Source organism: Pyrgilauda ruficollis, unplaced genomic scaffold (genome assembly GCF_017590135.1).
Source record: "Pyrgilauda ruficollis isolate IOZ18807 unplaced genomic scaffold, ASM1759013v1 scaffold31, whole genome shotgun sequence".
In the NCBI taxonomy this organism is placed as follows: Eukaryota; Metazoa; Chordata; class Aves; order Passeriformes; family Passeridae; genus Pyrgilauda; species Pyrgilauda ruficollis.
In genome coordinates this window covers 7402888-7545447 of record NW_024524489.1, presented here as the reverse complement: position 1 = coordinate 7545447, position 142560 = coordinate 7402888, and the positions used below count along the sequence as shown (strand labels likewise).

Here is a 142560-nt window from a genome sequence, read left to right as displayed (position 1 = left end):
ATCCAGAGACTGCACCGGGGACTGTCTATGCCTTTGCCCATTCCAGAATTATCCTACATGGATTATTTCATCCTGCAGGGTTGCCAGGCCTGAATTGAACCCAAACACATTAGACTGTTTGCAGTTCTTTGATTGTATTTATCAGTATTCTTTGTTACTTTAAATCAATAAGAATATTCTCTTAACTACAAAAGCACATGGAAACTGCATGAAATCTTCCACTGTTCCCCGCTGCACAGCCAGGGTCTTCTTTAAAAAGATAACTTTGAGTTTAGAAATCCCAGTTGTAGGAACACTAATTTAACAGTGCTGCAAGTCAAAGATGCATTCAGCTGGTTTGAGCGTCCCAAGGTAGAAAGGCAGAATTACTGCAAATGACCTTAAGTAGGTGAGCAAAGAGTTTGATGTGCCTGCTAAGTAACTGCTCACCTGAGGAGCCAAGAGAGCTGAGCACTGCACGGTGTGCCCCACACAGCGCTGGGAGGAGCTGGCCTCTGATGGTTGTTTATCAGACTGACTGAAATGAGCAAATTCAATTCTTATCAGAAAAGTGTCTGCCTTGCAAAATTCAGAAGCATGAGATTCCCCTGCTAATCATCTTGGTGCAAGCGAAGAGGAACAAAAAACTTAATTATCCTTCTGCTCCAACAAATGGTACCTCCACACTAAAATCCAGAGACTGCACCGGGGACTGTCTATGCCTTTGCCCATTCCAGAATTATCCTACATGGATTATTTCATCCTGCAGGGTTGCCAGGCCTGAATTGAACCCAAACACATTAGACTGTTTGCAGTTCTTTGATTGTATTTATCAGTATTCTTTGTTGTCAGGTATAGGACTTTATTTTAAATCAATAAGAATATGCTCTTAACTACAAAAGCACATGGAAACTGCATGAAATCTTCCACTGTTCCCCGCTGCACAGCCAGGGTCTTCTTTAAAAAGATAACTTTGAGTTTAGAAATCCCAGTTGTAGGAACACTAATTTAACAGTGCTGCAAGTCAAAGATACATTCAGCTGGTTTGAATTCCTAGGCAAGGTGTGAAACCAAACTGGGGGGGAGTCTCCAGATAAACCAAGAGCAATTTCCTGACTGTATTTCAGTCCAAAGCTGCACAGATCACAGTTGTATAAACTCATTTTATGCATTTTATGTCTCTTTTGTTAACTTTAATATCTTCTGTCTCTGAACATCATATGTGCCTTTCAAACCCTGCAAATCTGAGGTATCTGAATTAAGGTCATATTATGTTGTGAAAGTGGATTGCCACACAACTTTATATCTGAATATTTCTCAAATTCACAAGAGCAGCAGATATTCTCCCTTCTGTCAATACAACTTCTTCAATGAGATTCTGCTTCAATATGCAAGTTTTATTGCATCTCTATATACTGTGAAAATGTGCTTCTCCACAGAAAGTAGTATTTTACTATCTTTGACAGCAATAAAAATGTTTCTTACATACTATGGAACATAGTGAGGCAGTCTGAGATACACATGAAATGTCCCCCAGAAAAGTGAGTTTATTTAAGGAGACTGGCACATATTTCCAGTCTGGTTTATATTTCAGAAGTTGCTGTAATCTCAGACTACATATTTGAGAAATCCTGAAAGACAGATGAGGTTCCAGAAGACTGGTAAAGATAAAAACTATCTTAAGAAAAAGGAATAGCTGCAGAACAGTCAACACTTTGGCATGTTTAATTGTTTATTTCATTAATTTTCCTCTTGATTTAAATTAAGCAAGTATCCAGAAGAGAGCAATAAAAAAATAGCAAAGACCAGTGATTAATCAAAGAAAAATTGTATGAAACTGAACAAACTTCTTTCTATAACAAAGTACTAGGTCTTGGGAAAAAGAATGAGCAATTAAAGCCATATATGCTAGCTCTGAAATGTTTCACAGTCCTGATTGTTCCCACTCTTACTATTGTGTATTTAATTATTCCTACCTAAATTAAGTAGCTCTCATTTTAATTTGTTGAGATGTGTAAACTTTTCACACTGATTTCTTGAACTCTCATGATAATTCTCAATTTACATCTTACCCTTTCACAGGCAGTAAAGGGATCCTCTGCAGCTGATGGTTGGATGCTATTTAATAATCATCTCTACCATGTTATCCAAAATATTAATGGAAGTCTTGACTAGTGCTAGACCTGAGGTAGGATCCTGCAAATCCCATGTGCAGAATCCTTTCATTTTGATGATGAATCATGGTTATAAAACCAGCTGCATTTTCCCAACACTGTGCAGCAGTACTCAGAAAAATAACTGCAAGTTTTTTCACAAATGGAACAAACAGAATATCAATCCAGAATGAAAACAGAAAACATTGTACTGGGATGCATAAGCCAAAAAGTAGCACTGAAGTTGTGAAGAAGTGACATTTCAGGACATTACACTTTTGAAGTCTGCATGCACATATTTGAGATAAATCAGGAGATATTAGAGCTATTGGCCTTGTAGATAAGCCAGAAAGAACTGAACTCATTCCACCAAAAGAAAACTCTGCAGACACACAAGAAAACGTAAATGTAAAGTGGTAGTAATTGTGGAAATACAATATTCTCTATCCACCACAGACAGGGTAAAATGTAATGGTCTGAAACTACAAAAAGTTATTTAAATTGGGAGCTAAGAAAACTACAAAGAAATGAAAGTGAGAATACATCATTAAACTTGCATGTTCCCTACATGACATTAATGGTAATGTAAAAATGCCAACCAAACCATCTTCCATAACCCCCTGTCATGCACACAGATCCAGGAATTGGGAGCTAAGAAAACTACAAAGAAATGAAAGTGAGAATACATCACTAAACTTGCATGTTCCCTACATGACATTAATGGTAATGTAAAAATGCCAACCAAACCATGCTTCCATAACCCAGCTTCAGATCTGTCACGCACACAGATCCAGCGATATCTTCTGCTTCATCCAGTTGTTCAAAGGCCCATCCAGCCTGACCTTGGATGCTTCCAGAGATGTTCCAGCTGACAAGATTTAACAACTATGGAGACACAAAAAACACAGCAATCCAACAGATGATTAAGGAACCATCGAAATCTATTATTTATAGTCTCACATAGTTTTTGACAGATGACTGTAAAACATGGGTTTGAAATCATTATTTTAACTTGCTACTGTGAGAAGCCAAAAGTTCAGGGGTGTAAATTTTCTCCAAAGAAATCAATGGCAATGTGGAGTCTACCTACACAAGATATTTATGCAATCCCCATTATGGCAGTATTAGTACTCTCCCCAATATTTAATGTACTTCTCTTCACAATAATGTTGTAAGGTCAGCGAATCTGTGAAACCACAAAATCAAAAATACAAGATTTGTGAACCCAAAGAGAAAATGCTCAGTAAACCAATCATGAAGAGTAATTCAGTTGTATCTCCTTGGAGGAAATCACACTTCTAGCTCCCACTTTTAACATTTCAGATCTGCCCAAGTCACTGAATTCCAAAAACCTGGGCAGACTGTGCATGCACAGCTCAGTGGAGCATGTGCCATCAGTCCAGCACAGAGCAGGACAGGTGCTGTTAGACACTTACCAAGCTGTTAATATGCACATTATTTGCTCTCACCTGAGTCTTGGTCATCTGACAAGATGTTCTTTTTCTGCTGACCAAAACAATAGCAACTGCCTGTAAGAACATGCTGTTCTGGAAAGCTTAGCTGGTCTGTTTGCCTGTTTTATCCAATGAGTGATTACATTTAAAGTAGATTTAAAAAGACTGGAAATGTTACTTATTTAGGCATGCAGCTACCCAGCTGAACTTACAATTCAAATAACCAAATTATTTTATAAATCTGACACTAAAATGACTTACCAGAAGCTACAGAATGAGCAGTCAAATCTCAGACCTAGGTTCTCTTCTTAGTTGCATGACTCTTTCTCTCTCTTAATGGTCTGATTTTTCAAAGCAGGATTTTAAATTTAGGAGAATAGAAATCCAAGACTGGGCATGCAGGCAGAAAAAAAAAATCATGTGATGACCATCTCAGCAAGGCTTGAGTGCATTACATTGAGTACACTACCAGTAGCTCACAATTAATAGATTTCTAAAAGTGTCTGTCAAACTGCAATATTACTTTTTTTTGTATGTTATCAAATGAGGATCCAACCCTGAAGCACTTCCAAAGTACAAATAATACTTGTGTGTTATATACATAAATAATAGGGTTTGCTTCTTTGAGGGTACCCATAGCTGTCTCATGAGTGTGAACCAATCAATTTAGGAAGGCTTTTGAATCAGATCCATGCTCACAGATTACTTTTAAATCAATTCTCAAATAACCATTAGAGAATATATTTTGCATTTCATTTTTATTTTGCAAAGGATTTTTTCTTAAAAAAACCTGTAAGACAGTCAAGTTCCAGCTTCTCCAAAAGAACAGAGGCAGCTACATAGGTTATTCTAGGCTTGAAAACATTTTGCATTGAGAAGTCCTTTAGATAGTCCAACACTGATTTCAGCACAAGATCTTTTCACAATGCAAATATCAGATACTTTGGAGCTGAAAAGCAAAGCCTTCAGTTAATCCAATTCAGCAAATACAAACAGCTTCCTGAATTAAGTATTAGAGAGAGTATCTTCCTGGGCATGAATTCTGGAGCCTACAGCACTAAGTAGGGAAGGAAATGGGATGACAACAGGCAGGAGAAAATCTGCTGCTGGCCCAAATGTATACTTTTGTGGAAATTCAGCCCCAACTTCCAGCACTGCAACTCTTGAGAAGCAAGGAGGTATCTTAGAAACTATTGGTGCTAGAATGAAATTACAGATGTTAAATTGAAGGTATGCATAATAACTGTTAAACTGAAAGTATGCCTAATAACTTAAATTTTATCAGCACGGACCTAAATGTTGCAATTTTAACAGAATTATGCAGATTTGGTGCCCCCTGCTGTCTTTTACTACCAGAGTGACCCATGAAAAATATGAGTAAGTGATTAAACACACTGAACTGCACAAAGCACCCCCAAAGGGCAAATTAAGGATGCTATTCAAAAAGGCACATTTAAACTAGAGTGTGAGTTCACAGACTGCTTTGGTGAAGCACCCAGGAGCTGAGAAGAGCAGAGCTCTATGTTGGGAAGGACCACAAAGAGGAAAAACATTGAGTGCACCATGGCCAACAGGAGCCACACAGAGAGCTGAGCTTCAGCCTTGGCACACCTCCTTTGCTTCAAAGCAGAACCACAGAGAAGACTCAGTTTCTTGTGGGGATAAAACCAGACTAAATCCCTGTGGTCTATCTTTTCTTGCTCAACACCAGCTCTGCTATATTCCTGCCTCTCACACCCAAACAGGAGAGTTTAAACAGACTAAATACTTCCATATGATGGGAGCATCTCAACATCTCAAAAAACATGAGTACCAGTGGTGTCCCCAGATACACACTGGGTGCATCTACACAAGTTTGTGTTATCAACTAAAGTGGAAGGGACACACTCCAGGAGCACACCCAGTACAGCAGGCTCCTACAGGGACAAGCCCAGAGCTAACCTGAAGTACAGCCTCTCCAACACACTCAGCTGAATGCTGAGGCAGCACAACCTGCTTCTCTCTCCAGAGCAAACCTTCTTGGGCCACACTGCATGCTAAAGGGACTTCAGATGAGACTCACCTGCTGAATCCCACTGCCTCAGAGGTGGTGGTCTCACCTCTCCATCCCCCTAGATCCGTGTTGCCACCCCACCCATTTCATAAGCCCCAGCAACCTTCTGCCTTCTTGCTTAACTTTCTGACTTAAAAAAGTAATGTCTCCCTCTTTCCCCCCACCCCAGGCTGGGTTTCAGATGGATCAGTTTATTGTATGGTCATGTGGGTGCCTGGTCTGATGTAAGAGGGGGAGGAAGGTCCCTTTGGCAGCAGTACAGTCTCAGATTGTCTTAAACTAATAGTCAACCTTCTGTCCTAAATCAAATAAGGCCATGAGGTGCCAATGGGTGCAATTGCTTGTCCAAACTAACAGAGCACATTTCCAGCACAGCTGGGTTGAATCCTGCTATAATCAATGGCCAAGATATTATATCACTAACTTTTGAAAATTTCTCTGTTGGTCTCTTGCCCGTTCTTTGCACTCTTACAGGAATACTACACAATGTAAGTGATGATGAAGCAAAGCACAGCGCTCCATCTGAACTTCTGCAAAGCAGCAGACAGGACTTTTCCAGGAAGAATATCTATTTAAGTGATTTCCTTCTGCAAATCAACAGGCTATCAAGTGATGACTTTGTCTGCCTTAGCTCAAAGACATTTCTTTAAAGGTGTCTTCATTCAGTAGTCACAAGTAATCAATCAGTCAGTTACTTCCTCCCCTGGCTATCTGTGCTAGAAGATGAAAAAAAAAACAAACAAAAAAAAACCAACCCAAAAAAAACCCCAAAAAAGCAAACCTAAGCAAAAAACTCCACAGAAAAGGGACAGTCCTGTCTTGCCACAACAGAGGTGTTCAGTGACTTGAGACTGGTGCCTGTGTTGCTGAAATCACAGGTGCTAAAACAGCATTATGCTGTACTTCAAGCAGATGTGCAGCAGAGGATGCTTCATCATTTCATATTCTCCTCAGGTTGGAAGGCTTTTAGGACTGACATTGAATCTGTGAGTCACTGACTGCTCTGGAAAGGCTTACTGGTGAATAAGATGAAATTTCTGTCATTTATAGTGTCTGAGAAGGTTTTTCAACTTCAAGAGAAAAGAATTTATTCAGTTTCCCTGACACTTATTTATACACACAAGTTTTAAATGGCCATTTTCAACTCTTGAACTCCTGTGACTTAGTGAGATGTTATGATCTGTATTACATCTGCTGTAGCAGTATTTAAACAAACATCCTGAATAAAATCTTGCTCACTCCCACCATCTAGAAATCCTATTTTGTACTTCACACATTTTATTTTCATACCTCAGAATTCAAAACACCAGAAGGCAGGAATTTGGTCTGGTAACTATTAAATTAGTTGCACCCTGATACAAAACCAACTTGCTTACTACATCCTTTATACTTGTCAGTTTATTCAGTAAACTGGCTGCAGGGACTGTCTAAAAATTCACTTCTATCTCCTCTAAATGTTGTTTAAGTCAGAGGTCTGTCCTCTATTCACCTCTTTTCAGTGTGAAACACAGCCACACACAGCCATGCCAGGGGTTGTGCAAGAAGAAGATTATGAGGGTGGATCCACTTGTTTTGATCTCCCGACAGAGCACTGTGGTTCACCCTGCTACCACCAGGCTGTGGGGCTGCTCCTGCAGCCACTTCTTGCTCCTTTTCCACTCCTAAGCTCTCTTCTTTCTCCCCTTGTCTTGTTTTCTCCCTGAAATTAATAAATTAACATGCATGTCTAGCAGCCACCACTTGGAAAGAGCCAGACCTCGATGCTCTTGAGAGTGAGGAGACAAATTTTAACAGTTGAAATGAACTTGAGTGCAGGAAGAGCTGCGTTGACATAGAAGAGAGGTGTTCAGAGGGATGAGTGTGGAGGTTTAAGTCAGATCTTATTATCACAAGACCTCAGGGCACTGCCTAATCAGCAGGGGTGCAGCTTTATTGGGAAAAGTGTCTTTTATGATATTCATGTCTGTATCTGAAACATTCCATTTCAGTGAGACACCAGAGACACTTCATGAGCCACTGGAGTGCTGCACCACAGCCATAAATAACAATTACTGCGAGACTCTCTTCCAGGGCATGCCAAGCCCAGTGTGTGGGAAGGGATAAAGCACATCACTCCTCATGTCTTTCAAGTATGCTCTTCCCAACACAGAAACTAAGGTGAACACCAACATACATGGCAGAATTCTTTCTTCTCTCAGCATACTCTTTTTCCGGTAATCCAAGTACTGGGACACATTTCTTCTACCTACTACATATCTTTTACCTAAAAATGCAGATTTGTGCACTGTGAGTTGTAGTTTTCTCCTCACAGGATAAGAAATCACTTTTGGGATAAAGAATCCAGAACTGGGAAGCAAAAACCTCCAAACTCCATTCACAGTGTAAACAGAAGACTTTGCACTTACTCCATTTGTTGGACATCCTGTCTAGAATAGGACGGCAAATTGCCCCAGGCTTTGTTTATGCTGGCTAGCAAAACATGCCATAAACAAAGCAGAAGACAAACTGGTTTCTAACATGATTTGTCCAGTCTTTGAGGAATAAAACCAAACTTTTTAACACTAAAACCCAACACAACCAATTAGCCAAATCCTTCCTTAGTGGAAGGATTGAAATGAGCTATGTAGAGTTCAAAAAACCAAACCAAGAGTAGGCATCAATGACCAGAGCCAGAATTCACGAATTCAAGTCATTTGAGTACAGAATACACAGTGGAGGGACACCACATTTCTGCATATTTGTATTTCAGGATTAGGTTAAAGAGCAAAAGGTCTGTTCACCATCTCCTGGAGACTAAACCAGGATTGAGGGTATATATATGCTCATATATGCTCATATATCAGTAAGCACCAGGATATATTCCTCTGTTAGAACAACATTTTATCACATACATTTGTTCTTATCAGAAGCTGGAAGATAAAAGCACTCTTCATCCTGCACTTAACATCAACGGGTGACAATCTGTTAGCAACAGAATAAACACTGCACTTTATCAAGCATTACTTCATTTTCACTCTTCTGTTTCCATCTTTTTGTGTCCTTGTAAAGACTGGGCAGCAGGTGTGAAACAAGGACTACTAAATGTTACAGAATTCCAAGTAATAACATCCAAACCCTGCTTTTTTTCATGATAAACAAGTTAAGCTCCAAGATGTGCAGCTGTTTTAAGGTATTTTTATCCTGAATTCAGCATTTAAGGATCTTATGACAATTCGATATTTCATGTGATCCTATTAAATATGAAACACTAATGATCATAAAAATAAAAAAAATAGTGTGAAATAGATAATATTGATGTTCTTGCAAAGTGATGCTGCAGCACAGCCATTCAGCTTGTGTTTCTGTGTGTGTGTGTCTTGGTTCTCTCCTCACCCTGATATGGCTGGACTTGCCAGAATGTCTATTTTCTCCCCTTCTGGCTGCAGTTTCCCTGCAAGAAAACTGGGTAGGGTAGAGATGAATAAAGGGTGGGAATACGGATGACACCCCAGTTCTGGATGAAGACAAAGGCACACACTTGGGGAGCTGAAGAGCACTGCTGAGGCACGCAGTATAACCACAGCTGATGCAGCCAAAACAGGGCCTTAGGCAGCAAGTGACTTTGCAGCTCTGTCTAATCTCCTGGCTTATAAGGGGATGCCTTCTGACATTGCCCTTTTTGCTGTGTAACTCTTCCTACCTGTAAGAAAAAGCTTCAGCAGTTCCCTGAGACATTCCCAAACAATAGATATAGCAATCTGTTTATAATGGGCACCTGCTGCTTGGTCCACTGCACTGATATTCTGAATTTTAATGGCATTCCTTTATTTTAAACATGCCAGCAAGAGTAAATATGTAATGGTCAGTGATCCCTAAACAATGGGGTTTAATTTCTCATTTACCAGGTATATGGGAGTAAATCTGTATTCAGTGCCCTGTAATAAAACACAGCTCATAAAGTAATATTATGCTTTGGAATATAAATATGAGACATTATACACAGCATGTAACTTAATCATTCTTGACTCTGGCATGAACGGTTGGAGGTGAATGCCACCTAGATTAGTACTAATTACACCTTGCACCTTTATGAACAGACTGAAGCACTTATCAGCCATGCACACAAGCAATTTGTTCTAAGCCACACAATGAGTCAGTGGCAAACAAAGGAGAGGAAACAAGGTTCCTTTATCTGCCAGACTTCTTCTGAGCCAGCTTCTCGCCAACAAGAATTAAAAGCCATTTTATACTTCATAGCTACTTTTTGTTAGTGTTTCACCAGAGTTATAAACTCAGCCTCACAATTAAAAAGCTTTGAACAAGTAAATACATAAATATATTTATATGTGTGTGTATGTGTGTTTTAAATATGACAAAACAAAAACCTAATGGATTAAAGCCTCACAGCTCCTAAAGCAGCTTAAATTTAGTATCTGAACACATTACCAAAGAGTACTACTCTAAAAGCACACATTTATTACATAAACCTCAGTATTTTGTGCAGCCTTTAGGTTTACTGCAATCCTACTGTACGACATTTTTATACTTCTTTAAATAACCACTGGGTGTCACAGTTATCAACAGAAAATGCTTGGGGGACTTTTCCAGGTTCATTTCAATTGGGATTCATATCATCAGAAATAATACCAACTCCTATACCTGTAATGTCAATACCCACACCCATTCCAAGATGAGAAAATGGCTTCCTCAATTAAAAAAAAAAAATCAGAGTTAATACAAACTATGTTCGTTTAGAAAATGCAGCAAAATGGAGATTTCTCTCTCAAATTTAGCCTACAAGTAAGATTTTGCCATACTGCACATTTCTGAAGTTCACTACTGGAGTGGAATTCTAGACTTCGTGGACTTGAGGAAAAATTTCCATAGGCTTTCCCTTTCAAAAATTAAGTGACATGAGAAACAATTATTTCCTCTCCACTTCATAAGAATCCCATTCACTGTAAATATTTTGGAATTATAAATAGCATTATAAAAAGGCACATGCAGGAGAATGCAAGCATTATCTAATACATAAAAGATAGATGCAGAGAGGAAGAGAATTAAGCTGTTCTTCATGCCCAGCATGGCACGATAAGAAGTAATGGGTGTGAACTGCAGGTGGGAGTTTTAGACTAGACATTAGAAATGGCTTCTTTTACCAGTAGGCATAATAAGGACTTGAATAGATTGCTTGAGGAGGCTGCAAAAGACTTCAAAAACAGGTTAGACAAACATTTATCAGGAATCATATTGGTATGATTCATGTTTGCAGACTGGAGCAAGGAATGGATTGTTTAAAGTTCTGTTATCCTGTGATTTTTTTGATCCAAAGATGCCTAATGACTTTTTTTTTTTTTTGCTAGGGATTGGTCTTAAACAAATCTCACAATCTTAAAAACCTGCCAGCAAAATAATAAGAAGGATTTCTTTAAAATAAACATTATTCCAATGCCTCTTAGTCAAAAAGCCCTCCCACTCTGCAACACATTCAACTACAAAGCTGAATACAGTCAGTAAAATACCGAAAGCATTAGCAGCACTGCTAACACTGTGGCAATAATACAGCAAGTGATCTGAAATCCCCATTTCTTTTGACCAACTTCTTGCCACTTGTACCTTTCTGTCCTTCTTGGCACCCCAACACAATACATAATTTTCTAAATTACTTGAGCTTTTCTGCACACTTTCATTAACATAGCAGGTGCAGTTATTTAGACCATTAATGTCCTAGCAGTAGTGGAAGCTGGGAGTGACCCCACTGCAAATTAACAGTTCAGACACAAGAGGTGAATGGTGCTTTAAAATACAGCTGGAAATCTTCCACTGTACCCAAACAGGACTCGGTCCAAGGTCCTTGTCCCAAAGCTGCCCTCTTAACACAAGTCACTTGAGTTGGAGGAGAAAAGCATTACAGATTAATTCTGGTTTGTGGAGAAAAGAGGCTCTTTTCTTCCAGCTGAAGTTAAGAGCTGCCAGCAAACATCAGCGACCTATTTGGAAATTTTGGACTGACTCCTCATGTGATTTGACCATGGACTTTTTCTCCACTTTCTATTGTATTATTTCTATGAAGTCAGTCACCAAAAGCTTCTCTGAGTCAAATGCATTCTTTCTGCTCTTTCTCTTTACACTGCTGTGCCACTATTTGTCTTTCCTGTCCCATTCCCATCACTTCTCAGCAATAATTTCCCTTCCAATAGTTTGAAAGACTGATGCCAACATTAAGAATAAACCTACTGAGGGAGGGAAATCCCCCCTATTCAACCTGTTCTGTCCATGTTACCTTTCCATTTTGTCTCCTCTTTCTAAACTGTACGCTTGCAGGGGCATGGACAGACTTAAATTCAAACTAAATATCTACAAAAGTAGGGTTCACTTTGCCTGGGCCTGCTGGGATTACTGGTACATGGACATTAAAGACATTGCATTTATGTACTGTAAATAATGCAGTGTAATGTAATGTCAGACTGTGGCTACTACTGCATACCTCAGGAAACAGAGGGAATAATCGAGGCATTCTTCTTGAAATATTACAAAAATTCATGAAAAAAAGGAGATGCCAAAAAAGGACAGTGTGACAAAACATATTGAGAATGTGCTGATCACATGTTAAACCACACTGACAATTACTGAATGCAGAACTGGCCACAGAGTGGGGTCCCACAGCGTGTGTTCGGTAATTGCATCACCTGTGCTACATATTCTGAATAACTTTGGTTGAACTGCCTGAATTATTACTCATGGAACCCTATAGTTAAATGCAGGATATGGCTGCACAGCTCAGCACAGCACTCCTACCAAGGAACTCCAAAACAAGATGCTGCAGAGGTGTGTCACCGGGCCGCTCCACCCCGGATAATGAGCACAGGGAAGGAGGGCTGAGGGGGGACACCTGCATCTTCCACAGCCCCAGCCCACAGCCCAGGGTCCCTCTGGGAATGGGAATGAGGAACAGCACAATTGTTAGAGCCATCTCGCTTCAAAGACTCTAAGAAACAGCCTTCTGATGTCTATGTAGCATAAATGGATATAAAGATAAGATCTTCTTCTCTTTTAACCCAGAGACCTCGCTAAGATTCCAGTCCTTCTTGTTCACAACCACCCAGATTGCTCTTCTTCTGCAGAGCTAAAATGATGGCAATGTGATCAGAAGTCACAGCAAATTGAGTGTTACATTATTATTGATTAATTACATCTTTAAACACATTCTAATTTGTTTCAGTGGACTCTATGTGGCCCCACACAGGTAAGAATCACAAAAAATGTGCACTGAAGCCAATAGAGCTTACACACAGGTGTAAGCCAGTCTTGAAACAATGTAAATCTCATGCAGGCAAACAAACAATAGCCCAAATTTTTCATCTACCTGAATTCACTAAAATAGCAGTCTATACCAAATACTACTTGGACTAATCACCATGAGTCATACCCAGTGAACCTCATTTTGATATTCCTTGTTCTTCCTCACAGAAAACTTCTGCAGTGTAAAGAGAGCAGGATTAGGCCAAACAATTCCATGAGCTCATTAGCTTGACACCACAAACACAAATCAGACACGCGTAAGAATAAAGAGCCAGTTTGGCAAGATACCATGATGCCAAGTCAGGTCAGTCAGGTTATAATAATTCTTAATTAACACTCTTCCAAGTTTCAGTGTTATTTATTTGCGTGCCAGTGTCACTCAGAACAATCCTCCTTCCTCCCTATGAAAACCTTGGAGAAAACTGAAAGAAAAAATTTCAGCCTGATCTGGACAAAGAGAAATCCAATGTAATGATAAATGAAAATGATAGGTGAACTCGAAAACCCTTAACAAAAACATCTTTAGAAATGAGAAGACTGGTATCAGTCTGATATAGAAACTGTGATAAAGAAACAAAAAGCATAAGTCAGCACAGGTTGAACACCACAGAAGACATGATTTCTACTATTCTATTTTTGATTATGTTTATCCAAGCAGCAAAATTTCCCTATCTCAGAGATTTTATATTGACTTGCCCCTGAAAATGCTCCCTTTTGAAAGATTGCTAGTGTTACTCCCTAAGGAATACAAAGGTCCAATGTAAAATTCAGCAGGTTGAGCATTCTAGACGGTTTAATTAAAAAAAATTACTACTTTAATTATTTTTTGAAAATGTTTGATAGTGCAATAACTATGCAATATTATTCATCAAGACTTGTTTCAAAAGCCAAGTCGTGGAAGCAGTTGTTGACAATCTGAATCTGCCTCAATTTACTGTCTTCTAGTCAAAAAACTCAAAACTGAATATCCATAGGGTTTATATATATTTTTATATATTAAATTATTTACAATTCAAATTAATGTTTATAGGTATTTGTGTTATATAGGTAAAATGATAAAGACCATTAAAGCTGTTGAAAGACATAGCTAAAATTGCTATTCCTATGACAAACTTTCAAACATATGTGAAGTAGCATAAGTAGCTTATTATTCACATAATATTTGCAATGTATTTAATTATCAATATTTTGTTAACAATATTGATAAATCACAAATATTTAATACATTATAAAAGTAAGATGTAGAATAATATATTAGTCCTGTGTAGAAGACAGATTAAGGGTGTTTTAGCATCAAATAACTCACAAGATTTCAGGGAAGTCATAATGTGTTTATACAAGATATTTTAGGATAACTGCATGTTAAAACCTTTTTAACAATGAAGTAGATGATGCTAAGTCTCTTCTCAGTGTTGAATAATGCTATCAAAATACTGTTGAGGCGGCATGCAAGTATGTGTTATAGGGTAACTGACCTTATAAAATATAAAAATTAATAGGAAAAATGAATGGGCTTAGTGAACAAAAGTGCCTATTTTAGAGTTTTGTTGAAAAGGCTTTATTTTCAAGATGGATTACTTGTATTTCTTCCTTATTTTTACAAAGGATGAGAGATGGTGGGGAGGCTGGCAGTTCTGTATACACAGAATGCTTACTGCACTTAATCAGGAAAATGTTTTTAAGCTTTCACCTTGCTTTTTGTCCATCTGATTAATATTTCCATAATAATTTTAACAGTGTGCATATTTTTAAAGTAACAAAACTAATTAAGCATCAGTGACCACCCTTTACCATCCAAGGAACTGCACACAGGCTCTAGTTAGGCCCAAGGGTCACAAGACATGTACCCTGAAGAATCAAGAGGATGGAGAGCCCTGGGAGCAGCTTCAAGATAAGATGTGGTAGGTCTAGACCCTCAGAGATCCCCAAAGGTCATCCTGGATCCTTCCTGCTAACATCCCTGGAGACCTGCTTCTTCAGGTGACCTGTCAGCACTGGCCTGAACATGCCTGGCTGGCTGGTTTCCTCCCACAGCTGGGTTTAGGAGCCATTATGACCTTGAGGACAGATGATGACAGATCACCAAGAAGGGATGTGATGGCACAGCTCCACAATCCACGAGCCACAGGCTGGCCTCCAGTAACACGGGAGTGAGTGCTCCGCTGCCACAGCTCACTGCAGCTGTCAGTGGCACACTGACATCTCTCAGCCAATGTGACACTTTGAATTTCCAAATTTACAATCACAGTGGTAGAATGTAGGCCAGAATTCAGCTCTTTTAACTCTACTCACCTACAAGTTAGTGATGTGCTCTAACGTGGCTGGGCTAGGCTCCCACAGTGTCACTGCAAGACACCAAAAGCGACACATCCCATCCTATGATAAGGATCTGGGATGAATCACCTTTGTGGCTGCCTCCACCTCTCCAGAGGAAGCCCAGCAAAATAGCTAGGCCAACTGCTTAACTTAGAGACGTACAAAGTCAGGCTACATTAATGCCATGAACTATGTTTTTCAAAAAGAAAGTTCTATCAAGGTTTTCCTGCTAACACTGTTGTTACAATAACAGCAAAGCAGATTTATCAAGCTACCTACTTTGCATTTGTGTCAATGCTCCTGGCAAAATGAAATTAGTTCTGTTCAGCTGTGTCTTTGGCACTGCACATCCTTGGCAGGGGACTCCTAACAACACATGGGTATTCTTTTAGCTTCAGGGAGAGGAGTCTTTGTCTTTCAGGACAGAAAGCTTGAGCTCATTTCAGGATGCATTTGTGAGGTTTTGAAAGGCCGTAGCGTGCAATATAATTAGTTACTCCGAGGTGACAGATTTGTTATAATCTATCAAACCAGGTTCCAACTGTGAAAACACAGTAAACAGTGCTGCCCACAGAAGTATGTCTATGCATGCACTGAAATATTTAAAAGACCCAGCCTTTGATGCTAATTTTACAAAACTCCCCTTTCCTCCTTCCAGCTGGAACTACTTCCCTACTAATGCCAGTATCCAGCAGGACACACTCCTCTCTCAGACGTGGCGCTCCGAAGAAGCGCGATTAAATCGGAGTTACTGACAAAGAAGGCGTTGGTATTTATAGAAAATGAGGAACTACCTTGGAAATTCTACAGATGTAGTTGTGTCTATTGTATCAACGTGTCCTGCTGGATAAAAATAGGAATGACAATATCTAGGGTGTCGTGCCCATTAGTCCAACTGGTGATGAGTAATGCAGCCAAATGAGCATCAGTAAATCCTACCTACCACACCATGCTTCAGAAACCATCTTGGCACTCTTCTTTAAGAGAGAAGCCACAAAAGCATAAAGGTTTAATCTGCATGTATTTGAAATTATTATACCATTTATGAGGCAACAACTCAGGTATATTAGTTGCTCCAAATAAGTCTCAGTAAAAAATTATCTCTGCCTACATTCCACAGATTGTACCCTCTTCAAATAACCCCAAATGTTATAGAAAATTTGGTGAATGTTACACTTTCAATTGGAGAAATCAGGTTGGTTTAGTACAAAAGACCCAAATATACTAGTCAAAGACAAAAAAACTGAACTCTCTGATACTAAGAGCCTTTGGAAAAGGATCTGAAGAAACTCTTCTGGAAATCAAAATGTGATGCTTAAAAGTTATTGGATCACACGGATTTAACACCTCACTGCCTGGTGTTAGCCTCAGACAGAACTTGTGCCTTGCATGAGCATCCTCCTGAAAGCCTGAGTGATCAGTCTTCAGTACCATGCAATGCTCTTGCCCACTCCTGCATCTCAGGCCAGTCTAGTCCTGGAACAACACCCTCTTCCAAGCATGCAGAAAAAGTATTTTTGTGCTGGACTAGTGCTGATGCCTTGAGTTCTTTATCAGAGTAGGTATTTGAAACTTCCTGAGGTCTTAAGTCTGAGACTAAGAGCCAGAGCTGATGTACCAGAAAACATTAGATGAAGTAGTGAAGACTTTTTACTACATAAATCTATGGAGCCACAAAAAGGAATATTTTCTCTAATTTTGTGGCTCTTTATTTGTCATGTAAATGCTACTCACCAACAACGGAGGAGGAGCTTGCACAGGAAGTTGTATTTTAAGTAAAGGTACAGTTACAAGAAAAACTAATGATTTCCCTTAAAATAAGGGGCACTTAAATAGTGCAATGACATTCTTGTGACACTAGCCTTTAATCTCTTGCCCAGAGTAAGGAGGGTCTGGTTCACTTGCTTTTTTAAACATGGGATTGGAACACCATATATTTCTGATTAAGAAGGGGAAAAAATTAGTAAGTAATCCCAGGGCTCCAAGGAGCTATTCACAAGCCTAATGTTAAGATGTAATCTTCTGGTGATTACGTAATAGTTTCCCCTCTGCCCATTCCAGAGTGGATATGAGATACTGCAGTCTGCATGCCTGGTCTTGACTGTTTAGTTCCAGGTGTGAGAGCTCATTGCAGTTGCCTAGAGAAAGGCCAAGTGTACATGTCATTCTGGGAGAGACAGGTCCTAATTCCAAGGATAGGCAATAGAAGGTGGTGTGCCATCCCACTCAGGGTTAGGCTCTAGGAGCTATGTGGGAGTTGGCAGACACAATTAACAAGCCTGAAATAACAATTACCTTGAGAGCCCAGCACAAAATAAAAGGCAGGGGAGCAGTCCTCAAGTAGGAAAAGTAAAATAACTGCAACAACAGCAGGACAAATCTAATCTCACATAAAAACACTGAAAACCCATCTGAGACCTGGACATGAAATCAACACGCCGATATTAAAGAACACAGACCACAAGAAACAAGAAGCTTGGAATCCTCCATGGAATAAAATCAGTGATTGGCTTTTCTGTGGAATATCTGCCAGCTCCTGCTGCACACAGTGGTCAGAAGGGGATTTCATAAGTGTTAGAGTAGCATTTACACCTATCAAGATGAAGAGGAAAAAAAAGAGAAAAATCCAAGCACGCTGTTATTCTGTCCAGTGCAATCCATTGCAGCACTGACATGGTGGCCTACTGCCTTTTCAAATCCTGGCCACACCTGACTTCTAAATATATCTGAAAAAGCCTGATCCATCAGAGGATACATAGACAGATTCTGCAAGGTGATATCTAGAATAGTCCCAGACAGACAGATCCTGCATGCATAGCAAGTCTGACATGTCAGGTTCACAGCATATGCAATATTGTCTTGCTCAGAGAACTTCCACAGTAAGTACCGATCTGGCAGCACACCCCTTGAACATGCACATTTTATCTGTCCTTACAGAAAAGTCTGAGCTCTCCCAATACATTCTGCACATCCAGAAAGACACCTATGGCAACGGAAATACAGGGAAATCCATGCCATGTATGCACTTCCTATGAGAAACTGCACTGACCATGTAATGATACAACACACCCTGTATTAAACAGGACATTCTGTACCACATGGGATCCCTGGCACTTTGTGACATTTATTTTTGTGACCACAGCACGCTGTGCTTACCCAGGAGAGTGCAGAGGTCAACATCAGTGTATGCACATGAATTTGGTGGACAGGAGACACTGTGTGATTACCTAATATTTAATTAGGTTGCAACAATAGCACTACTGCCCTTATCCTCACTATGCAAGCTCAGCTACAAAGCAACATGATGGCTGTACTGAAGCTTTGGGATGTAATATCAGTAACCCCTGAGACATGACAATTATCCAGTCACCAATACTGTTCCCCACCAACACAAGGATAGTCTTGTAGAAAGTATATTTATAATCACAGCAAAATTAAAGTTGGGCAAGATATTTTGAAGGTCACTGTTTCAACCTCCTGCTCTCTCCACAGCTATCTTCAATGATTGATAAACTAAGTTGCTCAAAGTCTTGTCCTCTCTAGTTTTGTTTCTAAGGATGGAAAAATCCACAGCCACTCAGGGAAAATGTTCTGCTACTTGACCACTCTCACTTTGAACTTTTGTTTTCTTACACACAATTGGTGTATCTCTGGCTGCAGCTTCTCACTTTTATCTCTCATCCTGTTGGTGACTATCTCAGAGAGAAGCCTTGTGCCATCTTCCCTATAATTCTCTTTGGGAAGGTGCACATTGTAATTAGATCCTACTGTGGCCAAACCCACTTCCTCACACAGCATGTGCTTCAGCCCCTTACAGCCTCAGCAGCCTCTGCTGAACTGGCTGTTCCCAAACTAGACAGTGTGTATGCAGTGTGGCCTCACCAGTGCTGCACACAGAGCTCCTGTCTGCTGGCTATATGGAGAATGCAGCCCTGCAGGTGCTGAAATCCCATGAGGAATTTCTTTTGTCCACCAGGATGGCCAGGCCCTTTTCCGCTGGGCTACTTCCAAGCCAGCTGGTTCTCAGCCTGTAGCATCCTGCAGCCTGTCCCACATTCAGGACTTTGCCCTTGTCTCTGCTGACCAACTCGAGGTTCTCACTGGCCCACTCCTGCAGCTTGGCAAGCCTGCTCTGACTGGTGGCCTCCTGTGCATCCCCAGCTTGGCAAGGGGAGCAGCTGAAAACTTGCTGAGGGTGCACTTTGTACCACCCCCTGCACGGTGACCTTGCCAAACAAGACTCGCTCCAGTATTGATCCCTGACCCCTCCTAACGGGGCATCAGACAAGACTTCAAACCAATGACACACAAGCCTGGGGGTACAGCCAGTTTTCCACACCCAGGGTCTGCCCACCTCACCCACATCTCCCCAGTTATAAGAGTATTGAGAAGTCCAGCAAAAGCCCTCACAAAGACAAGCTTGAACGACATCCTCTGCTTTCCCTGTGCTCACTAAGTCCAAAGTCAGTGACACTGGGTCAGACACAACTGAACTAAAACATGTAACATTAGCCTTTGTTCAGTCACCTGCAGTCTTTAAATGCCATGGACTTTCCAATGTCACAGGGTGTGAGCACAAAAATTAACTGGCCAGCTCTCAACACTCAAATGAGTGTTGATCATGTGGTCCAGTGGACTTGTATATGCCCACTGTGACAGAGTGGATGTTCTGTGGGGAATTTCCCTCCTCTGCCCAACCCCTGCTACCAGCCACAGGAGCTTGGGAGATGGGAAAGGGTTTTTTCCCAGCAAAGCCCAAGATGAAAGAGGTCTCTTCTTTTTCCTTGACCTTTATGGCCAGTTTAATCACCCAGTCCTGCAGCAGGCCCACATATTCACTTGTCTTCCTTTTGCTGCCAAATCACCTGTAGAAGCTCTTTATGTTGCCCTTCACGTCCTTCATTTGCAACTCCAGCCAGGTTTTGGCTTTCCATATTCCACTCCTCCACTAAAATACTGACCATCCTCCTCTGCATGAAGTGATGAAGAATCTCACACCAGTGTAATATGCTTACTATCTGGTGAATGATTTCTAAAAATGCTGTTTAAGGAAGGTGCTTATCTTTCATCCTTATCTCATTTTTTGGAAGTGGCAAGCATATCCAGGTGCCTGTTCAAGCACTTATTTAGCTGGTACTGTGGAAAATGTGATTGTTCTAAATTATTCTTTCTTCCTTTGTTCTTTGTTGTTAGTTGGTTTGTTTCCAGTAACCTCAAATTTGATGCAGAAGAAAAGGGAAAGTATACACACCTGATAGGGAATCAAACAATTAACTACCTTCAGCATTCAGCTTTGACTGCTAATCCATCTCTCGAGGATTTTCTCCAATATTTTGTAGTATTACAGCTCTGCTGAAGCAGCCTCACATGGTTATTATCAAATAACCCAGGCCCTTAATGAGAGTTCCTTCCTATTATTCAGATCTGGACTATGTGCTCCATCCTCCTCTAAAACAAAATGGTGGGGAAAAAAAGTTAAAAAAAAAAAGACCTAAATTAGCCAAAGTTTATTAGTTCTAGCCAGCTCATAAACAAGAAATTTAATGGTTGTTTTTTCTGACTTTCCAGACCAAGAAAATGGAAGTGTTTCTTGCTTCTCAAGCATCCTCTGTATTTAGTCTGGAATGTCCCAAGTCAGATTTCTTACACTTAAGAGTAACACTAGTTAAAAATATTCTACATCAGTAATTTCATTTATTGTTTTTGACAGAGAGTGATTGGTCTCTTTGGTTTTCTAAACTATCACAATAAATAAGAAGTATTTCTGCAACATTTTTTCTATTAGAGATGTGGAACTATACAATAGGTAGTTGTCTGAAATACAATATAGTCAGAATTGTACATATTCTGCACACTTATGTATTGAAACTCTGCTTCAGTAACATGGCTGGTACTACAACTGTATTTAAGGTTGCCAAAATTTCTCTTCAAAATTCATCTTCTGGGTGTTTATAAGATTGTCATTTTTTATAGCTGAATTGGAGAATTAATTCCCTACTTTTGGGAAACTTTAAAGATGCCTGAATAGGATGAACTCATACTTCTGTTATTGTAATAGAGTCATCTGTCACAAGTGAGACATGTTTTGTATTTACCAGTTGATTCTCTAATTGCTCAAAAAGCTGCACACTTATTTGGTTTATTAAATTTGCCCTCTCTCATCTGGCTGCAGAATAGAATCAGATCCAAATCAGGGCTTAGCTGATGAAAAACTGACAAAGCATGGTGCCATTACCCCTTTCACAATTCTCTTTTTCCTATGACTGTGCCAGACCCAGACCTGTCTTCCAAGATCCCCTCCTGGTAACTAGAGCAAGTCTAGGAGAAGTAAAAACCACCTCTGCAACCAGGAAAGGCATAGGTGACAAGGGACAACAGGAGCAGATGGTGGGAAGGGGTTTTTACCATCTCCTTCCCCTGGACACTGAGGCACAGGGCAGGAAAGAATGATGAGCAACTTTACCTTCGTGAAAACCTAGTCTTGATCTTTAAAGTTCACTTTTAGGTGCCTTCAAAGGGTCTGTGCTGCTCTCTGTAACTGTTCCTGTCATCTTTACCCAAGTCTTTGAATTATGGATGCAGTGATGGCATCTGGGGAAGACCAAGAAAGAAGTCAAGAATGCTGAAAACACAGAACAATGGAAATGAGAGTATATTTAGCAGTGAAGTGACTAAAACACAAGCCTTCTGTTCTCCAGCAATGGTTGGCGAGCTAAAAACACAAAATCAACATTCCCCTCTCTGCAAGACTGATGTTGAATTTAACCCTACAGCCACACCTGGGCAAAGGTCAGGGACGAAGCCCTTTCCAACCTCTCCCTCTGATGTAAGAGTGCTTTAGCTGTTATCAGCCAAATATCTTCTGCAGCCTCTAAACAGGGCCAAGGTATCTACTTCAGCTGGCCAGGCCTCCATGAGGTCTCATCTCCTTCTCTGGTTTCACTCCTTTCATGCATTTTGTCCCTCCATGGAGTTCTCCACTGGTCTTGGGCCTGTGGCTTCCCTCAGTTGGACTTTTTCAAAGTTCCGCTCAAAACAAAGCACTGTTGTTCAAACTTACTAGTTTAACCTAAGCCAGTACTCCTAAAACCTCAGCTTCTGAAGGGGAAGATGTTTAGATATTAACCTCAGCTTTCAATGAGGAAAAAAGAGTTTTGTTATTTCCCTTTGGGTTTTGGAGAAAAGTTTGAGCATACCAAAGATAAAAATTCTAGGCTCTAAATCAAATAACATAAAACATATTATTTCAAGATGCTATTTTTAAAGACCAAGATTTCACTCATCTCATGACTTTTGACCAGAGGCTTGGCTCAGGATTTGAGTTTGCCTTCCACCACACAGGAGGGTTAGCAGAGAGAGACCACAGGGCAGAGACGGGGACCCTTAAAATTCCCACAGTCTTCTGACAGCCTGTCCTGACAAATGTGCCCCAACTCTCAACATTCCTGTGAGATCTACAGCAAAACTGCTGTAGATTTCCCCCCTTTTTCCATGCCCATGCATGCAGCGACTACAAGAGACAAGACCGTCAGCAGGTCTGAAACCTTGCAGTGACCAACCTGTGCAACACCAGGATGCGACTTCACTTTCCTTTTTTACAAACTCCCAAATGCAGAATTGTAGGATCATGGTTAGAAGGGACCTTAAAGACCATCCCATTCCAAACACCCCTGCCATGGGATGGGACACCTTCCACTAGACCAGCTCGCTCAAAGCCCATCCAGGGCCGGGGCATCCAAGCCTCCCTGTGCAACCTGCTCCAGTGTCTCATCACTCTCACATAAAAGCATTTCTTCCACACACCCAACCTAATTTCCTCCTCTTTCATTTTGCACCCATTTCTCCCCGTCCAAACTGCATCAGGAAACCACCTGAGGCCGGAAATTACCCGGTCACCTGCACGGTGTCCCAGGGACGGCCGGTCCCACCGGGACACGTCGTGGCAGCGGGCACCCACCGCACCTCCTGCGGGACCACCCTCGCCCCTCTCGCAGCCCGGCGCGGGCACACACCGGGCACATGCCCGAGACCCCCGGGGGCCCCTCGGGCACGACGCCCAGGGCCCCCTCAGGCGCCGCGGGACCCCGCGCGGGCGGGCGGCGAGCCGGGCGGTGCCGTTGGGGCGTCCCCGTCCCCGCCGGGGGCCGCCCCGCCGCCGCCCCCCGGCAGCCGTGGGGCCGTGCCCACCGCAGCCCCGGGCGGCGGAAGTGTGTGTAGGGGGCAGTGCAGGAATTTCCTGTGACGTCCCGGCCCGGACTCCATTAGGTGCAGCTGGGCTGAGAGGAGACAAACCCGGCGGGCAGCGAGCGGAGCGGGCCGGGCGCCTGGGGCTGCCGGGCGGGGGCTCAGGGCAGCGGCGGCCGCCATCGCCAGAGGGAGCCCCGAGCGGGCGGCGGCGCTGCCTCCGGGACCCCCGGCGGGCGCAGGGCCCCGCTCCGCGGGCTGCTGCCCTCGGCCAACAGCGGCGGCCCCGGCGGCGGCAGCCCCGGCGGGCTCGGCGTCAACAACGGGGTGCCCGCCGCCGGGGGGCCCGGCCCGGCCGCCGCCGAACTGGGGGGCGGCGGCGGCAGCGGCAGCGCCCTGAAGAAGAAGAAGCGGCTCTCGCAGTCTGACGAGGACGTGATCCGGCTGATCGGGCAGCACCTCCACGGGCTGGGGCTCAAGTAAGTGGCCGCGGTGGGCGAGGGGCAGCGCGGCCGGGGCGGGGGACAGGCTCCTTCCTTCCTTCGTTTCCTCCGGCACCCTGACCGGAGGGTCCCCCCGGGGCCGGGGCAGCCCCGCACATACGCCCCGCCGCCCTCCGCTCCGTCCGCGGGGAGGGTCCGGCGCGGGGTCCCGGTGGAGGATGGGCAGCCCGGAGCGGGGAGGAGGAGGGGAGAGGAAGGGACCCCCGGCGGGGAGCGGGGGTTGGTGGCCAGAACTGCCCCGGTGTCGCAGCCCGGTGGTCTCCGGCGAGGGGAGAGCAGTGCCCGGCTGCGAGGCAGAGCGGTGGGGCAGGCCCGCTGCCGGAAAAATGGAGCCGGAGCTGTGTTTTCCAAGCCCGTGCCGGTGTCTAGCGAAGGGACAGGACAGGAGGTTCCCTTGCCAGGGATGGCAATATGGAAGTCGAGTTGCACACCGATAAGGGTAGATCAATACAAATGTGTTAGTGGGGGAGAAGTTATCTGGTAAACATAATGGAGCCCGCAGCTGGGCGTGGGGGGGCGGCTTTTCGCAGATGAGCTCCAAGATTTGGCTTGTCAGCTCGGAGGAAGCGACACAAAGTAAACTGCCACTTAAAGCAGGCCGATTGGTTTCGCTCTGGAAACCTTTGGCCCTCTAAATTGTGAAGGCCTCTCAAGATTTGTGCTGGGTGCGTGTTTTTGCTAATAATCTTACTTGTAAACAAGAAATGAGAATGTTGGCCCTTCCTTAAAATCAGAATGGAGAAAATAATTTCCCCGTGGAATAGGGGAAGTCTTAAGTGTTTAATCATAGTGCTTTGTGAGTAAAGCTAAAGCTAGCCAGTATGTCATCATTTTGGAAGGAGGGTAGAGAAGTCCTGCGAAGTGCTTATGTAGCCACAAAAGAAGTCTTCAAAACACTGCAGAATGGGTCAGCTATAAAGAACATATTCCATAAAATAAATTGCCTCTGACACAAGAGGCAAGTTTACAGCAGCAGACAACTCGTGACTATTCATAGATGACACCACAGTAAATAAGCTATTTTTAGTATAAAAGGGGGAGGGCTACAGGTTCCTGAGTTTGTTTATTTTTTTTTAAGGAGGCAGTCTTTTAAGAAGTGATGAAGAAGAAAAAATTAGGCCTGTGCCAGATGTTGTAGCTCTCCTTGTTCTTTTAGGGGGGAGGTAGGGAGGGGGCAGGGGATGGCAGCCAGTAGCTGACAGCTTTCTAGACTGTATCTCCCTTCATGAAGTTTATCTTCTGTGCAGGGCTGGCTGTTTGTGGTGGCTGGTAAGTCACATACTTTATGGTACTTCAGCAAAGCTTTCAAGCTCCTTGACAACTTGCTTTAGGTAGAGGTAGCTTTTTACATGTCTCAGGCAACTGAGATCACCTTCTTGAACAAGCATCTGAATCTGGTCATCGTATTCTTGTTTTATTAAAGTTACTTTAAAGTGTGGTAAACTGTTGTCATAGCAGGCGGTGTATTTGTGAGGGTGAAACTGGTCGGGTTTTTTTACACTGTATCTCTCCTGCAGCCAGACTGTTGATCTCCTCATGCAAGAGTCAGGATGTCGTTTAGAACATCCTTCAGCTACCAAATTCCGCAATCATGTCATGGAAGGAGAATGGGATAAGGTAACGTAGGGCTTATAGGACTGTATTAACCACTGTTGAAATTATAGTATCTGTGAGAGAATTCAAAATTCACCCTCCTTATATACTTTTTTTTCTCTTATGCCGATTTCTGCAGGCTGAGAACGACCTGAATGAACTTAAGGCCTTAGTGCATTCTCCGCATGCAATTGTGGTAAGAGGCACACTTGAACTCTTTCAGAGCTGTGTAGTTGGACTAATTGTAGTGGTGTAATCTTTCACTATGGAGTTGGTTGTCCATAGTTCTTGTTTTCTCTTTTTTGTTTACTTTTAAGCTGCTTGCATGCTATCTCAAACGTCATACTAATCGGAACTTTTTTTTATTCTGTTGTAGAATGTGAGATAGGCAGCCCAAAAGTATTGAGGCTAAGATTTGGTGTACTGAATTTTAAAACTCTATTAAACGTACCTAACTGATAAAATATAAACCCTGTCACAGTCCTAAAATAGGTCAGTTTCTGTAGAAACTGCCTATGTTGAATACTAATTTCAACCTTGAAATACTTCTCACAGTCTCTGTGTTTATAGGAGTTAGGTGTTCTTGAGGGAAGAGAAGTTTAGAAATAAAATGCACTAATAATAATGTGGAGTTGGCATTGTAATAGTACATTACAAGAATATAGAGGCTGCTATAGACCATGAACAATACTGTTGCTTTTCCAGATGGCTTTTAAAGAGCAAATGCATTTGTATTGCTGTTTGGGATTTTATTTAGAGCTTTTTCTCTTTGGGTGGCTTTTTTTTTTTTAAAAAGATAAACCTAGAAATAGAAGGTTGGTGGATCCTGTGACTTGACACCACAATACATGTTGTTATGATTTCAGTTGCTTTGAGTAAAGTGTTTCTTGTTTTGATTTTTCTATCTCAAGATATAAATCATCACTTGGCTCTTCAAAGAGCTTGTTCTCTTGTGTTTGAACGTTTATTTTAATGAGATGAAGTTACAACAGCTATGGTCACTTAGGAAGCAAACAGTATCAAGGCTTTTTGAAGTGTCTGTGACTGTAAACAATGAGGAATCAGCTGATGGCTGCTTAGTTCCACTTCTAGCTGATTCATTTGTTGTCAAGACAATTTCCTGTCCGGTGGGGGAGGGAGAGAAAGAGAGAACAGGAAATGAAGTAGGAAAAACAGATGTTTAACAAAACATCAGAGGGTACTTGACAGACGTTTACATTTGGTTCTATTACTTTGGTCAAAGCTTAGCACCTCTTAATTAGACCGGCCAGTAGCTCACTTTCTCTTTTGTCAAAGACCTGAAGGAGTTGAGAATATTGCATGCACTTTTCAACAGTTTGTGCAGCCTGAAAGTATGGAACTGCTATATTGGAATATGAATGGTCATTTGAAACAAATTCTCATGGGTTCTGAAGTTATAATGTTTGTCTGTAGTATTCAAATGTTTTGCATGTTAGTGAGTCAAGAGATTTAATTGAGTTATCAACATTGTACTCTTTGGAGATGTCAAGTTGAGAAAAAATAATGTTCTTCTGTTGTTCTGAAGGGCTCCAAGAGCATTCTCTAATATTGCTATCTTAAGTGATTCCGTAAAGCTTGGTGCAGTAAACACATTGGTTTAGACTGAACTTTACCTGAACCAATATTAACTGTTCTCTTTTTAAAGTTGGTCTTCTTTATAGTAACTTGATATAATTTAAAACAGATAACAGTTTTGAATATCTTACATGTGCAAGACAGCATTATTTGCAAGGATAAGTTGAGCTTGTGTGCGTGGAGTCTCCTCCTCCCTCCTTGTCCAGCTTTTGTGCACATGGTTGAGGTTCTGGGTGGGTATTAGTGCTGGGAAGTTAGAGAGAGATCATTACAGGTAAGGAGGGATGCTTTATGCTCTGTCGGTATTCCCCACTGCAGTAAAGTCAGAGCTAATGATGGTGATAAATGTCTTGATCAGGAAAAGTCCAAACAACGTGCTGCTGCAGGTAGCTCTTTAAAAATAGAAAATTGGATTTTGAGTTTCCTGACTTGTGACTCACACTTTGTGACTAGATGTTTTAAAAATGTGTGCATACAAGAAGAATGGGTACCTAAAAATTTAGATGACACAGGGAGTATTTAACTAAGTAGGGTGTGTGTTTTGTGGTTTGTTTTTGGTTTGTGGTTTGGGTGGGTTTGTGTTTTTTTTTTTTCTTACAGTTAATATGACCTGGACAAAATAACCAGGATACACAGTTGCTTTTGAAATGTCTGGTCAGTGAAGGGAGATGCATATGTATTAAAAAAATCCTACTTATGTTTAATTTCCTGATTTCTGCAAAGTACTTTAAGTTCTACAGGTGAAAACACTAAATATGAAGTGGCTGCTGTCAATTTTTAAGGCTTTGATGCAGTGTGTTGTTATGGGGGGAAGGAGGGTGTGGCAGCACACAGGACAGTTTGCTATTTCTATTTCTGTTAACACAACTGAGTGCTGTACAGTATGTGATTAGTCATGTTTACTTGTCCAGCATATAAGATACAGCTGTCTTAGAAAATCTGTAGGAAAACTTTATAATTGAATCAAGCATGATGTTTTTACTTCAGTAACAGTTAGAAAACACCAACTTCAAGCCAGCCTGAGGTTTTGCTTACTTTGGGGCTACTCAGGCATGTGATGGCATCTGTCTGTCTTGGGTACTTAATTGCACCTAGGAAGGAACTTTGGGATTATTCCTCTACAGTCATCCAGAAAATACCTTCAGATTGTTCTCTTTACTTATTCCAGAGGTATACAGCCTGCAGCAGGCAATACAATCTAAAAAGTGAGTTAAATATTATCATTTGAGTAAAGTGCTCCACCTGCCTGCATGGTGTCCCTCTTGCTACCAGCATTAAGGGCAGTTCCCTACTGGAGTTAATTACTCCCTGTGTAGTAGGACTTGGTATGGTTGAAGCCTCATTAAATTCCTTGTGGAATTCTGTAGAGCACAATGTTTTCTGCCCTTTACATATCAGGGCATTTAAGTTTTGTATTTTTTAAACTGCTTTCCATCAGTGTTTTACAAAACTGTCATGGTAAAAGACTACAGGATAGAGAAAACTGAGGTCTTACTTCTGCAGGCTGTAAGTAGATAGCTGCTGTCTTGAGTTTGTTTTGAAAATCTGCTGATAATTTCACCATGTATTTTAGTCACCTGTTTCATTTCAAAGAGCAGTTGTTTCAGCAATGTTTACTTATTTTGGACTCCTAGTACATTAATAAAACTGTTGTGGAGCTTGTTAAGATACATAGGTTGAAAATAACTCCAAAATCTAGACATAAACTTAGTTTATTTTGCATTTTGTTCATTAAACTTCTGAAGATTCACTGCTGGTTACAGTTACTGATCAGAATGGCCCAATTTCTTGCCTGTGGCAGTATGTTTGTCCTGTTCCTTTCACAGCTTTGTTTGCTGAGTTTTTCACCTTTGGGTAGGTAGTGATGCTGAGTTATGGTACATGCCAGACTTCCTTGAATTTAGGATTCTGGAAGGGGCTTTCCTGCTAACAGTTAGGACAAGGGAGGAGTACAGTACTAAGCATTTGTGTTAGTAATCCAAGGCTGTAGTTTGAAGGAAGAAAGATGCTAATAGTGCATACATTGAAACAAACAAAACCTTGTAAATCTGTTAACTCTGAGTTTTGCCCCAGGGTAACCAGAGTTCAATTTACACTTAAATAATAGTTTGTAGAAACAACAAAGTAATGCACTTTACCCTCATCCTTTCTGTAGAGGTGAAAGACAGGATGAGATAGTAATAAATGAACAAGCCAGAAGAGCCAGACTGCAGTGCTGACACTTGGATTGGACTTTTCCAGGGGTCCATCAGGGTGAGGAATCTTGGCTATAAGCTAAGCAATGGTGGTGTCTGAATTTTGAGTTGTTCAGCAGTCATGGGTGTAATGATGTTGAATTTCCTTTGCAAACACTGAGATGATAACAAATCCCAGGCACTTGTGTTACTTTGGTATGTTTTTCGTTATGATCATTTTGATTTCCCTTCTTTGTAAGGCAGCTAAAAAACATGGAGAAAGAATAAGCTACTTAATCAGTGGAGTTTGTGCTTTGGCTTTACAGTTGTCAGTATTTTAAACAGTTCTCATTCCTTCTAGAAGAGCTTGTTTGGGCTCTAAAAGAGATGATGTACCCAAAATGGTCTTGGATTTTGTAGAAGGTGGTGTTGGAAGAAGTTAGAAGTACTATTAGGAGGGTGTAAAGGAGTTGAGAGAAATTTAATTGCCAGCAAAGTCACTAATTGTACAAAAATAAGAAGTAGGAGACAGTGAGTGTCCCAATGTTAAAAAATGACCTGCAGTGTAATATTACTGGAGTGTGACTCTTGCCTTAAGGAAATTCATGCCATTGTTTGAGTATGCTGTAGGGCAAGTTTTGGAGCAGTTATCAAAATAGCTTAGCAATTCATTTAATTTCCTCATCAAGACTTTAGTCCCTGCCCTCTGCTGTCGATAAGTTACTATTTCAAGTTGCTTATCTCTTATTCTAATTCTCCATTACGGGAACACTTGATTGCTGCATGAAATGTATAATACTTTGTTTTTCTGGGGGCCTTTGTGTTCCTAATATGCCTAAGTCACACATGGCATTGATGGCCTCTTTTTTTTTTTTTTTAAGCCATACTTTCTAGCCTAGAACTGAAATTACACCTCTTTGGCAACAGCATTCTGAGTGGTAATATTCCTGTAATGCTTTCATGGAATTGCTGGGACTGATGTTATAAAACCCATATTATAGGGTTTTTCTGCTCTTTTTACTTTTTCCTCTAACAAAATGAAATTCATGTTCCAAGTCCTGAAAGTAAGGAGGGTGAAAAGGTAGGTTATCACATTTAATGGAAATATGATATAAATTAAGTATTCTACACAATGGATGGAGAAGGAAGGTGGGGAGGGATTACAGTTTTTATTACAGATAAATATCAGTCTATTTTTGATCTGGTGGCAGTCATCAGTGTGAGGTGACCAAAAGCAGTGAAATATAGTATGTGTCTGCTACCTGGGCATTTCCATGTATTCTGGAGAGCATGTGCACAGCTGGTGGAGGAAGTTCTTATCCCTCCTGCTGCTGGTATATAAGCAAACAGCGTGGGGTCTGCTGGCCTGCTGCATGGAGCCAACCACTGGGCTTGTAAATAATTGGGATATCTTTCATTTGGTTTTTCGCATGTCAGAACATCGAAAAAAGTTGTCTCACCTGGAAGAACTGTACAGTAATGGTCTAATAATTCCAAATTCAAATAAACTAAAGAGCTGGATTGGGAGTGCAATACAGGTTTGCCTGTCAGATACAGGACAGCAGAGCACTACAGACAAGTTTGAACATAAATCATCTTTAGTGTGTCATGTTTTATGCTTCGCAGAGCTGTGTGGTAAGTTAATAGCACTGTATGTGGAAGCTTTATTCTTTTGAAGAACTGAGTGTCTCTGGAAATGAAAATGCTTTATGTTTTAACTTTGAATTTAACATCTAGTGAGCCTTAAACTTTTATGTGAGCTTTAATAGGACAGGAACATCTTAAACTTCCCAATTATCCCTCTACTTAAGGAGGCTGGCAGTGTGTTTGAAACTAAGTAAACATTGACCAAATATGAGCATGAAAATAGTGAGGTGCCTGAGGTCTGATGAAAGCAAAGGAAACTGGTAATTGAACTGGTGGTGTATTCACTGGGAAAGCAAATGTAGTTTGCTACACTTTATCTCCAGTCTGTGTCTTCCCAGTTTGTCTAAGCATCAACATTTTCCTCATTTTTCTCTTCGAATTGAACTGGTGGTGTATTCACTGGGAAAGCAAATGTAGTTTGCTACACTTTATATCCAGTCTGTGTCTTCCCAGTTTGTCTAAGCATTTTCCTCATTTTTCTTCAACCTGGTGAGTTTTGTGGACTAAACCTGTCATTTCTGGTAGCAGTAAAGAATGTGTACAAACACAAGATACTTGATTTCATCCAGAAACAACCAAACTGTGTTTGTGCTAAATTACTATTAAAAATTTTAGTATAGTAACTTAATGCCTAATTTTAAATTTTTTTTTACCCACAGATATTTGTTAGAATAGCAGGCTTGATTGTTTTCTTTAAAAAAAAATAATCAAAAACTGTAAAAATGAAAGGAACACTATGAAATAACAGCACTTAATTCAGAGTGTTGAAGTGACTTCTAAATATAGGAAACTGGTTTTTTTTCTGTAATCCTGGAAACAACACCCAAGGAAAACAAGTGAACATGGCACTACAAAAAAACCCCAAAACCTCAGGCAGTGTCAGTTTGTTGCTGTTATATGTTATGCAGCTATGCAAACAATCCATGTCAACACCTATGTAAGCAGTGTGAGAACTTGATGAGTTTTCCTGTTGTGTTCTGTGCTGTCACGCAGTCTTAAATATGTGAATAGCTGATTTGGGGCCCTTTTCTTGATAGAACGTTTCACTGGAAAACCTGAGTAATGCAGGGTTTGAAGGGTGATGACTAAAGAGAGAGCAGGTGAAAGTGGGAACAATTGCAGGGGAGATCTGAGGAATGAGATAGCAACTACTTGGAGCCCCATCAGGCAGGGAAGAAATTCATGGGTAGCTTAATTGCTGCAATGTTGTTGAAAAGCCAACAAAAGAAATTGAGTAATGAAACATTACTTAGAGCTGTCTTTCTGAAGGGCATAGTAGAATGGTTTCTACTGTTCTGTTTAGGCTCAAACGTTTTCTGAAACTTCAGTCAACCTTTTTCCCCTGACTGCTGCTTTCTGTCATGTCAGAGGATGAAGTTTTTGCTGCTGCAGCAGAAGTACCTGGAATACCTGGAGGATGGCAAGGTCCTGGAGGCACTTCAGGTTCTACGCTGTGAACTGACGCCTCTGAAATACAATACAGAACGCATTCATGTCCTCAGTGGGTAAGTGTTTGGACTTTGAGAGCTCTTGCAGAGAAGTTTTTTAAGGAATTCTGTAGCTTTTGATAGCTGATGTTGTGAAGACTCAAGCTGTATTAAAGCTACTGTCCTGGTGGATAATAAGCTGTACTGAGATGTGATAAAATGCTGAGTAAAGAATGCTGTTCAGTAGACAGTATTTTGTTTCAGATGCTTGAAAACAACCTGATGATGGATTTACTTTAATACTACGAGAACCCAAATTAATATTTATGTACATATGTATGGTTATCTGACCTTGAGAATTATTAGCCAGTTACCCTACAATTTAGTTGAGTGTAATCTGATTTGTTCTTAGATGAAAATAAGACATTTCTACCATCCTAAAATTGCTTGTGTTTTGTTTTCTTTTTGTATGGCCAGTTTGCAGACATTTGTTCAGAAGATGTTTGTTTGTGTGAAATAGTTCCCTGCCTTTTTCACTGTTGGTCTCAAGCTTAACTTACCTGTTCCCAGTTCATTAAAAATGTTATGATCTGTATCATATCATGCTTAGAAGTGAAAAGAATGATTCCAAAAAGACTTGGTCTGTTGGTGTATGTGCCCTTTTGAAACAGGTACCTGATGTGTAGCCATGCAGAAGACTTGCGTGCAAAAGCAGAGTGGGAAGGGAAAGGAACAGCTTCCAGATCTAAACTTTTGGACAAACTCCAGAGTAAGATTTTTAGATGTTTAGAATTGCTTCTCATCTCTGTTAAATCCAGTATAACTTCACATCCCGAGGAACTGACTGTGTTTGCTGGTTGGTTGGTTTTTTGTATTTCTTGGTTCATGGGGATACCTTTAGGTGCCTTTACCCTTTGGTCTTCTGTACTTAACCTTTTGCTGTCTCTGATAAACTGTTGGTAATAAATACTGTTACTTCTTAGCTCTGCTGCATGCAGTAGTGATATAACTTGGTGATTAAATGTGTGGTTTAGGGAGGTGTGTGTGTTATAAATTCCAGCCACAGAGACTGGTGGAAGCCACATGTGGCCTATAACCAGTAGAGATACTGGTGCTGGTTGATAGTGGTTTCATACTTTGCTCTGAATTATGGTTTCTCCTCTTTCTTATGGCTGTTGTAATACTCTGGACCAAAGTTATGAAATCCATCGTATTCTTTATTTTCATAGTGCTGATAGAGAATTCCTTAAAGGAACCCAGCTGATGGTGTTGTTATGCAGCATTATAGATTTTGTAAAATACTGAGTTTTGAGTTAGCTTGTTAAAATGGTGCTTGTTGGCCAGGACAATGCACTCTACAACAACAAATATCTTACATACAGCTCTGCTTCCCAGAAGTTCATGCTTTAATTCCAGCTGTATAGCTGTACATTCAAATTCAACAAGCTGTGTGCTATTATTTACTGAGCTCTCTTCCAAAACCATTCAAATCAAAGTATGCTCTTACTTGTGACTTGCTTTTGATAAGCCTTTTTTCCTTCATTTATTTTTCTCTTCCTAACTCCTCTGAAGCCTACCTGCCCCCATCAGTGATGCTTCCTCCAAGGCGTTTACAGAACCTGCTGCGCCAGGCTGTGGAACTCCAACGGGACCGGTGCCTATATCACAACACCAAACTAGACAGCAACCTAGATTCTGTCTCGCTGCTAATAGATCACGTTTGTAGTAGGTAAGAAACATTCCTGACTTCTGAAATGGGCAATCTTTTCTTGGTCTTTTAAAATAACCTGCTTGTCAGAAACGTGAAGACTGTTCTGAGCTGGTTTAACAGGATTTTACTGGGAAAAAGCAGTTCTCGCTAAACGAGCAGTGGGAAGTAAAGAAGGTGTGTACATGAGATTTTGGTAGCTGGATGTGGGGTAATGGGATCAGACTGAAGCTTAAAAATTTTAATCAGATTGGTGTAAAAAGAAGATACTGCTATGCCAATCCATAGCCACTTGTTTCTAGTAATTTTGGGCAGCCAGTCTGTCTGTTCATCAACACAGGATTCCTGTGTTTTTTCACTGGAGATTGAGTGGTGTGTTGCTTACCCAGACTGTCTTTAAGGGTACTGGAATGTAGAAAGCCTGCTGAAGCATGCTCCTATGAACTCAACTTCCAGCTGTAACTTTAAGAGTGGACACAGGTGCTTTTAGACACAAAGGTTAAGACAGAGGAGAAATGTACAGTAGATTTTTCTGAGTTACATAGTATATAACATGAGCAATAAAAGGGACTATTTTCTCAGATTTGTAGTAAGAATTGTCTCTTATACCTTTGTATTGGCTCTTTAGACTGTCTGGATAACTTTTTTTTTTTTGGTGACAAAATGGAGGCTGCTTCTGAACCTTCAAAATGCAATACTCTTAATAGACATGAAACAGGAAGATGTTTGTTTTTAACAAATGGCTGACTTGAGCAGTTTTTCCTCATCCAGCAAAACTTGGCTAAGGACCTAAAACTCAGTGTAGCTTTTATGGAAAACTGCTGTGCTGTGCATGGTGGATTAAGGGAATAAGGGCTGTATGGGATATCCTTATATATTTGTCCCTGTAACAGGCTAACACTTGGGCTTTCAGGGGAATTATTTTCAGTTAAGGTTGGCTCATCTGAGGAAGTTAATTAAGAACTGATAGACTTGCTTATAGAAATTTTCTGAACTCAGCTGCTTTGACTTGCATTCTTGGGTTACTTGGAATCAGTTTTTAAAGATGCAGACTTCCATAGTACTTCACTGTAGCCATCCTAAGGTTTGAAAATTGCTGTCTTTGGCACTTTATATATTTGAGTAGTCTTCTAGCTTACAATTTTGCTGCATTGCATTGTTACAGCAGTTGTATATGTGTGTGCAGACATTTGAATGCTGCCCATTTTAAGAGCTATTGGAAGTGGTCTGGTACTGGTATTGTGGCTTCCCTCCTTCAGAAGTGAGTCTTAAAATCAGACTGCCTAGAAGAGATTTAACCTTTAAGCAAGGCCGTGAGTAATATTGGCCGTTGTGCAACAGGTTTGATATTACTAATCAAATCCCAAGGAGCATTCCAGATCACTGTGAAGAGCTTGATTTACTCAAGCCAGGCTACAGAGAGCCAGACTGAATTTCCCCCACCTGAATCTAACTCAGGTTTATTGCATATAGTATCTTTTCTATTTGCTGACATAAAAGTGTGGCCATAGTTTGGGTTTTTGTTTTGTTGGTTCCTTTTTTTTTTTGGCTAAAGTGGTACTTCCTAAACTTGCATATTTGCTGTGTATATACATGCCTAGATACTCATGGCTACTGTAGTTAAAAAAACCCCAACCAAACAAGGACCCAAAAATCCACTTGGAAAGAGAGGCTTCCATTCTGTCCTCATCCTATTGTAGCTGCCTCTTGCAGGGATCTGGCTCCAGTTTGTGGTGTGCTGTGCATGCTGCCATGCTTGGGCACAGTGAGGTGAGTTGGACAGTGGAAGTCAAATTTTGATGAAGGTGACAGAAGTAACAGTAGTCTAAAAGCTTGGACAGTTGAAGTCCTATGCTACTTAACTGATGGAACACGGATAAGTTTCCCCTTTTTAGTTGGAGCTAATCCCTTTTGGACTTCCGGTGATATTTCAGTTAAGCATGCTTGAATTGCACTAACAGGCAAAATGATTTTTAACTACAAAACTTTTTTTGTAAGAGTAGGAGATATGAATGAGGCACCACTGGGAGTGCAAGTGAAGAATTTCATGTTGTTGTGCCAGAGGTTTTGATAGTAGGCAATTGATGCTCTTGTGGATGATGATTTTTGATTTTGAGAACCTTCAGCCTAGTTGGGTGTGTTGGGATTTTTGTTTATTTGCTTTTTTTTTTGTGTTCTTTGTTGAGGAATAAATCTTTCATTGTATGTACAGGGAATAAAAAGGTAGCTATTTAATGTTTTATTCTATAATTTTGAACTTGTGAAAATGCAACAACAGTAAACTTTATTAGATCCTTTATTTCAGTAAGTGAATGACATAATTCAGGTGTTTTGTGCTGAACAGAACAATTTGTAATGAAATGCTTCAAAAAAGATGAAGGAAAACCTTTGAGCTTCAGTAATATCTAATTACCAAAACCAGAAGCTGTTAAGACAACTGGTTCTGGTTTCTTGTTTCAAGACTGCAGCTATTTCCTTCCGCAGCCAGGTTATTGAATGTGCCTTTGCTGTCTGTGAAATCAAACTTGCTGAGTTCTGTTTCACTAGTTAAGTGGACTTTTTGTGGGAGCACTTAGATCCAGCTGGGTTGTGAGCAGCATAATGTACTTCAGTACTGGGATGTGTCTGCAGCAGCCCTAATAACTGTGTGTTGCCCCTTTTAGGAACTGAAGGTATCTTACTATGAAAACAGTGGGCTCCAGCATTATCCTGCTTGCTTTTCATGTCTGCAAAACCTTGGCTGCTTTTCTTAAGCTTTAAGATGGAAGAGCTGTTGTTCCATAGAGTATTATTTTGAAATGAAATGTGCTGAAAAGACTTTCCTGGGACGCAGTGTGCCCCTTGTACTTAGTGTGAATTCTGGATGCAGCCTCACCTCCTAGGGCAAGTTGCTGCTCAGAGCAAAAAACATTAATTTATGTTAGTATGGCTAAATAATAATGGAACACTGCTCCTGTAGGTGCACATCTCTGTCTAAGGGCTTGGCTGCTTCCCTCTAGACTTCAAGGGAAACAAAGTCTTTTTTCATGGGTGGGGCTTTTTTTACCTTGGGGTTCAGTGTCCTTCCAGGGGCAGCCAGGCAGTTCTTGGTCAGCTGAGAGCAGGGGCAGAACACACTTGTGTTTCTCTATAAACAAGTATAGACATCCAAGGAAGCCACATATATATATGTACATTTTATCCTTCTCTACCATAAGACTGGAAATGAGACTGTATAGTTGTTCAGTGCTGCTTGATAGTCTTGAAGCACAGACTAGGAAACCTCTTCTAATAAAAGAAAATGCACTGAGAGGGTACAGGCACTGTGTGAAGCAGAACTTTTTCTAGCTTCAGGGAAAAAGTAGTTTTTGAGGTGTCTGTCAGCCTGGCTGCTACCAAACTGTATTTGTAAACATTAATGTGAAAGAAGTAAGTTTTCTGCTTAAATTAATTGGGGGGGGGTGGTGGGTTGGTGGGTGGATTGTGATGTGTTTTTGTTGTTTTTTGACTGGGTTTTTTTGGGCCAGTTTATCTGCCTTGATGAATACAATTGTACATTCAAGGGCACCATCATTCCCTTAGCATCACTGTGTCCCATCAGTTGTGTTGCACTGGGTGCAGTAAAAACTCAGCCTGAGACTAAACCACTTCAGCATCTCTGCAGTTGAAGAAAATGTGTCTGTGGTTATAGATTATCTTTTAGTGCATCTGAACAATGAACTTGTACCTCTTGCAGTATTATTTCAAAATAAAGACATCTGCTGTAAAAGCCTACATTTATTTTATCTTAGCTCTGAAATTCTTGTTTGAGAGCTTGTAGGCAAGATTTAAATCAAATGAAACTTGTCTCGGGTTCTCACCTAATTTAATAATTTGACTTAGCTTTTTTTGGTGTGTAACTAGAATATTAAGTATTGGCTCTAGAGGAATGTTTGGGTCTTCTGTAGTAGTTTATAATATATTATTTTGTTTGATAAACTCAGCATTTTATGAAATATTTTAGATTTTGTGAGAGAGAACTGTTCAAGCTGAAAGCTCAATGGTGTCTTGCTAGTTATGCTTAGATATTGTATGTGGTATCTACAAAGGTGAAAAATGACAAAGGCAAAGAAAATTTAGTTTATTGCAAGGTCACATTGAGGAAAAGGAAGTTCTGTGTAGGAATAATTTCTTAGCAAGATACAGCTAAGTGAGTTAGATACCTACAAAAACCTCATGAGTAGAAACATTGCACCTATGGTTCAAAGAGACCTATACTGAAGGATTTTCTATACAGTAGAAAATTATACTGTGATAAACTGTTACACTCCTGATGAGGTCAGTTTAATTCCAACTTACATGAAAGAACAACAAATTATGTAGGTGAAATAAGAACAGTTCTATGTTCTTATGGTTAATTACGATGCCTTAATGGTGTGAGTTTGTTGCCAGATAAGACACTTCATTCTGTACTTACTTGAAACAGCTCTTAATAGAGGGGTTTTCTAAGTTGTCTGGCCTTGCACTTCAATAAGGTTTTTGTTTGACTGTTTTGTTTTTTTTTTAATAGCTTGACTTAAAACATCTTACTGCTTTCTTATTAATCTGTGACTGCATCCCTTTGTTTTCCCAGGAAACAGTTCCCATGCTATACCCAGCAGATCCTAACGGAGCACTGTAATGAAGTGTGGTTCTGTAAATTCTCCAACGACGGCACTAAATTAGCAACAGGATCTAAGGACACAACTGTTATTATATGGCAGGTTGATCCAGTAAGTGTAAAAATGTGAATGAACTTGTCTTGCCCTTTCCTTTCAGCTTTCTCCTGCTAGGATGGTGTGATTTTTGTAGGACAGGCTGACATGTACTGTAGCCCTGTTACATCCTGTTCCCTGGGATGTAAGTCTGGTAAATCTTGTAGCAGTAGTATATTTCTTACATATTCCCTACACATATCTATTGGTACATAAATAAAGAGGTTGATTGATGAGTCTAAGCCTGTTTTGACTTGTAGAAGTGATTATGAAAGTATGTCCGTATATTTCATAATAATTGAAGACTGGGAATAAACTTGAACATACACACACAGCATTTGAAGTTGCTAATGCTTGTGAAACTCTATCAGAAATAAGATCCTTATGGTTTTTTAACCACAATGCTGCAGGCTGGTATGTGAGGTGGAAAATGAAAAGTTTCTGCAGTTCCATACTGGTATTTGGTGGAGTTTGAATCTGAGTTTCTTTTCTTTCACTTCAGGTTAGGAAGCCATATAATCTGAGTCCTTTTTTCTGTTAAAATGATGGGAGGACCTTAAACCCCTGTTCCATGTGAATAAATGTTATGTAGCCCCAGAACTAACAGCAGGCACCATGGCTTTTTCAGGCATAAGAATACCGTGGTTTGTGTCTTACTGGGGCCAGTGTGCTCTGGGCCAAGAGCTGCATAGCAGCAAAGCTGACTCCTGTTATTTAGTTTGGAAATTATCTGTGTTTTGGTTGTTGGTTTTGTTTTTGGTTTGTAACTTTTTTAATAGAGTAATTTAGGTGAATTAAGGATCAAACATTTTTTGCTGTTAACTTGTCAGTTGACTGTAGGTGCACACCTTCCTTTTATATTGATGGGTTTTAATACCAAACATCTTGATTAGTACATCTTAAAGTGAATTGTTAGCTAATAGCTGCTTACTAAAACCACATTAATGTTTTTGGAGTGTTTAGACTAAGCCTTTTGACCAAGGGTTGCTAAAGAATAAAAATATCTAAAAAACAGTTTGTGGGAAAGTGGTTTTGTAGAGTTTTATTGGTTTGTCTCCTTTTTTGAGTGCTTTAAGAAAAATTGCAATGCTTTCAAGCAGGTGGATACTTAAATAGCATTAGGCCACATCAAGTGATTCACTTTCATATTTGCCAGAACATGCTTCTCACATTTCCTGTAGCAGTTGACAAGGTCTTTTGACCCATAAATTTAACCTGATTTTCAAGGCTTTCGGTATACAAAATTATTCTAATTTGTTTGCATAAACTACATGGAAACAAACATCCAGCAATGTCTGGGCAAGTGGTGGGAGAGCCGTGTTTTAAATGAACAGTGTTTGATTTTCCCACACACACTTCCCATGTGTGAGAGTCCTTCATTTCTCCCTTTCTTTCTTCATTGCCCCCCTTTGAAGTGTAAGGACACTGCTCCAATGTGTTTTCTTACTTTCATACCTTGAATTTCTTACTCTTTTCTAAGACCCAGCCACTTCTAGCCTGTCTTATCCTATGTGTCTGTTGTCATTTCCGTGTGCTAATTTCCAAGTTCTAAGGAAGGCTCAGCAGCATTAAATGGTGTCTGAGTTGACTAGGTTTGTGTGGGATGCATTATTTGACTGTCAGGAAGTGTGGCAAAATCTCTGTGGAGCACAAAGGATGAGCACACCGTGCATCACCTTGTCTAACATGCATCTTCTTTGTTAAGAGTTCTCCTTTAACAGGCTCCTTAAAAAAATCCCTTCTGCATTTTCTGAAAACTGTTGACAGGTTTTTGGTGTTTCAGCCAAGGAGCTCAGCTACTGCAGACTTGAGTTGATGCCTGAATAGTTGCTTGTCATACACAACAAAAATTTGGGAAGCTGTATGTAAGGGATAGAAGTGCTGAGATTTCTTTTGGTGGTGGGTGGGAGGCAGGTTGACTACATTTGGGGATGTTTGCCTGAAATACCACTGACTGCTGTTTTAGAGCATGGTATAGCAGCTTTATGGTATTTGAAGGGAAGTATGAGAGCAGTATGGAAGATAGTAACAGCCACAGAGTGCTATCATTAGAAGAGGAATATCTTATATATCTTGTTCCTCATGAGTTTCAAATATGCTGAAGTGACAGGCTTCTTTAATCCTACTGTAAAAAAAAAAAGTATCTGTTCCAGACAAGCTCCAGGATGTGAGATGATGTCAGACATGACTCAGTTTCCTTGAAAATCACTTTAGCTATAGACACAGCAGTGTCTAATGCAGTCTGGGAATAATGATTAAAATGGAAAAGGGATCTTGAGGAGGTCCATTCATTTGTCCATCTTTCTCTGCACTCTGAAGATTATTCTTAGCTCACTTTGTTTTGAGGAATTTACTTTTTCTAGCTAGCCAGTGCTGCAGGCTGGCTGAGAGTCGCCAAATCCCTCTCACTGCTGATCCCAGGAAACAATCCTGTGTGTCACTCTTCCTCTGGTCTTTCTCTTCAGAATCAAGTGCTCTGTTGATTAATACTGAAAAAAAGAGAGAAGGGACAATTAGAGAAATCAAGCTAGATTTTCAAATTAGTCACGCTTTTTGAAAAAAAGGTGGAGATATAAGCATCTGCCATGCATGGAAAAAAACGGGGGAGGGTGGGTAGAGGAAGGACAATTTGATTGCCCTTTCCAAGAGGCTTCAAAATAATTATTGTCAGTGTTTTAACAAGCTCTGTTCTACTTGTGTATATGCTGTTACCAAGAATCAGTGCTAATATTGTACTGAAGCATGTTTCTGTATTTAGGAAGCCAGTGTGTGGTTGTTTCACAGTATCTAGCTGTACTATTTATTTTTACAAGTTTCTTGAAAAGTCAAGTTCCTCTGATGAGGCAGCAGTAAAACAGTTGTAATATAGAGATGATACAAGATGCTGCATGTGCCAAGTATGCTTCATTCACTAAATCTGGCAGCATGCTGTAGGCAGTGCTTCTGAAATAAGAACACCTCTCAAGGAAGATTTTAAAAATATCTTTCTGTATATCTCCTTCTTTGAGCAGCACACACAAGATACGTGCAAGTTTATAAAAATATTGGCACTTTAAGGTTTTCCCTTGTCAGCAGCTGTGAAGGTTTTGGTTCTCTGTTTAACTAGAATAGGTTTCCAACATGTCTTTACTTTTAAGAAAGTAACTTAATTCTATAAATACAGATGATAGTACTTTCATAGTCCAGTAGATGTAGAAAAACTTGATGCTACAGAAATCTTCTGTACTAAGGAAAATCTACAGAAATCTTCAGTACTTTCTGTACTAAGTACAGAAATCTTCTGTTCTTCTGTACTGTAATATGAAACTTTGTACACAGTGGTATTTCTTGAGTTTTATGTTCAGAATCACAGAACACTGGAACAAAAGTACCTATGAGTGTTCTTGTTTTGAAGTTTGAAGTTAGGAGCTTTCGTTTTCTGGCCCTGTAAACCGTGTATCTGGAGGTTTGAAATGCTGTGGAAGTGTGAAATGTGGTGGGAGTTGATTTGCACTGTCTCAAGAACTCCTCTCTTGTTCCAGGACACTCACCAGCTAAAACTACTTAAGACGTTAGAAGGTCACGCGTACGGGGTCTCCTACATTGCCTGGAGTCCAGATGACAACTACCTTGTTGCCTGTGGCCCAGATGATTGTTCTGAGCTTTGGCTCTGGAATGTACAAGTAAGTGGTGGCTAAGAGTGAAAAACAAAACTTTGTGGTCAGCCTGATGCTTTTGTTTCAATATCTGAATACTGCAGGTGTGAAAGAAGGAATTGCCGCAGACTTGTGCCAGGGTGGGAATGTAAAGAAGAGATGCTGATCTCACTGTCCTCCTCTCAATTTGAAAAAATAATTATGGCAGCCTGCTAATGCTCTTTGCACTTTGGACAGAACTGAAATTGGAGTTTAAGTCTAAGTGTCTGGGATTGTGCAGCAATTCTTGTGTGTGTGGTTACCATCATTTCTGAGAAAGGATGGCATAAATGCATAGGATGTCAGAGAGCTCCTGAAGAGAAGGACAGCAAACTAATCAAGAGAAGCAGAAGTATCATTGAAGGGAAGCAGTTGCTCATTGATGATTTTAGCAAGTAGGAAAAGTAAAAGATGCAAACTGTTCTGCTTCAAGTCACCCTCCCAGTGATGTCAGTGAAAGAGGCTTCAATTTATGATTTCAGAGCTTCATTTTTCCATCAGGCACATGGGCATTTTGCCATTCCCTCCATGGATTTGAAAATCACTTTCTGCTGTTGAATTTTATGGGCACTTGAGTTGATATAAAAGCTTCCCTTGCCTCGGTTGAGAGCTGTGTAGACTTCCTTGTGCTGTCTTGGGCTCTGAACTAGTGTAGTTTCTTAAAACAAAAACGTTCCCTTTCTTCACCCTTGGAACACTTTTCTTCTGTTTAATTGACTAAATTGGCTCAGTGAGGAGCACTGCTGACAATGCCACTCATTGGTGTTTTGTCTTGTGAAATGGTGGCTTTATACGCTGGGCATGAAAGCTAAATCTTGGCATGGAGAGCTTCAGCTCAAGGAGGAAAACATTCTAACTGCTGTGATATTCCTAACTTGTTACTGAAATACATTTTGTTACCTCTTTTCTTCTAGTCTGTCTCTGCCTCCTTCCTTTCAGAGTTGTGGGTTTTTTTCGTTTGATAGTGCGTGTCACTGTCTTGGCTTGTTCATGTGATTTCTTTTTATTCCACTCAAAATCTTTTAGTTGTCTGACACACCAGCTATTCCATCTCTCTTGATTTGAGAGACAAAAGAAATTGTCCCAAATCAAGTCCAGATTCACTGGATATGCTAAATTAGTTCTGCCTTTTCATTGCATTATTCATAAGTGTGTTCCTTTTTAACAAACCTGTTGAAATATGTGCACCTCCAAACTATTCAAGTCAGATAAAATTACCAGTGTCTTTTTGGGAAAGGATTCTGGTATAAGGCCCTGCTGCCTTTGCTTATTTTCCAGACAGGGGAGCTGAGGACAAAGATGAGCCAGTCTCATGAAGACAGTTTAACAAGTGTGGCCTGGAATCCTGATGGGAAGCGTTTTGTAACGGGAGGGCAGCGTGGACAGTTCTATCAGTGTGTAAGTTCTCTGCATCTGTCCCTTTGAAAACAAAGCAAGAAATTAAAAGCTTGGTCCCTGCTTTTTTGGGTTTTGTATATGTGTACACTAAAGCTTCTGATCCTTTGCAATTCAAAGAAGCAGTACATTAATGCAAGTATTTAAGCAGCACTTCTGTATGGAGCAGTTTGAAGGGTTTGAGTGTCTTTGACCTTCCTCAAGGAGGATTTGTGGTCTGGATTTTTTTTCTTAGCTGCTTCAGAAAAAAACACTAATAAAAAGCAGTACCTTTGTCCACAAGTGTTTTATTCCACAGAATTTTGACTACGTCTTTCTTAGTTTTTGCATACTGTCTTTGCTTAGTGAAAACAGATGTGAAACCCTCATTACTTGACTAATGCTGGTTTGGGGTGGTGGTCCACAGTTTGACCATATTCTTGATTATTTTCTCAACTGGTTCCCAGAATAATAATGTAGTATGACTGTGAAGGTCAGCTCAGTGGTGGGGTACAGGTGGCATGAGAAAGTGACAGAAGGGATTCTCTGCTCTCCAGGGTGGATTCCTACAAAAGCCCTTGGTTAAGACTACCAACTCCTAATTCATTTGGTCCTGCCTTGTAAAGGGTAAAATTGCTTTCTGTAGCAATTGTCTGAATAGAAAGGGAAAAACTTTTTTGTGTCACAGCTCCTCAAAAACCTGAGACTAATGGTTGAATGTTTGTTGTTTTTTTCCTTCTGCTCAGGATTTAGATGGTAACCTCCTTGACTCCTGGGAAGGGGTGAGAGTACAATGCCTTTGGTGCTTGAGTGATGGGAAAACTGTTCTAGCGTCGGACACACACCAGCGAATTCGGGGTTATAACTTCGAGGATCTCACAGACAGGAACATGTAACTGCCTCTTTGTTGGGTTCTGAATTCCTGCTTCTTAGTGGCAGAGGAAAATTGAGGAAGGGTGTGGGGCTCAGGATGGGAAACCAGTTGTTAAATGGTCTCAATATTAAAAGATGGGACAAGAATTAGTGAGCAAGTTTCAGCAAGCAGCATTAGATCAAGTATTAGAAATAACTTCCTAAGCATTGGAGTAGGTTTCTGGTGGATGTTTTGGCATTTCTGTCATCATGAGTACTTGTAGTCCTCTCAATTCCTGACATAATTTAGTAGATTCTGCCTTGAATTTAGGAGTTGAGATCTGAAGTCCCTTTTGGTCTTGGTGTTTGGCCTAACTATAAACAAGTATTGCAAACCTGGCTTATACTGGTTTATAGTCATACCTTATTTCAGAGTTGGAACTGTTTTTCCCTGATCATACTGCAGAGACAGGACATGCCTGTTGTCTTGGTGTTGTATCATTATGTGCTTATCTTGACTCTCGTGTGTTACCATTTCAGAGTACAAGAGGATCACCCTATTATGTCGTTTACTATTTCAAAAAATGGCCGTTTAGCTTTGTTAAATGTAGCAACTCAGGTGAGTTGGGAATGTTGAAAGGAAATGGAAATAAATCTGCAACTGTTACCTGTTTTTAAGTATTTAGATGTGAGTTAGAATGTTTGATATTAACTAATTGTATATTGTGTAGTATGAAGGTCTTAATATTCATAAATACAGCATGGAATTAATTCTCTGACAAAAAGGCAATCCTATTCTTGAGACCTGATTTATTTTTTTTTTGACTGATTTATAGTCAAGAGTTTCATATTGGGAAATATGTACTATTAAATGCTATTATCTGCCTGTTGCATTGAGAAGCCAGGTACAGCAAGAACTGTGGCACTTTACATGTCTGGGGGCAGAGATTATATTTATCTATTTCTGCTTTTGAAACCTTGGGTAAAAATGAAGCTTTCAGAGTGGAAGTGACCTACAGTGAAAGTTTAGTTTAGTAATTTGATACATCTTTGCTCTTTTCACCCACTAACAGTACCAAAGTTGGCTCTAAAATAGTGCACTTCCATGTCTAATTTTTTTTCATTGTTCAGAAGAATGCTATTAATAATACTTAATGATAAAATAACATTCTTTAAATTTCTTATTTCCAGGGAGTTCACTTATGGGACTTACAAGACAGAGTTTTAGTGAGAAAGTATCAAGGTGTTACACAAGGATTTTACACAATTCACTCGTGTTTTGGAGGTCATAATGAAGATTTCATTGCGAGTGGCAGTGAAGGTAACACCATTCACCTTTGTGCAGAAAACTGGAACACTGTATCCTTCCTATACCTTCATCTTATAGATGACAGTTGCTAACAACATTATAAAAGCAAACCAACTGGCTTGTGAAATAAATTTGAGGTGTGCTGAGATTGTGGCATACTTCAAGAAGTAATTGTGGGCTGGCAGACAGAATCTTCTGAGAGGATGGCAGAGGTAGAACACATTAATGACTCTTTTGTGTTCCTCCTCCAAAGAAAAGCATCTGCACAGTTTTAATTAGAAGTGGGTGGGGTGTTCTTGAGGATTTTTGTTTTGTGGTGTGATATTTAGACTTCTGGTTTGAATAAAATGTACTTCTGGGGAGTAACAGCTTCATTTGCCTGTTGAAGATATAGGTGTGGTGAGGTTATTTCAATTTCCATAGAATCATTTAATTACAGACAGAGTAGCCTCAAATTAGGCAGTTGTTGACGTAGTCTGGTAGAGTTTCTTGGTGATTAAAGGCTTTGAAGTATGTTTTTATTCAGCTGTCTGTGGCAAGAGTAGAAATTTGTTAAAAGCTTATGTGTTGAATTGGTTTGGTTTTGTCACTGGTGTAGTGCCATCATCTGCCATGGAGGTCACGTAAAATTCAAGCTTATGCAGGGCTAAGAATTATACGTGTAATAGGTAAACAAATTACTGTGAGTACTGTGTAACTCACAGTTCTTGGGAAACAAGATTGGCCAAGGCATTTCCTACTCTGTTTTTGGAAAATATGAAATATATCTAAAATAAAATGAAGTTTCACTCTCTGACTGTATCCAGTGGAATATGACTGACTGAAGGACAGCACCTCCAGTCCTCCAATCCAGTGTGAACCTTTTTCTGTGGCTGGACAAGATTCTTTGTTTCCTGACAGTTCAGGATTTAGCCAGAACTGTGTGCAGGTGTAGATACTGTAGTGTACCAGTCATTTTTGTCCCCCAGTTTATTGACTTTCATTGTTTAAAAACCACTGTAGTTGAAACCAGCGGTAAGGAACTGATGGTTTCTTAGATTTGAACTGTCTGAAGCTGTTGCCTTTGTTTTTTAAAAAACAAGCAAACAATAATAACAGGTTACATCCTCACAGCTGGCTTTAAAAAGTAGTTGATCACGTTGTCATAACCTCTTAAAACATCATGTCGGGTTAGGTAGGGGTTTTCCTGGCAATTGCATCCATAGGAAGAAGGTAGAGGTCTCTGTCTCAGAGGGGAATTGACAGCTGCCCTAAAGTAGTTATCTTGTTTTTTCCAGACCAAAGTTCTGATTTGTCTTTAGGCTTTGGTTACCTGACAGAGCAGAGGCTTGTGTGTCTAGTGTGTGAATTGTGTTGTTGGTGAATGGCATGGATGCACAGGTCCCCTTGAGATCCTAAGTGGAATGGGAGCCCAGCCAGAACATGTGCATCAGCACAAGCACATGTGAAGGTGGTACCTCAAATGAGCTGGTTCAGCACAGGACAAGGGAGTTACCATGTAGGAAAAAGCCATGAGGCTTTTCTGGCAGGAAGGTCAGAGAGCAAGTTTGTTTCATAAAGGGCAGGGAGGAGGAATAGAGGAAGATTGGTTTGTTTGCTGAGCCTTCAGTGGCATCTATGTGAAAGCCTTTAAAATAGATCAAAATACTTTCATTTGGTTGCTAGACCCCAACACTAGGCTTTTGTGTAATACTAGCAATGCATACTTGTCCAGTTTACGTAACTCTGTTTGGAATGTTCCACAGACAATCCTAGACAGGTAAACCCACAGACTTGTTACAGGCTGCTGGCCTACAGCTGGGAAAAACCCCCTTCCTTCTCCCCACTCCTCAATTATTCTTAAATATGGTTGGCTCTAAAGAATGACTCTTCTCTAAACAGTGCAGTAGAATGTCTAACCAGTTCCCTATTCTATTTCTAGCATGTTGCTAGAATTAATTAAAAGGTTCCCATCACAAAATAGGATGTGCAGGGTTTATTTGCATCTACTTCAATATGTACAAATTGATATCTTTAAATACCACACAGTAATTGGTTGTCAAAGATAGTAATAGCTCACAGTTTGAGCCATTAAGCTTTAGCCCTCCCTCATTTGCTCTGTTTGCACTTTCTCTGGAATGTCACAGGTTTTTAGTATTAAGATGTTTTTCATAAACTACAGAGCTGTGATCTTATCTGGTACTCACGAACAGGAGGTGGTTATAATTATTCTTAGTACTCATGACTTTATAATGCATTTACTAATTTGCAAATACAATTATTTGAGAGGGAGAAAAAAAAATCTGCAGGTCTTCCTTTTGAATAAGATTACAACTCCATACCTGTAATTAAAGAGCAGTTTAGTTTCTCTTTTTACCCTTGTATTGACTTATTTGCATTACAGTCAAACGTTTTTCTTCAAACACCAAGTGTAGTAGACTGGCAGGTGTTAATGGAAGAGCTTTGCCTGCCTTCTTTTGATCGCTTTTAAAACAAAAATTTTGTTAGTGCTGTTCCACACTGGAGACTCGAGTTTTAATGAGAGCAGGTGTGCAAGTGCCGGTCCCACAGCTGTGCGTGCGCAGAGCAGCGCTGCTCAGGCCGCTCTCCCTGTGTTTGGTTCAGATCACAAAGTGTACATCTGGCACAAGCGCAGCGAGCTGCCCATCGCGGAGCTGACGGGGCACACGCGCACGGTGAACTGCGTGAGCTGGAACCCGCAGGTCCCGGCCATGATGGCCAGCGCCTCCGACGACGGCACCGTTAGGATATGGGGACCAGCGCCTTTCGTAGACAACCAGGATATTGAAGGTAAAAAAAAGGGCCTTACTCAAAATTTAGTCACTGCTTTGTTTTGGTTTTTTTCTAGTGTGTGACTGGTGGTTTTTATCTGAGGTACTCATTTTGTGGAATAAAAAAGACACAATCGGTATTTTCAATATTATTCTGACGTGGCCCTATAGAAAACTGTGGTGTCACTAAGAGCCTAGGAGTATATTAATTTATTTATGCAGACTCCATAAAAACCTGGCTTTCAGTGCTTAGGTTTAGTAATGTACAATGTTATTAAAATTTAAACAGTGCATTCTAACCACACTTCAAATTGAATTATGTTATTGGTTACAAAAGAAATTTCCAATGTCTAGAGAGAGTGTAAAGTTTTACCCTAGAGAACCTGTACAAAATTGTATATTTACTAACCATCAGTAACCACATGTGTCTAGGGGAGAGGGAGAAAATGCTCATTTTTTTGCTGCCAAAATGCACCCAGGTGTTCCCAGCCCTTCTTGCCTCCCCCAGATTGCTAAGGAGATGACTGGTGGGGAGTTGTTGTGCACTTTATGTGGTTCTGTCATTATGTATTCAACCTTGCAGTAAGAATTTACAGGAGACATTAAAATGATATATAGTATATCCTGTTGCCACAGAACCTCATGGATGTGACACCAAGGGGAACCTGGGCAAAGTAATCAAAGAGAAATCCATTAAGGGCTGGTAGATAAGTAAACACCTCTAGTTCAGAATGTCCCTTAGGTAAAAATGGCTGAAAGTTGGAAGGATGTTAGGAGGAAGCATTACCTCTTCTCCCTGCTCCAGTGCTTTGATACATGTGTTCTAGTCTTGGACTAGGTGGACCAGCCTGGCTAATCTGTAAGACCTGGAATGCCCCTGTAAGGAGTCAGAGCCTGTCCTCCAGCTGGTTTTACTCATGGCTTTGTTGTTTGGTTTTCTGCAGTGAGCTGCTTGCTCACTCTTTCTTAGTTCCTCCAGAAAATGAACCAGTAAGTGCCATCAAAACCAAACCAACCACAAATGGATTTCTCACAGCAGTGCTTTCACAAGAGGTGTAGGTGCACACAATAATACCTAACCACTTAGGAATCCTAAATGGGTGACAAGACAGCTCTGTCATTAGCACACTCCCCATGAACTTGTATGGCAATGTGTGTTACGTCTTCTTGGACCAGATGCTTTTTGAGTACCCGCACCTAACATGCTAAAATAATTTCTAGATTGTTACGAATAATTTTATCTAAAATAAGTAATTTTAAGCATGGAATTTAGCTACATTGTAAGATCAATTAACTAGTGCATGTTCAGTTAAAATTTATGTAAATACACTGTATTAATTACCTTATGATAGAAATATGAACTGTTGCTAAGATCTTCAAGCTGTGATTTCTTTCTCTCTCTCTATGTTTTTGTTTTTGCTCAGAGGAATGCAGTAGCATGGATAGTTGATGGCGAATTTGGAGCAGACGACTTCAGTTTAACTTAATTAGTCGTATTTTAAATGGCTTGGGATTTGGTGCAAACAAACATGATTGATAGCTGGACAGACATGCTCGTCATGAAAAAGAACCATTTCTGAAGCCCGGTTGGGGCCAAACATTTACCACCTTTGCTTCATAGTAACCAGTCGAGATGAAGCACGTCTTTAGAACTTTGTTGGACACCGTGTTGAAATTACCCCCCCATCGGTTGTGAAGAACTGTGCTACATTCAGGCTAACCATTGAACTCAGTATATATATTTTTCCCTCCTGCCTTTTTGTCTGGCAGGCTACTGTTCTTGTTGCTCTTCTGTGTAATGAAGTTTAAATGCTTGTTTGGAACACTTTATTTAACAGTTTAGAAGGCTTGATAGAAAGAGTGCTTTAGTCTGAAGAGTATACATTGGATAGGAAAGTATTTCCTTCTCTTGTTTCTCAAGTCTCTCTCCGCCTTACTTAGCTTGAGATCTTTGCAGCTTGGTTCATGGATTCTAGCCTTGCCCGTTGCGCAGTATATCTATCAATTGAGAGGATAAACCAATGAACTATGTCAAAAGCACTCTCAGTATCACATTTGACAAAAAGTTTTGTACTTTTCACATAGCTCGTTGCCCTGCAAAGGGGTTAACAGCACAATTTTTTAAAAATAAATTATTTATAGGATTAAAATGACTTCATTTGTATACATTTGGAATTAAAACAATGCAAGAAGTGTCGTGAAACACGGTATCACTGATGCTTTTCTGGAGTGTCCTGAGACCCAATCAGAAGCAGTGGCTGGAAGGAGATTTATGTAGGCAGTAAAGCTTGTTTCAGATGGAGGAATTCACTGTCCATCTTAACAGTTAGACTGTATTAGCTAGGAAGAAAAGCATTCAGACTGCACCACCAGTCTAAGAGCTGAAACAAGAAGAGGTCTTTTGGTTTTTTTAATTACATAAATATATGCAACAATGCTGGTGTAAAAGGTAGACTACACTTTGAGGGAAGAATGTGTTGAAAGAGTCCTTTCTTCACAAAGTCAACACTTTGTATAAGTAATTTACGTACAAATCATAATTAAACACTTGTATTATGATGGAAATTTTTTCTTTATTTGATAAACAGGGGTGGACAGATTTTGTTGTTGAGAATATACTTTTAAGTTTGCAGATTTAAATGCCTCTCCCAGACCTTGTCGCAAGCTGGTGCTGTGAACATCTTGACACATCTAGGAGTAGTTCCACCTAATGTCCCATATTAAGAAAAAGCAAACATTTATAGTTGAAATATTTATTCTTTTTGACATAAACAGATGGCCTGGCATCTCTGTGCTTCTGCACTACACACAGATCCATTATGGGATGGCACTGGATTCCCTTTTGCCACCTTGGGTGCAAAGGTAGTGTTGGTACTGCTGTGAAGTAAAGAAGGAGCAGGGAAGGGCATGCCACCAGAGTCATGTGAGCAGGAGTGAGGACTTCATCCTTTCATGAGATAATGATTCAGTGTCCTTATTAGTCACGTGTGGAAGAAGGGTGGGGGAAGGTTTGCTGGAATTCCTGGGAAGAGAGGTGTAGCCACTTTGAATGGGAGTGTGGTGTTTCCCAGAAAAACAAAGGTTAGCAGGTTAGACTTTTTTTTTTTCTTTTAGATTCCAGCCATCCGATGTGTGTTTGTCTTGCCTTGTGTGCAGACTTAAGCATGAGTTAAGATTCTGATACTGTGGTTGAGACCAGCCCCAAATCTGACATACAAGTCTTGTAATACCTCCAAAACCAGGTAGGAACTTAATGTTCAGCCTTAAAACTAAGGTGAATGCTTTGATAGCAATTACTGTTTCACAGCACTGAAAATACATGTGTAAACTTAAGATTATATAGCAGTTCCTTCTTCCTTTAATCAGTTCTGGAGGAAGCTCTTTATTTCCCTTCCTAGTTCAGAAAGTGCTAAATGAGTCAGGCCTGTGGCCTTAATGTTGCAGCAAAACAGACAAGTTCCCATGGTCAAATTTGAGTAAGCTAAACCGAAATTGTAAAATGTTTTACATGTTCAAAACATGGTACAATTCATAAGCACTGCCAGCATGTGAATCTTTGGAAGTTATTCTAGTATTGTCTTACTCTGGAACTTAGGTTTTCAAACCAAACATTGTTTAGGGAGAGCAAGAATAATGGTTTTGATGTCTCTTAATGTCTCATGCAGTGGTCTTGTCATTACATACTCATGGAAATAAAGTGGGAACTTCAGGCAGGTGGTGAAGGCTGGATCAAATCTCAAGTGTAGATTTAAAGTTTTATATGCACTTCAGGCATTTCCAGTGTGTGGCCATAACGAACCAGAGTGAGACTCCTTCCCTGGTGCAGCTGGGGGAAGGTGTGGGCTGATGCCTGCTTTCCACAGCGGTGCAGTTAGGGATTTAAATTTAGGACCTCTGCAAAAACACTGCCCCTCTCTTCTGGACTTGGTTTGTCCCTCTGGGATACTTTAGAAACTGAGTTAGGGAGAAGCACGTGTGGGACCTCTCTCCCTCAGTGTCCTGGTGCAGCCATGCCACGTAAAGGCACGCTCCAAGCAGGTGGCACTGCTTCCAGAGTGTCTCAGTGCCAGCCTGTTGGCACCTCGGGGCCATGAGCAGGCAGGACAGAAAGGTGAGATTCATCTTCATTTTGCCACACCACTCAGTCCCACAGCAGCTGCCATTAGAGATGTAGCAATGAGTACCATCCCAACCTGGAGGTGAAAGACCAACCTAAATTATTTCCAACACTATGTGGATTGAAAAGTACCAATACTTTTTGTGCACAGACGATAAAATGAGACTGGGGTGGGGGTAAAGGGGGGAAACCCAAATTAGTTTGCTCATTTGCAACACACTGATTTCCATGTGCTTAAAAATGTTCATAGGCTGGAGTGTAAGGCTGGAACAAGTACACACCCACAATAAATTACTGTATTTCCAGTCAGCAGGCCCGTGGTTTTAGAGAAGAAAATACTGTAAGTGTGTACTCATTTTGTAACTTTCTCTGGTCACCTGTTGGCTTCAAATATTCACAGCAGCCCCAGGTTATTATCAAGGCAGATCTCAAAAAAAATGCTGAAGCATTTTATTATCTGAATGTTCTTTAGCTGTTCAGGTAAGTAATTTTCAAGGCACAATGGAACACAAAAGGGAAAATGGTAGCTCTGTTCATGTTTTGGAGGGGAGGGAAGTGGGGGAGATGACACCTTTGTTTTTAAATTCCCTCTGTCTTTTCTGAAGTTCTCCAACTTTAAAGTTAACTTCTCTTTATGATTGGAGCAAAGATGCAAGCTAGAAATCTGCCCAGATCTTGCCAGTTACTTCTCAACTTGGCTTCAACCAGGTAATGTTTAATAAAACTGTCTGCTGTGGGGAGTTGGTGTCTAGTTGTGTATTTTTACACTGCTAAGTGATGCTCCCACCCAACATCAGTTGCGGAGGTTTCCTTAGCAGGAAGCCAGGGCTCGTACAATTAGCTGTAGCTCGAGGGGATACGTTGTAGATCCAAATGGGGAGGGAGGTAGAGAAAAAATAATGGACATAAAAAGCAGGATTTACTGACCAACAAACAAACTACTGTAACTCAAGGGGGAGGAGTTAAAATGCACTTTCAATAGTTTGTCCATATTTTTAGCTACAAAATACACTTGTATCTAATTTCTTTTTGAGACGACTATTAAGAGGAACACCCATCCCATAAATGGCTAATCCTCCTTTTGCCCTCCTCCTGTCTTTTCCACATTGGCTTGAGTCCATTTTCAGCTGCCATACCTGATTTTTGAAAACTGCTACTTTTAACAATGTCTAGAAAGCAAAATCATTAACTATGACACTTTTTTTAAACAGGGTGGACTTAATTGAAGTGTGCAGTGTTGAACTACTGCTGCAGTAGCTGCCTCTAGTTGAAATAAACTGTAGCCAAGTTTTCTGTCTATTCATCCAGATAATCTGGATTCAGTCAAACATCTGTGAGAGTGTTCCTCCCATCTGGTGTGAGTGTGTGTGTGCATGTGTTCCACAAACAGAGAACCAAATGTTCTAGGTACTCGTCATGTTTTATTGCATACTTCAAGTCGTGTGTATGTGAAGTGTCCTTTGACCAGAAGGTTTTGGTTAATATCAGTATATTTTTATAAATTTGAAATTCATTGTGCCCCATCTTTTTTCATAAACATTTTTCATTCTTAGGGTATATGTGCTAGATTTGAAACTTAACATTTTTAGGCACAGATGGAAAAAGTTATTGGCTCCTTGAAAACATATGGGACAAAATGGATCCTCAAAGCATGTATGTACTTACAAACCAAGCTGTAGAGATCAAGAAAAGAACTTTATTGTTGATCTCAAGATTTCTAAATTGTCAAGATTTATATGGAGTTGTGGTGGAACTAGTTAACACTTAGAGCTTTTGGTATGTAATGACTATTTGCTATGGACTGATATTAAATGTTTCAAAGGATTGCGTTCTTAAAACTTTCTGGATTTTTGTTACTCTCAGATATTATTAAGTAGTTAAAAATTTCTTTGCTATATTACATTAAAAACATAAGAACTTTGGGTCTCGTATTTATTTTCACTTGTTTTACTAATTATTTACAGAACACCGTTTTAACTTTTTTATTTTATAAATGTGTAGTATTTTAAACATATCTTTAAAAATTGTTCAATTGGAACTACATTAACTTCTGATTTGTTTTTATTAGGATTTTTAAAAAAAAATACACTTTTTCCATGTCGGTGCACAGCACTTAACAGAAATGTTTGTATTCCCTTTCTTTCAATTCAATAAACAATAAATAACTGGAATGAATAGTTCTTAGTTTCCCTAACTTCACTTATATGACTGACTTGGATGTTAATTTCTGGATCGTTAATTGTAGATTTCTTCCATAGTATTCACTTCCTGGCTAGGACAATTAATTGGTGGCAGTGTAGCTGCAGCTGAGTCACTCGGTGCTGTGTTCAGGCTCTCCAGGCTCTGCTGCCTGCCTCTAATCCACCTCACCCCTGTTTGTGCTGTACTTTAGCACCCGACCTGCCCATGTCCAGGCTGTGCTTATCTCACTTGCTCAACATCTGCTCCCTTGAGGCTCCCTGAACTCCGTCATTCCTTAATGCTGCAGCTTGCTTCAATACCACACTCTGCTTGCTGTAGGTGATCTCTGAGTTTTATGGGGTTTTTTGATACTTGATAGTAAGAAGGTGCTCATGAAGTACTTGGGTCTCCTGCCTTTGTGTTCCCTCTAACTTGTCCCTCCTCCCTGTGCCACAACATCATCTTTGTCCCGCTTTTTTATTCAGCTCTAGCTTACGTTGTGTTAAAAAGTTGTGCCTGAATTTCCACTCCCTGTAGCTTTTCCAAACCTTTTGCTGATGTGCATGCAATTTTTGAATTTTTTACTTATTGATTAGAAGTTTTCACTCCTTCTAGTAGCACCTTTGTATTAACTTTGTTCTCTCCCTTACAGTTTAGGCAGCATACAGATAATTAGGGCTTAAATGCAGCTGCCAAGAGAAGGGATGTGCCTTATTCCTCTGCGTGTCCCCCTTTGTGCCACTTCCCTTGGCTGCTGGTATTTGCAGGAGGGTTCTTGAGTTGCAGACCCACTTCAGCCATGAATTATTCACATAGCAGATGAAGGAAGTTACTGACAAACCCAGCAAAAAAAAGCTGTGCTTCATCTGCCGTCCTGTCTGCCTTTAACAGGTCAGAAGTGTGCAAGAGAAACAGGGATATGAATTCTTTGGGCCTGTGACTTTTCAGCTTTTGTTACACTTAAGTCCTTTGGGTTTGGGTTTTGATATTTTTGGGTTTTTTTTTTTAATTTTGTTTTGGTTTTTTAATGTGGTTTTTTTTTTGGTTTTTTGTTTGCTTTGAAATAATCTGAATTATTTTAAAAAGAAATTCCACAGTGAACCTGAGAGCAGATGTGCATTTCTTAATCAGCTTAAACCTAAACTCTGCCTGAGAAGAGCCCTTCCTTACACCTGTCCCCGCTCTCTGTGCTGCCTGGTCACCTCCCTGTGTGCCTCACATGTGCCAGGGCTGTCACCTCATCCCAGAAGGATGGCAATGCCCGTTGTCTCCTCACTTTTAAAGAACTATAATGCTCTGAAGGGTTGGTATGCCTCTGTTTCTGCCAGAGCTAAGGTGGTGAATGTACTGATAACTGGTTCATGATACGTAGCCCAGATTTTCCTACTGCTACCTCCAATGTCCATCATATCCTATACTTAAAGGCATAAATGGTCTTTTGGCACTTGTACAACAAAATCCTAGAGAGCTTCCTGTAAGAAGAATTAGAATCAAGCTGACATTCCTGAACAGATGAAGATTTGCCCTTTTGGGCTTATCAGAATTTCTGGTTGATTGTTAACCTGCGTGTAGAATTGTTCTTAGGACTACTGGTCAGACCACTGATTAAGCATGTTCCATAACACAGAACCATTTCAGAAAACCAAACCAGTCATTTACTAGATTGAAAAGGGAAGTATATTCTTTAAAAAAGGTTCAATAAACAACAGTGTAACTAATGATTAATTAAGGGGAAACATGCAATTCTACACACTTTAACTAACCCCCCAAATGCACAATTCTTAACTGTGTTATGTAATCTCTGAACACTGAAGCAAGATGGTCATCTTTGTAAGCTGCAGATTGTGGGTGAGGAAAAGGGCTCAGTAGCATCAGTTAAAAGTTGGAATCCCTGCAGGACTGATTTCTTTTCACTGATTAGGAGTTTTCTATCAACCATGGCTCATGGTGCCTCACAAAGTTTTACCTGAATACCTCGAGTCCAAAGGGAAATAGTCTGAGTGAACAGGAAGGAATCTGTATTTGACCTCACACCGATTTATAGTGATAGTCAGATGAATCTTTTTTAAAAATCCATCTCAAGTTTCTTATTGTCTTGAATTCTGTATGATGAGCTTGGATTTAAATTACCTTGTTCTCATGCTGAAAAATAGGGAGTTTTGGGGTTTTTTTCTTACCACCATAAAAATTTCCGTGCTCTGTGGGTCTCCTAGGAGTCACATAATTGCAGTATTCCTCTTTCTTACTAATTAATCATGTTTTTAGCTATTACAAATACATTTTTTCTGAAGATCTCTTGAAGCAGGCACTGACCCTGTACAGTAAGAAGGCTTCAACATTACCAGTGTAATTATTCAGCAGAATTGTAGTCTCTGAAACCTGCTGCTGAGGTTTTTACAAGTCTTATAATCAGTTTTTGGATATAAGTGAACAGAACTTATTCATCACGTTTTCAGAATACAAGCTGCTAGTTTGAGTAATGGACTTAAAATTAAATGAGGTTAATGCTCATGTTTCTCAGCGTGAAACAAGTTTAGTGAACTGTATCTATTGTCAGCAGTACAGCAAGGACCTGACTTAGTCCCTTTCTTCCAACACCCAAAATACGTGCAGTAGGTTTTTTTCACACACAAATAAAGTCATTTAATTGTATACCACTATCTGCTAAAACAGTTACTGACTTTCTACTCTTTAGAAGTTTTTTTTGCTCTCCTTTCTCCAGACCTACCTCCTCTCAGAGTTTTGTCTTTACAGGGCAGTACTTTGTGTAGTTTGATGTTGTGCTGTCAGGTAGTCAGTGTCATCCAGCTGCGGTAGCTGTTTCTTTCGTTACTTTTTTAATGAGCAATTTTCAACATTCATCTTTAACACAGCTTAACTTGGACTCCATCCATCAAAAATTTAAAGCCAAACTTCTCCTAGAACACTGAACACAAGGTTACCTACAGCAATAAAGCATCAGTATTGCCTTTTTATGGCTAGCCCTGAAAACAATTGTCGACTTCAGCTGTACACTGAAACCCCAAGTACTTAAAAAAGCTCATAAATTTTCGGATGTAATTACAGAAGTATATTTTGTAAGTGTTTTAATTGATGTGTTTGTTTCAAGAGACCTATTCCCAAGCACATATAAAAACTTAGACAGTTATTGGACAGTGAGGGTACAAACTCAGGTTTATACGCTTATCGCTGATGCAAGAGCTGCACAAAGAGAACTTGCTGGTATCACTGAAGCAGAGTCACATCAGAACTGGAGTGAGTGGGGTTATGGGTAACCAGACCATTTCCCTGAGCTAGACAGACTCTTGTTTCAGCCCACTGGCTATGCAAGCAGCAGGTTCAGGGAGTAGCAACTGCAGATAGTCTTTTGCTCTGTAACCAACTCCACCCCAGTGCAATATGATCTTTACTTTATCTGGATGTCCATGATGCACTTCAATGACAAAATAGGAGTTGAAAGGAAAAAGCAAGTATTAATCATGTTTATCTGCACTCTTACACACAAGTGTCATATCCACCAAAGGGATCTTAATCCATCCAAATGCAAGACTTCATGCAGATTGTTGCAGCAGGGTGGGGAAAGGGAGGAAAATGTAATTTTTATTCCATTGATTTTTGTCTGGAAGGAATACCAACACAAAGATGCAAGCTGTGCTCCTGTTCCACTCTGAAATCTGTTCCAAGTGCTCCTTCAAATTAGGCTCTGATAGGACAGCTTGGCAGCCAAAGTCTCATCCTGACACCCCTCAGCAAGAATCAGGTATCACTGCTGCACTTGGACGTGTTCTGGAACAACCATCATTAGCTAATGCTGCTGAAACAAGTTTCCCTTATCACCATTTAATTCCTGTGAGGTCACTTCTGTAAGCAAGGATTTCCATCTTACAGAAGCAGCAGCTCCAGAAGTTTGGCTTGTAAAGGAACAAAAACAACTGCTACACAGATCCAATGCCTTTTGAAAATATTTTATGTTAAAAATACAGAAAAATATTTCTTGTTCAAAGAGGAAAAATATACTGCATGACGACACTGATCTAGGTGTGTTCGGGAGGTGTCTGTGGCTCCACAACCAGTCACTGGAGTGATGACCCAATTTGGCAGCTAATGGTTCTCTTTCAACTTCTCAATCATTTATCAAAGCCAGAATCATACTGTGACAAAACAGAAAACATGATACCAGTGGATTACTGAAGCTTGTGCAAGCAGGAGCAGCTCTCACTGTCATGGGAGAGCTGCACGGAGAGAGCCTGAAATAGAAAATCAAGGCACCCCTGCTGTGTGCTTTGCTTATGAAGACAAGGCTGCAGAAGCGACACTGCAGCACAGGAACAGCAGCTCTGCAGCCTTATCACAGAACACATCTATTTGTAACTCAGCCAGACCAACTTCATTTTTAAAAACAGAACTTGTAAAATAAACTTGGTGCTCAGGAGTATTTCCTTTCTAAACGGGTCACTTACTACTGTAGGTGCTGAAAGCATGCAACTCTTTAGGTTGTACTTGTGGTTTTGAGATTAAGGAATAGCCTGAGTATCCAAACAGTGTTTGATCAGAATGAATAAAGGCATATAATGAGCCCAGACATAGCTGTCAAAATATATTACCAAGGCTTAGCAGGATGCAAAAAGCTAAGACATGAATACCAACAATTACACCAGTGGAATAGAGGAGATACAAATAGCTGGCAGGCAATCCCTTTGTTGCTTGGGGGCAATTTTTGAAACTAACCTGTAAAGGTACATGAAGAAACAGAGCAGATGAAAGCCCAGCTTAATCATGGCTTCTTTCATGTGTGATTTCAGTTGTCCTCGGTTATGGATCTCTGTAGGATCAAATACTCCCATGTTTCCACTTGGCACCATAATGTACCTGAAAGTTAAAGAATAAAAAAAAAAAAACAAAAAAAACCCAACCAAACAAAAACAAACGTTAGGGAGTGTCAGGGCAAGAGGCAGGGAAAAGCTTGCCAAGAAAGGACTTTCATCTGAAGAGCTGTTTCACAATTCAAGGTAAGGGAGTTCTGGATATTGCAGCTATCTCTGCCAGTACAACCCACAAATCAGAAGAGAACAAGAAGTACTAAAAACATCAGCCCATCTCCCCACATATAAATGAGAGAGATTCCAGGTAATAGCCAATTCCAGCTTGTTTTAATTGCTGTTCACAGTTAGTTGCTGTCATGGGGAAAATGCCCACCCACACTGGAAAGATGCATTAGATGAAAGGGACTGGAAAATAATCTAATTTAACCAAGAATTAGTAATTTATTTAGCAAAAAACGTCTCAGAGAAAATCACAAACTCCAGTGGTCACACTGAGATGGCATAAGCCGAGGCCAAGGACCTGTGCTGTTAGTCCTGCCTCTGTCACAGCCATCCTGGGACACCTCAGCACAGACACCGAGGCCGACAGGGTGAGTTGGGCAGAACTGAAGATGTCAAGTTCCGCTGTCTGAACCCACATGAGAACAAAAGTTGAGTGAAGCCAAGTGGAATGTAAGCCAAGGAAGCATGGAACCAGCAAACCACATGTTTATGTCCTGTGACAATTGAGCCAGCAGCATGTTCTCTTGTCAGCAGAATTTCTCGAGGGAGCACATGGGAGAACATGAAGTTCTCACTCCAGCTGAGCTCAGGCCAGAACTACACTCAGATGTTGTACAGGCTCTACCTTCCTGGAACCAGACTCCTTCCATGCAGGAATTTAAATCTTTGTCTTAAAGCTGGAGCAGAAACATGGTCTCAGAACAGAACACTTGTTCAACTTTCTTCATATACTCCGATGGCACCACTTGTAGACCAAAAGACACCTCCCCACCTCTTACAACGTTCATTTCCATAAAGGAGGGGAAGGAAAGGGAACAAACCTCAGGGAGGTTTTCTAGCTGCAGTAGGACATTGGGAAAGAAAAGGTTCAGCTCACAGTAGTCATCTCTCACAGAGGCACTGAAAACACTGCAGCATATTTGACCAATACCAAAGACAGTTGTGTCCCATTACAAATAGTTCATGTTAAATAACTTCAGTTTGAAATTCCCTTCTAAATTTGAAGTTTTGAATGGTTGTTCTGTGTTTAGTGTTCGAGCACAAATTACTGTCCATTTCCTGGTAATGTAACACATTTTATTGGAGTAGAAGGAGAAACATGTTTCCTGTACCAATTTATCCTAGAAACAGAATGAGGAATTTTCTTACACGTCTGGGATATGAGTGTGATAAAGACAGCATGCATTAATTTTGCTTTTTTAAAAAATGGTGACACTTAAATAATGCAGCTTAATTGCATAAGCTGTGAGGCATTTCTTCCAACAGGCTCACAAGGCAGGACAGCCCATATTGTATATCTAAGGAGCAGAGCCATGGATACAGTGCTGCTGGATGCTGACAAACCCAGCTCAAGCCAGCTGTCATCCTCTACACAGCAAAAAAACTTCTGCAGCAAACAAGTAAACTGTCAGCTTTAATAAATATACACAGTAGTGCCTCCAGGATTTCCATTCAGTGGAAGCTGCTACCACAGCAACAGGACACTTCCCTCTAGATTTCCCTATTTTTAAAGGGATGTAGAAGCTCTGACCAGAATTTTCAGTGAATTGCAAAGATTTTTTTATTTTCTTTTCATTCTTTCAGTTTTATCTTCTTAAAGGCATGGCAAGAATCTCATTATTTTGACCTATTCTTTCAAGGAGATCTCCATAACAAAGAAGGGGAAAAAAAAGCTGAATGCTTCCCTTTGAGTTTTAAAACATGGAGAATGCAAGACAAAACTGTCTAACTGGAGACACTACAAAATTCATCAAAAAAAGGTTAAATATCATGTGAGTGTGCTGAACAAGTAGGATGTTACAAGAAACATGTTGCAACTTTGGAAGTCTCTCTGGATGCTGTTTTTGACTAATTTATCCTTTCCAGGATTGTTTCTGATACCCTTCCTGCACAAAACCTCTCTCCTCTCACTGAAATCCTTGAGAGAATCACTAAATTAAGCCAGGGCTGCCTGGGATTAAGGAGGTTTTAAAGAAAAGTGAACAAGGGGAAGAGATTATCCTACCTTTCCCTCTATCACTTACACTGCAAAGCAGGGGCTTCTTCAATCTCAACAGGATTATTTTTCTTGTGTATTTCTAACCTAAATTTCCCCTCTTTTACTTTGAACCCATTACTCCTGGTGCTATCCCTGCACTTCCTAATGAGCTGAAAATGCTAAACCCCACACTTGCTTTCGCAGGCCTCCCAACTCCTTCACTAGAGATGGGATAGTCCATGCTATTAATGTGGGAGAAACTCCTTGATCCACAGAAAGAAGGGAGGATTAGTGATCCAGGCCTAATATTTTGACTTCTTATTGCCTACACTGCACATCTAAAATTAAGGAAACAATCCTGGATTTCAGGATATTCAGAATATTTACGTGGTGTAGGACGTATATAAAATGAGAGCTGTCAATACAAAACAGCAATCAAAGCTTACTGCCTGATGTGTACAAATAGAAATAATTTCTCTTTTAAAACTCTTTCTAACCAGTTTTAGAAGGGAAAGCAAGTGCCTACTTTAAAAATTAATAGAAGTACAAAATATGAAGCAGCCAGGTGGTAACCAGCACAAGAAATTTTGACAGCTTCAAAGAAAATGCATTCTATCTGTGGTGTCTAAGCCTTGCCTAAGTGAAACATCAAACCCTAAACTTGCCAGCAGATCCCAAAGCAAATATTGGTCACTACAGGTCACAGCTGTACATAGAGAGGGGCAAACAAAACCAGGCAGAACCATGCCCTGTGTGTGTCTATTTAGGCAACATTTATTTATTAAGCATAAAGTTACACTGTCTCATATTTCTCCAGCTTATAAACATTTGAAGGCTTTGCTAGTAGTTCTCTAGGAAACAAGGGTGATGTTTATCAAAATTTAAACAGCACAGCTATTTTGCCCTATCAGGTTATCAGTACAGAGATCCTCAACTCTGTTTTAATAAGAGCTGTGAAACTTCTTTAATTCCACCAGCAACTCAACCCATCCCTGCAAACAGTGAGCCCTGGCAGGTTCAGGCAAACAAGAATTACAGCCAGCTTTCCAAACCTGTGCATTTAACATTTGGACTCTTGGGTTCCCTCAGTATAGTGACTGGAGATCATTTGTGACAAATCCACATCCAGTCTCCATCAGCTAAACACCTGTGAAGGGTCAGTTCTCCACACACCAAATGATATCAGAGAGAAAGAACATGGATTGAACTGACAGTCCCAGTGTTGCCACAAGGAATCTCCCACTGGTAACTAAGCCTTTCCAAGGGTGGCAGCCCAGTGCACAAAGAGCAGTGACACTGACAGCTGTGCTAGGGTGAAAAGGCTGCAAACCTTCCCAAATGGGAGGCCAAAACCAGTGCAGATGAGGGGAAGGCACAAGTCAGTACATGAAGGAGGGTGCAGGGTACAACACAGCCCCATGGCTTTACAACCATCAGCCATGCCAACCTAAACACTTTTATGCTGACAGCACTATCAGGAATGGCATGAAAACATTATTAACTCTGTTTTCAGTACTATTTCATAATCCCAATTAATCTGCTATCATTTCCTGTGAATTTGGGAATGACCCACAGATGGAGACTTCTGGGCACTAAAGAGAATGCAAGCAAAAGCCAAAAGTTTCATGTTCTTTACACTGTTGGCTTTCTTGTCACAAGAAATTATGCCAGTTTGATCAGTGAAGACTGTTAGCAGCTCAAGAAGGCAATTGAAACACCTCACCACAACATCTCATTCATCTTTGTACTACACTTGAAGCTAAACTAGTAAAAGTGCTACAAAGAAACCCCACAAACCCTCGAGCACTTACCTATAAATATTCCACGTGGCCACTGGCAGGTTAAGGAGAAAGATGAACCAGTGCAATGAAATAAGCATTAATACCGTGACAACAGCATGGCCAATCACCTCAGGCACCACCCACTGCAAAAAGGGGAAAGAGGAAAGAGTTACAGGCACAAATGTAGATTCCTTTATGAAAAATACATCTATTTGGGATTGCAGTCTGATTATAACCATGCAAAATCTGAAAAACTGACAGCAGGGGCATGTGGTTCCATCACAGTGTGGACAAATGGACCTTCAGGAAGATTCCACACAAGTAAGAAATCAAGCCCTGAGATATTGTAACAGAGATGCTTTTTCCAAGCATCACAAACATTTCTGGGGAGCAGCACAGTCTGAACACAACTACACTACACAAGCGTTCAAGAAAGAGAACTGAGAAAGCAGAAAGAGCTCATTTGAAATCACTGCAGAGAGGAGTGGGCTTAGGGATTCAGATAATTAAAACCTGCACAAACAGCCCCAGGCTTGGAACAGATAAGAAAGGTGATCAATATAAAAACTGGCATCATTAAACTGGGTCAGCCCCTGGCAATTACACGTTCTTGGACTGACAGGATCCTGTGCCATTCTCTCTCACATTAAGGGAAAAAAATACCTTTAAATCAAAGTGAACACACACATGGGTAGGCCACACTGATTTAATGCTAAGAGTTTTAAGCAGATTCATTTAAAATGGTACTTTGGTAATGGAATTTGCTGAAAGATGGACATCCAAAAAAAAAATAAAAAAAGACAAGCAGGCTGAAATGAGAGACACATGCAAAATACTGCCAACCAAGGCTCCTCAGATACCCATCACACCCCAGTTATGTGCAATGCTCAGGTGAAGGATGTGGTTTTCTCAAACCACAGCAAATGTAAAGAAGAACAATTTACTTTATTGAGCTTGGAGCAGCACGATCTAGCATTGATGTAGTCACATTCCAGATCTGAAAGCGTGATTATCTGAAGTTTAGGATAAGGAAACACATTATGCTAATTCAGAATACACAAAGCTTTACTTTTAGCCAATAAACCGGGGACAACCCTCTGCTCTCAGCATTCATTGCCCTGCTCTGTCAAAGGCACATTTCAATTAGTCACAACTCACTCCTATTTTAGATAGAAGTGTTGGCTATATTTTATCATCAGGCCAAGTGATTTTATTATATATTCCCAAGGGCAACTGTTGCACAAGTGCTAAAGTTCATTTCGGGGCTTAAAACAGACCAGGGAGGCAAACTCAGTAATTTTAGTATCAAAATTGTTACTACAACCCTTGAAACCAAAACTTACTGGGCAGGAAAAGCTAATGCACTTTTAAACTCTCCTCACCTGTGAAACCAAAACTTACTGGGCAGGAAAAGCTAATGCACTTTTAAACTCTCCTCACAAAATTGTGCAGTTTTAAGCAGTGAATCTACTTCCCCCCCCAACATTTACAACAACATTGAATTAATTAATTCTTTGCTAGGAAATAACAGAGTAACATTCATTATTGAATGAACTTGCAGACTGAAAAAAATATGAATATTTCAGACAGAAAAGTCCTCTCAAAAAAGGCTTAGGATGCATGTGTGCACCTCTCCGAGGAAATGAACACTAAAAGATCTTTTTCCTAATCCTAAAAAAATGGGTAAAGTCTGTTCATTTTTCAACAAACAACTCATCCTTCAAGGATTAATTTTTTTTAAATTGGTTTTGCTAGAAGAACTGGGAAATTCCTAAAAAATCCCATCAGGACTGAAAGAACGTGAAAAGAAAAAAAAAAGGGATAAGAAAGCCACTTCTCCTTTATTGAGAAAAGTAAGGAAAAGAAGGCAAATCTGTGCAACACTGCGGGCCAGCCCCTAACAAAAGAACATGGAAACGCCGCTTGCCGAGCCCCTCGGAGCCCCGAGCACACACGGCCAGCACGGCGTCCTCGCACTGCAAACCCCGCCGGCCGCGCTCTCCAGGCCCGCGGAGCCCCCGAGCCTCCTTCAGCCGCGCCCGAGCACCCTCAGCCCGCGTCCCCTCAGCCCGTGTCCCCTCAGCCGAGCACCCTCAGCCCGCGTCCCCTCAGCCCGTGCCCCTCAGCCCGAGCACCCTCAGCCGAGCACCCCCAGCCCGCGTCCCCTCAGCCCCTGCCCTCCCAGCCCGCGTCCCCTCAGCCGAGCCCCCACCAGCCCCGTGTCCTCTCAGTCCGGATCCCCTCAGCCCCTATCTCCTCAGCCCCTGTCCCCTCAGCCCCTGTCCCCTCAGCCCAGCCCGCGCCAGCCCCGCCCCGCAGCTCCGGGCCCCGCGGCCGCGGCCATCGCCCAGCGCAGCCCCCCCGCCCCGCCGCCCTCAGCCCACCGGCGCCTCAGCGGGCCCGGCGCGGTGTCCCTCCCTGCCCACGCCGCGCTCCCCGCGCCGCAGGAGCAGGATACGAAGTAGACGGAGAGGAAGATGAGGGCGCAGCAGTCGATCAGCGAGAAGATGAAGACCACCGACTCCATCCCGCCGCCGCCGCGCCCGCCGCGCTCCGGCCCTCCCGGCCGCCGTAGGCTCCGCCCCGCCCCGGCGGGCCCGCGCAGCGAGGCACGCTGGGAAATGGAGTCCCCTCTCGGGCGGAGCGGCGACCATGCGGTGCCGGCCGGGCCGCGTCTCCGATCCCCGGCTGAAGCAGCGCATCAAGCAGGTACCGCCCGCCCGCCGGGGCACCCCGGGCACCGGCAGCCGCCGGGGGACTCGTGTATCCGCCTTGGGCTGAGCGGCCTTGAGCATCCGGCCCGCTCAGTGGCACAACACCCAACCCCGGGCCTGCCTCTGAGGGCTTTAGAAAGGCCTTAAAAGGGCTTTGGAAAGGTCCATTGGTTTATCTTTTTTATTTTAATTTTCTGTAAAGTCTTTTTTTTTGTGTTATTTTTCTGCCCTCTTTAGTAGTTCTGGTCTTGAGGCTGGCTGCAGCTCCTTCACGTGTGAAATGAATAGGGCAAAGGAAATATACTCAAAGTATTCGTATGAATACTCAAAGTATTCATATATATATGAAAAATTCATATATATATATTTATATGTGTGTATATGTACAGACACGGTGTGTATCTGTTTGTATATATGCCTGTGGATATATAGGTGTATATGTATATACACGTGGTACATAGGTATGTGTATGTAAATATATGTGTGTGTATATTTGTATATATTTGGACCTTAGGAATATATTGCATGTATTTGGACCTTAGGAAGAACTCCTTCGCAGAAGGGGTGGTTAAACATTGGAATGGGCTGCCCAGGAGGTGTGGAGTCACCGTCCCTGGAGGTGTTTAAGGAAGGACTGGATGTGGCACTCGGTGCCGTGGTCGTGGGTTGGACTCGATGGTCTCGGAGGTCTTCTCCAACCTAAATGATCCTGCAGTTCTGTGACACTGGCAAATGCTGTTTGTATTTGGAAACTTAGAGTGATTTTAGTGAACAGCTGAGAAAAGGGCAGAATGGGATTACTTCCCAAATACGTGTGGGAACAACGGGAAAACTGTGATTCCTTCAAGTGGCACAGTGCTGTGTCACATCCTGTGGTAGTTCATAGTGACTTTGCACCTTGAACACCAGGTTTCTGAGCCTCTGTAAAAATGTACTCCACTTCTAATTCCTTAAAATGGGACAGTGACTGCTTGGTTTAATTCACAAGATCACACTGAGTGTCTTGACTATTCCAAGGTGGAAAACCCAGCTGGGTTTATGGTAGCCTTGATGTTTCCTGCAGGGCAGGAGCTGCCCATGGGTGATCTGAAGTGCAGCATAATTTTAAAAGCTAAATGTGTATTCAATTTGATTGTTTTGTATAGAGTATATATTAATTTAAATGAGGGTTTGAAATCCTCCTTGCTGTGACATTTGTGATACCAGATTCTGTATTTTCTTCCTCTTTTTCAAGAAGGAATCCATCTTTATGGTATCAAAAGTTCTCGCTGCTGATTTGGAGAGCAGGGGAAGAAAGCAAGTGGAGTACAGTTGTACATGAAATTTAGTACATTTTCTCACACTTTCATAATTGGGGTTTGAAAATGGGTTGGATTAGGTGCTGTCAGAGCAATAAAAAGGCTTGAAAGAGAGAATTCACTTTTTTAACATAGTTCTCTGTAGTATTCTCTGAAATGTCTTGTAAAGATTAAAGTTGTTCTAATGAGAGTATTCCTGCTGATTCATGTAGATGGTTTCACTTTTAGGGCAGGAGATCTAAACCAAAAGGAGGATAACTGAGGGGAACCAAGACAATAAGATGGTGTGTGGGCTACAAAGTCAGCTTTTTAGCTTTCTTTCTAAATAAAAGCAACAGAATTGACCCAGCAGAAGCCCCCAAATGTAGGCTGCTGCCTTTCCCCTGGAAGTAGAGCTACCCGGTAGTCTGTGCTTTAAAAAGCATTTCCCACTTCATTGGGAAATACTGCCTCGGGTGTTGCAAGGCAGTGAAAGCTGATTCTGATTCTCATTTCAACTTTTAAGGAGGGCAGAATTTAAAATAGGCATATTTGGTCAAGCTGTTCTGGTGAAGTGATTGACAGAGATTTTATTCCCTGCTTAAAATTCTTCATTTCAGTACCTTGCAAGTAGTAAATGTGGGCAGTATGTTGACATTGGAATTCTAGCATCTGATTTGCAGAAAACCTACAGGTGAGCCAATATTTGTCTTCTTGTATCCTGTGTTCAAAATGTAGAATATATTAGTTTGTTCTATTGCATTCATTATGAAAGTTATAATTTTCTTTGTGTTACTTCATTACCAGTTGTTGAGGTTGATTGGAGCAGTAAGATTGTTTGCTGATATATTTAATGACTTATATTTTATTAATGCATTGGCATTATAAGATCTAGCTGTGGTTTGGGTTTTTTATGGGTTGATATTTTTTGTTTTTCTTGTTTTAAATAAAAAGCTGCAGATTCATTGCAGCATGTTGGGGTTTACCCCAGTGAGTTTAAAATGTGAGGGAAAGTAACACCTCAGTGCAGACATGGGGGAGGGACAGAGGATGCAGTAAGACACTAATTAATACCTTGCTCAGTTGCTCAGCAGGACAATCACCTTTTTGCCCAGGTAGTTTTTAATAAGAACCTGTGTGGAAGCTTGGGAATCTACTTTCTGTGTACTTTTTCCACTGGGAATGTCACTATGTTGAAAGAAAAAACAGTTGGTGTAACCTGTTTATTTTGGTTTTTTTCAGTGTAGATTATGGACGAAGAAAAAGAAATGCCTTTAGAATACAAGTTGCAAAAGGTAGATCTGTTAATACAGTGTCCAAGATGCCCAGTTCTTTGATTATGCTTTGGCTGTTAATTCTTAACATGGTTGAACTTTTTCTTGCAGTGTTTGAAATAATCAGTAATGAAAAAGACCGCGAAGATTTGGCTGTTTTAGAATCTGAACATGTGGCAAAAAGAGCAAGACAGCAAGAGAAAAATGAGTAAGAAGAGTTTTTACTACTAAATTAATAATGCCATTGCTGTTACCAGTTCTTTAAAGCTTTCTGGGTTTGGTTTATTACATTTTGGTTGCTTCAAGGGTGCAGGTGGATCCCATAGGCTTGTGTTCTTCAGAAGTTACCTGTAGTTATTGGAAACTTTTTTTTTAGTGTTGAAGACAAGCAGATATTAGAGCCAGTCATCAATCATGATTTCTCTGTTGTGGGGAACATACAGCCCTGAATTAGTGGACAACCTTATGGCTTCCTTGATAGTTTTCCACATAATGCCCTGTTCCTCATGTGTGTCAGTTCCTTGGTTTTGTTCTTAATCGTTTTTGGGTGTGAGAGATACTGGCCACATCTGAGAGGTGAGACTACCAGGCAGGCTGTTCATAGTAAATCACCAGTGGGTGTGAGACTGGGATGAAGATTTCCTGACTCCTAACCCTGTCCGTAATCTCATGGAGTGTTGTGTTTTCTCTAACCTGGGATGGATATTAAGGATCTCATGGGAAAATAGGACACTCTTGTCAGAAGGATTGGTCTGGTTCAGCAGTGATTTGCTCCTATTTCCCTTGGTGAACTGAATCGTAGTGAACTGCATCACTTTTATATAGGTCTGTCTTTAAGACAGGTTGGCAAGTTGATCCAACTCATCACACTTGGAAAAGATGCATTTTTCCACTTCCCATACTATAAGATTGAGAGCATGGGAGTCAGGAATTTCTCTCCAGCATTAGGCTATACATACCATGATTATGGGGAACCACATTGTAGAAATCACTTCTGTTTTATTTTACAGATGTCTCATTGGCAGTTCTGCTCTGATAAATTAATCATTTTTGTCTTCCTTCCCTGTTAAGCACTACTGGAAGTGGCACAGATGACTCTGACTATGATGATTATCCAGAAGATCTAGTAAGTTGTATTTTATTATGATTGTTTGTATTTGTAAAATATATGATTCTATGTTGTGAAATTGCCCTTGAAGAGTTTGAAAGGGGAGATAGAGATAAGGTCTAGTCAGAGTTAGCAGTTCCAACTGAGAATCTGTGGAGCTGGAAGGAGGTTGTTTCCTGAGGGGAAAAAGAGGAACTTGTGGTGTGGAATCACTTTTGGGAAGGCACACTGAGAGCCTGAAGGACTCGGCTATCAAATGGGTGAAGTGATTGAAGGAGCTGACATCTCCAACTACTGCCAAAGGAGGTGCCTGCCCATTAACAGGAGTCATTCCAGGGTAAATTGCAAAGGCTGCTGCCCCTTCAGCCAGCACATGCAGGTTTATATGCAGTCATTTGGTTTGCAGAGGAGTGAGTTGGAAGATGCATTGCCTATTTTCTCCAGGAGCAATAATGCTGAGTTATGTTTAAGAAATAGTTTTCATTGACCTCTAAATATAAATAATCCAAGTTAAAACATGTGCCGTGTATTTTCTTTACAAATGTGTAAATTTGCAGTCTACAAATCACATGAACAGCTCCCTGCTGAGCTTGTACAAGAAAGGAAATCCTGATTCTGTTCCATCCACTCCAAAAAATGACCCAGTGGAGACCTCTCCTCGTGTGAGAGCAGCACCTCAAACAAGCACCCTCGCTCCAGAATCCAGAGGTGAAGGACGAATCTCTGATGGTGGCTGGTTCATTGATAAAACTCCTGATGGGAAAGACTTCTTCATTGACCTTTCTGAGGATGGAGAAGGGGAGGAAAAGAAACTGATTTCTGAGGTACTTTGTGTTTCACAAACCCAGGGTGTTCTAAGTAGATGCATGAATGGAATTGGCACGTTTCAAGCGTGTTTGTACGGAAGGTGGAAAGTCACCAAATAATGAGCTTCTTCCAGAGTTTTTTTGAGGAAAATGTAGTTCTCAGTGTCAAGGAGGCCCAGATTAGTGCCCATACTGAGAAAAGTTATTTAGCCCATACTGACCTGTTATTTATTGCATTTGCCAGTGACCAGCCTGCCTGGCCTGTGGCTTGCTGCAGCCACAGCAGGCGGTTTTCCTTAGCCAGTGGTAAAGTCTTAGTGACCCTGGGGAAAAGAGGAAACTTCCTTTTATTTTTTTTATCCTGTAATAGTCCTTCTCTCACATGCACTTAACTTGTGTTACCACTGAATAACGTTTTCTTACACCCCCTTGTGACTTACTAGAAATAAAAATTGTTTCCAGTGGAGTAAATACATTTTTATAGTTGTATTCATGCCCAAATTGGATTCCTCCATGTGTACCAAATAACTGGTGTCTGATTTTCTGATTTTGGTAAGTAGTTTTTGAGGGGGTTTGTTTGGTTTGGGTTTGGTTTTTTTGCTCATTACTATGTTCTCTTAACAAAAAAAAAAAAGTGACTATTGTAATCAACCCATTTAAAAATAAGGCAAATCCTAAATACGAAAAAGAGTTTCTGCAAAAAGGTGTAAGTTCCTGTCTTGCTTGTCTTTATTTATATAATTTGTGTAAGTTAAGCATCAGAGACACCCATTTTGTCCTTTTAAGTTTTTGCAGAAGTTCACTGACTTGGGAGGTTTTGTCTATAATTCTGGTTTTATGTCTTAGAAATCAACAGAATTTTCTGTCTTGGAGAGTGAAAGAAAGAAGACAAAGGGCAGGAGAGCAAAAAGAAAAAAAGGAGATTTTCCAGATGTAGATGGAGAAATTGAATCCATGTTACTTAAGAAAGGTGAGAAGTTATTTTTGGTGTGTTACTCCAAAGAAAGAGAGTATTAAACCATGGAATCTGTTACCAGAGAAGTGTTTTCTGATGTGCAGTGAAGCGACCCCAGGCAGCTTTTAAAAGAAATTTAGCCTTAATGTTGTACTAAAATAATATTGCAGTCCTGTGTCTACTGCTAAAAAATAATATTACTCTGTGTACTCAGCTTTTTGTTTATTCTGAGTACATTTTGTTCAGTATTAGCAAATACAATTTATACCATGGCTAATTTTGTGTCTTCTCCTCCTTAACAGTGAGAAATAAGGGGTCAGAGCTTTACCACCCTTCAGTGAAGTTTGAGGATGTAGGAGGCAATGATGAAACATTAAAGGTTAGTTAAAATTTTATTGGTGGGCTACAGGATGCAATGAATAAAATGTGTCGTGAAAAATGACAGAGAAGAAATATTGCAGAGTTCATGTGCATGGCACTGAGTAAAGCTGCTTATACCAACAGCAACAGCAAGGTTGCTAATCTAATTAATCTAATTAATCTTTCTTTAAGCAGTCATTCAATTCAGATTGTTAAACAGCACTTGTTTTATTTTCCCCTGTCTTATAAGAATAGCAAATACTAATTTCGACAATTTAAATGGAGATTTCTCTTGTTCTTAACAGGAAATATGCAAGATGCTCCTTCACATCCGTCACCCTGAGGTCTACACCCACTTAGGGGTGGTTCCACCTCGGGGCTTTCTTTTGCATGGGCCCCCTGGGTGTGGGAAGACACTGCTGGCACAGGCAATTGCTGGGGTGAGATGGCTTCACATTTACTGCTTCTTCCTTTTCTGAGTTACTTTTAGAGGGAAAGAGATTAATGTTCTTTCAGAAGAGACTAGAGCTTTTCATTTTAGCCATCCTGTGATAGTCTGAAATATGTTCATCTTTACTTTCTTTGTTTGAATTCTACCTGAATCTGTACTTGATAGAGCCTCATACATAAAGAGTCGTGGTGACAAGGTTTTATCTGTGATTTAACTGTTTTGAGGCATTCCCAGAACAGAAAGAACATAAATGAAAGATAAATTTGGTTAAATTCACCAAAATTTACCATACTGTTTCAAATCTAGACTCTACCTTACTACCTTACATTGTTCACATTGATTCTGTTGGTTGTTAAACAGCTGATTTCTGAATTCCAAAACTGGATCTTGCCTTGCTTGTGTCATAGTGATGTTTTCAGAGCACATGACACTAGTGGTGTTGATAGTTTGGGGTGATGGTGAAGCTGCTGTGGTACTATTCCTGTTTTTGGATATAAATCTAAGGACTTCTAAGGCTCTCAGTGATAACCATGGACATTTCCTTTTCTTTAATACAGTTGCTCCTTAAATGTTACTGATTATAACCTTAAACTTAGATGCATGTAAATTACTGACTTTTCTAGTGCAGATAAAGAAATTTATTCCTGAAATGTTGGTTACACCCTTCTGACATTGTTTCAAACGCTTTAATTAATAATATTTAGATGTTTTCTTTCTAATGCCTTATTGTAAAATGGAACCCTTTGAATAATTTGATGATATTTAATTCTTCAGTAAGTATTTGTATGCTGGAAGGGTACTACATTTGAGGAAAGAAGCATGTCTCAAGTGAAAAACTTCAGAGATTGAATAAATTTAATGCCTGCTTCTTAAATATTTTTTTTCTTAGATAAGAGATTTCCAGTAGTGCTCTTTTAGTCAAATTATCTTCTTTGAGCACCACAGAGTCTCTGGTAGCCCTGAGTTGCATAAATTAGGGTTCATTTTCTTTTATATATTAAATTAGGGATAGTTTTGTTTTATATGTAATTCCAAGAGCTTGAAATAGGCTGGAACAACTTGTGGCACAACTGTGCTACCGTCCATTAAAACTGCAGTTGTATTTATTTATTTTTAATAGCAGAAAGCTTTGAGTGTGAGCTTTACGAGTGTCTTACTGTACAATCCTGCACAGATATTTCTGGAACAGGACTCTGGGAACCAAACCTGCTGGGGAATATCTTCCACACTGCTAAGAAATGCTTTGTTACCCATTTTAAGTTGGAGAATGTTCCTTATATTTTTTAAAAATTCCTAAAGCTTAGGTCTTGAGTACGTAATTTGTAGGTTTAAAAGATGTCATACTGAAAAATGTTTGTCCTCAAGGGCAGCCAGCATTTCTAACTTCTGGATATGTCATAAAATGTTCCTTGTTTCTTCCAGGAGCTAGAGCTCCCAATGTTGAAGGTGGCAGCAACAGAGATTGTGTCTGGAGTGTCAGGGGAATCTGAGCAGAAACTGAGGGATCTGTTTGAGCAGGCTGTGGTAAGGCACCCACTGGAAATAGCTCTGTGAATTGTTTGTCTTTTTCTTTGTGAAGATTCCTACTTTGTTGCTGTGGTTTGAATTTGAGTAAATGTGAGTGAATCTCTATCCTGCTACACACGACTTGTGTCCCTTCTGTGACCAGAATTCCATTGTACTGTCATGATCTCACAGAGCACAAAGCTTACTGTTCTGGAGCCTCGACAAAAGATGGTTCATCATAGCGATGTAAAGAGAGCAACATAAATTATTTGCATATTTGGATCTGCTTGGCTTGATATATTAAAAAAAAAATAAATTAAGAGCAGTTCATTGTGCTATTTTGTGACAAGGGGTTTTTGCTGGTTTTGTATGGCATGGAATTTGAGTGAATGTGAGAGATTTTAGGCTTTGGCAGTCTAGGTAGAAAGCAGAAAATTTGGAACAAACATCATAAGAGCAGGAGAAAAGTTAAAGTTGAAGTCTTGCTTTGGTGTGGCTTCTGGATGTAGTAGGAAGCAAAGAGAATGAGACAGGTTGAGATAATTTTAATTTAAAGAAATGTAGATGTTTCTAGTATTTAGTATGGGGCTGATGTTTTATTTCATGAGGTCAGTTCTTGACCTCTGAGAATGTTCTGGTTTTCTCACTTTATTTAGTTTTCTGCTGTCCCCCAAAACTGTTTGTAGGTATTTAAAGTATGCCCCTAAACATGGCAAAAAGGTGGTTTGCAAAGCTGTTTGCTGTGTTTACTGTTGATTTCTAAAATCTCTAAAATTTCTAAAAATTTTAATTTTTAGAGAGCCTCGTTAAGAAGTTGTTTAGAATAAAACTACATAGTTTATGGCAAGGAGTTTTTAGAAATGATGCATGTTTTGTATGTGTAGTGACCAAGGGGAGGTCGCTCTAAATTACCTTTACAGAAACACCATCTATTGCATCAAATACGTCCAAAATAAAATCTCTTGCCTTCCTGATAGTCTCCTACATTCCCTTGAGTAGTTTTCCCGCTTAGTTTTCGCAGCAGTTTTCGTGCAGGGGGAAAGACAATAATAAAGATTCCTCACTCTTTGGGCGCTGGGGAATCTGCAGCGCCTTTCCCGCTCGGTGCCGGCGGGAAGGGGAAGGAATGGCCGCGAGATGGCGCAGCCGCCGCTGGGAACGCCCGGTTCCCAGGGGGAGCCACGCGGCTTTTTGCCTGGGACTTTTTGGGAACGAGATTCCGGTGATTTCCTTAAGTTTTCCTTAAGCGTCTGTGAAAAACGCCAGTCGCTTGTTTTTAAAATTTTAAAAGTTTAATAGTAATAAAATGGTTATAAAAATAGTAATATAATTAGGGTAGTAAAAATTTGGACAATTTGGATTAGGACAATACGAGACAATAAAAACAAAGAGTTATGGACATTCTGGGTACCTCTTTCTGGGCAAAATAAGCCCGAAAAAGGACACACGTTAACAGAGGATTAACCCTTAAAAGCAATAGCCTGTTGCATATTCATACAATTCATACATGATGCATAATTCCATTCAAACACAGAATTCTGTCTGGTCAGTGTCAGCTTCTTCCTCTGAATCCTGAAATCTGAATCTTCAGGGCTGAGCAAGGCAAGAGGAAGTTAGTTTAGTCTGATAAGAGATCAAGAAATCCTCTTTCTCTGAAAGATTAGGTGTCCTGTGGCTGCTATCTCGGTGCGAGTACCTCATTCCTTTCTTTAAAAAAATATCCCACATACATAGTTTCTATTTTAACATTATGTTATAATGTAAAAATATATTTAACACACTCCTTAAAAAATTAATACTGCATAACTTTCTAACATAATACATACAATATTCATTTTAATATTTGGAAAAAGCCAGTCATAAAATACGCATTTTTCACAGTATCCCTTTGCACTACTAGTGCTTTTCAGGAATATTAATGATCTTATGTCAGCTAAGCACTATTATATTAGTTACACTAATTATTCATCTTCATTATTGTTGGCTTTTGATAAAGTTAATGGAATTTTAGAGCACCTGTGGGAGTTTCTCACTGCTCATTTTTACTCTTTGAACGTGGTTGGGCTCTGTAGTAGTCTTGAAGTTCCATGACCACCTACTGCTCCTTTTGTTTCATTCTGTGTGTCAATAATGCTACTCTTGAAATTCCACAGCTCTAATGTCACTAACAAAACAAACAACAAACCCAAACACACCTTTCTTGTGTGTTTTTTCATTTATGGATTTCAGCAGGCAGTCACAATGGAATATTTAGGGAAAACATAAGGCAACACAGAGGTATATTTAAATTTTAGACAGTGTTTAGAGACTGTCTTAAATTTAAGGTCTCATGCCTTAATTATTCCATAGCTTCAGATCAGTGAAGTTTCATAATCGCTCTCCAGATTATCAGCAAGAACAACAGAATTGTTCCAGGACTTGACTGTACAGCAGATTTCAGTTAGAGTCACAGATCAGAAAACCTGAAACATCTCTTTCTTGTAATACACTCTGTCAGTGTGAGCTTGTAATGATGAATCTGCCCTGCTCCTTAGTCCAGTGCTCCTTGTGTCCTTTTCATTGACGAGATCGACGCCATCACCCCGAAGAGAGAGGTCGCATCCAAGGACATGGAGCGGAGGATTGTAGCTCAGTTCCTGACTTGCATGGATGGTGAGTTTCAGGAACAGCTGTGCTAAAAACAGACTAGAGTTATCAGGCTCACTGTCTGCTTCCCTTCAGTAGTGACTTGTGCTTCCTTGAGAGGACATAGTGGCAATAATTTTTCTTGTTTTGACACAGTTTGCCTGGGGGGTGGTGGGAAGATCATAATAAATTTGATGGGGTGTTACTACAATATTTTCACAGTGGTCTGTACAGCATTATATAAGCCTGTCTGTTGTATAAACAGAAATAATGGGGGAACCTGTTACATTTGTTAATAATTAATGAGTATGTTAATTTTCTAATTTTTGCTTAATTGTGCAAAATACAAGCTAAAGGCAAAGATGAACAGCAGTGCAGTCTGACTGGTTAGTTTATCTCTGCTGACTACTATCATGTGCTGCAGAAACAGAGTACCACAGATATGGGAGTGAAGTCTGGACAGTGAGTATGTGTACTGACTTCATTCCTTCTTTCCCTTAGACTTGAATAATGTGGCTGCCACTACCCAGGTCCTTGTTATTGGAGCAACAAACAGACCTGACTCCCTGGACCCTGCACTGAGGAGAGCTGGGAGATTTGACAGAGAAATTTGTTTAGGGATCCCAGATGAAGGGGCAAGAGAGAAGTATGTGTTGTCAAGTTAAACTTTCTTTTTGATATATTGATAAATAAGAAAATAATGTGTAAGTTAACATACAAATTAAGGAAAAGTAATTTATTGTGTTTAGTTCTGTTTGCACCTGTACACACCTGTGGGTCAGCACACACTGAAAAGTTGCAGAAGACATTAAGTGAGCACCTGTTTGTCTTGCTAGCTGTGCCTACATTTGGAGTATTTTCATTTCTTGTGTGCAGATCTGCTTTTAGCATTATGTTCATGGCTTTCCTAGTGCCTTAACAGAACAGATGATGGAATCAAATTTATCTTTTCTCGTGTTCAGGAAGTTAACATTCTGTCTTTGCTGCTCCCTATGTAACTATTAAATTAGAAACAAAAATTAAGAAAAGCCCCTTTGTACCTAAAGCAACAGGCCTGGATTCTTCCATTCCATTCCTCATGGAAATACACCAGTCTGGCATTAAGCTGAGCTGCAGTCATCCTGTGTTGTGTAACTGTCCCTTTTTACTCCAAAGATCTATGACTATCAGACTAAGTTAAAATAAATGAATCAGTTTTTGCATTTTTAATTAAAAAGGAACTGCTACTCATTTCCTCAACAGCAAAGAACACAGGAAGGGAAGTTAGAAAAACTTACAGCTTATCTTGTTATGGAAAGGAAAGAAAGGTTAAAGGATAAGTTTCTTATTCTCAAACAATAATATTCCTAAGTTGAAGAGGCAAACACTTCTGCTTGCAGTATTGCCCACTTTGCCAGCACTCAGGCCATTATTCCCCCCAGGGTCTTTTATTTTTTTTCTCTTCCCTCCCTTCTTCCTCCAGATTTACTGCCCTGTAGTAATTGTGTTCCTCTTGGCTGTGGGCAGGACATGCAGATGGTCAGAGGCAGAACTAATGGGTCACCTGAGGAGAGTTGTGATTGTCTGATGGTTCCTAGGAACATGTTCAGATGATGATGTTCCCAGAAATAGCACAGAGTTGAAGGACAGGAGTTGTGGATGACAGAGCCATCGTGGTGTGTAAAGATTGTTCACAGGTTTGAGTGGAGTCACAGGCATTCATATTATTGTTTGTTTGTATTTGTGTTCCTGGAGGTGTAGTCTTACAGGGACTGATAATTTTCTTTTTTAAATTCTTCCCTCCTCCTGCTTTCTGTTTTGTTTTGTGGAAAGCATGGTGGTGTTGACTTGTTCCTTTACTTTAAAATGGAGTGTTTGCATAGACCTTATAAGTTCTCACAGTGTGCTGATTTACAGAGTGAGTCTTGCTGAAGGCAAGGTTTGAGCTGCTGAGTTGTGGTTCTGCAGCCTTAAGGGGTGGAGTGAGATGAGAAAGTGTACCTGGAGATCTTGCTTTACCTGGTGCTTTCTTGTGCAAATTCAGAATGAGCCATTTGTAGTCCTGAACTGTTTACACTTCAACTCTATCAATTAACTACAGCTCTTGTCAGACTGGTTGAAAAAATCTTGAGAAACAGGCTATTATCCCTAATAAAGATGGAAAGGAGATGATGGAACTTGCTAGTGGGGAGGGAAACAGATGGAATATATTATCATTTTAGAGTTTTGAAGAGTTTAATCACTTGTTTTTTTCATAATTTTTCTGTAGTTACATTATTTGATCTAGAAATAATTTGAGCTAGATTTTTATTGGAAGTAGAAGTATGTTACTGATCTGGACTTCTTTGGTTTGTGCTGCCTTTTTAAAAATGTTTTCCTAATGAAATGATGCTTTGCTGTTACATTCTTGTATTCTGCTTTCAGTGGTCAGGTAAAGATAATGAAGATTAAACCAGAGCTCCTCACACAGTCTGATTTCCTTTGCTTCTTGCAGAACAACTTGTTGTAGATGTTCTTCAATAAATAAATTTCTAAAAAGTGGCATAGAGCAGTCAGTGCAGCCTTAGGTTGTTAGGTTAAATGTATCAGTGGATAACTCGTGTGCATCTCCATGGTACACTGACACCTAGCCTGGCAAATTTTAATATTAGAGTTGAAAGGTGACCTGTAACACTTAATTTACCAGAACTACTGACTAGCAATGCCTGGTTGAGGCTGTTGGGTTTTGTTTAAGAAGTGACAGGAAGTTTATAGCACAGTTCTGTGGGTTTCAGTGTTGGTTACTTCTTACTTGAGCTAAAACTTCCCGTTGTGCTACTTCAGTTCATACGGACCGAAAGAGACATTAAATGCTGTTTGTTTTCATGTGAAGAAAAAAAGAAATAACAGCTTTTTCTCCAGCTTTATATTTTCTTTTTTTTTCCCCCCTTACTTGATTAGAATTCTTCAGACTTTGTGTCGCAAGCTGAAGCTCCCGGAGTCCTTTGAGTTCCGTCACTTGGCGCGGCTCACCCCGGGCTACGTGGGGGCTGATCTGATGGCGCTGTGCCGGGAGGCAGCCATGGGCACAGTCAGCAGGGTCCTGATCACATCTGAGGAGCTCACACACTCTGGGGGGAGCACAGCTGGAGGAAGCCCAGGGATAGGAGCAGACATCCTGGAGGAAGAGGGCACCAACCAACCAGAACTTCCACCTAAGGTATGTGTTCCTTGCAGGGTGTGTTTTTAACATCTGAAGAGTTGTTATAAATTTTAGGGTTATGAAAGTCATTACTCATTGTCTTGGACTGGAAAGACAGGTGTCTGCTAAGGAAGACAGGAGCCTCCCTGGAATGGAAAATGTAACCCCCCCCTGCCTCTGGATTGCTATACATTTTAAATTAAGGGGTTCTCAGGCAAAAATATGGGAGCAGGAAATAACAGTTCTTTAATAGGGAAGAAAATAAAAAAATAAAATAAACAAGCAGTAAATCAAAACAACACTGACAGAGTCAGAACACAACCTGACACCCTGTTGGTCAGGGTGTCGGTAGCACTCCAATTGGAATTGTGGCTGCAGTCCTTCTGGAGTGTCAGGTGTGGCTCTGTTGGAGCAGGGATCCTGTAGAAGGGTGTAGTCTTCCTCTGAAGATCCAGTGGAAGAAGAGGCAGCTGCTGTTCCTCTGGGAAATCCAGTGGAGAAAGCCGTGCTGGTGTTCCAGAATCTCCAGATTATATCTGGGTAGGAATGCTTGGCTCCCCCCTCTGGGTGGAGCATCTCCCAATGGGATGCTGTAGTTGTTATCAGCCATGCAGTGACATTCCATAGCCTGTTATCAGCAGATGTCTCCCGGGAGGGAGGAGGAGTGGTTGTGAAAGAGATAAGGAAAACTGCCCACTGAACAGAAGACAGCTGCCCTACAGATAGTAAATAGAATACATCTTGCCTTGCAGTCGGGAACACTCACAAATTGTCAAACATCCACAGCCAACCTAATATTAAATTTAGATTTAGAAATGGCAGCTTCTAAGGCAGGAGCATAACTCCTAATGAGCCATATAATGGGCCTGGAAAAGTGGATCCCAAACCCCAGTCGTCCTAAAAATTATGTTCATGTTTTATACAAGGTGTGGTTTTACCCTGAGATTTTTTTGTTTTGTTTGTGCTGTGCTGTTTTGTCTTCTAACAGAGCAGAGTTTCAAAGAGTGGCTGTGTCTCTCTTCAAAAGTGTATTGACTGTAACAGGATTTTAAAAGTATCAGACTTGAACTGGGTATTTTGCACGAGCTGTTTGCTGTGCCCTCAGTGAAATGTCTGTCATTATGCCTGGAGCTCTTCCCTGACCTGGTAGAGTTACAGTGAGCCAAAGTCTAGAGGTATTTATGCAGCCTTTGTTTGCCTTCCAGCTATGTGATTACTTGGGGTAAATCACATGTGGTGTCTAGTACCTGTAGCAGGTTTGGGGAAGAGAGAGGAGCTGTGAAAGTGCAGCACAGCTGGATCTCTGTTGCAGAAAATAGCATTTCAAGTGCCAGCATTATTCTCTGGCCTAAGTAACATGAAGGTTAGTGAAGCAGAACAACTTTATATCGAAATCCTTGATCCTACTTCACAAAATTTGGAGTCTGTATATGCCTTCATTATGTGCAGGCCTCTTAAAGATTTGTCTGGAGATAAGTGGGCTTAAATGCACATTGTGCTCAGGTTGTGTTTTTAGGAGGGCTGTCAGAGAGCAGTGGTGCTGTGATGACAAGACTCAGTATAAAAAGCAGTAGTAAGCCTTTGTATTAGTGTAACATAAGCATGGTGCTTATACCTCCCAGTGCTTCCTGGGGCCTGCTGTAGCCAGAAGAAAGTGGGGAGGGGCAGGTAGTTGCAGCTTTTATCAACATCACCATGATCAAAGGGGTCATTGAGAATGAGGAAGTCTAATCCTAACAAAGCCATGTTTTGATAGCTGGCAGGAGGTTGACATAGTCTAATACAGGGTATTGTCATTAAAACACTTGTATTATGTTTATAGTGGAAAAATAAACATACAAAACCTTTAAAAATCGTTCACACAATTCAAGTAAACAAACCCAGTGGTCTTGGCTGTTTCAGAGGTTCTCTCAATGGCTCTCTTAAGAGGAGGAGGGAGGACTTAAAAGGAGTATCAGGCATTCTAAGCACTTGTATTTCTTTGTGGTAATTTGTAGAGCTATCCTAGCTGAAATTGGTAGGAGGTGATACTTTTTCTTTCTACTACTGTAGGAAAAACGTTGAAACTTAACAGAGTTTTTACATTTATTTTTTCTCCCTTTATTTTATAATGAAAATCCTGAAACAGTTCTATTTGTAGTGCAATACCAGTTTGCTTTGATACTGCCTTTCTGTATTAGAATGGGGATGCATATATTATGAAGGTCTAAAGTTCTTTGATAGAATATTTTCTCAATTCCCAATATGGAACTGATTGGAGAAATTGGAATGTACCTCCCTTGGTCACTGTGGTCTGCAACATGGGGCAGTGCAGAAAAGCATTACCCTGCATCTCTGTCCTGATTGCCCACACTTTATCAGGGCCTGATTGCAGAACCAGGTCTAACCAGGCTGAGGAAATGAGTCCTGGAATTTGGTGGTGTTAAATCCAAGTGTATGTTCTACAAGTGTGTTAAGAGTTTTAACAGTTTATACATAACTGAATATTCTGCAAATTGTTGGAATTGTACTGTCCAGCAGTTTTTCACTTTCTCTTGAAAGCAGTTTCTTGTTAACAGCAGAATTAATACATATAAATAATACATATTTTGGAAATTTCAGCATGGAAATACCTTTCTCCTAGTCCATGTGGGAGAGGCAGTAGGAAGAACTGGAAGGTAGAATACATGTGCTAGCTCATTTTCTGTAGGATCTAAATCAAGATTTTAAGCTCAGCTCAGTGCCTTCAGACCTGTTAAATTAATAGAGAGCTTCTCTGAAACATTTTAATAATTTATAGTAATTTACATATTTGATGTGCATTGTATATAATAATGTGATTGATAGTTGAAGTGTGGCTTTGAAAAAGCCCTTAAAATGGTTCTGGAAGTCTAACCCAGTTGCATAATATTTTTCTCTCCTTCTCCATGTATGTTAAGGATGAATTGCAGAGACTTTTGGATTTGCTGAAGGAGCAAGCCCCCTTGCCTGAGGAGCAGCTGCAGAAGCTGTGCATTGAGATGAATGATTTTATTGTTGCACTGTCATCAGTGCAGCCCTCTGCCAAGAGAGAAGGCTTTGTCACAATCCCTGATGTGACATGGGCAGACATCGGAGCCCTGGAGGATGTTCGGGAGGAGCTGACTATGGCAATATTGGTATGTCCTAACCTTCCTTCCAAAGAGCTTTTGCACTCCCCCCTGTGCAGGAAATAAAACTGTTTTCAATATTTCTTTAAGGTATAGGGCTATTTTGCAATATCTTTATTTAGAACAGTCAAGCTTGTATAATTTACTTCAGAATTTGTTTCAAGTCTGCTGGTTGTATTTAATATTTTGCTTTTTGTATTCATGCTTTCAGTGTGTTTGTATTGCTCAATCTTTAAGTATTCTAGAAGTTGTGTACCAATAACCTTGGTTAAGCAACTACCACACAAGGAATTGGGGACTACTCAGCTGGAAGCTTAGCAATCTTGCTGCCAATCAGAGGGAAACTTAACATTAACACCTTTAGGTAACTTTGGTGAATAAAATCTTTGCCTCTGAATAAGGATATTTCTCCCATTTAGGGGTAATGAGCAGTGCAAGGTACTAAGGTGCTGATTGAACATTTATTATTTTAGTTTATAAAAAATGGGAATAAAGAACTTGCTAAGAATGATTTCTTTTTTATCCAGCTGTAACTAAAATGAAAAGTGTTTCATGTTTTCTTTATGCCAGAGATAATGATGATAATTTCTTTTTAGGCACCTGTGAGAAACCCAGAGCAGTTCAAAGCTCTGGGCCTGACTACTCCAGCTGGTGTCCTGCTTGCAGGGCCTCCAGGGTGTGGCAAAACACTGTTAGCTAAGGTAATGCATTTTCTAAACATCATTAAAAGCACTGGAGAATCCTCTTGAATTGGATGTTTTTGTGGGATGAGTCTGGATCATAGTGCAAGAAGTTGGCCTTTTGCACCACATTCCATCAGAAATCTAAATTTAGGCCTCTGTGCTGAAGTCACTTGATTTTTTTTGCATAAAGTTACAAGTTTGCTTGAGTGGAATAGGAATTCCTGCAAAACTTGAAGGAATGAAGTTGATTAAGGAAGAAGTAGCAAAGATGAGAAGAAACACTATTGGATAACCACTCTGTGGAATATTTTACTGTAACTGAATTATGTGTTTGGGAGTACTCTGCAACTCTTACTGAAAATGCTTCTGTTTTGCTTCCTGAGCATTTCAGTTCTTACCACATATCCATGTAAATGCAACTAATTGTGCAAATTTCGGATTGTTTCTCATTTTGTCTTCAGGTGCTCTTATGGAGTTGAGTATCTCTTTAACCCCCATAGTTATTGGACATTCTTCAGCTGGTGTGGGGGGTGGGGTGTGATCTGGAGCTGCCTCATCAGAGACAGAGAATACATTGCTAAATTCCCTACTCCCCTCCCTCTCTTAATGGCATATAATTGTACTTTGTACTGTTTTCTATATTTTGCAAACAGTTGCTAACTGTATGTTCCTCCCCTTATATTTGTTTCTTACTCCATGGACAGAACCCAAGCAGGCATGATAAATGTGTTTTATATCCATATATCTTTATCTATATCTATCTGGCTTTACCTTTTCTACAGGCTGTGGCAAATGAGTCTGGTCTGAACTTCATATCTGTGAAAGGTCCTGAGCTGCTAAATATGGTATGTGCTAATCACGGGGCTTTTGTTATTTATGGAATTCTTGTCCAAAATGTGGGGCAAGCAAAATTCCTGATAATTACACAACTGGTACTGGTGCAGCTGAAATTGCCTTATTTAACCTCTCCTTAAAGTTTTTTGTAGTGAAGTTGTTCATGTGAAAAGAAAAAAGTCACATGTGTAGCTTAAATATTTATCTTAGTTTAAATTACGTGGCAGGTAACCCTTCTTGACTTGAAGTAGGGTTTCTAAATGACCAACTACATACATCACTGCTTTTCTGTAGCATGGAGATTTTAAATGTCAACAGATAAAAGTGCTGTAGTTCAAATTTTCAAAGCACTGGACTTAGAAGTGGTGTGATGTAACTTCAGTCCCTTTCAAAGTCAAGAGAATGTGTGGAACTGAGCAAGGTGGCTGCAGCTCCCATGTGGTGGGGCCATTGTCAGTCACGTGGAAGCTGAAACCCACATACTGGATTTGATTGATCTCTTCCAAACGTTTTTATATGTCTGCTTCAAGTACTGATACAGGCAGGAAATGCAACACTTAAGTTAATGAGGAGCCCAACTTCCTTGTGGAATACAGAGAAAATGGTTGGCTGTGGTTCAGAGACTGTGTTAACATATAAATTGAATCAAAGCATGTTTGTTTGGAAAAAATTGTTTGCATTTACAACTTCACAGCCCCTGTTTCTACAATTCAGCATTCAAAGTGAAATTCTGGCTGACTTTTCAGTTCCCTACCACCAAGCCCCTGTCTTCAGGCAACAACTCTTATGAACTTCAGATGTTCATTGTGTTCACATTGCTCACTGCGTTTGTTCATGAACAGCTGAACAACAGGATCCTTAATTAAGACTTAATTGTTAATTCTCATCACCAAAATGATGACGAGTTGCAGTTCTTGCCCAGAAAAAAGGAATTCTATTAAACTTCGGATGTACTGCAAATTGTCAGAAGTCAGCTAGTGACAGTTCCCATGTAAATCATGATCAGTAAGGAAACAGAGACAAGAGACTGTTTTCAGAAAAAAAACCAGATTACTAGATTGCATTTCTCCCTTGCAAAGTACCTTAAATAGTGTTTAAAACTATTGATTTTTTTTCCAAGCAAAATCTTCGTGTCTTACACTGTTTCAGTGTTGTTTCTCTTGCTTTTTCAGTACGTGGGTGAAAGTGAGCGTGCTGTACGTCAGGTGTTCCAGCGGGCCAGGAACTCAGCCCCCTGTGTTATATTCTTTGATGAAGTTGATGCTTTGTGCCCTCGGAGGTCTGACCGTGAAGTGAGTCTGCCTTGAGATATCTCCACAAATAAATATGTCTCAGTTACAGCTTTTGGGACATTGAAGGCAACAGAAGGGTATTTCCCAAGAAAGGCAATCCAATAATTGAGGGAAATAAGTTGGTCAAGTTTTATAAAGCTTAACACTTTTTTTGTTATACATATATAAAAAAAGTATCCAGAGAAATTCAGATTAAGCTATTAAATTTGGTTATAGGATGTCATTACTATGGAATTACTGTTTACCTCTCAGCAGCTCACCTGCTTAAAATGTTGTTTCAGAGGTTTCAATATTTAAGAACTCTTTTCCCTCAAGAAACTGAATATTGAGAAATTTTGTGTCTTCTTGTTGAAGTAGATATCAGAATGACTAGTACAAATATTGATGTGTACTCCTTTAAGTGAGTCCTTTAGTTTTGATGGGAAAGAAAAGGTTTGCCATATGTTAAAATACGTGGGAGGTGTGTGGACAGTATGAATTTGGGATGGAGATGTACTAGGAGTATGAGAGAAGGAATCCACAATGCAGCTCCATTGAAAGTGTGAAAAAGAAATTTTTTTCTTTGAGTAATATTTCAGTGCAGGGAGTTAGTAGATATTTTGTTTCTTTTACCTTGAAATATTCACATTCCCGCTGTTTTCTTTGATTTGTTGACAAATTTCTCCTTCCAAAGTCAGGAGCCAGTGTGCGGGTGGTGAACCAGCTCCTGACCGAGATGGATGGGCTGCAGAATCGACAGCAGGTTTTCATTATGGCTGCCACAAACAGGCCAGGTAAGGAGCCAGAAGTCAGAAACAAGAAATCAGACATCCTTGGTTCTCTTTTAACAAAATCATGTGTGCCTAAATATTTGGATTGTGTAACTAAGCCTGTTCTGTACTTAAAATTACAGTGTCTACTCAAATCCAAAGCTTTTTTTTTGATCAGTTAATCAGTTAATTGTGAGATAAAGAAATCTCTTTAAAATGTGTCTCACTTAGCACCTGGTATCATTGCTGTTAAAATGCTTTGAAAGACCTTTGACTCTGTGGTTTATCTCCTTGCAGTGTAGAAGCAGAAAAGAGACCTATTTTTTTTTTCTTTTTTACTGCTTAAATTGATTTTTCCATCCAAAGCAGCTTTGTAGTTTTCTGGTTTTTTTTTTGTTTTTTTGTTTTTTTGTTTTTTTTTTTGCCTTAAGACTTCTGTCTCATGTTAAGTCATTTTTCCATTTGCTTATCTTTTGCTTCCTGGGCTCTGTGTTCCACACTAGACTCTGTTTGGAACAGTTACTCTTCTGCTGCTTCATGTCCAGCTTGGATATTAACAGCTGTCTTTGCTCCCTCTCTGGCTTTTCAGTTTTTGGCAGCTCTTGCAATTCCAGCAGCATCTTCTCAGTTAATAAGCTAAACACTGATGTCTGCTTTACAAACATCATGTGTTTTACAGGCAACTTTCTATCTCTGTTTTTGGGTTTGTTTTGTATTATGGAGAAGCCTTGTGTTTTATACATAGCAAGAAACTTGCCTTTCCTGAATTTGAATTCCATGTAGAAGCTGTGGGTTGTAGATAAAGAAATGTGTTGTCAGTTTAGAAAGAAACAAACATGAAGGTGTTGCACTTCTTTGATTAGGATTATTTTTCTGAATATTGCAAGTGAAATGAAATACAGGGTTACAAGTCTGTCTTGGTAAAACCATACTGGTATGGGTACCACAATTCTGGAAAGAACCTTTGAGTCTAGAACAGGTATTTGGCAAATTCCTGGAGTGAGACACAGTTGTTTCTTACCTGAATTTATTAAGTAAGGACAACATGTAGTTTTTCTGAGAAATAGCTTAACAGGAAAAATAGTAGCATGGCTATTTTGGGTATAATTTGGAAGGTGGGAAAGTTAAAATACTTGGTATTACTTTTGTTCTATAAATTAAAGAAAACTTGGTCTGAAATCATCTATAATAGGCAACTATTAGGTGGGGTTTTTTTTTTCCAATGGTCAAAAGCTTCAAAGATTTGGAGGACAATCTTCCTATGTCTTGAATTCTTTGCACCATGACAGACTTTCTAACCTTCCACGTGGTGAAGTATGAGCAGTAGGGGCTTAAATCTCTCCCTGTTTGTACAAATTCTTTGCCTTAAGGTGGCAGGTTTTCCTGGCATGAGCTTGCTGGTCCTGAGCTATCTAATGCAATGCAGAACAGAAAATAAGGTTGTGCTGTGTATAGATGCAGTGGGTTAGATATAGTGCCAAGAGTGTTGGTGGGAGTGTCACCAAGCTGCCTTAGCAACTCTCCCTGAATTAGCTGTGCTATTGCAAGCATTTGTATTAAGCAGCCCTATTTGGAAGTGTTTCACAAGGGCTTCCTCTCTAATTACTGACTTGTCATTATCTCTGCCTGGTAGCTTGGGCTGGGAATTCCAGCACTTTGGAGGTGAGGACACGTCCAGCTGTACTTCCTGCAGTGCCTCCCCAGCCGGTTGGGCAGGGGGCCAGTCCTTTTTTGGGCTGCTCTGTGTCCCTGTTCTGAGCCAAGGATTCCTCTGTGCAAGCACTCCAGCAGCTTCACCAGGGCCAGCTTAGGGTAAATATTGCTCAGATGTTAATTTCAGAATATAAATATTTATGTGTGGCAGGTTTGTCCTAATTCCTTGGTTTAGATATTCACTGATTCTGTGCTTGCTTACAGGTCTGATTTTCATGCATATGTGAAATAGACACCTGTTCAGTTGTTAATTCCCCTTTCTGTAAGCCTTATATGAGGTGCATTTTTACCCCTATGTGTTTAGGAAGTACCTCTGGAATGGCTTTAGGATATTCTTTTTTCTCCCTTCAGTTTTAAAAAGTCACTATTGCCTTTTTCAGCTGCAGTGGCAGATCTACTGTTTGACCATACAGGAATAGTTAAAATTACAAAACCTTAGCAAATAATGAGGTTTGGGCTCATATTTGAGGGCAGCTGGGAAATGTGTAAGGCATGAAATCAGCAGTGTATTATTAGTCAGTGACATTGGTGAAAAAAGGGGATTTGAGGTAAAAAAAGAAAATGCAAAGGCAGGGATATCAAATACAATTAATTTCTATTTATTGAATTTGTAGATGAATTTATATCCTTCAATTTGATGGTTTTTATCTTGAGAAAGATACAAGGAGTTGTTTTGCCAACATTAATAATTTTTTTTTCCAGCTGGAAAATGCTGTTTGGGTAGGGTGGATGTCTTGCTTCAGAAGGTGTGTGCATATGTGTGTGTGTGTGTGTGTATATATATATATATTTATGTGTGTATATATATGTGTGTGTGTCTGCATATATATACACACATGCACACACATTTTGGGAAGGTTTAGACCATAAATTTTTTCCTGTGATATTTGCATTTGGCAATATGAGGAAGCAGAGTTTCATCAGAACAATTTCTACTGAAGTTGTGGTTAAGCTGGGGAAACTGATGTTTCTCTCCTGTAGTTCATTCACTGTTCATGGGCCCTAGGAGGAGGCAGTGTTCACCAGATGAGGTTTTGCTGGTGTGGTCTGGGTAGCTGAAAGGAGCACACTGCAGGTAGAGAGCAGTGAAGTCTGTGCTGGCAAAACTCTCTTAACCACCTTCAGAATGCAAAGCCCCAGCAGAGTCCTGTAGGACAGGCATAGCTTAGACTGGCTGCTATATTGAAGTAGTTCCCCCAAACAATTAAAGTTGTGGTGCCTGAAAAGGTTTTCAAATCTCTGTAAGAAAGATTTTCCTGTCCTAGTTGTGGTGAGTAGAGGTGCTGCTGGGGAGGGGAGTTGTGTAATGTAAAGCTAAATAGTATATGTGTCCCAGCAGAACTTCTGCAGTCTTCCAGTGAGCCAGTGCTGTGAAGTGTGAGATCTCATGGTTTTTAATCCATGTTAGTATAATTTATTGGGAGAGAAAATGGCTTTTCAAGATGCTTCTTCTTGAGAGTGATGGCATGCATGGTCGCTTTGAGAGCTGGTTGCTGGTACTGTTCATGACTGTTGTGTTTGCTGTCAGCATTGCAGCCTGAAGTCATTGTGCAATAGGAAGAGTCTTCTCTCATAAGTTATTATTACTGTTGTTGTTATTATTGTTGCTATTGCTGTTGTTATTTTTGTTATTATTGTTTATGAATAGTTAGGATAGCAGTGGCTCAGCCACTTTTGGCATCAAGGTATATTCCTGGCACAGTTGTTGCAGTGAGGTGTTGGCACCTGGGACAAAGTATTATTGTGAATTTCACCCCATGGCTGAAAACTGCCAAATTCTCTTTTATGTAGCCTTTAAACACTTGGAAAGCTTTAACACCCATTTTGGCAAAAGGGTAGGCACAGTAGATTGGTTCCTTTGTTTATCATCTACAATCTGCAAGCGGTAATTCTTATTCTGGCAGTGCTGAAAAAAGCCTTTGATATGCCCTAAAAAGCAGGATATTTGAATGTTTTTTTGCACTTACTCAATGACTTTGAATGTCCTCTGCAGATATTTCTTGCCTCCTCTTGCCTCCTTCTAAATTAGCAGGGATACAGTATTCCCAACTCAATCTCTTTCCACCTAAATGCAGAATCAATGTCAGACTTTGAAGAGGATGAAACTTTTAAAGCACTCGGTATTATTAGAGACAGGGGGGAAAAAATAGAGGCAGAAATGTCTTGTCTTGTTAGCACCTTTATGGGTCAGAATAATTAAATTTTTTTCCACCCTGCTTCCTTTCCCAAATTCAAGACTAAATACTGTGCAACTGCCAAACACTACTGTTGAATGAAATCTATAATTTCTCACAACTTTCTAGCTACCAGTTTGAATTTCAGGAGGGGATGCTGCTGCTTTCTGCTCTTCTCTTACTTCCCTAGGCTTTGAACATTTATAAACTCCTTAGAGAAATGCTGACCAAGGCATCAGCAACATTTCCCATGGCATCTGGGGAGCTGTTTGTCATGTGAGGAAACAGACAAGACAGTGATTTTAAACTGGACATAAATTGTGATGATGTCTTGCTTTTATTCATGGCCTCTTTCTCTAGCTTTCTTAAATTAATTCTTGCAAAATTCCTCTTCTGCTGTTAGCTTTGAGCACAATCCTAGTTTCAGTGAGTTCTATTTTTGTTGGCAAGTTTATTTTCATTTTTTTTAGAGCTATTCACCTGAACCACATGTTTTGAAACACAATTAAAAAAATAATCACCAGTCTTTAACAATAGTTACAGTTTGGGTTTGGGCATTGTTTATGTTTTTACCTGTTTATACACGTTGCTGAATTAAAGGCAAGATAAGATCTAAGAAAAGCACTTAATACGTGAGGCATGGAACAATTTCTTTCATAATAGTTCTAATTCACACAAATTATATTTCTGCATTTCAGCAGCCCTTGAGTGTTGTGTACCTTTCTCAGTAACTTCAGTTTTTAAGTGCAGCATTCACCTGAAGTCTCAGAAAACCTTTCAGGGCTTCTGAGCCTGCACTTCAGAACATCACAAATGGGAGGGCCTAGATCTTGTGTAATTCAAATATATTTTTAAAAGCTGGAGTGAGAGCGTGGGAGAAGTTTGATGGACTCACACAACAGCTGTCATTGCTTGTATGCACTGACCTTCTGTAAATGTGCTTGGCTCCTCTACAGTTGAGAGAAGACATGAATAATAAACTAGAAATGAATGTGGGACTAAGAGATTCTACTATAGAGCAATAGAATGTCCCTGTATAGGAATTTGTGCGCAGATACTTTCAATGGAACATAATGATTCTGTAAAAATTTGCAGTAGTTTGAAGAGCAGTGTAGCAAATTGAAATGTGACCTCATTCTCAAGAGGTTAGTGCCTGCTTGAACCCTTAAAAACAGCAAGGAATGGATGTACTGTAAATATCTTCTCATGTAATTTTGTCAGATTATTTGGAAAATTATACTACTGTCTTCTAATGACAGTCAACAGCATTGACCACCTCAGAAAGGCAGGAAATTATTAACATTCCTCCCAGTAGAAATGTATTCTGTCTGTGAGACAACTGCTTGGAAAAGGAGTGCTGTGTTTCATCACATTTCCATGCTTCACTTTCCTTCCAGCTTGAGGGATAATAATAGGCTTTGAAAGAGGTATCTGCAATAACGACTTTCATTTCATTAAAATGGTAAATGTATCTAAAATGAGTTGACTCTCTTCTGTTTAGGTAAGTTTTAAGATAATAGATATGGAGGGAGTGCTATGATTTACTAGGATGGAATGCTTTGAAATTCCTTATAGGGGTACCTTATTCAGTTCCTTTAAATGGGTATGAAGTGCATCTAATGAGTGAGTTTGTCCAATGGGTAAATATTAATTTTCTGGGTTTTGTGATGAGTTTTCAAGAACTTCAGGCCCAGGTCTGAACCAGAAGAATGAAATGAGTTGATTCATAAGGAGATGAGGGGTGTAGATCTGTGTTTCAGACTTCGGTGTGGTCTTGTTGCTATAAACCACCATTGCTGCACTTATCTAGTTCTGCCAGTTATGGTAACTTTTTGAATGCAGGCAGTGTGATAATTTCCATACAAAAAGGTGAATGCAACTTCAGACCACGCTGCTGTCTTCATATTGTTGGACAAATAGCAAGTACCATATTGTCAGTGTGCAAAATGGAAACAGTATTTTCCATAGCAAGCTTAATATTTTTAAATATTATTTAATACTTTATTTTTGGAATGTTAGAATGGGGAAATCAGCAAGTGCCTGGTGTTGTAATGCAGGCCCTATTGAGAGTATTTGTTTTGGTGCTTGTAACAGATCCTTTGAGTGAACTTTGTGTTTCTTATCACATTAATAATAGGAGATGACAGAAAAAGGAAAGTGCACTTGTGTCAAAAGCAAGACAAAGTGTCATCTGGAACAATGCACAGATGTATAAGTAACATGTTTTTGTCTGTGCCTGCCACAACAGGGATTCTATTTAACTCTTGTTTCGTCTGGTCTGGACTAAATTAATACAAGTAATTCCTTTTTTTTTTTTTTTCCCTCACCATTCTCATCACATTAGCATCTGCGTTAGCTGATTTTTCTTCCACAGATGTTTCTGCCCATGACTGCAGTATCCTAGGGGGGGAAAAAAGCTTTTGTCCAAGAAAAAAATAACAGAGTTGCCCTTTAAGCATAACTGAGAGAGCAACTTGAACAAAACCATGCCCATCTTTAAAAAGTGGATCAAGACCATACTGTGGTAGGATCTGGTAGTTCAAGTGTTGACAGAGTTAAGCAAACTTTTTTCATTTGCAGAAAAGTGATAGTTTAACTTCCCTGCTACTGTTTTAGGGCTTGGGTGGTGTCTGTTATCTTTGAAACATCTGTACAGTAAAGATTAGCAGCTTCACTTTTTCCAGTGCTTCACCTTTAACGTACAGGAGTGCTGTAGTTTGTCTGTGAGCTCTGTTTTGTCTGGAGGGCAGAGCCAATGCAGGCTGTTGGCAGCTTCATTGGGAGGCCTTGGTAATTTCCAGCTTTAGACTTAGATGGAATTATCAGCTGTCACTTTAGGGAGAGGTTCTTGCAGTAGCTACCTCACACATTCCTATAATTTGGATGCTTTCAGATAGTCTGTTATAGCAAAAGTATGGATTTCTTTATATCTTCTGTGACTTTGCTGCTCACATTACTGTGGCATGTAGGATATCAGTCACAGAATCATTTAGGTTGGAAAAGACCTCAGAGATCATGGAGTCCACCTGTTAACCCAGTACTGCCAAGTCCACCACTAAACTGGGTCCCCAAGTGCCACATCTTCAGGTCTTTTTAGTACCTCCAGGGATGGTGACTCCGTAGAATTCCTTAGTGAAACAGGTTAATACCATTATTGGGTTTTGCTAGATGGGGAAACAGGGCATCAAGAAGCAGTGAGAAACATCATGCAGGCAGTTTGTGCTGAAACACAGACAGGAACTGAGGCCTTTTCCAGGTTGTATGCCCTGTCTGTATCTCTTGTTATACCAATAGTCAGTATTTATATCCTGACTGGCTTTGGTATCACAGCCTGTGGTGCTAAAAAGGCAGCTGTAAATTTCTGTTACTCTTAACTTTGAATGGTTTTCTAGAAACATTTGTGATAATTTTTGTTTTCTTATTTCTCCACACATAATAAATTTGGAGTCTGTTGCTCTCCCTGGGAAACAAATTCTGTACTTTGTAGCTATTTTTGGTATTTTCCTGGGTTTTCTGTTTTACCATTCAGATAACCATTATGTAGTAGAAATACAAATGACCAATAAAATTAAGTTTGCATATGGATGGTTGTGATTGGCCCTGTGTGCTTGTTATGCTTGACTTATCATTGTCCCTTTGGGTAGAGTTCTTCCAGTAGAAGAAACTGCTAATGATTAATGTGGAATTCTTCAGGAAAAATATTCTAATTCAGTATTGCCAAATACAGAGTTGTCTTTTTATCTGAAGAGATGAGACTGGTGTTTATGAGCCATCATTGATCAGATGTGGCTTAATTTTACTGGCTGTTAGAGACTTGTGGATGAAAATGAAACTTTTTCAATCAGCTCCTTTAAGGCTCAGAGCTTCAGTCGTGGCACAAATACTTCTTTGAGTCTTGGTACAAAAATGCATGTATTCCTTCTCATGTGCAGACACTCCTAAGGGTGCAACTCATTTCTGGATTAATTATTTTCTATTTTTCCTCTCCCTAAGATATAATTGACCCAGCTATCCTGCGTCCTGGTAGGCTGGATAAAACACTCTATGTGGGTTTGCCACCACCTGAAGATCGACTTGCTATTTTAAAGACCATCACCAAAGTGAGTATTTGGAAATACATCCTTCATCTTGAATCTTGGTGGAATGATGTAAGACAAATTAAATGTTACAAAGAATTGCAGGATCCTGTCTCATGAAACACTTTCAGCTATTCCATGAGGTCATAAAAATAATCCCTCAGTCCATCTGCTGTTAAATTTGCTCTGGGACTGCAAGGGGCTGATGAATCTTGAGTAAAGCAAACCTGTTAAACATAGAAGTTGCTGCCTTGATAGTCACAGACTGAACAGATTTAATTAGAAGATTCCTATCTGAGTGAGTAATGGGCCTAGAAGTGTTTTGTAAGCTTTTTTTGGGGGGTTCCAGACATTCAGCAGAATGATTCACAAGCTCCATCTGTATTTGCTCAACAGTAGTTGTGACACCTAATTTGCTTTAGGATTAAAAGAAGCTTGTGATGATTGAGGTTGTATGTTAAAGTAAATGTGAAAATGTACAATCTGTGCCTTCATGGGTCCTCCCTGTGGTGGACAGCACAATCTGCTACTTCAGACACTTGGATTATAGAATTCTGTGAGTGTTTCTCCAAGTAGGGCACAGGAGGAATCAAGGCCTTAAAGAAAAACATAAAAAGCATATGAATTACTTGGATATTTCCTACTTTTTCCCAGTAGATCAACATTGATTGTAAAGACCGGGTGTTCTATCAGATCTTGATTTGAGCTGCAAAGGAGACAAAGAGGAGGTATATATATATATATATATAGGATATATTTCCTTGCTATAGAGGAAAGATAGCATTATGAGAAGTCTGGCAAAAATTGTTTAGTGTATTTGTAATAAAGGATAATCCAGACTTGTGTAACCTTAAAGTTGTGGTGAATAGGCAATAGCTGATTCAGAACTCAGAAAGTGAGAACTTGTTCCAGCCTGTTCTTTCATGCCAAAATGGACATTCACAGGGTGACCTCTCATTACAAATTCAGGATGTTGGACTTCCCTTCCTTTGTTCTGTGCATTGCTTCATGGATGAAAGTAGATTAATATTCCTCCATTTGCTATTTGCAGCAGACAAGTTTATTGTTTCTAAGTTTTACAGAAATACTTCAGTTAATACTTATTACAACCCTGTTCTTAATATTCTTCATGAGATGTGGAGAGGAATTGAGTGTAACATCTCTGAATACTGTAGGGAATCACAATTTTTATTTTACCAGATTTATTTTTAAAGGTAATTAGGGGTGTAGGGGAATAGTGTAGCAGAGCTTGGTGCTTTGCTGCCTTCACTGGATCAAAGGTGGCATTAAACAGAGCTGATTTCTCTCACTCTCACAGCCACATGTAGCCACCAAGGTACACAAACCCACCTGGCAAGGCAGGATCACTCATGGGCAGCACTGAGGACAAGGAACTGTACTGAGTCCTCACTTCATCTTCTGCCTTCCTCTTGTGTGTCAGTGACCATCTGGGTTGTTGGGGAGAACTGTTTGCAGTTTCCCATCAGGAAGCAAGTTCAGAATTGCATTTACTGCCATAAATCCTGGGCGAGGTTGCTGAAGGGTGTCTTTGCTCCTTTCTCCTGGGAATCTTTGTGCCTACAATCCTATCTTCCTGTTGGGATAACACCAAGAGGAGTGGCAATGGGATGTGGTAACCCTGTTATTATCCCACTGCCAGAATATTTTTGTCTTCTGCTGACATCAGCTTTGATGTGACCTTATCTGCTTATGGGCCTTCTTGACAACAGGAATACATTGCACAGTGTTTATCAGCTTGGTTTCTGTGGATCCCCTCACTGGTTATCATGTTGTTTATCTTGCTTTTTGGAATGCAAGATGCTTTCATGCATGCTTAATTCACACTATTGTGACTGTTCAGATTACAAATCCTTGTGGTGAATGAGGAGTTAAATCTTTAAAGATGTGTAGGAGTTATTCGAAAGAAGAACATGGAGTAAAATGTGTTAAATTAATTGAAATGCTTTATTTTTTGTCAGATTTCATCCATGCGTTCTAGGTGAGGAAGTGTGAAAAATTTGAGAACATATTAGCTCAAGGCCAGAGAAAACAAAATGTTTGGTGCAGATGTGAGTGGCTTCTGAATGATGGCATGCATTCCCAGAAATCTCCAAGGAATACATGCGCAGCATGTGGAAACAGAATCCTTGCTGAATGAAAACATGGATGCTTAGAAAGGCAGCATGAGGGGTAGAAAAGGGACTTGGGGGGAGGAACAGGTTGTCAGGAAGACAGCCTAAATGTGGGTCGAAACTTTGTTGTGAAAGACTTTTATTTCAGTTAACTTGTACAAATCAGTCATTCCCAATTATGCACATTATGCAAGAGAAGCCTGTCTTCACATGTTTCAGGTACTACTGTACTTAAACATTCCTGGAAGCTGCATCAAGCTCCTCTGCTGCACACAGCTTGGCACCAGAGCAGGGAGAGCAAAAAATGCCCAGTGTATGTGCTTCACAAAGCAATAGGTTAAACATTTCTTTTTAGCAGAGAAGGTGTCTCTCTGGCTTGCAATTACCTATAAGAATTACTAAAGTATCCCATATGAAGTTGTATGAAGCTTCCTTGTTTCCATGTTGAAGTTTCTCCTTTCAGGATGTTTTCAAATCAGGCTGTTCGTTTATCTTTTTGTTGTGGTGTTAGTTTGGATTTTTTTCCCTTTCTAACTGTTAAAGATTCATTCAAGATTGTTTCCTTACTCTGCCTAGTCCTTTACTGTTCCACTGTTTGTTAAGTATTCAAGTATTTTAACTTGCCAGTACTATACATTTTATTTTTCTCCTGAAGGTATTGTAGGTATGCAGTATATTAGTTCCTCTGAAGGAGTCAGAAGATATTCACGTGAATTTGTGCATTTCTGTCAAATGAGTATCTGGCAGAAATGTATCATTCTATCCTAAAAGTGTTCTTTCCTGTCAAAACTCAAAATATTGTTTGATCAAAGAGACATCTTGAATCTCTGTACTATCATGATAATACTTTACTGTTCTCTAAGGATAACAGGAGGATCTGCAAACTTACAGTGTTGGGAAATTTTGTTGGCTAGTTTCAAATACCATTTAGGTAATTTAAGACTTTTGCTGTGGGAGATGCAAAAATAATAACAAAAGAAACCACTTCTGGAATCTTTCTGGAGGAAGCAGTAATAATATGGAGAAGTAATGTCCAAAAATCTACAGTATATCTAAATTCCTATCAAACCAAAATGGAAAACTTCTAAGTTTGAAAATCTATATCCAGAATATAAAAGATATACAATTAATTTAGTCTTAAAGGTGATAAGACTAAACTGACAAGCCTATTGCTTAGCTCTTTGATTTCAACACACAGTAAAACTAGAGGAAGTTCAGCTAAACAAGCTGCTGAAGCAACCAACTATTATTAAAAATAAGCCCACATATGGAATAATGTCATTGTTACAATGCCCTGAGGCAGGCTGGCCACAATTTCCTTAGAGAAAATCTAATCTGTGGGTGGCAAGTTAAAATTTACCATTGCTTAACGTTTCCTAATTAAATGGCTTTAAGGCTGATTATCCTTCTAGCCAGTTTGAGATGAAAAATATTTATATTTGTGGATATTGCAGGAAAATTGTCAGACACCTATATGATTCCTGATTAAAGAAACTCCATCACTTCAGGGATAGTAGATGTAAAAGAAAAAAAGTTTTCTTACCTTCTCTTTTTCCTTACCTCAACTCCTTTAGGATGGCACCCGGCCTCCCCTAGACAGTGATGTGAGCCTGGAGGAAATTGCTTACAGTCAGCACTGTGAGTGTTACACGTGAGTATCTTCTAGTATTTTTCTTGCTTTCCCTTGTGCTTTTTTCCCAAGAAGTTGGTAGGAATATATGGATGCTAAAGTCTTCATCTGGAATAGTCTCACATTGCAAATACAGAACAGTGGAGGCCTTTTGGTTTTCTTTGGTTTTATTTTATAATTCTTGCATCATCTGAGGAACAAAGAGCCCTCTTTAATGGTGATGAAAGCAAATTGGTTAGGCAGCCATAACCAATTTGTTTTGTCACAGAGTAGAGAGCAATCTGTTTGACAAAGTAATGAGGGCCCATTTCAGCTTTGGGAATAGCAAGGTGTGGCTTTAGGGAAAGCTTGATGACCATACCTGTCAGAATAATTTGCATTTATGGTCCATAAAACTTAAAAAGCTTTAAGCTATTCAATAATTTAGTAATACTCAATGTTTTTATGGAGTTTACAAAAGATAAAATTTATGACAAGCTTCTTGCCCCAATATTACTTGGGAAAGATGAGTAATTTTTCTTTCTACACCTTTCACTCACTGGTTTATAGTCCAGAGGTATTTTGTTCAGTGTGTGGGGCACTTTGGTTTGTTTTTTTGTTGTGGAGTTTTTGTGGGTTTTTTGTTGTTTGGGTTTATCTGTGTTTTGAATTTGGGGGTTTGTTTTGTTGTTTGGTTTTGGGTTTTTTGATGCTTGGGTTTATCTGTATTTTGAGTTTGGGGGTTTTGTGTGTGTGTGCATGTGTTTGGGTTTTTGTTGTGGGTTTTAATGTCTTTGGTTTTGGTTTGTTTGGGGTTTTTGTTTTATCTGGTTGGTTTTAATTTTTGATGTTTAAATACTTTATGCCTAATACCCCCAAATGAAGCATGGGGAGTTAATTTTGAAAATTTTTTTATTCTATGACTTTCACCAGCTGAAAGACACGTGAAAAGTTCCAGCTGTTCCAGTTCCAGGAAACTGGAAAGAAATACTTAAACTGATCTGACCATGCTTTGTGGATACTATTATTTTAAGAGCATGTTAACTTTACTATTGATGCAGCTTTGAGCAACTCCTTTTGTAATGGTGAGGGATTTCATTTGAATTTTTCAGAAGATTTATTAAAAAAAGAAGTTATGCTCCCAAGAAGTGGCACAGTATTAATCAACCCTTTGGCATTTTCAAAAATGCTGAATGGGCGTTTTGCCTCTTCCCTTGTTTCTCATTAATTTGATCTTAATTTGTGGCTAAAATCTGAAGGGCATCACTCCATAATGAAGGTTGCAGACTGAGTAATCATCAGGCCTCTTTCCAGTGTTCTTAAGATGAAACTTTATGACAGCAGAACCAAATTCTAATGTCATTTTTAGTGTCTTTCTATATGCCATCAGTAAAACAGCAATTTGTCCCCAAATAACCTGTTGTTTGTATCCCTAGAGGGGCAGACCTTTCAGCTCTCGTGCGTGAGGCTTCCATTTGTGCCTTGAGACAGCAAATGGCTCTGCAGAATACTCAAAGCAAGAAGGGTAAGAACGCTTTAAAAAGAAAATCTTAACTGAACAGTGACAAGATAAATGGACTATAAAGAATTTAAAGTAGTTGAAGACAAGCTTAAGGCTGTGAAAGCTGTACATCATTGATTGATTGACTTTTGAGCCAAAGAAAAATTGATTCACCTAAGGGGAGGTAGGGGAAGGTACAGGAAACATGGTTATGCTAGAAGTCAGCACAATTCTTTTTTTTTAAAGAATTGAAGGTTGCTACCTTATATAAAAGTTTCTGTTAAATGGTTATATAAACTGATTATTTTCTAGACAAATAAATACACCTTTGCCCATTTTCCCTGTCACTGCCAAAGACTAATTACACTGATGTATTGGGAGGAGGGTTGTAAATTGGACATTCCCTGATTTCCTACCTTTGGCTCCCAGCTGTGTTGTGTAACTGAACACGTACATCCAGCACTGATGGAGTTGGGAAGATCTGTGCCACTTCTGATCTTTGGTGCTTACCTCATCAGTGCCTCTTGCCAGGACTTAACAGGGAGTTATAAATTGATTCAAGTACAATCTCTGCCCTTTCATTATCTGTCTGAATTGCTGGTTTAAGTTGTATTTTTGTGGGGATTTTTAAGTTACAGATTGAAACTTTTATATAAAATGCCTGTCTGTTTAGATTTCTTCCCAGCAATTTTGTTTGTTATTTTATCTTTAAGCCAAAATGCAAAGCTAAGATGGAATTGTGACTTTTCAGATTATGTCCTTGGAAAATACTGTAGGCTTTCATTATGCCCCTGATTTCTAAGAGCAACACTGGTGTTTTAATGGCTTTGAATGATTCTTTTTGATCTAGTACCTATCCAATCTTGTCTGGTTTTTAGCAGCAGTAGGTTACCAGAGCACAGTGTTTGTATTCCCTGTTCTGAGGCAACAAGCATGTTCATCTAGAGGAGGAAAAAACCCCAAGCTATAAAAACCTTCCCTGTTGTTTGACATGGTTACCCATTTTGCTTGCTGTAGCTGGCTAAAACTCTTGATTTGAGGTAGAAATATCTGAGTTTATCCTGGTCATTTTTATAATTGTTCACAATATAGCAGGATTTATTCAAAGCTGTTCATCCCTTGAATTCAGCCTTCACAGTTAGGATTGCAGCCTAAGCACTGACTATGTGAATGTGTAGGCAGCCAGCAAGTCCATAATATATGTGCAGCTTGGTTTGCATGTTTATAGCAGCTGCCTGCTTGGACTGTCCTTGGATTTCCAAGATGTCAGCCTGACTGGTATGAAAACATGTGAGGTGGTTTCTGATTTGAGACCCTGTTAATTTTTATCTTCAAGATAAAGGCTGGGGATTTTCTTCCTTCATTGTTCAGCAAGACACACTCAGCTGCCTCCCCTCCCACGCTCTGCTTGGCTGCTGTGTGTCCTCCTCAGTCAGTCCTTTGGAATCAGGGCTGCTCCTTTCCATCCTGGAGAAACTGTTGCAACTTCTTGTTATACCTGATATTTTCCCTCTGGAATAAAATCAGGGGTGTGGTTTTTTTAACACTTGGCAGGGGTTTGCTTGAAGGTAGTTTTAGAAAGTGAAATGTAAAGGTATCCTTTTTGTGATATTTCTTAGGAGAATTCAGAAATTCTACTGCTAATCTGAACAGGCCTAGGCAAGCTGATCATGTTAGTCACTGTGGTCTGAGAATTGCCAGATACAGAAGTTTGTAGGGGAAATTCCTAACAACTGGGCAGACTTCCACTTTTATCTAGCACCCCTGGATTTCCTCATCGTTGGGCCAGCACTGAATGCCCAGAAAGGTTCACTGTCATTTGCAAACTTGGAGTTTCACTTCTGCCTCCCTTTTCCAAACCACTGAAGATGGTACACGAAAGTGGTTTCAGCACCACTGCCAGAGTGGGACCCTCCCTACTGCAGCAGTTCTGCGGTTTCTGTCAGGTTGCTCAGAAATTTTCGAATACCACGCGCTGCTGGTGACTTCTTCCCGTTGACATCCTAACTCACCTGTTTAGCTTAATCTTGTGTATTTATTTCAAACAGATCTAGTCACACAGAATGTACAGGGTATGAGAAATAATAGTGAGATTGTCCTACTCCTATTTCAGCTGCAGTGCCAAATACAGACCTTCTGAACTATGACCCTTTTTGTACATTTTTGTAAGAGACAGCCAGTGATCCCACATCACCTGCAGTCTGTAAGGCTGATCCTAAGCAGATAATCTATGAAACTTTTTGTCAGAGCAGTTAAGAGCAAGTGTGGTTTAAAGTGAGATTAAAGTTTTGCATCTTTGCAATTGAATTTGAAAAGCAAGATCTGGTCCTTGTTTGATAGGAACCATGTATCCCTCACTCATCTATGCAAATAGGAAAACTCCAATTTCATATTTAGAGTTTTAAGTACATTGTCTTATTTTTAAAATATTGTACCTGTTGATATACTTCATTATTTTAATTTAACAATCTAAATGGTTTAAAACAAAAAATTATTTGTACCTACTTATTCAGACTAAATGATTTTGTCATCAGAAATCAAGACAAAGTGTGTTAAAGCAAGTAGCCAAGGTCTAGATTACTCACAGCTACATTTTCTACGTGATCAAGGTTTGGACAAGCTTTTATCACATAATCAGCATGAAGCAGTCTAACTTAACTTGCAGTGAGAGGTCAGCTACCTAGCAGGAGATTTTCTCTCTCCCTGTAGCATTGTCAGAGTTTGATTAAAAATTAACATGCTTAAAAAGAAAAGTGAAAGCAAAATTAAATTCTTGCAGCTTTATTGTTTTATGGAGTTTTAATGACTCAGTCTAAAAGTAATCTGTCTTCTGGCATAGGCCAAATTTCAACCTTTTTCTTACTGTAAAATAGCATTTCCTTGGAGAAATAGGTTAAATTCCTGATATTTTAAACTTGCATCTTCAAATTTTCCAGGTGTAACTTTATCTGGTAATAGGAATGTTGAACATGAGCTCCTGAGAAGTGAGATGAGAAAGCAGTGAGGTTGTATGTTTAGTTCAGTGAAATTTAACCTTGATCTTTACCTTTAACACAGGTGATAATAACTGTAAGCTATTTGCTCTTCTGCTTAATAAGGTATATTTCATTTTTAATTTAGTATCTTCCATTTGCTTTTTCATCTTTTACTATATCAGCAGAAGATTTTTGTTCAACTCTGACTCAAAATATATTAATGTTAAAGAGTTTTTTTCATGTTGGCACATCCCATTTCATGTGGCAGAGGTGGAAATAAAAGCAATAATCATCCTAATGAAAGAGATTAAAAGAATGCACCAAACAAGTCTACAATTCGTATTTCTGACATATCTGGTACCTGTGCATAGTGTTAGCTGGTAATTAATCCTTATGTAGTGGCATTTTAGGATTTTTAAATCCAGATTAAACAAGGTACTTCCTTGTGAGAGCAGAGGAATCTATGTCTTATTTGATGTATGCTTATGTTTTAACATACTAAGAAAACCTGTTCAGAAGGTTATTATTAGGAATAATTGCTGTGGATAGCTCCATTAAGGTCAAAAAGGCAATTTGCATAAACTTAAACACAGGGAGCTGTAGCAGTGAAAGCTTTCAACACTTCTGTGTAAGGCCAGATAAAGCAATGATATAAAGCCAATTACTTTGAAATTGAGTAGAATTGGAATGATAGCAAAATGTTTTCTAGATACTTAAATAACAAGGAAGTTTAATATTGAATTTATGTTAAAAAAAGCCCAGAAGCGGAAGAAGCAGAATTTGAGGGATTCACTTCCAGAAAGGTTACAGGAATTCAGTTAGTTAGGTTTCATGAACGCTGCCTTGAAATACAAGCAACAGTCACTTGATTGTCACTTGTCTGCAGTTTCAGTAATTTATTACGCTTTGTTCTTTAAGGAGAAATCAAGATTTCTCGTAAACACTTTGAAGAAGCTTTCAGGAAAGTGAAGTCCTCGGTGTCCAAACAGGTAAGGTAAAACTCCAGTATGTAAAGCTCATTACTTCCTTGGGCAGGAATCTCTTCTGATGCTGAAGACTGCTGGGAATGGTTAAGGCTGCAGCATCCTTAGATGGATTTCAGACTGACACTACCTGTTTCTGCATTAAACAAACCTGATGTTTGTGTTAAGGTCAGAAATTAAAGCCTCCCTTTTCAGCTGCAGATGATGCACTGTATGTAGATGGTTTACCAAGATATCAAGGTTATTTTTTATTGTGGTGCCTTGGACTTCATTGGCATTCCCAGATTAATTATTAACCTGTCCCTAAGCTCTTATGTCTGCTGAGCTTTCAGTTTAGAAGTCAAGGCTTTAAGTGTGCACCACATCCTGCCACAACTTTTCCTCCCCTGTGATGATGACACACAAAGATGCTCAACCTTTTCTGTTGATGTGCAAGAAATGTAAATTTGACAGGAGACATAAAACACACTTTATGATCTTAGTTATTTCTTGTCACTCTTTTCATTATTTGGATTTGTCAAGGAAGTTTGTTGTAAAAGTTCCCTGATGCCCTTTTCCTTTTAATGACTGAAAGGAAAGCTGTTCAGTCATCTTAATTACTATAATTTTGAAGTTAATATATAGGAATTGCTATTATTGCAGAGCTTGTGTCTAGGTCTCCATGTCTTGCCCAGAGTGTACTGCACTGCAGCCAGAATACAATAATGTATTCACATGTAGCACTAGCCAGAGAGAAGTTAGTAAACTATTTCCTTTCATTTTTACTGTATTTTGGTGGTCAGTGACCTTTCATAAAATTAAAAGTAATCTGTGGCTCCAGGAACCTTTAAAGATGATGTTGGCTGTTGTTTTCCCATTGGTAATCACTAAGCAAACAGCCACAAAAATTTAAAACATCTCCTCTAGCATAGCAATGACAGTTAAGTATTAGAACATATTCCTTCTGATTAACCAAAAATGTTATTCTGCATCTCAAAGGCAGCATAAATATCACGTGTCTGAGAGTCCTATATTTCAGTTATGTTCATCTGAAGACATGTCAGTTAAGTATTTTGAAATATCTTTTGCAGTACAAGATACTTATCTCCCATTTCCAGCTGCTACTTCCTATCTGCTAGACAAATTCAGTCTGACAAAAACTACAGGCTTTGCTATGACACTGGAAAACTTTTTTAAAGGCTAAAAAAGCTGCATCTTATTGATATAGTGTATCTACCTCTTCTATCCCATACACATCTCTGTTTTTGGTTTAATTGGTTGACTCAAGATAAACAAAAATTCTTTAAGCTGTGGGCAAACACCACCTTCTGAAGCCAGATATTTCAGTGGAAGTATTCTGTCCTCAAAACTCTCATTTTGAGTGACCAGTGAAAAGGGTTAAGGAAGAGTTAGGTTAGATTAGCAAAGGATGATCTTGGCTGTTCATTGTGCAGAACTAGGTGGGGGAGGAAGGTGTCAGTTCAGCAGCTCTTTTGGTGGAGAGTGCAGTGCCTTCTCAGTAAAGCTGCCATCTAACCTAGCATGGCAACAGGAACTGTAGGAACTCTGCCTGAGGCCTCTGGGAATTACACACCATTGCTGACTCTCCCTGGACAACCTCATTTATGAGCTAGGGTAGTGGAGGTTTGCCTGATTTAGGTTTTTGTTTGTAAATGTTTTTAAATGCAGCTAGTGACTCATTGAGCTGGTTTGTTTCACTTGCTTAAGTAATACACAAAGTCACTTTTAAGTACTGTGTAATTTTTTACCCCTGTCTGAGGTATTTTTCCTCTTCTCTTGGCACTGTTAGGATCAAATAATGTATGAAGAACTGCATCAGTCGCTGTGCAGGTGATACATTTGGACAATTCCCAAAGGAGACTCTACACTGGTGAAGAGTTCTGCAGTGCCTGTTTTCAAGAGGCAGGTTGGAAAGAAGCTGTACTAAATCTATCTCTCAACTTTTTATACTGCACCTGAAAAAATGGTCATCACAACCTAATTTAATTGTTTTCAGAATAAAAGATATAATACATGCTTCCTTCTTATAACCATTTACATTTTCCAAATGAATGATTTTTGTGTTAAAAAGCTAACACCATTCTGATCTCTTTGGTGCCCTGAATCAGAAATCCCTGAGGCACAGGCTAACCCTTCCAAGTGTTTACACTGCTTAAATAGCTGTTTTCAACCACCAGAGAAAATTGCTGTTTTCCAGAACAAGGACACTGAAAGAAGCACTGGGAGGACAGAGCTGTGAAAGTAGGCTGGGAAAGTGCTGCACTGGATGTTATCACACCATTAATCATGCATTTTCCGAGTACAGTGACACATGATTGTGCCAGCACAGGTTCTCTGAGCTGCTAACAGCTTCCTTCCACCTTACCAAAATAAACTGCCCACAGATGGGAAGCTGGGAGGGTTACCTAGGAGAGAGTGAAGTTTGGAAGTTGGAGAAGTGCTATGATACTATGATTCAACCTAGGAAACATTTTGATTTAAGAGGTACTTAACAAGCTGGTTCCTAATTATTTTTCTTAAACAGATAAATTTTCAAAATTGGGAAGTATCCAAGTTAAGACAAAACACTGAAAAGTGACAGATTATGAAACCTACAAGCCTTCAGGGAAAAACCCCAATGAAATAGTTTTTGTAAGCAACATTTAATCTCCTACTTGAATTCATTTAAACAAATAGCCTGAACAACCAGATCTAACTTTAAGACTGAACTCGATAGAGAATAGTACCCTACATCTTAAGTTCTTCTCAGAATTGCCACCTAACAAGAAATCTTGCTGCACTTTTTCACCCAAAGGTACATGTTTGAAGGCTATCACATGGAACTTACCACCACAGACTTGCATTTTAAAAATATTGATGATCATAGCAGCTTGTTCTTACCACTGGGATTTTTGCTCAACATGGGATGACATTCCCTGCCTTTCCTAGGGAAGCTGGCACCTCAGTGACTCAAATTCTGACTCATAAGACTAACAAATTAAGTCCCTGGATATAAAGAAGATGATGATGATGTGCCTGCTTTTAATTGTAAATCAGACTTGAAGCTTCAGCTATGATTCCCAGAAATCCAAGATGAAGCATCATCATTTTCAATCAGTACCAGGTTGGGAGGAAACCTCCATGATCATCTGGTTCAAGCTTTCTTGGCAAAAAGCACAGTCTAGACATGACAGCCCAGCACCCTGTCCAGCTGAATCTTACAAGTGTTTGACATTGGGGAATTCACCACTTCCCTGGGGAGATTTTTCACAAGGAGAACAATCAATTAGTGGAATAGTTTTTCCTCATTTCCAACTGGAAGCACTCCTTACCCCTCATCTTTTCCATGTCACTCCTGTAAAAAGGGAATCTCCCTCCATCTTTGTAACCACCCACCCTTGGAACATGGTGCTAAGTTCTCTCCCTAAGCTTTATTTTCTCAAGGCTGCACAAACACAGTTCTCTCAGTATTAACTAATAATACTACAACAGTATCATAATTCACTTGAGTGGCTGAGTGGACCAATGAAAAGAATAAGTGATTTCTGCTTTATGGATGCACAGAGAAGATTCCTGCCATCATACTTGAGGATAGCTGCAGATGATGACCTTAAGCAGGAGTGGAGTCCTGAAGTCCTGGCATATCCACCTGAGAATTTTCCTTTCCTTTTATGATGATATTCCCATGTGTGTATGGAGCCAGAAAGCAAAGTAGGGCTTGCAAGGCAAGATGAGGGAGGAAATGCTATCAAGGAGCAGCAATAGCACTACAGTCTTGTCAAGAGTGCCAGCACAAACCAGGTGTATTATTCAAGGTGTCTCATGATCGTTCTTCATAACAGGTGATAGAGAAGGAGGGTGCAGGAGGGTTTGAATGCACAAAAAAATCTGAAGTTAAGGTGAAAGGCAGAAAAAGCCAGGTCAGTCAAGTGTCCATATCCTGTCTGCTTACCTGATCTGGGCTCCATGTGCAGCAAGGAGCAGGCAGGGGTAGGCAGCTGAATTCCATCTGCCTGCTCGCACACGAGTGTTGCACCCACACTGCTCCTTGTGAGAAATTCTGCTTAGGCTATGGTATGTATCACTAAAAAAACAATGATCCTTTGTATAGAAGGGATCCTTTGTACACAGAAAATGGGAACTGCTTTAAGGAAGGAGCCTTTTCACCCAATAGAGACAAATATTTTGTTCTGCATAGGCAGCTACTGCCCCTCCTAGCAGACATGCCTCGAGGTTTTGCCTCCAGTCATCTTGTTTCTGTTGTGACAAGATCAAGAAATTGTTCATCATGCCATTCTCCTCTCTCTTTTCCTGAGGCTAGCAACCTATCAAAACCACAAGAATGAGCCTGTCCCAGAGCACAGGAGATGATAACGTAAGCAGGGATAGGGGGCAGAGGCAGTGCAGAGGACTGTCAAAAAGAGAAAAGAAAAATGCTGTCTTCATTTTTGGCTCAGTAGAAAACTTTTTCCACATCTTTGTCCTGACTAAAGTCTTGTGTCCCACTTCAGGTTTGATTGTGAAATAGAAGATTTGCTAGAGAAAAGATAGTTGCATGGAGATGCAGGTGCCAAAGGCAGATCCACACGATTCAGACACACCTATTTATCAGATTGTTTTCCTAGGACCTTGCAGAAGCAATGCTGGCAGACCCAGAAGTGGCTCCTGTGCCTTGCAATGAGCAAGCTAAACAGCAGAACTTGCTTTGCTGTAAGTCTTTTGAGACTTCCAAATTAAAGAGTAGTTTCCAAAAGCTGTGCCAAACTACTTACACAAGGTTGCTGCTTCAAAGTCACTTTCCTCCTCTTAGTCCAACAGGAGTAGGGCAGCCTGCAGTCTGTAGCATTGATGTTATCACCTGTTCAACCTCATCATTAATTAAGGAATGAACATCTTTAAGCTCTGCTGTGGCATGCCACTGCATCTGAAAGAAAAAATGTCAGGGAGGCAGAGGTGAGCCACTGACCTCAGCATCTGACAGTGGCCACTTGCCATGACCAGATCCATGTCTCAACACCTGGAGACCTTTGCTCACTTAGTGAGTTCACCAGAGGAGTTCTGAAACACACAGCTGGAAGTCTCAACTGTTCCAACTGACCTCTGGTTCCAGGGAGGAAGCCCTGCCCTGGGTCTGAAACATGGAGCTCTGCAAGCAGACACAGATGCACCCATTTAGCACGTTCATGTTGGGAAGCAGACAGGTTCAACAGCAAACAGGGAATGCCAGAGGCAAGGGTTGTTCTGAAAGAGGAGCAGACCCACGCCTGTCCTGTGGGAAAACTAATGCCTAGTACAATCAGACTCCAGGATGCATTACTTACACCACTTAAGCAGTTCCAGATAATTGGGGGCAGGGAGCATTAAAAGCCATGCAAGGACATTTATTCTGAACATTTCAGGTTATTCTAAAAGCCCTGAAGATTCAGAGCTCTGCACAATTTAACTGCAATTAAAATACTTGGGTGACAGTTAAAATTCCTGACTGATTTCACATAAAGGAGGTGTTTTCCAGACTGACAAACTGAATGGAACAAACCCTAATAAACATGTAGAAACACCAAAGTTAAATCATTCCATCTGAATAAATTTAGAAAAAACAATTGAGTTAACTGTCAGGGTTCTTGATGCTCTTTCAGTTTAATTTGTTCTTCACCAGTTAGTCTAAGTTCCCTCCAACTTTTAAAATGTTTCAAAAATTATACTAACAGCTTTCTGCCAGGTATATTTTAACTGTATTAATGAAAACTATTTAAGTCCTTAAAACAATAACTAGATGGTTCATATGTGTTTTTTTTTAATGTTAGTGTTTCATATTTGTATGTCATATCTTTGGAGTAAACACCATGACACAGAACTTACATTCATTGTTCATTTAGAATACATCAAACAAGTCAAGTAGGGTCGGCTGGTCCTAATTACTTTTACCAGTGGTTCAGAAATGCTTCTGTTTTTTAGGGAGGAAACAATGCTGATTACCTTTCAAATGATCTGCTTTTGGCAGTTCTTACTACTGAAGTTGGCTGCTAAGGCTTTTTATGTATTACACAGGAATGTTATGCCTAAGAAGGGTAGCTGCCAGTGACTGCAAGAACCAGACCATTGTTTAGATCCAAACTTAAATCTCACTAGCTCAGATGAACCTAATACAGTAAATTGTTCTCCAACAGATGCCCAGTAGCAGAGGTTTCAGAAAGATTATGGCAAGCACGGTATCTCCCTCAGAATTCTGCACCATTCAGTACCTCCTGAAGTGAAAATAATGTATTTATAATTTGAGTTGGAACAGACAATCATAGTCAGAACACCTTAAAACAACAACTGTAATTTTAAACAGGAAACATAGCAACCTCAGCCCTTTTAAAAAGCAGGAATTCCATTAAGTAGGTAACTAAGACAACGGACTATAAATTTTTTACTCTGAACTCTGCTTTTCTTAAATATTCATGTAGGATAACTGAATTTCTTAACTTTAGCTCTTAGCCATAAAACTTTGTAGACACTTTCCATCCTTCATCCAGCTATGAATAAATCATCAACACCAAAGATAATTTAAAAAACAGTGATATTAAGTGGCTTAAAAAGAAACTGGTTTGCAACTTCTTAAGCCTTTACAAGTATTTCAACACAAGTCAGTTTTCCTCTGCATAGGGAGGAAGGGCAATTATTCTTCACAGGTCATCTATATCACCACTCAATAGAAAGGTCTCAAATCTGCTTTAGAAAAACCAAATTTCTCTAAAACTTTAGTCCTTCAGCATAAGAGGACCAATGAAAAATTCACCCAGTATTACTTTAATCTTTGCTTTTTAATTACATGTAAAAATACTGGACAAAGTCTGTTTTAACATTACATTCCACCCTGAGCAACACACGGGCTCTCTCACAGGTTGTGGGCACAATGAAGTCACTCTGTAGGTGGCTGGCAGACTTTCATACCACTTCTATTGCTTAGCCACAGATAAGGGCCCACACTTCAACAAAACACACATTAAAACAGCACCACAGTCGAGACCAAGTTAAGATGTACCAGTACAATCTTTTCAGGAACTCTCACCCTTTCAAAACAAACAAACACCCAAAAAAACCACCCCAAAATACAGGAGTTGAAGGCATCTAAAATTGAGTTACAGCAGCTACAACTTCGACCTTCCTCAGATTCCATCCTTCAGATTCATGAAGAACATACCACAGAGCCACCTTTGAGATTTAATGGTTATTTGTAGCCAGGTTTGACTGCTTAAAGCCAAGAAAGCAAATCTGCTGTGCTGAGGTATGGAAAGGTTCTTCACTGTCCAGCACGTCTACCTGTTCCCAATGAAAAAATTTCCTAGGCAGGAAGTTTGATAACACCACCTCTCACCACATTTTAATATATAAGAAAGACAAGTATTTATGGAGGGTACTGTAGGTTTAGGGGGAAAAAACAAACAAGATTTAACAACCTTTCTGTGTACACAAATCGCTATGTACACAAATGGCTAATGTGCTAATAGGCAGTATTATCAGCAGCTGTAGCTAGACCTGTTTGCCAAAATAGTATCCGTTTCAATCCATTCTCTTTTCCATAAAAGCCAAATTTCCAAGTAAGTATAAATATTTATATCTGAAGCCATAGTAACATAGTAATAATTTTTCTTCAAAGATCAGAAAACCCCCAAACTCTCTAAAAAGAGTTCTCCAGCATCAAACCCCAGATCAGGTATATTAAATTACCTAAATGCCACCTGCTCTCTCCACATGCCAACAGAAGCAGCTCAGGCAGTAGGTGGGAGGGACCCTTGGAGTTGGCAATATCCTTGAATTCCCCACTTTTTTTTTTCTTTTCCCGAAGAAGTAACAGGAGCCATCTCAAAAATACCAGTTTCATTCTGATAGATTGCTCCTTTAAGGTACTCTCAGTAGAAAAGGTAGAACTTTAAAGCATTGCTTCAAATGACATATTTAAACAAAAGCAGACTGAACATTTCTGTGCAAATTTAGTTCTTCCAATCAGTTCGGAAACATTTTCAACAGAATGTTTAAGTTAACAAACCATGTTAGTTTAGAATTAACAGGTAAGTACAGCATTTTAAAACTAGTCATCTAAATAGCATCTTGAGGGCAGTATAATACATTGAGAACTTTTAAACTGTTATGAGTCAGACAGACATTTTATATAGATTTAACACCTACCAAAGTAAATTCTGTAACAAAGTGATTTTGCATTATGCATATAACACTGATCCTTAGGCAAACAGAGACACATTAAACCAACAAATCTGAGGACTGAGGAATGTTACAGCTGGTTGGAGTCTGCTACAAAATCCTTAAGGATGCATTGCTATGTTGCTGTACATCTTAATTCAGGACACAGGTGAACAGCTTTAGCAGGAAACCTTTATACCAGCCACTTTAAAGCAAGCAGACATTTCAAAGTTTTTTGGTTGCCAGAAGTTTAATCTTGCTTCACTTCACCCTTTAATTTCCTTTTCATGCGTGAATATGGGCTGATTGTGTCATCCATCACGAAGTCATACAGTACTTTTATCCAAGAGTTATATTGGGGCAGGTTGTCATAGTATTCAGCTGCTATTTTCTTCACCTGAAGGAGAAATATGAGGTTTATTTACTGGTTATATTAACATCAGTTGTGACAACTTTACAACCCTCGAGGTGTAACCTAGTAATGTGTAACAGCAGCACAGGAAGTTTCATTCCAGAAGTTAGATCCTACAGGAAAGGCCACTTGTGCCACAATATGAACGTTCCTTGAAGGAAAAGGCACTTCCCTAGTTATTAAGTAAATCTGCTGTGAAGTTTTTGGAGCTGCCAGAACAAACTCAGCTAACTTTCCAAAGTCCCTTCACCGTGCTACCTACAGGGTGATGGAGCTCACAAAGCAAGCGGTTTGGTTGCTGTTGTGTGTGACTCAGCTCAGTGCTGACTCACAGATATACAACTAACAGTAAAAAGGATGTTTTATGTTCTAGGAAGAGCTGTTTAACACAGCTATTTTTACACATAGTTTCAAATCTCAGTACTCAGAAGAAAAAAGGCATTTTATTTCTGAGACATATTTTGTTTCTGAAGACAGACTTCAAAGAGTGAATATAAACTGCTTCCAATGACTCTGTTTTCAGTTCCACATGGTAACTAGACCACTGTTTAAAGTGAGAGCAGCAGTTCAGTTAGGTGCCCATACTGCTATTTAGGGCCAGCCACTTAAAGCCTTAAAACATGAACAGAACAAAAAGGATTTTTCACAAAATTCCATAGCTTTAATCCCAAGAATAGTATCAATCTGTACAAGCAACAAACAAAGCCAGGGTATTTACATGGCTGGTTTGAAGGCAAAGCTTGTTTTGACCCATCACACCTACAGAGTAGTGCACCTAGGCAATGTACTTTTACACAACAGCAGTAACTCTCAGCTCACCAGTGCTGGGAAATCAAGTGTTTGGTACTTAGGGATCTTTAACACACAGCACAGCAGTCCAATCCAATAAAATTAACTGCACCATTTCAAAAGAAGGCTTTGTTTTCTTATCAGAGCTGTGGATTATGAGTCCTGCAGCAGAACTGGGTATTCTACCCCTACAATACTTGCAAAAATTCATAGCCTACTTATAGCTAAAGTACCTATCCAAGAAGTGAAATGCTGGTTCACAGCACAGAATCAAGTATCAAAGGTGAGTTAAAGTAACTTTCACTGTATTTGAAAGATTTAGATCTATTAATAAAAGCAATCATCTAGCTTTAAAAAAAAAAAAATTACAAAAACCACACAAAGCCTCAGCAAATCAATTGCATGATCTACCTGCCCTGCTAAAAGTGCTGGCGTAGTTATTTCAGCTGCAGCTCCACCACTGACAACAGAAATACCAATCAAGTTTGGACTTCACCAGAGGGATGATCTTACAAGGTCTCACTATTGCCAAATGCAATAACAAAGCAGTGAGACCAACACCACAGCTGCTGTCAAATTGCAAATTTAGTATCTGATGAAAAACTGAAGATTCAGATGCAACCCTGAAGCCTGTGTTCCCATTCTTCAACTGGGAAACACGGATACAGTGAGAAAGAAGCTCCTGTCTGTAAGAAGCAAAGGCTGAAGTAGGAGAAACTTCACCTCTGCTACTCATGCAAGCATGACAGGTCTAAGTCCTGGCTTCAGACTCTTAATTCTGCCTGTCCTACACTGCAGAGGTACAGCTGGTACTTATTTAGGGTTCAAAGCCTCTTGTCAGAGGAAACTGAAGTGCTGCAGACTAGAGAAGTTATTAAACATTTGTCAACAGTACAACAAACATTAACAGTACCTCAAACCCTCTCTTTTCCTCCACCAGAGGATGTCCCTGACAGAAGAGACTGAAGGATTACATTACAATACTGCCCTTAACATTCCAGTGACAGAGATAACAAATCTGCAGAGTTAACTACAACCTCTTAACTAGTTTCTTGCATACTTACAAACAAGAATTCAGAAGACAGGCTGTAATTACAGAAAGCTAAAGTTAGTGCAAAGCATAAGATATGCATTCCCTCCCCTCTCCTTTTATGGAAGAGGACTGAGCTGCAGCAAACTGCAAGCTTGTTCAGGCTATCACTAAAATGCTAAATAATTACCTCCTTTATCACTCAACTTGTATTGTGGGGCTTTTTTTTTGTTTTTAATCTTCCGACTTCCATTCTTCTGTTAGTGTTCTATGTTCAAGTAGGCCTTAATTTAAGAAAAAGTAATAACCTTAGAAGTTAACTTACCAGTGGAAGGCTCTTGCCAGGAATATTGGGGAAGTCATGATGTTCATTGTGATAGCCAACATTAAAAGTGAGCAAATTAAGCGGCCCATAGTAGGAATAGGTCTCATGCCCTTTTAAAAACATGTAATGTTCAGCTATGAAGTGTCCCGAAATTGGGTGCAACCCAAGACCCAGTACTGAACCAGCAAGCATGTAAAAAATGGATTTGACTCCCCATAAATAATATATTGCCACATCAAAGGCCAGCTGAGCCAATAAATTGATTATTTCAAGTCGACTAATGGGTTTAGGATTGATGCAGAGAGGTCTAATGGCATAGAAAAAAGGCTGAAGAACAATCCATATGAACTTCCTAAAACGGGTGCAGAAAAACCAGCCCTCGAAGTTGGTAGGAATATCCACATCGATGCCGTCACCGCCTAGGTAACGATGGTGATCCATGTGGTATCTCTTGAAGGATATGGAGTAGGGGAGACCAAGGGGGAGGTTGGCAAATATTCCAAACCATCGATTCCACATGGCTTTGCTGTTGCCAAAGGCACTGTTGTGGGAGATCTCATGAATAGCCAGAGTCATGGAGTGACTAATACAGCTTCCAAAAACGTAAGCCCAGAAGACCACCCATTTCCAATCCAAGTCTTTAACCAGATAGAATGCAGTCAACTGCGCCAGAACCATCAGCACAACCACCCAGATCAGGTTGTAGTCTGGCTTCATCAATGCTTTTATCTCTGGATGTTTAGCTAGATAGGAAAAAATTAAATGAAAAAAGTTATTCCAAAGCTCTTCTCACAGCCCACTATCCCAATTAGATTACAGTTTTTTCCTCCCTTTGTCCCAGTTAGGAATTGCCTGCACAGGTAATGAAAACTCGTGACCTTTCCACTTGTGATATTTACTGCTATAATGAATCATTTGGAATCAAGTCATTTTAGCACTTTTCCGTTGCTCAGCAACTAGACACGTACATGGCAAGCACCAGTACCGCATCCAGCCTCCTCAGGAAGGAAATGGCTCTGAGCCGACAGCCCACCCGGAATTCAGAAGGGCTCACGAAGGCTCAGCTCCGATTTTAGCGCCGCACTCGAGGCCGCTATCCGCCACCCCCGGCCGCGGTGACCTCCGCGCACAGCGGCCCCCGACACCGCCGTATCGCCGTGCCAGGGCAGGGCCAGGCGGGGAGCGGCCCGGGGAACCCGGGCTCTGTTCCGCCGCTCGGGATGGCAGCCCGGGCCGCCGCCGCCCCGCGCCTCGGGCCCCGCAGGCGGCCGCCCCCACGCTCCTTTCCCCGCTCCTTCCCTTCCCCTCCCCCGCCAGCGCCGCCAAGGCGGCGGCTCCCGCCTCCACGTACGCGGGCCCGGCCCGACTCCGGCCCCGCCGCCGGGAGGCTCCGGGGGCCGCGGCACCCCCGACAAGGGCGGCCATCTTGTGGGGTGTCCGTGCGCGTCCCCCCCGCTCCGCCACGCAGCCGGCGGCAAAAAGCGACGGCACCGCGGACTCCTCACCCAGGATCTCCTTGCGGCGGTCGGCGTGCGGCTGGTCCGTGTAGACCCACTCGAAATCCTCCCTAGCCACAGTGTTCCCCATGGCGGCAGCACGAACCCCACTGACCGGCTGCCCGCCCGCTGCGCTAAGCCCCCGCTACCGCGCTTTATAGCGCGGCGGAGGCGGCCCGGGGCCACGCGGGACAGGAGCAGCCCTCAGAGTTGACAAGAGCAACCCTCAGAGCGGACAGGAGCTGCCCTGAGAGCGGAGAGAAACAACCCTCAGGGCGGGACAGAAGGAGCCCTCAGGACAGGAGCTGCCCCCAGAGCGGGACAGAAGGAGCCCTCAGGACAGGAGCTGCCCTCAGTGGGACAGGAGGAGCCCTCAGGACAGGAGCTGCCCTCAGAGTGGGACAGAAGGAGCCCTCAGGACAGGAGCTGCCCTCAGAGCGGGCAGGAGCAGGGATCCGTCGTCCTAAACCCGCGTTCCCTTGAGCTGCTGTCCTGGTCTGCCCCCGTGCTTACAGGCCCCTGCCTAAAGGTACTGAATGAAGTACAACTCCAAACGCCTGCAGCAAAGTCTCCGTTTCCTTCCCTTTTTGTGGTAAGATATTTGAAGAACTTCTTTGTCAAACTCCTCTGTAAGAACTTACTTCCATTTAATCTGTATTTGTCATAAAACACTGACTGTGGGCAGCTCAGTGAAAAAGATTACCCTGTGTAGAAGTTGAACTACCACTTTGGTAGTTTGGAATTTTAGTTGTTCACTCGTAATAATCTACATCAGTAGATCAAAAATCCACTCAAATTAATCTAAATCAGCAGTAGTGATAAAAACAATGGAGGCTGTTATCACAAAGTAAATTATGCCTTATCTCTTCAGGTAGTATTAGTATCTCAAAGTTATGATTCATCACTTAAACTTTATTACTAATAATGAGTACATAAGGCTTATGCCTACAAGCTGCTGGAAGTCCCACACACAACAGGGCTATTGGAGGGGAAATTCAATCCCTACTTGGAAATGTCTGCAATTCTGTGAAGCAGTGGGCAAAGCACAGGATCTATAAAACATAGCACTTTTGTGAATAGTTTGGTTTGCATGCATTTTAATTACAGCACATTAGGGTGGGATTTAGAAGTGAAAAATGCAGCAAGGAGGTGAGACATGGAAAAGGTTTTGCTCAGCCTTTCCCTCCTCAGTCAGAGAATTGAACTGCGCAGACTGGTGCAGCATAAGAGGCAAAGCAGATGTCTAGATTTCATCGAGGCTCTGTGACCTTGCCAGGTTTACTTTTTGGTCAGTGACCATTTCACAATAAGGAAGCTTTGGGGTTGCCAGTGCAGCAGCTGACTGCAGAATTGCTGGGGTCACAAGTGTTTCACTCAGCTGCACTCCAAACACCACATATAACATTTCTGACAGTGTTCCCTTCTGCTTGGGAGTTCAAATATTAGTACTGCTATCCATCATTTTGCTAAGGACCTCCTCATCCATGGGAAGGATCCTGCCAAAAGGAGTGTGGCAGGAGGTGACAGGAGCACTGGAGGAGTGACAGCACGTCAGGAGTTCAGTACACAGAGGCAGGTTTACAGCACTACAAACATACATACGTTTGTAAATGGTCACAAATTTCAGTAGGGCAATTAAACAGAAGATCCCAGGTTTATAAACGAAACATTTCAGAGCAGTTAAACAAGGTTTAAACAACTATAAAAATATATTAAATAGGAAAGCTTTGGACAATTTAATTGCCCAAGTGTACTGGAGAGCGAAGTGTGTTCCCTATTTAATCACTGCATTTGATCAGTCTGTGTAACATACCAAGATTTATTAGGTCTTCAGCAAGCCAACAGTTTTTGTATCTGATGTTTTCCATTCCAGAGACAGTGAGATCCAGTACCTACTGTGTCTTCAGCTGGCACAAAGCTCGAACAAGAATCCTGGAATGTTCACTTACATGTGAACCAAAGCCAGGACTGCATCCTTGGAATGGGGAAGGTGAGATCCAGGCAGGAGAACTGCAGGAGTGGAGAGCACATGGACAAGCAAGCTGGCCCAGGTACAGTGCAAAGTAGCACAGAAATGCAACTTGAGTGGAACAGAATAGTTCACAACTAGCAGACATGTTGCTGTAAAAGTCCAAACTGAATTTACTAATTCATGAAGTAACAATCACTGAAATTTGCTAATTACCCTCTTTAAAAGCATCAGGAACACCAAGGAATCAGAAAATCCTCTCCTGTGCTGACACACATTCCACTATATCCTACATCATCCTATTTTCAAGAGGCTCTTGATGTTAAAAATTCCTTTGGCAACCCTAGTGTTCCCTACAATTCACTGTTAGAAGATCTGAGTAAGAGCAACCAAGTTTCTGTCCAATTCTGTCTTACCTTTTACATTAAGAAGTTACATGCAGGCATCCTTTGCAGCATTAATGAATTTGGTGATTAACATGCAATGCTGAGTATCAGGAACTGACCAAGTTCCATTTGTTTCCATCTGTTCTTTAATCTGTGAAATCTGCAGGTACTCTTTCTTCCTCCAGCACTTCCACATCCATTAGCCCAGGTTTGGAGGGTCCTTACATACTGCAGTTACATAGCAGCTGTTCAGCTTGGGAAGCAAGACCTTGTCACAAACAGCTTTTCCCTCAAAAAAGTACCACTATGGTATCTTTTCATCTTATTTTCACCATGTTCACTAGGTACATAGATTCATAAAAAAATCCCCAACCTATGAAACAAAAAGCAGTTTCTAAGCAAGTGCTATTTTTAGAAAAGCAGTAAAGCTGGTCTCAGTAATTTTAAGTTATTTTAAGAAACCAGATACAAGACACTTAAAATTGCTTTCCCTGACAGCTGATTTTTCATTTTCAGACCTTGACACAAGTACTAAAACTGAACAGTGGGTGCAAATAAATCATTTTCTCAGGTAATTTTGCAAACTACATCTCAGTGTCACTGTTTTAAGGCTCTCCCTTGAACAGATGATACAATCACCAATCACTACCAACACTACTTTGAGGCTGATACACCAACTCACGTAAATGTGCACAGGCATTGAGAGTGAAAAGAGATACAGTTTTACCTCAGGTGATTCATCAGCTTGTTCACATATTGCAAAATTTATCCTTTAACAAGGGACAATATGGTGTCAGAAATTAATGCTCCAGCTATTTTGTCCAAACTATTACTTCATTGTCTTTTTAACATGTGTATATTTTTCTGGTGTACATTCCAGCCACGAGCCATCTGATGTTTCCCTCTCTGGGATGTGAAATAGCAAACACTGGTGTACCTTTATTGTGGAATTTCTCAGAGCTGCCTTGCTCCCATCCCCTCTACCCCTGAAGTTTCATGGGCCTCATTCCATTTCACTGGCAGCACATGGAGGAGCAGGATGCACCTGCAATCCTGGAGCACATGATACTTCCTTGAGCTGAAGGTTCCAAGCTGGCATGGTTCCCAGAGAACACTTCCCATAACAACTGGCTGTTGTTTTCCAGCTCAGTTTACGAACAGCCAGAGATTCCCCAACACACCCAGCAATGCTACTCTGGAATATCCTGAAACGATTTGTACACTGGGATGGTGGGGAAGGGGAAATTGCCTGCATATTCTAGAAATTAATAAAGAAACTGAAGTGAAAAATATTCAAAATGTACGAATAAACCCTTTCAAGTAAATGAAATTCACGAGTTTATACTTGTTTGGAAGCATTTAACCACAAGTAGCTGGTAATTAGTCCATTACAGGATTTTTTTGTCACAAATAACCATTCAATGAATTTGTATCACATGGTAATTCTAGCCATCATGCTGACCCTTTTGACTCAAAATTGGTTTTTTAAAAGTTAAGGTATATGCCAGTATTTTTAAGCTGAATAGCAGGTATCTATCTCCAAGACAGACTTACCTGTAAAAAACATTCTGAGCTGTATAAACCAGTAAAAGCAAGTGCTCCTTCAACAGTTTAAGTCTGCTCTCAGACAGCCTTTTATAATTTCCTTTCTCATTAAGAAAAATGCCTTTTTTTTTTTGGAAAGGACTCAAACTACTTGAGAAGTTTATTTGAAAGCCAAACGTCTGTCAAATATTAGGCATTTGTAATGTTACTTCTGGTACAAGCTACTGTGTTTTAGAAGTAAAAATTGCAGCTGAAGTTTCAGGAAAAATGTCAGTTTACCACGATTATATAATACCTGACCAGACAACTTGTGATTTGTTTGGTGCTTTAAATACAGGCACTAGATTATGCTGACAGCCATACAAAATGAACTTACACTTTGACCCACAGCAGTAATATTGAGATTGTGAACAGCTACAAAATGCAGCATTTGCATTTCCAGTGCCATACCAAGTTGAATTCAGAACCACCTAAAGACAAAGCAGCAGCTGGTTAAAAAAAGAAAACATAAGTCAAATTATAAAGCTACATAGTTTAGTACATTAAAACAAAACCAAGGACAATGGTATTTGTATAAGATTCCAAAAATATACAGATGGCAGGGGGGGAATAATCACTGTACACAACTCTGAGGTGGTTAAAGTGACCAGAGAGACTGAACAGTGCAAGACATGCTTTTCCAGTTACAAGCTCAAAACAGAAGTGCAAAAGAAATTAAAGCTCTGTCTGAAGTGATTTACCTTTTGGGATAAGGAAAGCTTAGAATATTGTCATCAGTGTTACAGAGAAATTTCCACCCCAACCCCAACACAGACACACAAAATAGTTTAAGTTTTACCATAATACAGCATTTCACTCAAATGATGTCCCCAGAGCTTGGTGACTCCAGGGACAGTCTGCAGGTGTTCGGTGTTGGCCCATGACCCAAGTGATGCACAGGCAGCCTCTCCATCCTCCAGCTTTGGCTAACAATAGATCCCTGCCCTCCAGGCAGGGCGAGTGGCAGCCACACAGCCCGGGCTCAAACGCTCCTGCCTCCCCAGACCGCCTCGCTGCGAGGGAGCCGCTGTGCTGAAAGCAGAGACTGAGTTATGGCTGAGGAACAAAGGAATTGCTTGACAGGTCTCTGTGCTCTCTCCCAGAGTTTGGAACAGTTTCAGGCAAGTGCTTTTGGCAGGCTGACTAAGCTGTACATGCATCTATCCATGCAAATGTAGAATATGGCTCCCAAGACCTAGAACCAGGGTGTGTGCATGTGAAGACTGGATAGAAGGCCCTTCCGTGGAAGTTTACAAAAATATATAACCAATACTGTAGCTTAAGAAGTCAGTTTTACTCGTTACAGAGAACCCCAAAAAGTATTAACTACTTTTCAGACATTCCAGACAAGGTCACTTGTAACAAAAAAGGTCAAGTTCTCAAAAACAAGGTTTTAAAAGCGGATCTTTCCTTCAAGTGAACAGGACATCTGTTTTTACTCTTAACCATTTAGTCAGTTAAGACAATTTATTTAAGATTTCATGTGAACATATGCATAAACACAAATAAGTTTACTTCAAAACACATCTGCACAAAAAAAAAAGGTTAACCCTTCAAAACATAACAGAGCAGGTCTGGTTAGTATGTAGCTATTGCAAATCTTAAAGATTCTGTGCATTAGGCCCACCCATATAGAAAGCAGGGGAAAAGTCAATGAAAGAAAATCACTGTTCAAGTCTAAGTGGTGCTTTGAAGAGCCAGCAGCCTAAGTGACACCATGAAGCTGGTCACAGTATCTGAACAAGCAGGCCTGCTTGGGCTACTAGAGCAGTGTATCCTCCTGAAGGCGCCATTTCCTCCCCAGTTATTTTCTGTTCCGAAGGCGTTTAGATTTCCTAGGACAGTCTGTGGAATCCACCGCCTTCCTCCTTTTCCTGGGAGATTGTTCATTTGAGCCGGAACCTGAAGAATTCCCTACTGTGCTCTCCATCACCTCCCGCAGCTTGCGCTCCAGCTCGGCCAAGCGGGCGTTCTGTTCCCCAATGATTTGGGTTTGCTCAAGCAGTTTCTGGTCTTGATCCTGGAGCTGCTTCTGCTGCTCCTGCACTTTGACGCGCAGCTCCGAGATCTCCCGCTTTAGCGCCGTCAGGCCCGTGCCGTTGGCTTTCACCTGCTGCTGCAGCTTGGTGACTTCCTGCCTGGAAGGGCTCTGCTTGGAGAACAGCTGCATTGTTGTCAGTGCTGCAGAAGGCCCTGGAACTTCAGAGAGAACTGTGATTAATACTCTGCAACTTACGGGTAGAAATGGTCCCAGTGTTTGTATTTGGCTTATCCCTACTCCCCACACATGAATCTGAATACCCATGGCAAGTTATGTGAACAGGCAAACACATTTACAGTCACTTAAGTGTCTAACAAGAACATGTGGTAATCTCAGAGCACAACCAGTTTAATTTAAAATACTTACAGCTTTTCAGTAGTCAGGAAAAAAGTTCCTAATTTATTTTCTGTATATAAGCCCCCCTCCTTTTGCTGCATCAAAAACTGTAGAACTATTGTGTTGTCATCTAGACTTAGTGTCACAGATGTTGAGACAAAATCCCACAAAACATCTCTGAATTACTTAATACGGGATAGTTAAGACTGAATAAATATATTTCATTAGACCAGCAAAATTCTGCTGTCTTAGCTGCAGCTAAAGTTCTAAAAAATTGTAGTTTGGAACTTAACAAGGTATTTCGGTATAACTTACTTTTTAGAAGAAAGGAATTTATTTTCCATGCTTCTTTAGAATCACTCCTCCTAAGCACTAAAACCATACTGGAATCTGAGCTTGGAACTGTTGATTCTAATAAAGTTCCTGCAAATCAAGGAGACTAACAGCTACTGTATAATTTCTTTCACTTTTTCTGCCATAAAAGGTATCTATCACTTTTTCTGTCATTATAGTCTTCTAGCAATGCTGTGCAATTAAGGTGCAACTTTAAGTGCTCTACAGACAGAAGAGTCTGGAACAGTCATCCTCCTTCTCCTCCTTTTTTTCCATTAGGATGGCAGCACAGCTACCATTACAGGACACTAAGGGGTTGCTATTGGAGAGGTTATGCCCTTCCCTCAACAAGAGAGAGGCATTTTATGCACCACAAAGCCTTGGCCTTGAAAAGTTGATTGAAATCAACTGTGGGTTTGGGCAATACTTCCTCAGCTGAGAGGCTCTATACTAACACATACATAGGCTCTATATACTAATACATATTATTTAAAAAAAAAAAGTAAACCCGTATATAAATTTTAAAAAGGTATATAATTATAAAAATTCAAATACAACTAGCAGGATATACTAAAGGTGGCATACACACTTATGGCTAAAAAGATGGACGGGACATACAAGAAACAAAAGCATCTGCAGTTAGGCCTATTGTTTTTACTTAAGATATATTTTCCCCCCCTGGTTTTTACTAAGTTATCCTTCTAGAGAGTTAAATTTTACAGTTCCTAAAATGTGAACACATCCTGTATATGAAAAATTCTACAATTTTACCAATCTTTTACCATTAGGATAACTTCAGCCAAGAGGCAACTACCTTATAGTTTGATTCACAAAAGTTCTGGAAAGTCTGACAGAGTATCCGAAGGACCAGTTTAATGGCTTATTTATAGACTGTTATTTTAATTTCCTTTTCATTATTACCTGTAACTATTTTGCTTGTTAGTGCATAAAATAGTACACCCAGTAAAGTAAAAAAAGCCCATTCCAGCCTTCTATGTACTACCACAGCTTAGTCAAATTCATTTGCAGCTTGTCCTAAAAATAAAAGGCATCGAGTTGTCATCTCATGTGCCAAATTTCAACCAAATGCAGCAATAAAGTCTCATTCATTGGTGGCACAAAAGCATTTGTTTAACGAATACACACTATGCATAATTCTAACATACATTCAAGTGACTGTTCTTTTAGTAGTACAAAGGCTCCTTAAATTTCAAAGCAAACGAATTTCAGTTAGCATTCTTAAGAAACAAGTATCATCAATATTTATGTAATAAAGCTCCCATTTAAGGGAGGGAGCATAGAAAACATACAGTGCTGTGATTTTTTCAAAGAACAACTAAATAAAACTTAACTATATGTTGGAATTAATACCTGGGGCAGTTCCTATTAGACGTCCCGATACATCTGACCCAGGCATCTTTCTTTTCAGTATTGGAACAATCTTCTCATCAAAATATTCCATAGCCATGGAGGAAATGTCCCTTAGTTCTTGAAGAACTTCATGAGCTCTCTGAGGAGCTCTTGTGGAGTTTACATATCTTAGCACTCGATAAATTTCATCTATTACCTAAAACATTTAAGAAGAATTAGGATTTTCTGATAAAGGCAAGATTATTTCAGTTTGTTCTAGGAATTCTGGCATATTTAGGGTTCTTTTTCCACATAACAGTTGCACACCACTGTGTGTTTTAGTTCCAGATCAGCTTTTTGAAGTGTTGCTCATGATGTATCAGAGAAGCTATTCATTTAATCTATCACAACAGCTCTCTTCAAAGTCATGAAATCATGCTCATTAGGTAAAATGTGAAGTGCAGCCATAGCTGGCTTGCAAGTTACATCATCTCTACTCAGCAGAGCATGATCATTTCCTTCAGGAAAACCTGAAGCAAGAAGCCCTAAAGCAGAGCAGTCACTACCCCTGCCAGTCATGAAACAGAATTGGAGTAGCAAGAATTAGCATTATGTCAGCCTGAAGAGCTGTAAATATTTACTTGAGTCCATTTCCACACACACAAAATATTGCAAATTCAGATTAAGTCCAAAATATATTCATTTACAAAACATCAATTCACTATTGACAGAGAACAAAACTCTCTTGACAGGTGTGGAAAACAAAGCCCTTGAGTTAGGACAGATACAGAGAGATGAAGGGAGTCTTGCTAATTTATGAATTAAAATCTGAGGCAGGTCAAGATAGGAGTGCTGGTTTCTTAGCCAAAGCTATACAGGTATTTTGCACAGGATTAAGAATGCTTGAAGAACACACATAATAAGGTGTGTGAAGAACACACCTTGTAATACAGAGCACCTTCTGTTCTGATAAAGGAAGCTTAGCTAAAAAGTCCCAAAAGCTAGACAAGACCCAAGTTTCTCATCAAACAATAAATGACTGCTCTAATTTCATCCACTTTATATCCTATTAGCAACAACATCCTCAATATAAAACCTTGCATCGGTGTTCTGCTATCACACAGAATGCTGAACCTCAAACCAGGATTTGCATATTCTAACACAAATTCACTTCCTGACAGTTCTATGGTGAAATTTCCTGAGGAAAGCAAAGCAGGTGGGAGGGAAACCACAGACTGTAAGTGAACACTAAGCCTTGAATCTGATTGACCAAAATATTAATTAATGGGTGAACTGGTAACTGTGCTGAGAGTGCAGCAGTGCTAGCAAATTCACACACCAAGTAAATAATTTTAAAAAAACCACCACCAACTTTTTAGCAGTTGTATCAAAATAAAATCAAAGGTGCTTACAAGTTGGTGCCCACAAGGAAAAGCAAGCTCATCTGCCCAACTCCTGCACACCCCTGGTCTAGGATGAATACTGCCTTTCCCTCTACTCTTCAGAACAGTAAAGCAACATTTTTTTAAAAGTATCCCATTTACCATGTAAGTATCAGGGACTTAAGTTAATTTGACTTCATTGTATTACATTGTATTAATTTTTTAAAATACATTGTATATAAAAGTATAATGTAAAGTCATACAAGAATATAATTTGAAATGAATTAAATATCAAGTCAACAAGAGTAACAGAAATAGTTACTTCTTCAAGAAAAGAATACATTCCATGCCCACAGTTTAGCCTACCACTGTATGCATAAGTGCCTGCATGCTTCCCCAGAACCCAAGAGATAACTTTTCCATTCATCTCACTGCAATTCAGTTCTCTGCCCACAAAAAAGTAACATCAACACATCCAAAGCTTACATGGGAAGATCAATGAATGGAGCATTAGGATAATGTTCACTGATCTCATTTAATCCCTGAGCTGTAGCAGTCTTCCTCTGAGCACGATTTTGTCAATTCCCCTGTGCACTGGTGATTTCACAGCTTATAAAACATCTATATCTCCAATGTACATCTTGCCTGCATAATTTATATTTAATGCTGGGCTGGTATTCTAAAACGCCAGAACTGTTCAATGATGTTCCCATTTAACACACTTTACATTTAAAACTAATTCCACCTACTGTACAAAAATATACCATCCACTGTAATACTGAACAGTGTTTTGACATACTAAATACCTTAATTCAATTAACCTGAAGTACTCAAACCCTTAAGAAGGTGCCTAAAATCATGACTGACTGAGTAACTAGTGTTATGTGTAATCTAAATTACTACATCTTCAGATGGCCTGATCACATGTGTTTTTCTAAAAGGTTGTAGAAGATGAATATACCACATGTCAAACATCAGAATCAAGAGAGACTCTAAGGGCAAATAGAAATCTAATTTAAAATAATTAATATTTAAATACAGCCTGGTTTATTAATTTCAGACTGCCTGATAAAACAAGAGTATTGGCTTGTAGGTTTATTTGCAAGTGTGTATATATATGTTAAAAAAAATATAAATATATATATACACACACACAATATCAATCTTCCCCAGCTGTGCCAGGTTAAGTTACACAATCCTATATTTTAAAGACAGATACATATTCACATAATATAGTCTGCATTTTACCTTTCCAGGTATGAAGCAACAGAGATTGGAATCCACATACTTCATGAAAGTCATATTTAGGAGCGAGAGTCTCGTTTCCACAGCAGCAAGGATGTCTGCATGGCGAGCTAATGAATGGTTTCTCCTTTCTGACTCCCGTCTGGAAAACAGACCACAAGGTGACACTGATTTAACAAAAAAATCCAACTGTAACATTTGTCAAGTTAATTTCACCCTTAAAACCCTGTAACCACTAACATTTGTCTTCACAGAAATAATAGATACTGACTGAGACCCAGCTAGGAACAGCATACTAAACTTTCTTAGACAAAATTTGTTCTCTAAGTAATTACTATACCTTATGTGCTCCATAAATTTTGTATGTAATTGAGGACTATAAGAACAAGGCTGCAGTTCTAACTAGCAGCAGCCACTGAGTCAGAGTGAATATATTTATCCCACTCACTCATATGGTCAGTACTTCAATGCAATTGAAATAATAATCAGTAGTGAAGTTTACATAGTGAAGAACTACTAAGAAGTTTTGGTTGAGATAGAAACACTTTTTGATAAAGGATCTCTATGCTAAGTAGCATTTAGTTTCTTCACTCTGACTGGGAAATCTGATAGGACACAGCAGCAGCTGCACTTATTCACTGGGAAGAGGAAGAAAGACATTGCTTTAGTGAGAAATCAGTTCCCAGTAATGCTCACATGTCAAATCCCTCTTCCTTGTTCCCATTTAATCCTTGCCAGTGACAAACCTTGTCCTTTTTAAGAAGCAGAATATTTGATAAAAAATCAGTGAAGGCAGTTGTTCTTGAAAAGGAATGGCATTTATTAATTCCCAGGAATCCTCCTTTGATTTGTCAGAAGAGTTGAGTAATACAGAACCCAGAGTTCTCTGTTTGAAATACCAGACACACTTCTCACACTATTCTGTAATTAAATCTTAGGTTCAAGGTGCTTTTAGGAAAAAAAAATTAAATAAAGGCAAATGTCACTGAAATTTTCAAGATATTAAGAGAATTCACCAGAAAGGAATTCCTGTTCAATAATCTGCTTAAATGAATCTAACACATTTAAATTTAATTCCAGTTTTAACTGGTACATACCTTGGAAGTTGAGCTTTAACTTGCTTTTGACACAAGTTGTGGTATCTTTCCACTTTCAGAAATCCCTGATTTAACATTCTCTGGCAAACCAAATCCATTCGCTTACAAACCTGTATTTAAGTAAAAAGAAATCTTAAGGCTCAATTAAGGCCACAACTCACTTTTACTATTATCTTATCCCTACTTGCCAGGTAGCAAAAGATTCTCTTACTGTTTTTTGCTCCATTTCAACAAGCAAAAAGTGCAGTTGAGATTACGGCATTCCCATCTCCACCAAAGATCACAATACTCCAAAAAGGAGCAGCTATGTTTCACACAGTTCACAAATAAATCTGTTGATTTTGCCTAACAAGAGACAGTAGGCTGACTGCCACCTATTAGAAGCAAATACAATTTCCTCTGATTTTAATGGAAGTTGCAAATGCCCATGCCTGGCTTTCAGCATAGCCTCCAGTGTGATTCTGGTAGATGAAATTAATAGTTTGTAGTCTCAAAAATAGAAACCTTTACAGACAAGAAATCACGGTGGTTTTCTTCCAGTGTTTAAGGCTTAAGCTTTTAAACTCAACCACAATTACATTTAAAAACACATGGAAAACATTGCACATGGAACAAGATTCTCCTTTTTGTATAAGAAAGTATCTTCTCCTCTGTTTAAAAGATTCCTTTATTTGTTGTTGGACACCAGTAGTCTCGGGGGTTTTTTGCCCCACAGATTAGGAAGAAGGGACATGAAGAGCTGCAGATAAACTGCTAAAGTTAAACCCTCACAAAGTTACCAGTTACAAAGCCAACTCATACAAAAGTTTAAAGCAATTGCTATTCAATTCTGAAGATACAAGAGCTTAGTGACCCAACTGTTCTTTGGAATAGCTTTGCTTTTGTTGGGATTTTTTAGGTACTGAAGTCCACAGTTCCCACTGTGACCCCACTTACCAATAAATAGGCTTTCTATTTTTTAATAAACACTTACCCTTTCATAACTTTAAAGTCTATGTAAGTTTATACCTTGAGGAAGAAGATTCTCACCTCTACCAGAAAAACCTGCAATTACTTTGTGTAATGCCTTCTGCATAAAAAGAAAGAAGTTCTGCTTTGTGTGCCAGGTTCTGTGAGAACTGACCACTTTCAGACAGGTCTGTATGGACAGGCCATTAAGCAGTGACTGTGGATCTGCCTGTGCTCCTCGGTATTACATTTTTCTGGTTAACAAAGAAGGATCAGACAGATAAACGGCAGAGGGAGAGTCTCAGCACACTCTGCCCCACATTCAGTGATCCAGTTAAATCGTCTCCTGTGTATAAGGAAAAATGCTGGCCCTTCCTACAGGAAGGAGGAAATTGTTCTCTCTTCCCTGAGCTCATAGCGGATTTAAATCGTTTTTGAGTCAAGGCTTTGCAGCTTCCTCGCAGCTCTAAAGGCACCGAATCTCTGAAGCAAGAACTGGGAGCTGCACAGGGCTGCGTCAGCTCTGCAGTCACCGGGCACCAGAGGCAAACATCTCCAGCCACGCTCAGCTCCGCGCTCGGAGGCGGCAGAGCGGGTTTGAACCTCGAGCACAGTGACATCTGCCGGCAGACAGGCCCCCCAGGAGCTGCAGCCACCACGCGAACCGCGCTGGGGCTTTAACCTTCCTCCTCTGCTTGCCCTACACAGCAGGAAAGATTATTTGCTCCAGTTTCTCGACATTACCCATATTTAGGCAATAATCTGTCCAGAACACAAACTCCGGGACCACCAGAAATCAAAAGTGTTTGTTTGCAGTCATGTTACCAATCATTTCATAATTCTCAGCTAGTTCATCACTTAACCACAGAGCACCTGGATTTATAGGAACAATATATCTCTTCTAGAATGCACAGTAGCATCACTACACTTTTAGGTGTCCATAGCCATCCAAGACAGTTTGATATTACGTATTCTAACAGATCATAAATTGAATTTCCTCATCCTTGTATTTGCAATTTTGGTGAATGTTTTCTTATTTTAGTCACTGAAAGAGGCTGCGTTTCCTCAAAGGTCAAGTCCAACCAGACCCTGTGTTAAAGTTTCAGGGTTAGAAAGGTATTCCAAACCAATGTAAAAAGCAGAAGGAGAGGTTGCTTCTTCATGTGCTTTTATGTGATAAAATATCACATAAAAGCTTTCTATGATCCTATAAACTAATTTTCTACTTCATTTGTAAACAAACTGACACAATCTACTAATTTCCTTAAAAAACATGTTTTATTTCTTCCAAGCTTCACTACCAGATAACCAACTCCACAACAAATACAAAATATCCTAGAGTATTTACATTCAATGTATGTTATTTTTCTTAGATGGTACACTGACACCATGGTCCATAAAATGCCTTTTTTAGGGTAAAGTAAGTGGCAAAATGCTTACAACTTCATCAAGAAACCTTAAAAGAGAAATGCCTGTAAATATAGACTGGCTGCAACTGGGAATATTAAGGCCATGCTGTCCAAAGGCTATCAGTCCTTACTTGTGCTGTGCAGGAAATAAGCACAAGTTTGCTGCAGAATCTAAGTAATTCTGACTTGTGGCAGAATCCAAGATAACGTTCTCAGAGTGTTCACGGAAGGAGGTTGTGGACTGTGTAATTTTAATCATGCTTGTTGTAGTAATAGCCTGAATGGAAGTGCCCTTCCAAGCTCAGACATGTGATTGAAAAAGAAACTGGAATCTAAGAATTTCATTATTATCGCACTGAAGTAAAAATTTCAAAGCTTCTGCAAGTCACTGAAAACATCCCTGTAAAAGGAGCCTTCAAAAGCTGCAAGATAGTGAGCTTCCATGTCAGCATGCACAGTACAGCTTCAGACATTGGCATCCTCAGGGTTTTCTGTGCTTCTCTCATGGGGATCATCTGAGGAAGCAGATGAAGTAAATACTCAGAAGGGCTGAAAGCAAAATGCTGCTGCTTTTCCTCTCATTCACTTTGTCTGAACAAAAGTTTGAGGGCTCAAGATTTCCCCCATTTCAGACATGACTGCTCTCTGAATACCTATTGTTTAGTCTCTGCTCCTTGGATCTACTTCACTGCTTAACCTGTAGGAGCTTCATTTATGCTTTCACACACAGTAACCCCAGGAATACAGAAAGCATTATGCTCAGGAAAGCAAGTGCTTTTTGCACAATGAGGGGCCCACAGCCTTGCCTTGTCTGATGGCAATCATCACAAGCAGGAAATGTTCTTTACCTCATCCTTTGGGGACGGAAAAAAAGACTTCTGGATCTTACGCTTGAGATTATGCTCCTCATTATGCTCTACATAAACAATGCACATTCCTATCTCCGTTTCAATCTGAAAACATTCTGGTGCTCTGTGTCCTCCCACCCAGCCAACTCCTCAGTCTGTTGTTTTGTATACACTTGCACATTCCTATCTCCGTTTCAATCTGAAAACATTCTGGTGCTCTATGTCCTCCCACCAGCCAACTCTCAGTCTGTTGTTTTGTATACACAGTAGATCCAAACCCAGTTCAATTCAGAGACGTTTTTTTTTAAGGCTCACTGAGCTAAGGTGATCCAAAATAAGACATTCCTTCCACGATGGGATCCAGAAAATGCATCAAAATTATTGGTTTAGGGAATCCACATTTTTTTGTCTAAACACATATGATCAAACTTTGTTTAGGTCAATTGATGTTCTGGGTTTTCCTGCCTTCCTCAAGACGCTTTATCCCATGGAATCCCACATTCTCAGGGATAATGAGGCTGCTTTTGGGCATGTTTCTAATATGCATGAGAGCTGAGCAATTTCATATCTGTCATTCAATTAATGTGCTCCTGCAATGTATCTTTAGCACAATACTACTTATTATAAGATACACTCATTCATCTTTGATAAGCAGCTCAAGTCAGTCCTCACAGAAAACAAAAATTTACTGCTTGTGCAAGGCAGCTCTTAGAGCAGGAACACGCAGGTCTTGCCAAAGGCTACCCACCACCTTTAAAAATCCCAAAGTAATGAAGTTTCATTCTGAATTTATGCCTGGGCACTACTATTTTTAAAAGTTACCTTAATTCTCTGACAAAAGCACCCGGAGCTATGAAGAACATTCAGTGTCTGCCTCTCAGTGAACTGCCAAAGAACACCTTCAGCTCTGAACAGCCACCTGAAAGACCCAGCCGATCAAGCTTATGGGCTCAAACCAGAAGGCTTTGGTTCTTTACATTACTGCCGGTTAACAAAAGGCTACTTTCTTCTCAGAAGAATGCTCATAATGCCTTCTGATGTGCTTAAGGGAACTGTTAGGAATTTGATGGAGATTAATTTTCTTGGCTGCCATTGACTCAAAAACTCAAAGTAGGGCAAGACCAACCGAATAGTTTCCTTCATTTTACGCTCAGTATTGTTCCAAGTTGGTATTTATCAAGTCTGGTTTTGCATATTTCTGAAAATTCGGAAAGGGGCAGTCCCCTTCTAGAAAAAGGAACTTGGAGGCGTGTCCCATATTACTTCCTAAGTGCCAGTGAGAGTTAAATAGCCGGTTTAGTCCTGACATCCTCACCTTTCCTACTCTCACCTTCACTGCCAACAGAGCATTACAAACACTTAGAGCTGGAGAAAGAAAAAGCCTTCTGTGGACTTGCGAGAGCTCCCACAGGCACTACCACTCTTGATACGCAAGGGGAAAGCTGCAGCCACGGGCTGTGCCTGGCGTTGCAATTCTGAGCCTGAAACGTGGCACATCCAAACACCATGTGATTTACTTCCCTTCCCAGTGGTCAAACTGCAAGTACCACCTGTGATCTTGGCCATGTCCTGTGCAGGGCCAGGAGCTGGACTTCTGTGATCCTCGTGGCTCACTCCTAACTCAGGATGTTCTGTGGTTCTCAAGTACCACATCTTTTTTACAGATCCACTACCTACTCTCACAGAAGAAGCTGAAGTCCTCAGGGGACTGACAGCACACTCTAGAAATATTTAGGAACTGGTGTGCTTGGAGCAATATAAATGAGAACAGATTTTCTGCTTGAAGAGCTTTCGGTTTATAGTTACAGTCAGGATGCAACACTTCAGGTTACTGATCCAGGACACAGGCAGTCCAATTTCCTGCAGAAATACACTTGTAATATTATCCAGTTTAGACTAATCAAGTTCTTAAAATAGGAATGGTACAGTGCATGCACGTTTACTGAGGGTTACATAAGCTGTGCATTAATTCCCTCACTATTATTCCATTTACAAACTCATAAAAGGTTCAGTAAGACAGCTTATCATAATATGACATAGTTTACATCAGGCTCCTTATGCAGGCAGTAAAATATTGATATACATTGATCTCCTCGCTGCCAGCTGCAGGGTTTTTTGGCATTATCAAGTTCAGAGGTGCAAATACTATATGTTATTAATTACACATCCACTAAGACTGGAAGAAGCAGGCAGGTTTTTTTGGTTTGGGGTTTTTTGTTTTGGTTTTTGGTTGTTTTGGTTTTTTTTACATCTCCTTTTTTGACCCACATTTCTAGACAGGGGAGGATTCTTGGAGCAGCAGGCTCACCACCTCCTACACTTGTAGGCTTAAACCCTATAAGCAAAAATAAACGCACATATGAGACACAATAGACTACCCACCCCAACCAGTCACTAGGAGAAATGAGCCGCCAGCAGCCCGGTGCTTTCTCACAGAGCGTGAAGGCAATGAAAGAAGTCAGAGACGGTAAAAAGAGCTGCAGGAATGCGTGTTTGGAAGCGCACACGGAGAGCGGAGAAGGGATAAAGCCCCATCCCACCCCACCTCATCCAGCCCCTTCCCCGGCGAGCGCAGCAGCCCGGCGGGGGGCGCCGGGGCCGCAGCCACCCCCGCACCTTGTCCTGTGCAGGCGGGCAGAGCCCGGAGGGCAGAGCCCGGTCCCGGCCGCAGCCCCGGGGCCCCCGCCCCGCCGCCTCCCCTCCGCGGCCCCTACCAAGCGCAGCTGGCTCGTCTCATCGTAGGACAGGAAGCTGAGGATGCTCTCGATAGCCACGATGGGCAGCCCCATGAGCGTGTTGCTCTGAGGCGGCGGCTCCATGGGCGCCAGCGGCTCGGCGGCCTCCGGCAGCGGGGCCGGGGAGAGCCGCGCCGAGCCCGGGGCGCCGCCTTCGCCCTCCGACACGAGCCGCTCCTCCGGCGCCGCCATCTTGCAGCCCGTCCTTCCTCCGCGGGGGGACGGTACCGCCTCTCTGTGACGCCTCTTCCGCAGCCGTCACGGCGAGCCCGCCCCGGCATTCCCGCAGGGAGTGAGGGAAATGGAACTCCCGGTGCTGCTGTGGTGCCTGAGGGTTTGGGTTGCTACCCCTGCCCGGGGAGCCGTTCGCGGGCCGGCGCCAGAGGCATGGTGTCCGACTCTTGTCGGTAGTGCCCGGAGACAGGACAAGGAGCAAGGGCTGTAGACTAAAACACGAGAAGTTCGCCAACCCGAGGAGAATTTTTTAAGCTGAGGGTGGCAGAGCAGCTGGAACAGCTGCCCCGGGAGGTCGTGGAGTCTCCCTCCCTGGAGACATTCAGACCCAGCTGGACGCGTTCCTGTGTCACCTGCTCCAGGTGACTGTGCCTTGGCAGGCGGTTGGACTGGTGATCTCCAAAGGTCCCTTCCAACCCTAATGATTCTGTGATTCCCGTGCAGGATTCCCACTCTCTCCGTGAGGAGTTTCCCTGATACCCAACCTGAACTTCCCCCGAGGCGGCTTTAGAGCATCCCCTCGTGTTCTAGGGCTGGAGGCCGGAGAGAAGGAATGAACGCCTCCCTGTCCATGCCCCCCTGTGGGAAGGAGCTCCCAAAGCTCCGTGGGTGCCGCAGCGCAGGGGTGCGGCAGTGCTCCGTCCGCACAGCACAGGGACCTACCGGGAGAATGTGCTGGGTTACCGTGGGGCACCTACACGGTGGAAAATACCTCTGTAGCTCCTAAGCGAGCCAAAACTACATCCTCGCTACAAAGTAATCCAGCCTGCTAAATTTTACCTATGGACGGGCAAGCACCCCCTTCAGAGGCTGGTGTCCAAGCTGCCCCTACTCTGGTGGCACGGGGAGCCACAGCAGCCAGAGGGCTGCAGGTCCGCTGCCAGCCTTTGGGATCAGAGCCAGCTGGCAAAACCCTCGGCAGCCCGAAAACCACTGCCTGGAACCAGCCATAACTGAGCAGGCGGAACATCCAGAATAAAGCAAACTCTGCTCCTTTATCCTGTATGTTGAGGAGGTTTCTGCATCAGATTGCTGGGACAACAAAAGGATGGGACCAAGAGCTGTTTCTAGAACATTCCCTGGTGCTTCTGAGAAGAGACACTCCTCAGTTTCACAAGCATTTTAGCCTGATAGAAGTTGGTACAGCCTTTGAAAAGTATGGTGCCAGTCTCCTCAGTGCCTTCAGCTGCTGCTGCTGCTTTGTTTCTCATCAGCAGCGTTGGGTGTCTGTGCTTGACTGGGGAGCTGGTGCTCCTGAGGACTGACTTGCCAGAGGAAATCACTGAACAAATGCCAAGAGTGATGGTAGCAACCACTTCTTTCAGTACCTGCACCAAGGTAGTACAGCTTAAAATATTACAGGACTAAAGAATTAGCTGCCTGCAGCACCTCTGTACATTTTTATTTTCAGCCATGCTTCCTCTCTTTGAAGTTTTATCCTAACCCATTTCTTTCACTCCCTCCTCTCCTCAGAAACTCATCTGCAACCTCTTTCTTAAAAAAAAAAAAAAAAACAAAAAAAAACCCCAAACCAAAAAAAAACCAACAAAACCAAAAAGAGGCATCTGGAAAAGAACTAACTTGGGAGCAGGGCAAATGCAAGGGTAAGGCTTTATGTGTGTCATCCTAATGGCACTCCAAAAATGTGTGCTGAAATTAATATTTCCTTTTTAGGAGCAGAACACTGTGTGCCTTGTATGGATCTGGAAGTGTTCTGCTCCCTCCCCTCAACTCATCAATGCTGCTATCTTGCAACAAGGGTTTTATTCTTGTGCATGGTTTCAGACCTGATGTCCTTTCACATGCACCGTCAGCAGTTTAAAACTCACTCAGGAGAATTCTTTATGAACTTGTGACTTGGCACGTGAAATTTGGGCTGGCAGTGTGTTGATGCTTTAAAAGGAAGTGGGAGTTTTCATCCTACCTAAGCATATAAGATCTCACATTGTTTCAAGAGAGTGTTTCCTTTTTTTTGGCCATATAATTTAGACAATTTCAGTTTTTTAGATACAGCTCTATGTTTAATAAATATGAACTGTATGTTTTTCATATCACCAAACAATAAATACAATGAACAATATATATTTTATGTTAACTATATACAGAGCTTAACAGTTAATAAGTCTATTTTAGTAAGTTGGGTAATTCTGCTGCCTTCCAGGTTCTGACTCATGTCTTTCCCCAGTGTATCTGGTGTCATGTTTCTGAGCATGCATCACTTTGCATTAATTTGGAAAAACACAGCTCTCACGCACTTTCACAAAACCCCCATTACAGATTCTCCAGTGGATGAACTTTTCAGTTATTTTGGGATACTGTGAAGCCAGAAAACTTGATAATACTTTCTGAAAGGGATAAAATAAAGTTATGTAGAATCTATTTGCATATCACATGTCATGTATCATCTTGAAATAGCCTGAAATTTTAAAATCTTGAAATAGCCATCATTTTTATTTAACCATGTCAGAATTATAAGCATAGTTGGATTGAATTTTTTTTTTTAACTTCTCAATGACTCACAAGAAGGTGTTAGGGGAAATGAATTTTTTCACTCCTTTCATGCAAAAATCCTCATAATATTTTGATTTATGTTTGGGGGAATGAAATTTGGATATCTCCATACTCTGGACTATATATTGTGCTCCCAACTGATTGGAGTGTAGTGTGTTCAGGCTGTGAAATTTTACTGAAATTGTGTGGAATGTTTTGATTAGGCTTTGTATGGAAGCAAACAACACCAAGAACTGTGATGAAGAGGAAGAAGCCTGGCTCAAACACAAGTCAAGTTGTATCTGTGAGATCTGAGAAAGGAGGAGAAATTAAAGAAAGGGTAAAAAGAGAGAGAGTGAGAAGCAGAAGCTAACAAGCAGACATCTGGGAGGATGGGAGTGGTGGAAAAAAATTAGCAGCGGGGGTTGGAGGTGAAGGAAAGTGTGTAAGTAGGTCAGAACTGTCATGTTGATTAGGAATATTGGAGCAAAAAGGAGTAACGTGCTCAGAAACTGATGGTAAGAGCAGAAGTTGGGTAGGAGGAGAACAGATTTGTTTTATTAAGTCACTGTAATCAATAGAAAAATAGAAAAGCCTTTCCCACACGATATGTTTTCTTCTTGGGGGCAGCAGCAGTTTGCTCACTTCATGGATATTAGGAATTTTCTAAAAGAAATGGTAAATTTGAAATCAGTCTGGTCTATTCACACAGCTGTACTTTCATTCAGGCTGCTGGACACTAAGGCAGAGTAAAGTCTTTCTTGCTTAAAGGTCTTTTTGTGAAAGGCATTAAAAATGGGAAAAAAGGTAATATTTAAATTTCCTTTGAGTGTGGTGTTAATAAACACAGAGAGCAGTGTAAATTTGAACACATTAATCTTTCACAGCTGAAGCTTTTAATCCTCTAATAGGTAAATGAGTAAATATTGTGGTATGAAGTCAGCTTCAGATATGAATGTAATCCCAGTTTAATTAAATCAATATAAATATTTAACTGGATCCTTTGCAGTTTAATCAGTTTTGGACCCAGTAGTGCTACATGTTACATAAAAATCTGGTTGAGAAACTGACTCTAAAATCTACATCCACCCCTTAATTTACTTGTAATACTGTATATTAGGTATCTGAAAGTACTCATGTGTTGACGTTGAGAGGCACAAGAATACGATGCTCCATGGGAGATGAGAGGTAGAAGCAGAAGGAAAACAAGTAGAAGACAGGAAGACAAAAAATACAGTCTCTTTAGATTTTTCTGAACTGAAAGTGTGGGGAACCAGACTAATCTTGAGTGATTTATGTAGGCCAGGCATGTTGCACTGTCAAGCTTTCATCAAATACATTTTTCTGTTTCAAATTTCAAGAAAAAACTTAAAATGTTTTCATATCCACAGGAAAAATGGCATTTGTACACACACACTGTATTAATTCTACTCTACTACTAATTAATGACAAATCAGGTAAACCGATGTACGTGGGGAATAAAAAAGACAAGGGTTCAGACAAATACTCTTTTCTATTTCCTTGTAGTCAAAATACCTCCCCCAAGGAGGGCTGCAGAATCAGCTCCTGACAGCGTGTTGCCTTGGTCAGGTTACACATCCTCCCTCACACAGCTGTACTCAGAAGTAATCTTGGTCAACAAGCTTAGATAAAAAAAAATAAGATGCTTTCATCAGATAACATGACTTTTGCTAGTTCTCTGTATTATTCTCTTGTAGGATGTTTGCTATCCCTAGGGCTCAAAATTAGTTATCACCTTGAGGAAGGGCTCAGTTTTGATGTAAGTTCCAAGGAATTCCTTTAATTTCAGTATACTAGCACATATTTACACTATGGTAAAGATAATTCAGGGGAGACATCAGTAATGTCTCTGTGTCTCAGAGATATCAGCTCAGCTTGGTGAAATACTATAGACACAACAAACTGCACAAGTACTTTTGATGTCCCCAGGTCTGCCAGGGTTATCTCAAGCAGAGTTTGATATTCTGAGGCACAGGACTATAGCTCTGTGTGAGAAAGTGCAAAGAAAATAGATAAATTAACCAAGAGAAGAGGTTTACAAAGACATGGTCTGCTCAGTCCTGCAGTCACTTTATAAAAAATATATTGTTGAGGGCCTGATCTTGAAATAATTTTGTATTTTCTGAAATCCCTCTGGTTTAATTCTCTCTTGACTCCAGAGGGACTGCTAGCATGAGCTAAGTCTGGCTTCTTGGCAGCTGAGCAGTAGGGATGAGGCAACAGTAAAATGGCAGTGCTCATTTAACTCTCCACATCCTCCAAACATCCAGCTGGGATAAAGGTCCAGAGTCACTGTGTGGCTAATCAGTGTCTTTAAGTTTCTGGTAAGGAATGGGATTTTGATCACAGAATTTCTGTTTCCAGCAGCTGACTATATTTGTGCTTAATGGGAAGGTGTTTCAGTTCCTTCCCTGTTTTTCCTCACTGGTCAGCTCCCTTATGGGGCTGGATGAGTGGCTGCAGGCAGATACAGCTTTCCCAAATCTCTGTAATTGCCCTAAACAGACATTTTGTTACAGAGGGTCTTCTGTCAGCATCTGTGCTCAGATAAATGGACAGGGATCCAGAGTGAGTGTCGTGAATATAATTTGGTTATTGAGAAGAATGGCAGCTGTGTGTGATGCATACAAAACACTAATTTGTTGAAGGATACTGGTGTCTAATGGAAGAGGAAGTTTCTTTCTCCTCTTTTGAAGACATGGTGCAGACTTGCTTTAGCTGGCTGGTTGTTCAATTACCTGTGAGGGGAAAAAAACCCACACAGAATTTAAATTATCAAGAAAAGAATTCTGAGTGAGGAAATTGGGATTTTCTTCCAGCAAGCAACTTGAGAAGTTGGAGGAGCTTTAGTTTAATGAAGTTAAATAATTCCTTGTTGATCTGGAATAAATTGAAGACTTCTCTTTAAAGTGAGTGATGCTTGTGATATTAATGACACTTTCTATTTTTAGAGAATCATTCTTTCAAACTATTCAAACTGTATTTAAATTATTTAAATGATCAGCCTAAGGCCTGAATAGGTTGCAGCAAAATTGATGTAAATTTCTGAAGTATTTTCTGAGCGCTGCCGGCTCTGTACAATTATTAGTTTACTGAGTAACATGATTATGTACTTTGTGCAGTGGGTGCATGTGAGACTGTCACAACTTAGATAATGGGGTTAGTTTACAGAGAGGATGCAAGTTAAGCAAAAACTAATTTTTAACTAACTTTAAAGTTACAGAGTCTGAACTTTGGTTGTCTCATGTAGTTGCTTATATGCATGACTAGCTCCTACATACAGTGACCAATGATGTTTATATTTACCTTTTGTAGTAGTAAGTGCAAGGTAATGGCTCTCAGGGCTCTGAGTGAGGTAAATGTAACTCAGCTGTTCCTCATGTTGGGAAAATCTAGATTTTATTTCAGCTGTGGTGTAGGAATGCGACAGAATACAGTTATTTGTTTAGATTTTAAATGGATTTAATCTGAGTGTGAATAAGGAAGTATACATCACAACCAAAATGGACTTGGTGTGAGCACAAAGCACACACCATCCAAGGAGGAGCTTGATGATGTTCTGCATTAAACATGCACTGATGTGATAAACTCCCCAAAGAGGCTCATTTCAGCTTCCAGACACAAGTTTGGAGACATGGCTTATCTCCAAGAGGAATGTATGCCTGCTGTATAACTCCTCAATGTCCAAGACAACTACACTTAGAGAACGGGCTGACAGAAGTTGTGGCAAGCCACTGTGTCTTGCTTTAAAATTTACACTCGTCAAATGCTTCCTGATGTGCTGCTTTGAATGTAGCATTGACCAAAAGCTTTTTCTTTGGAAGCAGCCACTGGAATAACATGGGATGTCCTAGCTGATGTTGTTAGCAAATTTCTGAAAAGATTTCATAAATCTTACCTGCAGACTTTGGAACTTGGTCAAGCACTGGAACAGGCTGCCCAGGAAAGCGATGGAATTACTGCCCCAGAAGTGTTCAAAAAAATGTACAGTTGTGGCCCAATGGTTGTGAAGGATCTGGCAATGTTGGGTTAATGTTTGGACTTGATGGCTTTGAGGTCTTTCCCAACATTAATGATTCTATTCATGGGAACTAATGATTCTAATTAAAGGGAACTTTATTTTCCAGCGGGGAGATAGACTCAGTCATTGCCGTGTGTTTTCCCCCAGACTGTTTCTGCTGTGAGGTCTGTTATCTGATGTTTTGAAAACAAATTAAATGGGAATGCAGCATTAAATAGTGGAAATGAATCTAACAACAAGAGGGCAGCTGGTGGATTAGCAGAACTCTATGTAGGTGCTGAAAGTGTTAAGCCATCTGTTTTCTCTTCTTTAGCTGCATTTTCTCTTTGTGAGGAAGTTTGACAACACGGACTAATCGAGGTCTTTGTGTTGAATCACTGCCTGGAAAAGCCTTATCTTGAGCTGAAGAGTAGCTGTCTAAATTAGGTGCCAGAATTTCAACATTGCTGGAAAGAATCCAAACTTATGAAGCTGCTGTGCCACAGCCCGATGAGTTTAGGTGAGTAATTCTCTTGGCATGTCCTTTTTTTTTTTTTTTTTTTTACTTATTTTCTCCACAGCAATCTCAATTCCAAAGCTTTTCCTTCCTTCTGGGCTCTTAAATCATATCCTTGGGGAATTAGAGCTCACAAGTCTGATTTGGAGGAGTTTTAACAGTAGGTGGCAGTGGACAGCAAATGTTACCCGGCTGCCCTCCCGCACGTTTTCTATTGCTGCTGCTGCTCTCTTGATTTATGTCAAACACCCTCTGAAATGACTGCCTTAGAAGCAGTCTGAGAAACACATTCAGCTTTTTGCTGAAGTATTGAAGGGTTTATTAAAAACAACCGAAAGGTAGAGCTTCCCCCCCCACCCCCCCCTTTAAATTCCTATGAGTTCTTGCAAAAGGAATGTCACCTGATAATCCTCCAAATTTTTGTCAGGACTGTAAAAGGGGTCTTGTCTAGTCTGGAAGTAGTTCTGGGCAGTCTGGTAGAGCAGAGGATGTGAAGTTACTATTAAAATTGCTTGGATGCAGCAAGCTGCAGGAATTATGTGGAGTTTTTGAGTTCTAAGTAGTGTGCTGAGAGCATGAAATACAGCAGTGTTTTTCCAGCTCTGTCCTACAGATCCCATTGTATGGGAAGACTGATGACTAGAAAAGATGATGCTGTTTATTTCTACTGATTATCATTACCAATACTGTCTGTAGTGTCTCTGCTACTGCAGGGTTTTGTGGTTCAGATCAAGTTGATCCCCTGTGGAAAGAAAAATAATTCTGCTACATTTCTGTTTAGTGGTTTTGTGGACTTTTTTCCCCTTTTCTTGGATACTTTTCAAGCCATTCCAGGAGTATGAACTCCCCTTGAACTGCTGCCTTGTGAAGACTGACCTAGAACAGAGGCTAGATGGAGTTAAAGAATAAAGTAGGGATTTATTAAAAGGCCTCAATGGATACACCTTGGGAGCACAAGAGCCCAGCCAGAGCTACACCCAAGATGAACCCAAAATGGCCACAAAATGGACAACCAGTCACAAGGTCTCTCACTTTTATAAGTTCTGGTCCATTAGCATATTGGAGTTAATTGTCCAATTACAGCTCCAGCTCGTGAAGTCCCATCCTTCTTGTTTTTCTCTCTTCACACCACATTGTTTATGCTCTTGGGCCTGAGATTTGGATCAGTTGTCCTTGGTCCCAAGCTAGAGAAGGAATTGTTTTGTCTCCCTACTCTGTGAAGACAGCTTACTATCCCTTAATATGAAGCTCAGAACTACACACTAAAGTAGTACAGAATCTGAAAAATATAAAAACTAAAACCTGAGGCACCAGAACCCTTGCTGTGATCACTTCTAGGGAACTGCATGTGGCCTGAGTCAAATGCAGCATGCTCTGCTTAGGCCACCAAAAGTAGTGGGAACCAGGGAAGAGGTGCAGAGCTCCAGCTGTCCATGCCATTGGCTCCAGATCCTGTGGATCTCATCTTCTCTT

At 40.4% G+C, this 142560-nt stretch overlaps 5 protein-coding genes and 1 long non-coding RNA gene across 9 annotated transcripts; 2 read left to right on the top strand and 4 right to left on the bottom strand.

The window, feature by feature from the left end:
* Positions 1 to 2794: 2794 nt before the first annotated feature.
* On the bottom strand, positions 2795 to 22372 carry LOC121357004. Its single transcript, XR_005955663.1, has 3 exons — positions 21700 to 22372; positions 3848 to 3976; positions 2795 to 3017 (listed from the first exon to the last, which is right to left on the bottom strand). It is a non-coding gene; the product is annotated as an uncharacterized LOC121357004 (long non-coding RNA).
* Positions 22373 to 23658: 1286 nt separating this feature from the next.
* On the top strand, positions 23659 to 54799 carry WDR26 (WD repeat domain 26). 3 transcript variants are annotated; one of them, XM_041473920.1, is made up of 14 exons: positions 23659 to 23899; positions 25441 to 25540; positions 25656 to 25712; positions 32302 to 32438; positions 33032 to 33129; positions 33933 to 34089; positions 38660 to 38798; positions 42302 to 42442; positions 43733 to 43852; positions 44575 to 44720; positions 45221 to 45299; positions 45872 to 46001; positions 48594 to 48779; positions 50185 to 54799. In XM_041473920.1, the coding sequence occupies exons 2-14, from the start codon at positions 25460 to 25462 to the stop codon at positions 50208 to 50210; spliced, it is 1497 nt and encodes a 498-aa protein (XP_041329854.1). In that variant the 5' UTR covers positions 23659 to 23899; positions 25441 to 25459; the 3' UTR covers positions 50211 to 54799. The 3 variants fall into 3 exon arrangements, with proteins under 3 accessions (XP_041329854.1, XP_041329852.1, XP_041329853.1); XM_041473918.1 differs by lacking the exon at positions 50185 to 54799 and adding an exon at positions 49588 to 50159 and having other exon boundaries at positions 23761 to 23899; XM_041473919.1 differs by lacking the exons at positions 23659 to 23899; positions 25441 to 25540 and having other exon boundaries at positions 25658 to 25712; positions 32237 to 32438.
* Positions 54800 to 59007: 4208 nt separating this feature from the next.
* On the bottom strand, positions 59008 to 66469 carry CNIH4 (cornichon family AMPA receptor auxiliary protein 4). Its single transcript, XM_041473922.1, has 5 exons — positions 66321 to 66469; positions 64807 to 64875; positions 63893 to 64005; positions 59787 to 59927; positions 59008 to 59209 (listed from the first exon to the last, which is right to left on the bottom strand). The coding sequence occupies exons 1-5, from the start codon at positions 66387 to 66389 to the stop codon at positions 59182 to 59184; spliced, it is 420 nt and encodes a 139-aa protein (XP_041329856.1). The 5' UTR covers positions 66390 to 66469; the 3' UTR covers positions 59008 to 59181.
* Positions 66440 to 105977, top strand: NVL (nuclear VCP like). Of its 2 annotated transcripts, XM_041473916.1 has the most exons (23): positions 66444 to 66571; positions 68474 to 68547; positions 69096 to 69148; positions 69239 to 69335; positions 70199 to 70253; positions 70793 to 71059; positions 71888 to 72011; positions 72299 to 72375; positions 72662 to 72796; positions 74230 to 74331; positions 76848 to 76965; positions 77440 to 77584; positions 79858 to 80116; positions 83017 to 83235; positions 83823 to 83927; positions 84692 to 84754; positions 85916 to 86035; positions 86709 to 86808; positions 94665 to 94771; positions 98454 to 98530; positions 99925 to 100013; positions 103883 to 103953; positions 105737 to 105977. In XM_041473916.1, exons 1-23 carry the CDS (start codon positions 66515 to 66517, stop codon positions 105779 to 105781), a joined length of 2559 nt encoding a protein of 852 aa, XP_041329850.1. In that variant the 5' UTR covers positions 66444 to 66514; the 3' UTR covers positions 105782 to 105977. The 2 variants fall into 2 exon arrangements, with proteins under 2 accessions (XP_041329851.1, XP_041329850.1); XM_041473917.1 differs by lacking the exon at positions 74230 to 74331 and having other exon boundaries at positions 66440 to 66571.
* Positions 105978 to 110713: 4736 nt separating this feature from the next.
* DEGS1 (delta 4-desaturase, sphingolipid 1) lies at positions 110714 to 116348 on the bottom strand. The gene is made up of 3 exons (XM_041473921.1): positions 116172 to 116348; positions 114667 to 115409; positions 110714 to 112507 (listed from the first exon to the last, which is right to left on the bottom strand). Exons 1-3 carry the CDS (start codon positions 116251 to 116253, stop codon positions 112361 to 112363), a joined length of 972 nt encoding a protein of 323 aa, XP_041329855.1. The 5' UTR covers positions 116254 to 116348; the 3' UTR covers positions 110714 to 112360.
* Positions 116349 to 121488: 5140 nt separating this feature from the next.
* Positions 121489 to 134034, bottom strand: FBXO28 (F-box protein 28). The gene is made up of 5 exons (XM_041474068.1): positions 133805 to 134034; positions 127886 to 127995; positions 126792 to 126930; positions 124183 to 124378; positions 121489 to 122300 (listed from the first exon to the last, which is right to left on the bottom strand). Exons 1-5 carry the CDS (start codon positions 134015 to 134017, stop codon positions 121906 to 121908), a joined length of 1053 nt encoding a protein of 350 aa, XP_041330002.1. The 5' UTR covers positions 134018 to 134034; the 3' UTR covers positions 121489 to 121905.
* Between the last annotated feature and the right edge of the window lie 8526 nt (positions 134035 to 142560).

What these genes read in the sequence shown, in the direction of transcription:
- FBXO28 (XM_041474068.1), bottom strand. Translation starts at nt 134,017, where the DNA reads ATGGCGGCGCCGGAGGAGCGGCTCGTGTCGGAGGGCGAAGGCGGCGCC. An exon ending in GTTAAAGCTCAACTTCCAAG is followed by an intron (nt 126,931 to 127,885) that starts GTATGTACCAGT and finishes TCTGTTTTCCAG; the next exon opens with ACGGGAGTCAGAAAGGAGAA. An exon ending in TCTAATAGGAACTGCCCCAG is followed by an intron (nt 122,301 to 124,182) that starts GTATTAATTCCA and finishes TTCTCTCTGAAG; the next exon opens with TTCCAGGGCCTTCTGCAGCA.
- NVL (XM_041473916.1), top strand. Translation starts at nt 66,515, where the DNA reads ATGCGGTGCCGGCCGGGCCGCGTCTCCGATCCCCGGCTGAAGCAGCGC. An exon ending in GCAAAACACTGTTAGCTAAG is followed by an intron (nt 83,928 to 84,691) that starts GTAATGCATTTT and finishes CCTTTTCTACAG; the next exon opens with GCTGTGGCAAATGAGTCTGG. An exon ending in CAGCACTGTGAGTGTTACAC is followed by an intron (nt 98,531 to 99,924) that starts GTGAGTATCTTC and finishes TTGTATCCCTAG; the next exon opens with AGGGGCAGACCTTTCAGCTC.
- CNIH4 (XM_041473922.1), bottom strand. Translation starts at nt 66,389, where the DNA reads ATGGAGTCGGTGGTCTTCATCTTCTCGCTGATCGACTGCTGCGCCCTC. An exon ending in TCTTCCTCTCCGTCTACTTC is followed by an intron (nt 64,876 to 66,320) that starts GTATCCTGCTCC and finishes CCTAAACTTCAG; the next exon opens with ATAATCACGCTTTCAGATCT. An exon ending in TTCTTCATGTACCTTTACAG is followed by an intron (nt 59,210 to 59,786) that starts GTTAGTTTCAAA and finishes GTTTTGTCACAG; the next exon opens with TATGATTCTGGCTTTGATAA.
- WDR26 (XM_041473920.1), top strand. Translation starts at nt 25,460, where the DNA reads ATGCAAGAGTCAGGATGTCGTTTAGAACATCCTTCAGCTACCAAATTC. An exon ending in GTGGACAGTTCTATCAGTGT is followed by an intron (nt 43,853 to 44,574) that starts GTAAGTTCTCTG and finishes CCTTCTGCTCAG; the next exon opens with GATTTAGATGGTAACCTCCT. An exon ending in AGACAACCAGGATATTGAAG is followed by an intron (nt 48,780 to 50,184) that starts GTAAAAAAAAGG and finishes GTTTTTGCTCAG; the next exon opens with AGGAATGCAGTAGCATGGAT.
- DEGS1 (XM_041473921.1), bottom strand. Translation starts at nt 116,253, where the DNA reads ATGGGGAACACTGTGGCTAGGGAGGATTTCGAGTGGGTCTACACGGAC. An exon ending in CCGCCGCAAGGAGATCCTGG is followed by an intron (nt 115,410 to 116,171) that starts GTGAGGAGTCCG and finishes TTTCCTATCTAG; the next exon opens with CTAAACATCCAGAGATAAAA. An exon ending in CTGGCAAGAGCCTTCCACTG is followed by an intron (nt 112,508 to 114,666) that starts GTAAGTTAACTT and finishes TTTCTCCTTCAG; the next exon opens with GTGAAGAAAATAGCAGCTGA.